Here is a 144,179-nt window from a genome sequence, read left to right as displayed (position 1 = left end):
CTTAACCACCTGGCCATACTAGGCCTTTTTCTGTACTTAGGAGATACTAATGCCTCATAAAAATATAGTTGCACCTTATTCTACCACAGACAATCTGAAACGATGATATGTGAGAAATAAAGTTAAGGTACACATTTTAAAAAATCGTGTTCAAAAATGATATATTTGATTACGATGCCAAATTAATCACATGAATGATATAAATTGCCATGCTCTCTTGAAAGCTATTATTTAAGCTACCTTTTGATACCACTGTTGAAATATCTGTTGGGTTATTTGTGCTGTTCACACAAGGGACATCAAAACTTGGTTTATAGCCACTAGATGGCCAAAAGAAAAAAGGTTTTAACATAGAGAATCATTACGTAATCTGAGGATAAATATTCAACTTAAACATTAATCTTCCTTTAATGTTTTATTTCACACTAAAGCGATACGATTTGCTTAAAATCTGCAAGTCTAGAATCAGAGCTAAGGAAATTAATATTTAACTCTTTCCTTATCGTTATATTTAATAATTGTTTGACATTTAAGAAATAAAATACTCCACATATCCAATTTATGAAACCAAGATATCTTTTTTTCAGAAACAAATTTATAAAAATGACAGCACTTTTTAAGACATTAAGAGAAATCATTGAAAGAAGAGAAAATCCTCAATAATCGCAGCGTTTGAAATTATTTTACAAAATTAGAGTAAATTAATCTCTATTAATTGTTAATTGTATTGTTCGGTATTGTTCTTCTTTTCATAAGTTTAATTTTTGTGCGCCAATTCGATTTCATTACTCATCAGAATCTCTACCAGCCTATCCTCAAATTAAAATTATCTAAGATATGATTAGAGTAAATTAATCTATGATACCTCGATTAAATACGTCAATCTCATGATTCCGAAACTGTAATTAGATCACAAACTGATCAGGAATGAGATAAAAGTTTGTACTCGAAAAAAACAAACGAATTCGTTGCCATTCCATGTAATCCAAGAAAATCACAACAGAAACACATATATATTTAGTATCTATGATAGTTCTTATATCATAACTTAAATGTTTAGTCGTAATACTACTTAAAACAGCATATATATTTTAAAAAAGACAGGAGATTTCGTGAAAACATGATTATAGTTATAATTAAATTATGTTCCTTTTTTTCACATCCAGAATTTATAAATTGGGTCTACAATGACTGCTAACTAATGATGTCGTGGGGGCGTTATAATTTGACGGTGAATCTTAGTATTCGTTGGTAAAAGAGTAGCCCAAGAGTTGGCGGTGGGTAGTAATGACTAGCTTCCTTCCCTCTAGTCTTACACTGCTAAATTAGGGACGGCTAGCGCAAATAGCCCTCGAGTAGCTTTGCGCGAAATTCAAAAACAAACTAATGATGTATTTAAAAAAAGCACATAGTATTGTTGAAGTTATGGTGATAAAATATCTTCAGTATTATTCAAACAAACTATTATTTATTGTTAAAAATGCATGGTACCATCACACATAACTTGTGTTTTCAAAGTCATGTATTGTCAGTTAATAACTGATTTAAAATGCGTTTTTTGTTTCATTACTTTAATTATTTATGGAATTTAAATAAAATGTAACTTTTTCCCAGTTACTATTGTGATTTCTTTTCCTGTGACCTTATTTTCTCTCACTATTCTACAAGCCGTTATGTAGCAGCTAAAATACGGAACATTTTTACAGAAATTGTTTTAAACGGTGGACAGTTGTGTAGGAGCCCTCTGCTTTGATTTAAGCTAAGAAATCCTTTAAAGCGACTATAAAAAACTATAAATTATGTAAAAAAGAAAGATTAACAATTGCATCTCTGTACGGAATTTTATTTAGACTTTCAGAACCCCCTGTGAGTAAAAAAAACAACACATTTTGAAGATTTACGATTTTATTTGCATGGTCTTTTGTTTATTTAGTTAGTTAGTTTTTAAATTTCGAGAGTGTTTTTACCCTTTATAAGAGAAATATTTTAATTGGATACTTTTTGGATGTTGTGACATCGTTTATTTAAGTAGTTTTGGTTACTGGTAATATATGGTTAACACTTGCTGTCTTCCTATCACTTCCAAATTATTTTTAATAGAATTCGAGATACGCCACGAAACAAAATTGTCAGTATGTAAAATAATTTATTAAAGTTGGTTCATTGAAACTTTGACCACTAATTTTTCTCCTACTTGCCATTTTATTTTATTTTTCAAGTTTCTACAGCGCGAAACTTGGTGAATTTTGTAGAAACAGCATCTGTCTAGAAAAGTATAGATTTTTTCAAAGTAAAGCACAGTTGCAAAGTGTAACAACAAAAGCGTTATTACTTCATCATTTGATACGTATAGACCAATCAAATCATTTATATAGTTTAAGTAAAACTTGAGCTTGATAAACGTCGACCAATCATATCCTTTATGTAATTTCAATGAAATTTGAACTTCATATATATTGGCCACTCAAAACCTTCATATATAGTTTGGTTGAATAAACTGGAAATATAATCTCGTTATTTGACAGAGTGTTCGCGGTTTTCTTCGATAGAGCGATGCTGTGTTTGTCCTGAGAAACTATAGTGTTTAGCATGATATATCTTAGCGGAAAGAGTTCATAGACTTTGCGAGAATCGCTTTAGAGTAATTGTAAATGAGGCGAACCCTAATATTACGTCCAGTGCTGCAGGTAAAATATGGCTTTCTTATTAGAGAACCTAATAATCATGTTGTAACGTACAAGCTGTTGTTTCGCTGTACAATTTCTAATGAAGGTGTAATTATCAGGCCCCTAAGAACGCAGAAAAGTCCTTAACACTATCACAGCTGTGCAGTTTCGAAGTCCTTAATAATCCTGCCAAGTTATGTATAAAACTGATCCTGCAAAATGTATCCGATTAATCATAACTCTTTGTTTATCACGATTTTCTCATTAAAGATTTAACTCCCGTTAGCACTCTGTTAATGAGAAAATGTCAAGCATACTGACTATCAAGGACAGAGGTGATAGACTGGAGAGTTGCATCAAAGCCCCATCTAGTGTCAAATCTCGCGTTATTCGTATATATCAAGTATAAAAAGAATCACTGAAGGAGCAATTTTTAAACCGACTTCACAATAGGAAAACAATACAGTCATTTCTTTTGTTTTTATCCTGCCACAGCTCTTAGGTTTCGCACACACACGATTATCCAGCACACTTGTTTTATGTCAGTTCACTGTGTAATGCCTCCCCAGTGGTTCAGCGGTATGTCTGCGGACTTACAACGCTAAAATCCGGGTTTCGATACCCGTGATGGGCAGAGCACAGATCGCCCATTGTGTAGCTTTGTGCTTAATTCAAAACAACAAACAACATCACTGTGTAACATTTTCATTGTTCTTCCACAAGCGAAAAATTAGATTTGTGGTGAACGACAGCCCACTCTGATCAGGAAGAGAGAGACCGTGTTCTTGTTTTTCTATCGAGAATGAATTGATGTGTTTACTATAGGACTCAAACAATCAGTGTGATCATATTGCCTTGCAGTGGAGATACCAGAATAAAAACAACAACAGAAGTAACAGAGTGGTGGTTGGTGGAATTTACAACACAGAAGATATTTTAAAGATTAATTAAGTCTGCAGAGGAGTTTTTTTATGCTATAAATACATAACTCTACTTTTATCTGATAAAAATAGTTTTATTCATTTAACTTTCATGTTTAAATTTACAAAGAAATAGAAAGTAAATCGCCATCTTTAATTCCGTAAACCAAGATGGTGTTTCAGATATCGACGATTTCAAGTGTTTATACAGTTTTCAATTTACAAATATTTAGTAGAAATCAATAGAAATATCGATAGTCGAAAAAACACGCCACCTATGTAATGTTTTCAGTGCAAAATGTAATCCATATTCTGTCACTAACCCTAATTTGTCTGGCGAATAGTGCTAAACTAAATAGAAGATGGACAGACACTGGTTTTTAATATTACGAAGCAAGAGACTAAATTCGACATGTTTTCAGGCTGACTCTGGTTCGCATAATTGTTTATGCCACTTTATACAAGTGCGCTGTCAATAACTTATAGATTAACTACTACTATTAAAGATCGAATAAATGTCTCATACGTTGAAAGTTTCGTAAGCTTAAATCGATACAGTTTCTTTCAGAGTAGATAATAATTAATCTAATTAAGATACGTTAATTTAACGTACAACAGACTTAGTAAACCATAAATAATTAATATAATGGGATGAATTTATATAGGACTTGACGAGAGAAATTGGCGATACGATTTCATAATGTTTGAAGATTCAGCCACGACTACATTTCTTCCTTGACAGTAAAGTGTTTTTGTTCCTGCGGTAGACATAGCGGATAGCTCAATGTGAGGTCCGGCATGGCCAGGTGGTTAAGGCACTCGACTCGTAATCTGAGGGTCGCAGGTTCGAATTCCCGTTACTCCAAACATGCTCACCCTTTCAGCCGTGGGGGAGTTATAATGTGACGGTCAATCCCACTATTCGTTGGTAAAAGAGTAGCCCAAGAGTTGGCGGTGGGTGGTGATAACTAGCTGCCTTCCCTCTAGTCTTACACTGCTAAATTAGGGACGGCTAGCTCAGATAGCTCTCGAGTAGCTTTGGGTGAAATTCAACAAAACAAAAACAAACTATTATGACGTTTCACATTCTTCGGCGATTCTTTCAATGTCATTCAATTTTCATCTCTGTTTATCTCGATCTTTTCCTAATGTTCAGCTTAGTTTACCTGTAACAGGATAAAATGAGAAGTATTTTATATGGTTTAATACTCTTTATATTTTAAAGTGTACAAATTGCTTAAATTTGTAAACGTATATAAGTGCATTGCATTGAAAAAATTATTACAAAATATTTCATAAGGAACAAGTAAAGGAAACTAAAACCTAATCCATTTAGTTATTCGTTCATCAGTTTTTTACTGACAACATTTGAGGACATAAGCTGTTGATTTTTAAATTTTCGTTTAGAGTTTGGAAATTTGAAACATCTGACGAAATGTACTGTAATAGCAGAATAACTGCTTCTTTGGAATAAAGTTGTCTTCGGATTGAATATATAGTACTGTGTAAAAACGTTAGTACAAAGTCAAAAGTTAAAATTTCAGGCTACTTTCAAAGAACAATGGAAGGTAAATCCCAGATGAAATATCAGAATTCTATCAATCTTCATTTTTAGTACATTAAAAACTTGGACGTGCTTGAGTTAAGCGAACAATTAATATTTTGTATGTGTTTCTTTTGTTTTAATAACTACAAACATTTATTTAAATATAAAGCGTTTTTTAGAACTTTAATCCAAATGTTTCTAATAAAATCTCATAAAGATTCTTTGGAAATAACTTTTTATATGTCGAGTTTTATGATTTTATAAATTTTAGATCTGCTCCATTCGGGACTCTGTGGAGGCCATTGAATGATACCAGCAGCTTCTTGTTTAGCTAAGTGATCTCTGAAGGGTGTTTGGGGTCATTGTCTTCTTGGTAGTAGAATCTTTTACCAACAATACGCAAAACACTGGTTATACAATCACGGATCAATATCTGATGATACTTGTGCTGGTCCATTATTCTGTCTTACTTGCAAATACATCCTATTGTCCCAGCAGAACACACCCAAAACCATTATAGTAACTGTATTTCAGAACAACTGGTGTGGGTAGTAACACTTTTATTGATAAGGAGAGAACAACGTTTTGACCTTTCTATGTCATCTTCAGGTTAAACACTGTTGTTATCAGGGATTACGTGTGGCTTTCTATTAACTTGATTTTTTTAGTATATACCACTAATATATGTCAGCTCCTTGCTGACTTCTTTCTCTAAAACATAGACTCTGCATGAGGTATCATGACAACAATTTTACATACTAAATTTAATCAGTATGTTCATTCAAGGAGAACCCTTATGACGTAACCTTGGTACAAGTATACGAGAATTCTAAATCCGTGGAGGCGTTATTAAATAACAATCAGTCCCACTATTCGTTGGTAAAAAAATAGCTTAATAGTTGGCGGTGAGTGGTGATGACTTGCTGCCTTTCCTCTAGTATTACACTGCTAAATTAGGAACAGCTAGTGCAGATAGCCTTCGTGTAGCTTTGCGCTATATTCAAAAACAAACAAACAAAACACTCGTACTGCAATAACTGTCCGAACCATAGTCACAGACACATTATCAATGCTTCGATACTACTTAGGAATTGTTTTATTTTAAAATGCTTTATATTTTTGTTACCATTAATGACTTCACTTGCTAATATCACACTTTGCTATAACCCTGACCTATGGTTAACAATCAGTAGGGTTTATTGAAGTCATTTAGAATATTTAACTTTAGAATGTATATTTTATATTGCACCAAACAAAACTTAAATCTTTTATTTTCTAGAGCTTACTATGCTGAATGCCTGGCATGGCCATGTGGTTAAGATACTCGACTAGTAATCTGAGGGTCGCGGGTTCGAATCCCCATCACACTAAACATGGTCGCCGTGGGGGCGTTATAATGTGACGGTCAATTCCACTATTCGTTGGTAAAAGAGTAGCTCAACAGTTGGTGGTGAGTGTTGATGACTAACTGCCTTCCCTCTAGTCTTACACTGCTAAATTACGGACGGCTAGCGCAGATAGTTCTCGAGTAGCTTTGTGCAAAATTCAAAAACAAATAAAATCTGTACTTTTACATTATTCACATTAACTCTTTCATTTATTTAGCAGTAGCAAGGCTTACTACCTACTGTCCTCACGATTATGTATGTTTACAAGCAGCAACAAGGCTTACTATCCGCTGTCCTCACAATGATGTTATTGTTTTCAAACAACAACAAGACTTACTATCCGCTTTCCTCACAATGATGTTATTGTTTTCAAACAACAACAAGACTTACTATCCGCTGTCTCACAATGATGTTATTGTTTTCAAACAACAACAAGACTTACTATCCGCTTTCCTCACAATGATGTTATTGTTTTCAAACAACAACAAGACTTACTATCCGCTGTCCTCACAATGATGTTATTGTTTTCAAACAACAACAAGACTTACTATCCGCTTTCCTCACAATGATGTTATTGTTTTCAAGCAACAACAAGACTTATTATCCGCTGTCCTCACAATGATGTTATTGTTTTCAAACAACAACAAGACTTACTATCCGCTTTCCTCACAATGATGTTATTGTTTTCAAACAACAACAAGACTTACTATCCGCTTTCCTCACAATGATGTTATTGTTTTCAAACAACAACAAGACTTACTATCCGCTTTCCTCACAATGATGTTATTGTTTTCAAACAACAACAAGACTTACTATCCGCTTTCCTCACAATGATGTTATTGTTTTCAAACAACAACAAGACTTACTATCCGCTGTCCTCACAATGATGTTATTGTTTTCAAACAACAACAAGACTTACTATCCGCTTTCCTCACAATGATGTTATTGTTTTCAAACAACAACAAGACTTACTACCTACTGTCCTCACAATGATGTTATTGTTTTCAAACAACAACAAGACTTACTATCCGCTTTCCTCACAATGATGTTATTGTTTTCAAGCAACAACAAGACTTACTATCCGCTGTCCTCACAATGATGTTATTGTTTTCAATCAACAACAAGACTTACTATCCGCTGTCCTCACAATGATGTTATTGTTTTCAATCAACAACAAGACTTACTATCCGCTGTCCTCACAATGATGTTATTGTTTTCAAACAACAACAAGACTTACTATCCGCTTTCCTCACAATGATGTTATTGTTTTCAAGCAACAACAAGACTTACTATCCGCTTTCCTCACAATGATGTTATTGTTTTCAAACAACAACAAGACTTACTATCCGCTTTCCTCACAATGATGTTATTGTTTTCAAACAACAACAAGACTTACTATCCGCTGTCCTCACAATGATGTTATTGTTTTCAAGCAACAACAAGACTTACTCTTTACTGTCCTCACAATAATGTTGTTGTTTTCTAGCAACAACAATCTTTGTCTATAATCTCCTCATACTGTTCTTCATTGTGATATTATTAACGATGATTTTCAATACTATTATCTTACCTTATGATTTTATCTCAATTTCTCATGTTGTTTTCGTCTGTCATATGGAAATTTGTATCCACTTCAAACAAAACCAAACAGTCACACCGATTTAATTAGTTCCTGCTTGAATAATTGTCTCACTCTATGGGGATGTCAGAATTTGCCTGTAAATAGCAATCATGTTTTTCTGATAATTATATTGCATGGTCAATACCAATAAGTTAAACAAAAGATGTTCAAGTAGTCCAGTGAGAGAACATTAACTTGTTGTCCTTGATATGTCTGTATTTTTTTTCTTTCAGCTATTTCCAAAACACGTGGGTCCGATGCTCATTAACTATCTCACGGACAAGAAAGAAAAACAATTTGATGTTTTATTAGATACCTAGTGGCAAGAAAAGGAATGAAAATACAGTTGTAGACGTATTTCAAAAGAAAAGAGACGACCTGATATGATTTATTTCATCTTTAAAATCAGTTTACTTTAAACATTATAAGTCACGAGAAACATTTTTAATCTAAAGAGAGTTTAATAATTAGATGCCTATCTGCCATTAGTGAGCCGAAATATACCTGAACATTATCAAAGGAAAAATAAAATAAAACTAGTAGTACAAGATAAACAAAACTCCGAAGTGGACAAATAAAAAAAACTTTATTAGTCAAAATTTCACCTAATTTGAATCAATAATATATTTATTTGCTTAAGGTCCTCGTTATTTTTTTTTTTCTATAGCAATTAAAGATGTAATTTGCGAACAAAATTCAAAGTACCACCTGGTTTCTTTGCATTTCACATCAGGTTACCTAACTGTTTAACATATCTAAAGTGTGAATCCACGTCTTGTTGCCACAAGACGAGCTTCGGAATCATGGGTGAGCTATAGGTGAGAACCAAATCATAGTATTAGATTAGAGAAGAGTACATGAGAGCTATGATTGGTGCTTTTGACTGTCTGCTTGTTCTTTTAGAATTTGTTTGTTTGTTTGTTTTTAAATTTCGCACAAAGCTACTCGAGGGCTACCTGTGCTAGCCGTCCCTAATTTAGCAGTGTAAGACTAGAGGAAAGGCAGCTAGTCATCACCACCCACCGCCAACTCTTGGGCTACTCTTTTACCAACGAATAGTGGGATTGACTGTCACATTATAACGCCCCCACGGCTGAAAGGGCGAGCATTTCTGGTGTGACGGGAATTCGAACCCATGTCTCTCGGATTACGAGTCGAGTGCATTAACACGCTTGGCCATGCCGGGCCTGTTCTTTTAGAGAAGATAGTCTTTTGACTAGCTTAGATGTATAAAAAAAGATTAAATACCTGTGTTTTTGATTTTACAAAACAAAAAAGAGATTTTTCGAGTAATTTTATTTTTCTACGTCATTCAAGAATTTTATAATAACAAAATCCTTTCTATCACTTTCAAACCGTTCATGTGCTTGTCATGGATTGATGAGATTCTTGCGTGAGCACGACACAACATGAAATCTGCTGGAAGATTTGCACTCAAGTGTCTCAGTCTTGCCTGTTGGTGATTATCAATATTTTTTCGCGAATGTCTCCTGAAGTTTCTTTATCAGATATTTGAATTTCCAGAACTACCAGGTATTCTGTCATTGACATTTCTGTATCCATATTCCTTGCAAATATCTCCTGTAAAGTTGATTTCCAATATTCCCTGTTGTCTATATCCACTAAGTATTCCATCAATACCATTGTTATATTCACATTATTTGCGAACATTTCCTGCGTCTCCTGTCTCAAATTTATCAAGCATTCCATAAATGGCCTTATTTTTTTCTGTTTCAACAAATATACCCAGTCGTCCCTAATTTTAAACAGCACTTACCACCAACTCTTGAGCTACAACTGTCTGAATAAATATTACCATTTGACCTCACGTTTTCAATCCACCCTCCACCCATGGCTGCAAAACGCACAATAGATTTACGGACCATTTATCTCCAGATTCATGATTTGGGCATGCGAAAAACTAATCCACGCCTGACTACGATTCGGAGGAAAGTAATGCAAGCTCACTAAAATTCTGTTATAAATAGAATTATGGGCGGAAATAAATCGATGCCACTGTATAAGAACTAGGAAGTACTTTCAATTAATAGTAATCTTACATTTAAAACGTTTAAAATGTATCATACTTGACCAGAAACTTGATAGGGACACCACACACACACTAATGGTCGTATCGTGTATGCCAGGAATTATGTATGTAATTACTCAATGGCACCACAAATGAAATTTCATAAAATAATTCACATTTTGGTATTCAAGATTCTGACAATTAATAAAATAACTGTGCTATGTACAACAACCATTTCTTTATAAAAGAACACAGCTTGCAAAGAAAATACTCTTCTCACAACAAGACCACAACTTTCATTGGAACTGATGTTATTTGTAAATGCATTAATGAAAAACTGGAGTTCTTAAATTTTTTTTAAAATAAACGGTACCACTTTTAATATAATAAAACATTACAGTTTATATCAGAAGAAGTTATGAAAAAGTTGACTTCTGTATATTGAACTATTCAGATGCAATAAATCGCTTATGATTAAATAACACAATCCGAACACTTTTAACGTGCATTACTTCCCACAAAAATTGATTTTTTCAAAAACAGAATATTTACTTTTTAATTTTTTTCAAAATGAGATGTGGATACTACGATTAGTAATACTAGCACAAACGGCCGCCCATAGTACAACGTTTCCACTAGTCCTGGATAATTTTGTCTTTCATAAATGTATTTCAGTGGTAACTCTCTCCAATAATGAAACTTTCTTGTTGGTGTTTTTTCAAAACTGAATCAAATGTTTTTATCTCTTCGACTCTTTATATTTCTGTATGTGGTAAATATAAAAGACGGAGTTTCTTGTTTATCGATAAACAATCATCGCGTCTGTTCTTATGAAAAAAAAAACATGTATAAGAAAATATACCACCTAAAATGTCGATTAACTAGTTTTTATTCTTTAGATAGACAGCTGACGACCACGTTGTCTTGGAAACGTTGCCTCAAGTCTAAAATCAATTTCATTGTCTTTAACAGTGACGCCTTTAAGCGATATAAGGCCTGGCATGGCCAAGCGCGTAAGGCGTGCGACTCATAATCCGAGGGTCGCGGATTCGCGCCCGCGTCGCGCTAAACATGCTCGCCCTCCCAGCCGTGGAGGCGTATAATGTGACGGTCAATCCCCCTATTCGTTGGTAAAAGAGTAGCCCAAGAGTTGGCGGTGAGTGGTGATGACTAGCTGCCTTGCCTCTAGTCTTACACTGCTAAATTAGGGACGGCTAGCACAGATAGCCCTCGAGTAGCTTTGTGCGAAATTCCAAAACAAACAAACAAATTTAAGCGATATAACTTTTTAAAGTGAAATAAACGAACGTGAAGATGTAATTTTGCGACCCTTTTCCCATATATATATATAACACTTATATCAAATATAAGTCTTTATATTTGAAAAAAAAATCTTTTTTTTCACGTTTATGTGTGTTTGTCTTATGGTAAAACCATATGAAGCTATCTGCTATACCTTTTGAGAGGAATCGAACCACTGATTTTAACACTGTAAATTCGAAAAGCTACCGCTGTCCCAAAGGGACACTTCAGGTTCATGATTCCTAAGAGTCGTCTATTCCCCAACTCTTCAAAAAAAGAAAAGAGAAAAAGATTGAAACTCATAGTTTAATATCATTCTGTAAACCAAGGATGAGAAACTTAGGATAAAGATCAGTAATAGAAGGAAATGAAGCGTTTGGTGGACGTTCAGATAGATTCGTTATGTCTAAATGTGTTCAGATAGATTTGTTTTGTCTAAATGTGTTCAGATAAATTCGTTATGTCTAAATGTGTTCAGATAGATTTGTTTTGTCTAAATGTGTTCAGATAAATTCGTTATGTCTAAATGTGTTCAGATAGATTCGTTTTGTCTAAATGTGTTCAGATAGATTCGTTATGTCTAAATGTGTTCAGATAGATTCGTTTTGTCTAAATGTGTTCAGATAGATTCTTTATGTCTAAATGTGGTCAGATAAATTCGTTATGTCTAAATGTGGTCAGATAAATTCGTTATGTCTAAATGTGTTCAGATAGATTCGTTATGTCTAAATGTATTCAGATAGATTTGTTATGTCTAAATATGTTCAGATAGATTCGTTATGTCTAAATGTATTCAGATAGATTCGTTATGTCTAAATGTATTCAGATAGATTCGTTATGTCTAAATGTGTTCAGATAGATTCTTTATGTCTAAATGTGTTCAGATAGATTCTTTATGTCTAAATGTGGTCAGATAAATTCGTTATGTCTAAATGCGGTCAGATAAATTCGTTATGTCTAAATGTATTCAGATAGATTCGTTATGTTTAAATGTGTTCAGATAGATTCGTTATGTCTAAATGTGTTCTGATAGATTCGTTATGTCTAAATGTGTTCAGATAGATTCTTTATGTCTAAATGTGGTCAGATAAATTCGTTATGTCTAAATGTGGTCAGATAAATTCGTTATGTCTAAATGTATTCAGATAGATTCGTTATGTCTAAATATGTTCAGGTAGATTCGTTATGTCTAAATGTATTCAGATAGATTCGTTATGTCTAAATGTATTCAGATAGATTCGTTATGTCTAAATGTGTTAAAATATTTCTTTCCAAGCTAAACGGTGGCATTTTACTGTCGATTTTAGTGAATATTCGTTTTGAGTATGAAGTCATGATTACTTCAGTAATCATGATGGAGTTTCACAGTTAGATTTCGCGACAACTGTATTGTTTTATTTTAAAGGATATTAATTTACAGCTGGTGCGTCATAAGAATGAATGAAGATTATCTGAATAACCAGAAACCAGAAACTAATTTTAATTTCGTCGCTGTTGAAAGAAGCGAGGTATAAGGAAACAAACTGATCAGCACAAACAGTACTAATAACATCTTTTATGGAGTGGGGTTTACGAAAATTTCTAGATAAAATTATGTTAAGGTAAATATATTTAATACAGTACGATGATTGTTGTTGAATTAAACGCAAAGCTACACAATTGACTGTCTGTGCTCTGCCCACCACGGGTATCGAAACCCACTTTTTAGCGTTGTAAGTTCCCAGACATACCGCTGAGCCACTGGGGAGGAGCAGTAACATAATGTTTGTTTATAATTTAATCCGAGTACAAATATTTTTGAAACTGTAATCCAATCAAATAACAAATGTTGGTCGTTGTTCATTCTATTTTCCCATATAAGACGATTAACTAAACCAACCCAATTCCAAATGAACTACGTATAATTTCTATAGACAGGACCCGGCATGGCCAGGTGGTTAAGGCACGCGATTCGTAGTCCGATGGTCGAGGGTTCGAATCCCCATCACATCAAACATGCTCGCCCTTTCAGCCGTGGGGCCGTTATTACATTACAATCTATCCCAGTATTCGTTGGTAAAAGAGTAGGTCAAGTAGGTCAGTGTAAACATAGGAAATTCCTGACCACAAAAACTCAAATCATTGCATGTATGTATGTAGTATTTGTACCTCTGACTTTCTCTTTCAATGTGTTTTCTATTTTACGTGTCGACAATTTGGAAAAATTGAAATATTCTTATGTATATTTTTATTTTAATCGTTTCGTAAAGGCCCTTCGTAGCCAATTCGTTAGGACAGTCGACTCCTAGTTTAAAGATCACGGGGTCAAATCGCCATCTTTACCAACATGATCACCCTTTTAGCCGTCAGAACGTTATAAAGTGACTTTCAAATCATTATTTGTTGACAAAAGAGTAACCCAAGAGTGGGTAGTGATGACTACGTGTCTTCCCTCTGTTTCTTTACTAGAAATTCAAAACAAATCAACATGGCTCGCCTCTCGTCCTCAGTATGACAACACTTAGTTCCCCAATTGCAGACTTCCTGCTATCGATACATTTTTTCAAAATTACATCATGTTGCTCTTATTTCTTAACATTGTACGCTGATGCCTTGTTTCAGTCCTCTCACTCATCCATGCAGCTTGGCACAAAACTCTCTTTCAAGTTTATTTAAGTGTTTTTAATTGTTACTCCAACGATCAGAGCCGGCACGACCAGGTGGGTTAAGACGCGCAACTCGTAATCTAAGGGTTGCGGATTCGAATCCCCGTCGCACCAAACATGCTCACCCTTGCAGCCGTGGGAGCGTGATAATGTGACGATCAATCCCACTATTCGTTGGTAAAAGAATAGCCCAAGAGTTGGCGTGGGTGGTAATGACTAGCTGCCTTCTTTCTAGTTTTACATTACTAAATTAGGGACGGCTAGTGCAGATAGCCCTCGAGTAGCTTTGCGCGAAATTAAAAAAACAAAACAAATTCCAACAATCAAAATGCGCGTTTCTTAACCTCATACGTCCTTTCTGTTACTCATCATGAAGTAAAAAAGTAAAAATGTTTATTCATGTAACGCATCTTTAATGTTTAAACGAAAAAAATCAAATTTTTTCCAATTTTGCACGAATCTTTTGCTATATAAACAAGCAACACTAGATCGATCATTTCTAGATCAAAAACAAACTTTAGTTTAATTATAGATATTTATCTAGAACTATATATGTGTGTGTATGTGAGTTCATCTAATATGCGTAACATATTAGATAAACTCACCCCCATCTTTTCGTTGAATGACTCATGAAGAGAAATAAAAAGTCAAATAACAATTATATTGAGGCCAGACACAAAATGGCGTTTCAAAAGAAGATCAATACGAACATTGTCCTCAAGTGTTAACCATTCGTTTTCTTTCTAAAACAAATGGTCTCAGCATGGTCGAGGGACAGGGGGCTCGAATCACTATCAGGGGATTCGAATTCCCATCCCACAAAACATGTTCGTCCTTTCAGTCATGGGAGCGTTATTATGTGACGGTCAATCCTACCATTCCTTGGGAAAATAGTATTCCTAAGATTGGCAGTAAGTAGTGATGACTAGATGCCTTTCTCCTATTCTTACACTGTTAAATTTGGGGCGTCTAGCGCAGATAGCCCTCGAGTAGCTTTGCACAAAATTTAAACAAACTTAAACAATCTGCTGATGTCTGTTAATGTTATGGTTCTTGAAACGATAACAGAATATATTTCATGATTTAAAAAAAAAGGTGAATAATTTAATTATTGTAATGTCCCTGTATGTCCGAATGTGGAGAAATAAACTGTCATGACTGTTGAACTCTATGGTAGTTTGAATTTTGTGTACCTATGTTGTTAGCGTTCTTGTACAAGATAAATATGGGAAAAGAAATCGTCGTCAGTGGTGAACCCCACAGCGATTTGAATTTTGTGTGTCTGTGTTTCTACACAAGATAAATATGGGAGAATGAGCTGTCATTACTGGTGAACCCTACAGCGATTTGAATTTTGTGTCTGTGTCATTGGTGTTCTTATACAAGATAAATATGTAGAGAGAAACTTCCATCAATGATTAACTCTCGAGTGGAGAAATATGATCTCATGTGTTTATACTGTCAGTGTCCATATGCAATATGGATATGCAGAGAGAGATAATCATTACTGATAAACTTCAAAGTTTTGCTACAATAATCTTAGAATTTAAACCGTATAACTCACGAATGTCATGAATAATCGATATAGCTGCCATATAGGATTTCATGATATTCCTACTGAAATATTTATCTCCTCTGTCGTCATCATAATATCTATATATATATATTTCTCATCTATTCGTAAATTATTAACTCAGAATATTCTATTAATATTGAAGTTCTAACATGTAGAGAATGGTCATTTGGTTCTAAAATACTTATAACAGATAGGTTTTCTGGAAATAATAAACACAAACTAGAAACTTCCTATCAAGTTGGTTCCATTTCCACATCATCACATTCTGCTTTTATAGCCTGCTTTCTCGAAATGGTAAATTTTATGCACGTGATACCTACAGTGGCGCCAGTCCGTGGTGTCCTGCAGCAGTCAAGTTATTCTCAAGGGTGAACAGTGGGGAAAAGTACGCGGAAGAGAGGATTTTCTCTGAATTCTGAACGTTGGAGATGTAATCGTAAGGTTCCTGTTACATTCTGATTTTATGATATTTTTTACTGTTTTGTGTATAACTTTCCTAACTATTTTCTTATTTATTTGTAGGAAACTTCGACTTGATCAAACGCAGTAAAACTTGACAACCAGCTTTCCACAGTATGGAGTAGGCATGCTAACAATCCATAGAACCCAATCTAACTTACAAAGTAAATTATTCAGTTATGTATCTTCATATCTATAAAAATTATGTCTGTGGTTATCGTTATTCTAAATATTTAAATATTATTAAAATATTTCGATTCGCTACAAGCTCTTCGAATCTGTTCAAGTCAATTAACAGTATTCCAAAAAACAAAACAAAATATAACTTGTCACCATCAAGTTATGATAGCCCCTTCCCCACGGAGCTATGTCTGCGGACTTACAACGCTAGAAACTGGGTTTCGATACCTGTAGTGGGCAGAGCACAGATAGCCCATTGTTTAGTTTTGTGCTGATCTTCAAACAAACATTTTGATTACCCACATAATCTCATGTCCAATTTCAAAAAAAAAAAAAAACTTTTAAAATCCCTGTATGTGTTCCTAGGGACACTTGTGTATCATTTCACGTTTTGTTATTAAACTCCTATCGGTTTAATGTCACATCTCTCCTGGCTTTATTTATTCTCTAACTTAGTAATATTTGACGTGTGACTGCTTTCAAAACAGCAAAATAACAAAATCAGTTCTGAACGTGTAATACAACGTACGTTAACAACATTTCTTACCTTGTGATTGGTTAAAATCGTCTTCACTGTGGTTGGCAAAATGATTTTTTGTTGGTAATGTATTCCACGCTCGGTGTTTATGTGATTTATGCTGATAAATACAGTTCCACTCAAACACAGAAAAATTATTTGAATTCTCAGCTACATGTAGTGGTTCGTAATCCAAAATACACATTTTGGGGTTGTTTTACCTTTTTATCCCATAAAAGGCCCGAATCAAATGTACTGACGTATTGAACCAAGGTATTACTGTACTAAGTTTCAAGACAATCCATTTAGAAATGAAGGAATGACAGTCGATTGAAAAATGTTTGTGAGACTAATCGAGCCGTTACCGAGGAGTTCATGTAAGTAGCATTTCTGTTCTATCAGTGGCTTCCTTTTCTATAAAACTAAGTAAATTGTGTCAATCTATACGCTAGTATGTTCTATCACAAATGCCTTTCTTTCTAATAAAACGGACTCGGTAAGCATTCCTTCTTATGCTTATTTTATTCTGTTTATGTACCAAAATTCAAAGAAATAGAAACGATAGGTTTGTTTTGAATTTTGCGCAAAACTACACGAGGACTATCTGCGCTAGCCGTCCCTAATTTAGCAGTGTAAGACTAGAGGAAATGCAGCTAGTCATCACCACCCACCCTCAACCCTTGGGCTGCTATTTTACCAACAAATAGTGGGATTGACCGTCATATTAAAACGCCCCCACGGCTGAAAGGGCGAGTATTATGGTGCGATAGGGATTCGAACCTGCGACCCTCAGATTACGAGTCTGTTACGGCTTAACAAGCACAAATATCCCTTCTTCTATAAGTATTTTGAAAATGCACCAGAAGAAACATATAAATACTCATCCGAAATTGAGGTATCACCTGATGTACGAGACATCACGCGTTTTCTGAGATGAAATCACTTACACGTGGTGTATCAAATATTGTGGGATGTATATATACATAATGTATCTAGTGATTCACCTAACAAAATTATATCTAATCTTCTAGATAATGAACTATAACAAAATAGTTTGTACATGCTGTGTTGTAGAATTAATTGAATCTTGTTTATGTCACAGAGTGACAGCAATCCTAAAACTAATATTTTATGTAATAATACTATCGATAATAGTAAAAAAACATTTTGATCATAAAAGGAAATTACTTTAACAGTTGTCAAATGATTTAGAAGATTAAAATACAATTCTTTTTCTGCACGGAGTTATTAAAAAATATGACATGCAATTAGCATCTTAGATCGAATTTTTAACTGGTTCATAGCGCAAAACAATAAAAAATATAACTTTTAAGTTTTCATATCCTAAAAACTCTAATATTATTTTCCAGTTTTGACTGATTAAGCCCAGATAGGTTGGTGATAATTCTCGAATTAATATTCATGTTTTGACAGCCTTCCCACATTATATTTAGCTGTCAAAATCATCGAATCGAATGAAGCAATCACGAAAAGATTTTCCCAAGTATTGTTACGGCGATACATATTAAGAGATATACAATAAAACAAAAAGTTTAAGGTAAAATTTCCTAAGAGTTTTAATATTCTACTTATTGCAGTATTTAAAGTAGAACTGTTAAAACTGGGATGAATCGATCCTAAAAAGCGTGAAATGAACGATATATATATATATATATATTTCTTAAATCGAATCGGATTCTAAGTAGATGTCAGTAAACGTGAACTGCCGTTTTCAGTTTCATGTAGATGTAAATTACTTCTTTGTTTTTCTCGATTATTCTGTTACAACAGTTTTTCTCTATTTGCAGGTACCAGCATGGTTTCAGTTTTTTTTTCTACTTCTTTATATACTATTCCAGGCTTTTCTGACCATCTGATCAATAATGTAGATCATTTTAAACTTCTGAGGCAGAAGTTCAGAGCCGTGTTGTAATCTGAAGAAGATGATTTCTGTGATTTATTATGACACCAAGCCTCGTTCTATGACTTACAAAAGGTCATATGATCGAGGGATGGTTCAAACCATCAGGAGTGAAGTGATATTAAGTTGGATACTGCTTTAATAATCCAGCAACTACTTGAACTCTGGGAAAAGCACAGATGCCAGTAAATACATGCTGAATAATAACAAGCTAGGCTTCAAACTAAAAAGTGGCCTTATAAAACAAATAATTTGTTATCTCAGAACTCCTGGAAAATCGTAACATTGATTCGACTTTTTAAAATCGATATTTAATCAAAACCGTATTTTCATTTTGAGTATTCGTTTCACAGCTGTGCAGATATGTATACATTTAATATGGCATCCGTACATGGCGTTTTACAGTCTGTGTAAATTAGATAACATGAAATGCACTAGTTTAGTATTCAAGATTTTAAATTTTTGGAATAACGTCATGCGCTCTGTGAATCCTTGTAGGCATTAGACACGGTGAGACATCTTATAAATGTTATGTAGGTATAAACAAACATTAACACACGAGCGCAGTAATTAAGCTTTCTGTTCACGTTACAATGAATTAAGGATAGTTGATCGTATACCAGTTTATAACTTATTTTTTTCTAATAAAAGCTTTAACCCTAATCTTTCTTATTACTCAATTGCAAACTCTCTTTTTGTTAACCTGAAGATGCCCTTAAAAGGTCGAAACATTGTTCTTTACTTTATTGTAATAAAAGTTGTAATACCCATACCAGCCATCTTGAGATACATTTGTTATTACTGCTATAACATTTACGCTTCCTACAATTGTTTGAGATGTGTGTACTAAACACCATCGTTAAACTATGATGTTCGTCACTCAGTTCAAATACTGATTTCAGGTAATTGACTAAATAATGTTCTATAATGTGAAATCTAACTCGTTTGTCTCATAAAACCTAATCTCTGATGAAGTTAGGCTGAGGGGCTCAGGTACTAAATTAAAATTATCATTAAAAACATTTTTACAGCTTTAGTGTGACACACGTCATCCTACTCACGTGTTTGTTCTGTTAGAGAAAGGAATCCTTACTAAAATAGTTACAAGTAATGAGCCATCTTTCTCTCCGACCCGACATAGCCAGGTGGTTAAGGCACTCGATTTTAGTCCGAGGATCGTGGGTTCGAATCCACGTCACACCAAACATGCTCGCTCTTTCAGCCGTGGGGGCATTATAATGTAATGGTTAATCCCACTATTCGTTGGCAAAAAGAGTAGCCCAAGAGTTGGCGGTGGATGGTGATGTCTGGATGCTTTCCCTCTAGTCTTACACTGCTAAATTAGGGACGATTATCGCTGATAGCTCTTGAGTAGCTTTGCGCGAAATTAAACAAAACAAAATATCTCTCTTCCCCCGCACTATCAGTAACTTGAGTGCTGAACGTAAAAGAGAACATGTTTTATTTGTTTGTTTGTAGTTAGGCATAAAGCTACGCAATGAGATATCTGTGCTGTGCCCACCATGGATAACGAAATATGATTTTTAGCTTTATAAGGCTTTAGATTTACCGCTGGGGGAAGAGGGAGCAATATATTGTACACTTCTTCAGCTAAGACAACAATAATTATTATCAACTTCATCCAGAAAATATATATTAATTGTGTATAACGACTTACCAGAATTTTACTGTAAATACATGAATAATGAAAGGTTATGTTAGGACATGAAAAGTTGCTTTCCTTATAGGTAATTGTGAAAAAGGTTCATAAAAACTGCAAATTTTCGGTTTCCCTTTTTGTGTTTAGTAGATTTTATGGGTTTTTTGACAATTATCTATAAGGGAAGCAACTTTTCATGCTTCAACATAACCTTTCATTATTCATGTATTTACAGAAGTAAAGAGCTGGGAAAGTTGTTATACACAATTAACATCTATTTGGCACGAACGTTTGTTGGGTCCATTAAGAAGAGTAAGTAGTGGTTAAAACGCCCATAAAAATCACAAAACGCCAAAATTTGTATGTACCCCCCGCATAGACCTAATAAACCTCCATACCAGTTTTGGCGAAGACCCGTCTATAAACTACGACTAAGCAGGACCCGTCTATACCCTACGACGAAGTAGGACCCGTCTATACCCTTCGACGAAGTAGGACCCGTCTATACCCTATGACGAAGTAGGTAGACGGACATGATGCTCTTCAGTGGCACAGCTGTGTGTCTGCGGACTCACACCGCTAAAATTAGGGTTTCGATACACGTGGATGGCAGAGCACAGATTGCCCCACGTGTATCTTTGTGCTTCGTTCCAAAACAAACAAACAATGCATGGGCATTCAACAAACAGTACTGTTATATTTATAAAGATACACTGCTGGCCAAAATCTTAAGGCCAATGAACATAAAGAAAAAATATGCATTTTGTGTTGTTAGACTCAACCACTTATTTGAGTAGAGTTTCGATAGATGTAAATAAGAAAAGGGAAAATAAAAATAAAAACCTTTTTTAGCATTTAATAGGGAATATGTGAACAATATGAAATTAGCCTAATACTAGCTGGTCAAAAGTTTAAGACCATACCAAAAACAAAGTTCTAAACAGGGTAGAAAATGCCCAACAAGAGGTCTCGGTAGTTCTATCGAAATGTTTAGGTTGCTTACAAAGGTCTCGTACTTACACAATAGTTATACACGAATTTCAAAATTGTGAAGCATTGATGTTACTAGTTATTGTTTTTAAATTATTCAGCCAAACAAGCTTTTTCAATTACTAAAAATAAATAAATGTGAAACCCAATCTATCGTTCGATCTATCAGATGTTGCAGAGTGATGCTGGTTTCGGGGAATTCCACTCCTCGTAAGAAGCTCTGATGAGGGGTTAAATTCTCCGATACCGGTGTAATCTAGTGAAAAGTGGTAGAACGAACGATATACTGGGTTTCACATTTATTTTACCGAGATATGTTGAAATATATGTATTTCTACTGCAGTAGAAACATATAAAGTAATAATACAACACAGTTCAGAAACTACAATGAAAACTGTGACAATATTATGTCATCAAATCACGCTTATTCCAATGAATGATTTTGATAAGAAAGACTTTGAATTTTTTTCAAACTTTACGATAATACTTATAAAGTGCTTGTGGGTATGTTGAGTAAACAGTAATACTTATAAAGTGCTTATGTGTGTACAAAGCGAACAGTAATACTTGTAAAGGGTTAGTGTGTGTACTAAGGAAATAGCAATACTTAAAAGTACTTGTGTGTCTACAAAGCAAACAGTAATACTTAAAAGTACTTGTGTGTGTGGATAAAGCGAACACTAATACTTATAAAGTGTTTGTATGTATACAAAGCAAACAGTAATACTTATAAAGTGTTTGTGTGTTAGTATGTTGAATAAACAGTAATACTTATAAAGTGTTTGTGTATGTGTATGTTGAGAAACAGTAAAAGTTACAAAGTGCTTGTGTGTATGTTGAGCAAACAGTAATACTTATAAAGTGCTTGTGTGTACGTTGTGTAAACAGTAATACTTATAAAGTGTTTGTGTGTATATTGAGTAAACAGTAATACTTATAAAGTGTTTGTGTGTACGTTGTGTAAACAGTAATACTTATAAAGTGTTTGTGTGTATATTGAGTAAACAGTAATACTTATAAAGTGCTTGTGTGTATGTTGAGCAAACAGTAATACTTATAAAGTGTTTGTGTGTATATTGAGTAAACAGTAATACTTATAAAGTGCTTGTGTGTACGTTGAGTAAACAGTAATACTTATAAAGTGTTTGTGTGCATGTTGAGTAAACAGTAATACTTATAAAGTGCTTGTGTGTATGTTGAGTAAACAGTAACACTTATAAAGTGTTTGTGTATGTTGAGTAAACAGTAATATTTATAAAGTGCTTGTGTGTATATTGAGTAAACAGTAATACTTATAAAGTGCTTGTGTGTATGTTGAGTAAACAGTAGTACTTATAAAGTGCTTGTGTGTACGTTGAGTAAACAGTAGTACTTATAAAGTGCTTGTGTGTATGTTGAGTAAACAGTAACACTTATAAAGTGTTTGTGTGTGCGTTGAGTAAACAGTAATATTTATAAAGTGCTTGTGTGTATATTGAGTAAACAGTAATACTTATAAAGTGCTTGTGTGTATATTGAGTAAACAGTAATACTTATAAAGTGCTTGTGTGTATATTGAGTAAACAGTAATACTTATAAAGTGATTGTGTGTATATTGAGTAAACAGTAATACTTATAAACTGCTTGTGTGTATGTTGAGTAAACAGTAATACTTATAAAGTGCTTGTGTATATATTGAGTAAACAGTAATACTTATAACGTGCTTGTGTGAATGTTGAGTAAACAGTAAGAAATAGAATATTTCAATTAAAACACGACAGTTTCAGAATTTCGAAAAATCAGTCGCTGTAAATACTATTAACCCACACACAAACATAAGGACACGTCAGTGATGCAGCGAGAGTTATTTGAAACTGTACTGATAGCTTAATCAAGAGTCTTACATTTGTTTCTTCGTCAAATAAAAAACACTTTTTGTGGCGTTATGACCACATATGAAGACTTCGCGATGAGACTGTTGCTCACGTGATATGATATGAAATTAAAGACGTGTCATGAAAACGTGACGAGACACAAGAAAAAGTAATCTAATAACAGAAAAAGACGATATAATAAATAATGTTAAGAAACACAAGAACATTTTTACAACTTCATCAAATAAAGATAATATAATTGTGCTAGTAAGTAAAAATAATATTAAATGTTAATATTAAAATAATAACGGATTAAACTCATTCTAACTGATTTTCATATATTACAATAATTCCTAACAACCTAAAACCGGTGTTACTAAAGAAAAAATGAAATATTTCAAAGAAATGACAAGAGATCATTAAATATCCCTTACTCAAAATTTTGACCAATTTCTTGTTTTTTTACAATCAAGCATTGTTAAATTTCATATAATAGCTTTTTCTGAAACTTGGTTTGTTGAGGATGGATTTGTTTCCTTTTCGATTCCAGGTTACTCCTTTTATTCTTCATCTTCTGGTCTAAATAAGGCTAGTGGAGTGGCAGTTTTTGTTAAATTTGAGATACTGACTGTGATAAAAGAAGTGCAGTACATTAAGTCTGATGCTTTAATTTTATTTTGTATGATTCAAAATAAGAAATTTAATCTCTTTGTTGTTTATCGATCTCCTAGATTGCCTGTATTGAAATTTATTGATGAGCTTTCATTAGAATTGAATTTATACAAATATGATATTAATATACTTGTTGGTGATTTTAATATAGATGTTTTGGCATTTGATGATGTTTGTTATAAAATGCATATTTTAAGTTTTGTCTGAGAACAATCTTCGTATTATTATTTCTTCTCCTACACGGATAACCAATGTTACTAATTCTTGTATTGATCATTTTTTAATTAGTGGAAATACTATTAAAATTGTTATTCTTATATTGTTGAGAGTTTTTGACCGATCATTTTCCAATTGTTTTATGTATAGACATTTTATCGGATCTAGAACATGTCTCAAATGTTCAAAAGATTAAGTTTAATGAATTGAGTTCTTGTTTGAATTTTTCAGATTGGTCCTGTGTTATGAATTGTTCTGATGTTAATGTTGCTTATGATAATTTTGCTGAAGTGTTAACTGATTGTATTCAAAGTTGTACTACTACTGTTTCTGTGTCACGAAAGTTTAGAAAAATTAAGCCATGGATTACCAGTGAATTGGTTTTGTTAATGATTAAAGAGATAAGTTAAAAAAGAAAGTACATCAATTTCCTGATGATATTTATCTAAAGATTAGATTTAAGTGTTTAAGGAATTATGTTGTTAGCTTGACCCGTAAGACTAAATGGACTTATTATCATAACCTGTTTAAGAATGCTAAAACTATTAAACAGAATTGGAATATTGTTAACTCTATTATTGATGTTAAAAAAAAAAAAAAGAAATTTTGTAATTTTGGTACTACTGATTTATCTGATTTGAATTATTTTTTTGTTAATGTTGCTAAATCTACTTGCTCCAATCCTAAATTTTGTTCTCAGGGCATGCCTCCTGCTCCTTCTTCTTCTTGTTATCTATATCCTGTTACTGTATCTGAAACTATGAATAATATTTTCTCCTTATCAAATTCAGCTTCTAATGGTGTAGATGGTGTTTCGGTTAAGATTTTGAAAGCTAATGCTAATCTTTTGCACCAATTTTGACTTTTTAATTAATTTATCTTTTACTCAAGGGAAGTTTCCTGATGCTTTAAAGTTATCATTGGTCATTCCTATTTATAAATCTGGTAATATTTCTGACTTTACGAATTATAGACCTATTTCCTTATTAATACATTTCTCTAAACTATTTGAAAAATCTATGAAGATTAGAATTTTATCATTTCTTGATAGACATTCAGTTTTGTCTCCTTCTCAATTTGGCTTTCGGCCTGGGCTTGGAACGGAGGTTGCTGTTGCTAAACTTGTGGGAAGTATTACAGAAGCTTTAGATTCTGATCTTCATCAATTGCTGTTTTTCTTGACTTAGCCAAAGCTTTTGATTCTGTTAATCATAAAATATTGTTAAATAAATTATCTTATTATGGTTTTAGAGGCATTGTTTTTGATTGGTTTTCTTACTTTCACAATAGAAAGCAATCAGTTTGTATCCATAATAATTATAGTGATTGGCTTACAATTAATGTTGGAGTACCACAAGGTTCTGTTCTGGGTCCTTTATTATTTCTCATTTATATAAATGATATTCTTTACCAACAGTTTTTTGGAGATATCCAAGCCTATGCCGATGATATTGCTGTTGTTTATAGTAAGCCAAATCTAATTAATGAAGCCATTATTTCTAGTGATCTTAATAAAATTAAAATTGGCTTTTCTGTAATGACTTATCCTTAAATATATCTAAATCTTTTCTTCTTCAGTTTAACCTTTATGGTGTCATTCCAGCATTTCCTTCTATTTTTATCATTCTAGTGATTGTTATACTTACCCTAATTGTAAGTGTCCCAAATTGACTCAAGTTTCCTCTGTTAAATATTTAGGAATTATTTTAGATCGAAAATTAAATTGGCAATTTCATATTAATTCTTTAGTTAATAAATTAAAATATAGTTCTATGCTAATTTTTGACCTTAGTCATTGTGCTCCTTATCATATTTTGTTAAGTGTATATTATGCTCTCTTTCAATCTTTCTTACAATATTGTATTTCAATTTGGGGTGGCACATATAAGACTTTTTTAATTCCTATTCACAAGTTGCAAAAAAGTGTTTTCTCTCTTATTTTTACTCATAGGCTTGATACTGATTTCAGTAAATTTAACTCCCTCTTTCATATGATAAACTTTATTTATATTTTTTAGCTTTATCTACATTGCATGTTTCTTTTAATAGGCCTTTTAAAGTCACTTCATATTTTACACGACTTCAATCTTTTTTTCCAATTAATGTACCCACACCACGTAAAACAGTTACACTTCATCAATATCTTTATTTGGCACCTCGTATTCATAATTTTATTCCTTATAGTATAAGATCTTCTATTAATCGTGTTAATCAAAAGAAATACTTAAAACAATGGATCTTAAATACTGATGATAATATTCTGGGAACTTTATATTGATTTTGTAAGTTTTGATTTTACATTATTATGTGTTTAACCATCACAGGACGAGTTAACTCTTTGTTGATGGTTTTATATTGATATTTGATTTTTTGTGTCTAATTTATTGCTTAATAAATTTATTATTATTATTATTTATTATTACATAATCAGAACTGTAGGTACTGTAAACACTATCCGTGTGGAATCTTTGTCGAATTATAGACAGAGTAAACAACGTATGTCTGGAATTTCTTATGGTCTGTTCCCCTTCGTAGCAAGTGAAGAGAAAAATTTTCCGATTCTATGCCCATACCTTGAGAACTGCCAAAACTATCTTTAATATATCCGACGATCACATGATCTGTTCTTAAAATGGAGAATCCTAATGATATTTCCTGTCTTCAATGTATCTGACGATCACACGATCTGTTCTTAGAATGTAACATTCTAATGAGATTTCCTCTCTTCAATGTATCTGACGATCACACGATCTGTTCTTAGAATGTAACATCCTAATGAGATTTCCTGTCTTCAATGTATCTGACGAATACACGATCTGTTCTTAGAATGTAACATCCTAATGAAATTTCCTTTTAATTGAATACACAGAGAAAAAAGCACAGTTGCTACATTTAGAAATCTCAATCAGAAATACATCACTGATGAAAGAACATGATACGTTTCATTCTTACATGAATAATCAGGACAGCGCTGTAGCATGATATGATACGTTTCAATCTTACACGAATGATCAGAACAGTGCTGAAGTAGAATATGATACATTTCATTTTTACATGAATAATCAGAACAGTGCTGTAGTAGAACAAATGTTTCATTCTTACATGAATGATCAGAATAGTGCTGTAGTATAACAAATGTTTCATTCTTACATGAATAATCAGAACAGTGCTGTAGTATAACAAATGTTTCATTCTTACATGAATGATCAGAACAGTGCTGTAGTATAACAAATGTTTCATTCTTACATGAATGATCAGAATAGTGCTGTAGTATAACAAATGTTTCATTCTTACATGAATGATCAGAATAGTGCTGTAGTATAACAAATGTTTCATTCTTACATGAATGATCAGAATAGTGCTGTAGTATAACAAATGTTTCATTCTTACATGAATGATCAGAATAGTGCTGTAGTATAACAAATGTTTCATTCTTACATGAATGATCAGAATAGTGCTGTAGTATAACAAATGTTTCATTCTTACATGAATGATCAGAATAGTGCTGTAGTATAACAAATGTTTCATTCTTACATGAATGATCAGAACAGTGCTGCAGTATAACAAATGTTTCATTCTTACATGAATGATCAGAATAGTGCTGTAGTATAACAAATGTTTCATTCTTACATGAATGATCAGAATAGTGCTGTAGTATAACAAATGTTTCATTCTTACATGAATGATCAGAATAGTGCTGTAGTATAACAAATGTTTCATTCTTACATGAATGATCAGAATAGTGCTGTAGTATAACAAATGTTTCATTCTTACATGAATGATCAGAATAGTGCTGTAGTATAACAAATGTTTCATTCTTACATGAATGATCAGAATAGTGCTGTAGTATAACAAATGTTTCATTCTTACATGAATGATCAGAACAGTGCTGCAGTATAACAAATGTTTCATTCTTACATGAATGATCAGAATAGTGCTGTAGTATAACAAATGTTTCATTCTTACATGATTGATCAGAATAGTGCTGTAGTATAACAAATGTTTCATTCTTACATGAATGATCAGAATAGTGCTGCAGTATAACAAATATTTCATTCTTACATGAATGATCACAATAGCGCTGTAATATAACAAATGTTTCATTCTTATATGAATGATCAGAATACTGCTGTAGTATAACAAATGTTTCATTCTTACATGATTGATCAGAATAGTGCTGTAGTATAACAAATGTTTCATTCTTACATGAATGATCAGAATAGTGCTGTAGTATAACAAATGTTTCATTCTTACATGAATGATCAGAATAGTGCTGTAGTATAACAAATGTTTCATTCTTACATGAATGATCAGAATAGTGCTGTAGTAGACCAAATGTTTCATTCTTACATGAATGATCAGAATAATGCTGTAGTATAACAAATGTTTCATTCTTATATGAATGATCAGAATAGTGCTGTAGTAGACCAAATGTTTCATTCTTACATGAATGATCAGAATAATGCTGTAGTATAACAAATGTTTCATTCTTATATGAATGATCAGAATAGTGCTGTAGTAGACCAAATGTTTCATTCTTACATGAATGATCAGAATAATGCTGTAGTAGACCAAATGTTTCATTCTTATATGAATGATCAGAAAAATGCTGTAGTATAACAAATGTTTCATTCTTACATGAATGATCAGAATAGTGCTGTAGTATAACAAATGTTTCATTCTTACATGAATGATCAGAACAGTGCTGTAGTATAACAAATGTTTCATTCTTACATGAATGATGAGAATAGTGCTGTAGTATAACAAATGTTTCATTCTTACATGAATGATCAGAATAATGCTGTAGTATAACAAATGTTTCATTCTTACATGAATGATCAGAACAGTGCTGTAGTATAACAAATGTTTCATTCTTACATGAATGATCAGAATAGTGCTGTAGTAGAACAAATGTTTCATTCTTACATGAATGATCAGAATAGTGCTGTAGTATAACAAATGTTTCATTCTTACATGAATGATCAGAATAGTGCTGTAGTATAACAAATGTTTCATTCTTACATGAATGATCAGAATAGTGCTGTAGTATAACAAATGTTTCATTCTTACATGAATGATCAGAATAGTGCTGTAGTATAACAAATGTTTCATTCTTACATGAATGATCAGAATAGTGCTGTAGTATAACAAATGTTTCATTCTTACATGAATGATCAGAATAGTGCTGTAGTATAACAAATGTTTCATTCTTACATGAATGATCAGAATAGTGCTGTAGTAATATTCTTACATGAATGATCAGAATGTGCTGTAGTATAACAAATGTTTCATTCTTACATGAATGATCAGAATAGTGCTGTAGTATAACAAATGTTTCATTCTTACATGAATGATCAGAATTCATTCTTACATGAATGATCAGTATATAACAAATGTTTCATTCTTACATGAATGATCAGAATAGTGCTGTAGTATAACAAATGAATGATCAGAATAGTGCTGTAGTATAACAAATGTTTCATTCTTACATGAATGATCAGAGTATGTTTCATTCTTACATGAATGATCAGAATAATGCTGTAGTATAACAAATGTTTCATTCTTACATGAATGATCAGAATAGTGCTGTAGTATAACAAATGTTTCATTCTTACATGAATGATCAGAATAGTGCTGTAGTATAACAAATTCTTACATGATTGATCAGAATAGTGCTGTAGTATAACAAATGTTTAATTCTTACATGAATGATCAGAATAGTGCTGTAGTATAACAAATGTTTCATTCTTACATGAATGATCAGAATAGTGCTGTAGTATAACAAATGTTTCATTCTTACATGAATGATCAGAATGATCAGAATGCTGTAGTATAACAAATGTTTCATTCTTACATGAATGATCAGAATAGTGCTGTAGTATAACAAATGTTTCATTCTTACATGAATGATCAGAATAGTGCTGTAGTATAACAAATGTTTCATTCTTACATGAATGATCAGAATAGTGCTGTAGTATAACAAATGTTTCATTCTTACATGAATGATCAGAATAGTGCTGTAGTATAACAAATGTTTCATTCTTACATGAATGATCAGAATAGTGCTGTAGTATAACAAATGTTTCATTCTTACATGAATGATCAGAATAGTGCTGTAGTATAACAAATGTTTCATTCTTACATGAATGATCAGAATAGTGCTGTAGTATAACAAATGTTTCATTCTTACATGAATGATCAGAATAGTGCTGTAGTATAACAAATGTTTCATTCTTACATGAATGATCAGAATAGTGCTGTAGTATAACAAATGTTTCATTCTTACATGAATGATCAGAATAGTGCTGTAGTATAACAAATGTTTCATTCTTACATGAATGATCAGAATAGTGCTGTAGTATAACAAATGTTTCATTCTTACATGAATGATCAGAATAGTGCTGTAGTATAACAAATGTTTCATTCTTACATGAATGATCAGAATAGTGCTGTAGTATGTTTCATTCTTACATGAATGATCAGAATAGTGCTGTAGTATAACAAATGTTTCATTCTTACATGAATGATCAGAATAGTGCTGTAGTATAACAAATGTTTCATTCTTACATGAATGATCAGAATAGTGCTGTAGTATAACAAATGTTTCATTCTTACATGATTGATCAGAATAGTGCTGTAGTATAACAAATGTTTCATTCTTACATGAATGATCAGAATAGTGCTGTAGTATAACAAATGTTTCATTCTTACATGAATGATCAGAATAGTGATCTGTAGTATAACAAATGTTTCATTCTTACATGAATGATCAGAATAGTGCTGTAGTATAACAAATGTTTCATTCTTACATGAATGATCAGAATAGTGCTGTAGTAGACCAAATGTTTCATTCTTACATGAATGATCAGAATAATGCTGTAGTATAACAAATGTTTCATTCTTATATGAATGATCAGAATAGTGCTGTAGTAGACCAAATGTTTCATTCTTACATGAATGATCAGAATAATGCTGTAGTATAACAAATGTTTCATTCTTATATGAATGATCAGAATAGTGCTGTAGTAGACCAAATGTTTCATTCTTATATGAATGATCAGAATAATGCTGTAGTAGACCAAATGTTTCATTCTTACATGAATGATCAGAATAATGCTGTAGTATAACAAATGTTTCATTCTTACATGAATGATCAGAATAGTGCTGTAGTATAACAAATGTTTCATTCTTACATGAATGATCAGAATAGTGCTGTAGTATAACAAATGTTTCATTCTTACATGAATGATCAGAATAGTGCTGTAGTAGAACAAATGTTTCATTCTTATATGAATGATCAGAATAATGCTGTAGTAGACCAAATGTTTCATTCTTACATGAATGATCAGAATAATGCTGTAGTATAACAAATGTTTCATTCTTACATGAATGATCAGAATAGTGCTGTAGTATAACAAATGTTTCATTCTTACATGAATGATCAGAATAGTGCTGTAGTATAACAAATGTTTCATTCTTACATGAATGATCAGAATAGTGCTGTAGTATAACAAATGTTTCATTCTTACATGAATGATCAGAATAGTGCTGTAGTAGACCAAATGTTTCATTCTTACATGAATGATCAGAATAATGCTGTAGTATAACAAATGTTTCATTCTTACATGAATGATCAGAATAGTGCTGTAGTATAACAAATGTTTCATTCTTACATGAATGATCAGAATAGTGCTGTAGTATAACAAATGTTTCATTCTTACATGAATGATCAGAATAGTGCTGTAGTATAACAAATGTTTCATTCTTACATGAATGATCAGAATAGTGCTGTAGTATAACAAATGTTTCATTCTTACATGAATGATCAGAATAGTGCTGTAGTATAACAAATGTTTCATTCTTACATGAATGATCAGAATAGTGCTGTAGTATAACAAATGTTTCATTCTTACATGAATGATCAGAACTGCTGTAGTATAACAAATGTTTCATTCTTACATGAATGATCAGAATAGTGCTGTAGTATAACAAATGTTTCATTCTTACATGAATGATCAGAATAGTGCTGTAGTATAACAAATGTTTCATTCTTACATGATTGATCAGAATAGTGCTGTAGTATAACAAATGTTTCATTCTTACATGAATGATCAGAATAGTGCTGTAGTATAACAAATGTTTCATTCTTACATGAATGATCAGAATAGTGCTGTAGTAGACCAAATGTTTCATTCTTACATGAATGATCAGAATAATGCTGTAGTATAACAAATGTTTCATTCTTACATGAATGATCAGAATAGTGCTGTAGTATAACAAATGTTTCATTCTTACATGAATGATCAGAATAGTGCTGTAGTATAACAACTGTTTCATTCTTACATGATTGATCAGAATAGTGCTGTAGTATAACAAATGTTTAATTCTTACATGAATGATCAGAATAGTGCTGTAGTATAACAAATGTTTCATTCTTACATGAATGATCAGAATAGTGCTGTAGCATAACAAATGTTTCATTCTTACATGAATGATCAGAATAATGCTGTAGTATAACAAATGTTTCATTCTTATATGAATGATCAAAATAGTGCTGTAGTATAACAAATGTTTCATTCTTACATGAATGATCAGAATAGTGCTGTAGTATAACAAATGTTTCATTCTTACATGAATGATCAGAATAGTGCTGTAGTAGACCAAATGTTTCATTCTTACATGAATGATCAGAATAATGCTGTAGTATAACAAATGTTTCATTCTTATATGAATGATCAGAATAGTGCTGTAGTAGACCAAATGTTTCATTCTTATATGAATGATCAGAATAATGCTGTAGTATAACAAATGTTTCATTCTTACATGAATGATCAGAATAGTGCTGTAGTATAACAAATGTTTCATTCTTACATGAATGATCAGAACAGTGCTGTAGTATAACAAATGTTTCATTCTTACATGAATGATCAGAATAGTGCTGTAGTATAACAAATGTTTCATTCTTACATGAATGATCAGAATAGTGCTGTAGTATAACAAATGTTTCATTCTTACATGAATGATCAGAATAGTGCTGTAGTAGACCAAATGTTTCATTCTTACATGAATGATCAGAATAATGCTGTAGTATAACAAATGTCTCATTCTTACATGAATAATCAGAATAGTGCTGTAGTATAACAAATGTTTCATTCTTACATGAATGATCAGAATAGTGCTGTAGTATAACAAATGTTTCATTCTTACATGATTGATCAGAATAGTGCTGTAGTATAACAAATGTTTCATTCTTACATGAATGATCAGAATAGTGCTGTAGTATAACGAATGTTTCATTCTTACATGAATGATCAGAATAGTGCTGTAGTATAACAAATGTTTCATTCTTACATGAATGATCAGAATAGTGCTGTAGTAGACCAAATGTTTCATTCTTACATGAATGATCAGAATAATGCTGTAGTATAACAAATGTTTCATTCTTATATGAATGATCAGAATAGTGCTGTAGTATAACAAATGTTTCATTCTTACATGAATGATCAGAATAGTGCTGTAGTAGACCAAATGTTTCATTCTTATATGAATGATCAGAATAGTGCTGTAGTAGACCAAATGTTTCATTCTTATATGAATGATCAGAATAATGCTGTAGTATAACAAATGTTTCATTCTTATATGAATGATCAGAATAGTGCTGTAGTAGACCAAATGTTTCATTGTTATATGAATGATCAGAATAGTGCTGTAGTATAACAAATGTTTCATTCTTACATGAATGATCAGAATAGTGCTGTAGTAGACCAAATGTTTCATTCTTACATGAAGGATCAGAATAATGCTGTAGTATAACAAATGTTTCATTCTTACATGAATGATCAGAATAGTGCTGTAGTATAACAAATGTTTCATTCTTACATGAATGATCAGAATAGTGCTGTAGTAGACCAACTGTTTCATTCTTACATGAAGGATCAGAATAATGCTGTAGTATAACAAATGTTTCATTCTTACATGAATGATCAGAATAGTGCTGTAGTAGACCAAATGTTTCATTCTTACATGAAGGATCAGAATAATGCTGTAGTATAACAAATGTTTCATTCTTACATGAATGATCAGAATAGTGCTGTAGTATAACAAATGTTTCATTCTTACATGAATGATCAGAATAGTGCTGTAGTAGACCAAATGTTTCATTCTTACATGAAGGATCAGAATAATGCTGTAGTATAACAAATGTTTCATTCTTACATGAATGATCAGAATAGTGCTGTAGTATAACAAATGTTTCATTCTTACATGAATGATCAGAATAGTGCTGTAGTAGACCAAATGTTTCATTCTTACATGAAGGATCAGAATAATGCTGTAGTATAACAAATGTTTCATTCTTACATGAATGATCAGAATTGTGCTGTAGTATAACAAATGTTTCATTCTTACATGAATGATCAGAATAGTGCTGTAGTATAACGTTATATATTTCGTGTTTAAAAGAACAATTAGAACAGTGCTGCCCAACTTTCACTTGTGTAAGAAAAAACCTTGCTGTATTTTTTCTGATTAACAGTTAATTTCAGCTTCGATTTTGTACGTTACGTAATATTTTACCCTTGCCAGAGATTTTACCTCACAAGGACCAAGTTACACAAGAAAACAAAGTTTATGTTGAAGAGATATCATTATGAAAATATATATATACATACTTCATGTTTATATATACATTATGATATATATATATATTGAAGTTTATACATACATTATATATTTATACATTATGAACATTATATATATACTTTTTATACATACATTATATATATATTTATATACATTATGAACATATATATATATACTTGAAGTTTAACACTGTTCAGAATGTATTAAAAGAAAAATTATTCAGAGTTGAGGAAACTTTTATATCGAAAAACAGGACGTATTTGAAGCTCAGAATAAACTCGGAAGAATTATCTGATAAAAAGAATACATTCACAAAACGATATTCGTAAAGTGAAAGCTGTAAGTGGTGAGGAAAAAGATGAATGAGCACTTTTACTGTAAGCTGGAAAAAAATCATAGCTAACAGAGAATTTGAAAGTCCAGTAATTTTATAAAAGGATAGAATTCACTCCACATCTTAATCAGAATTAAAAACGTATGGTACACTAAAAAAATGTTAAAGATTAGTTAGTGAAGGAGGCAAACAATATGTCTAAAATGAAAATCACGAAGAAACACAGACAGAAAAATAATCACAAAAGAACACAAACGGAATAGGAAGTATTGCTAAATAGGCAGCCTAGTCGTCACGCGCTTTAATAGTATAAAATAATATACAAATAAATTCAGGTCTTGTATATAACAGATAGCTTCAAGAAAAAAGTAAAGAAATTTCAAAAAATGTGGTATTTTGTTATGCACTAACCAATCAGCTCTTAGTGAGTTTTCCTGAAGGATTTGTTTGTTTTGGATTTCCCGCAAAGTTACACGATGGCTATCAAGTCATCATCGCCCACCGCTAACTCTTGAGCTGCTCTTTTACTAAGGAACAATAGGATTGACTGTCACATTATAACGCCACCACGGTTGAAAAGACGAGCATGTTTTGTGCGACCCTCGGATTACGAGTCGAGAGCCCTATTCACCTAGCCATGCCGGGCCTTGCTAAAGGTAAACAAAAACATTTCGTAGAGTGATACCTTTAATGTAAAATAAAATACGTTAAGATTCATAATCAAATTTTGGGGCAGTCGAGGGTTTGGAAAAGAAAAATTACAACGTAGTGTTTGACGGACTTGTTTTTGTTGTTTATTGTACGACTCTGAGGGTCTGGCCTGTATGATACTGTACTTAAGGATAAAGTGATGGTGCATGCAGTATAGTACAAAATAAATAATTCCCAAGTGGGATTATTGAAGCATGTCACGTAGCAAGTGTCAAAATGACGTCTAACTGAATCAGAAAAACAGACAATGCAGTACAGAAACCAGAACTCCCTAAAACCTATGTTCATTAGCTTACAAGCTATATGGTTAATTGTTTTAGTTTAAGTTGGATGGAACTTCCGATATATTTTGCGCATTTGATTTTAATAAAAGACAATGGAAAACTAACTTTGTTGTGGAAACCTATTACTGTGCAACGTAGGTTTCTGACTGCTCTTACTCTTTACAAATAAATTTTACTTTATTTTAAAAAAATAAGTTACATATATTTAGACAGATGATTTATAATGTCAATGTTTTATTACATTTGTATGGCTGGAGCTGACTAATTCGATTGCTTACTGCTTGCGTCGTTGCTGGGTGGTAGTTACAAATAACTCTCAATTAGGTTAGACGTCTTCTGTCAATGAGTCTATAAAGATAACAAAGAAATACTTTGCTTAAGACGTGAGGTTAATACTGAACCTCCCCGTGTTTCGCTATTAGATAAAACCTCCGCATCCCCGTCACACCAAACATGTTCGCTCTTTCAGCCGTAGGGAAGTTATAGTGTGACGATCAGTCCCACTATTCGTTGGTAAAAGAGTTGCCCAAGAGTTGACGGTGGGTGATGACGACTAATTACCTTTCATCTAGTCTTACAGTGCTAAATTAGGGACGGCTAGTGCAGATAGCCCTTATGTAGCTTTGCGCGAAATTCAAACCAAACCAAACCTACCTCCGCTATTACAAAAAAAAAATGTGGAAAGTAAACTAAAGCTCTAAAATCTACGTGTATGCAGTTTCAAAATATTTTAGCCATGATATAATTAAAAGTAACATGAATAATTTTGGAGGTCTAACTCTTGCACCTAGAGGGAGAAATGTCGCAGAAAGAAAGATGTCAAACCACCCTGATAAAAGTATGAAATAAATTCTGAGCACGAATAAAAATAGCAGATATTTACTTTAAGAAAGTAAAATAAGAAATTACAAATAAAAAGAAATTATCGCTAATAATCAAACAAGTTTTTTTGTGAAAATATAACCCTTCAATAATAATAAAAATACTTCGCGTTTACTGACAGTCTCAATTTCCAAAGTCTATATTCTTTTATTAAATATAGCTTTGAAGAGCTTAGTCCGAAACCACAAGAGTATATCAACAAATCTAGTTGAAAAAAATCGACTCAGGAAAAACAACATTCATTCATACATAATTATCAAAGTTTATTCATTATCAGTAAAATTGTGTGTTACTGTAGTTTATTTTTAGGTTATTTCTGAAACTACATGAGAACAACTACAGTAACTGTTTTCTAATCACAATTAAACTACAGTTTATCATTCAAGCAAGATAGAAAAAATGTAAAATATAGCATCATCGGATGGTGGAATGGAAAGCATAAGTTCGTAAGTAACATTGTTAATAAAATATGGTAAAGAACTCTTGCACCATCTAGTGTCTAATATTACTACTACAAATCATTACCGACATTTGAAAAAATAAAGTAGTCTTATTATAAATTGATTATATACAGTAAAGAAGAGCTGATAAGTGATTGAAAAAAGAGACTAAATGCACTTAGAAGTTGAAACAGATATAAGTGTACATAAAACATAGAATTCCTGTTAAAATGTAATGATGTGGCTTCAAGAGGTCTTGAAGACACACAAAGAAATGGAAGTTATTAGTCTTTTTTAGATAAAGAGAAAAGTATGCAAGTTTATTGAAGTTAGTGTACTGAAGTGGCTTCAAGTGGTTTTGAAGAGATGAACCCAAAAATATGTAAGTTTATTAAAGTTAGTGTCATGATGTGACTTTACACCAGGAGATTAATACAGCATGAACACAACAGAGAATATGTTGTTTTAACATGAATTTACTAGAAATCTGACAAAAGATTAAATAAATATTGAAAATGGCCGGCATGGCTAGGGTGCTAGACTGGATTCAATCCTATCAAATTTCGTGCAAATATATGCGAGGACTATCTGCGCTGGCCGTCCCTGATTTAGCAGTGTAAGACTAGAGGGAACGCAACTAGTCATCACCGCCCACCACCAACTCTTGGGCTACTCTTTTACCAACGAATAGTGGGATTGACCGTTACATTATAACATCCCCACGGCACTCTACTCGTCATGGCTATGCCGGGCCAAAATAATGTAACATTTAGCTACAGTTCCTTAATCCCCCGACCGAAAGAAGTTCAAAATTTCCTATCAATGTTAAATACAAAGCTACATGGTGGGTTATCTGTGTTCTGCAACCAAGGATATTGAAACTCGGTGTCCGGCGTTGAAAGTCCGCAGACATACCGCTGTGCTACAGGAGAACATTCTATCACTTCAGTTGAATATCTCTTGGATAGCTGCAATTTACTTTCAGGGTCCGCCATGGCCAGGTGGGTTAAGGCAGCTAGTCATCACCACCCACCGCCAACTCTTGGGCTACTCTTTTACCAACAAATAGTGGAATTGACCTCACATTATAACGCCCTCACGGCTGAAAGGGCGAGCATAATTTGGTGTAACGGGATTCGAACGTGCGACCCTCGGAATACTAGTCGGACGCCTTAACCCACTTGGCCATGCCGGGCCCAATATACGTCAACCTTCTTTTTTTGTTAGTATTTGGGAGGGTCGGGTTTTATTACCTCTTCATTTCTCCTTTGCTTTGATAAGCACTTCAGATAAATGTATCTATAAATACATACTACATGAGGACTAGAATAAACCACACTTACCCTGGCCCCTTTCCATGTATTACCTACACACACACATTTACGTGAAGGTACTACTTTCCTTAAGAGTTCCATAATGCTTCAAACTTTTATTAATAATAAACTTAAATTAAGAACATTAACACTTAAGTTGTTCTGGGGACTTTATATGTTGCTGTGAGTAATGTGTTTTGTTTGTGATTTGGTTTGTACTAGTTTATTTTGTTACGTTTATACACCTTCTGATGGGTTTTGCTATATTCATTCAATCATGGGTCAGATGTATGGATTTTATCATGTTTTCGACTGTTGCTTCATTGTTTTTTACCTATTAAACCTAGCTTTACTGCAATATAGTTTGATCTTCGCCATATTTTGGTTCTAATATTATTTAAGTGGTGAATCTATGTTAATTTTAAATCGCATGTTAATCCTAGAAATTTGGCAGATGTAACAGTCTGCAGAAGTGTTCCGTTTATATATATCTCAGGTTGTTGCATTTTGTGTTTGTATAGTTTGGTGAAAACCAATAGTTGGATTTTTGTAGTTTTGGGGTTTTTATCCCTCCCTGAGGGATACCTAATTCTGGAGTAAATAACTCGGAGAAAGATTTATTTTACATATTCTGCATCCCAGAAAGTATGAGAGCCAGCGAATAATTCCTCGCGGTAGTCCCATTTTGAACCGGAGACCGTTATACCATACAGTGTCGGAAGTCTTCTCAATGTGAAAAAAGCATGCGATAGTGCATTATAGCTTTATTAAAGCTATCTACTATTGTTTCTGTTAGTCTCACTAGGTAATCGGTGGATCGTCTAGATTTTATGAATCCATTTTGTAATCCTGGTAATTTTGATGTTATCTTCAGAAATATAAAGAGTCAGTTGCTGATTATTCGTTCTAGAATTTTCCCTAAGCCGCTGGTCAGGCTAATCGGACGGTAGATACTTGGTTTATTGGCTGGATTTCCTTCTTTCTGGAACATTAAACTGCGATATATCCAGATATTAATGATAGGTTGAAGATTGCTGTTATGTGTACACATAATTTCGGAATGGCTTTTTGAGCAGGATGGCTCGTATGCCATCTTCTCCCGGATCTTCATTTTTATCTATTTTACTGTTTCTCTCAGTTCTTATTCGGTTATTTGTTAACATCGCAGTTGTGGAATCGTTTACTGTGTTGATGTTGATTGTAACATCTGTTCCAATTTTATTTATTACAGTGTTTATTTGTGTTATAATTTTATTTATTGTTGTGCTCATTTGTGTTATAATTTTATTTATTACAGTGTTTCTTTGTGTTATAATTTTATTTATTACAGTGTTTATTTGTGTTATAATTTTATTTATTACAGTGTTTATTTGTGTTATAATTTTATTTATTATAGTCTTTATTTGTGTTATAATTTTATTTATTATAGTGTTTATTTGTGTTATAATTTTATTTATTATAGTGTTTATTTGTGTTATAATTTTATTTATTATAGTCTTTATTTGTGTTATAATTTTATTTATTACAGTCTTTATTTGTGTTATAATTTTATTTATTACAGTGTTTATTTGTGTTATAATTTTATTTATTACAGTGTTTATTTGTGTTATAATTTTATTTATTATAGTCTTTATTTGTGTTATAATTTTATTTATTACAGTGTTTATTTGTGTTATAATTTTATTTATTACAGTCTTTATTTGTGTTATAATTTTATTTATTACAGTGTTTATTTGTGTTATAATTTTATTTATTACAGTGTTTATTTGTGTTATAATTTTATTTATTATAGTCTTTATTTGTGTTATAATTTTATTTATTACAGTGTTTATTTGTGTTATAATTTTATTTATTACAGTGTTTATTTGTGTTATAATTTTATTTATTACAGTGTTTATTTGTGTTTTATTTTATTTATTTATAATTTTTCTGTCTCTAGTTTCCATAGGTTTCCTTCTTAGCTGTGTTCTTTGTTATTCAATGTTATAAGTTGGTGTGTGGTTTCCATGTTTTGTTTATAATTTTGTATTCCTGTGGTGGTATCGCTTGTTTAGCCGCTTTTTGAAGGATTTCCCTGATTATTTGACAGTATTTATCTATTTCTGATTGGTTTTTACTCGTTTCAATAATTTTATTGGGCAGTAGATGGTTTAGTACTTTATAATATTCTTGCCAGTTTGCTTTTTAGTAATCAAAATTTTATCTTCTATGGGTTATATTTTTATGAGATCGAAGACGCATCAGATTGGTAGGTTATCACTGTCAACATCTTTTCACACATTAAATTTTACTAATTTTTAGCTCACGTTGTATAAGCTTAGACAGATGTTGATTCATGAATGATAGGGTTTAGGTTAACCAATGTGGTGAGTGCAGGGTCGTTACAAATGGATTAGTGTTAACGCCTTGACTGATAGATATTATGGGTTTTATATTCTTTCTTATTTATATTAGAAGGCCTATATAAAATAATTTATATTATTTCTTTATATATAGATCATAATAAAAATGATTTATTCCTGTTAACACAATGAACTTTACTAAATGTCGTAAACAACAGAATTATAACAAGAATTATACACTAATTTGTATGAAAGTTAATTTAATGTGGTAATTCAGGTACATTATATATTTGTAAATATTAAATATTATCATACCGTCAGAGGACTCTGGCCCTCAAATAAAGTTGTATGATGGACGATACTGACATTTCTATACCTATCTAAGTTATTACACTATCTATACAACTTTGTGTGTTTTATTTAAACAACAAATATGTGAGTTCTAGATAATAAAAACCAGTAGAAAGTAGTAACCTAGAAGTGTAATTTCCTCTTGAACCAACAATTACTGTGAATATATATTTAGCTTTCTATAATGATACATAAAGTGTAAGAACATATAAATTTATTTTGATACAAAACCATTGTTACAGTTGATGTATAGTGGGCACACAGTTTGTTTTAATAACAAATTTGTTCTGTTATGACAGTGAACCTGTGTATGTATGATATTTTGCTTGCATCTGTTTCAAGCTGTAAGGTAGTGGTAAGTGTAGGTCAGCACGACAGGGAACAGTTAGTTTACAAATCTTTTGTACAGTTTATAAAATAAAGAACCTTGCCTCCTATGTTTGATTTATAGTAATACACTTGAACAAATATATATGGCAGGTATTATTACATTGAAATGTAGTAAGTGTTTTATAAACTGACGAGTTTTCTTAAATAACATATCAGTATATCATGAACTTTTGTTCACAAATGTTTCAGTAAATATGTGGTTTTACATAAATATGTTAATACTTTTACATCGGGTTATCATGAAACGTGAGTTTTCTATATCAAATGGACGTTTGTTAGAAACTAATATTTATGGTACGTAATCTAACCATAATAACTAAATTTAGCATTTATCTATAAACCAAGACATTTTCATAAATAGTATCATAATATATTTTGATGCTTTGTTAATAAATGTATCAATATGTGTGTACAAATTTGTTCTTACACATACTAAAGACAGAATATTAGTCTCTGATGAGAAGTGAGTTTCGTATAAGAAAATCACAGAACTCTGATGATCTTTACATATTTGTAATTCAAAGATAATTCATATCAATATGGTTGAGTTATCCATTTCGGATGTGTATTACAAAATAAACTTCGTCCACTTAGAAGAAACACGTTCTAGATTTCGTTAAGCGTACATTCAGTGTTTCTAAAACATTGTATTTGTCATTACGATCACCTGCAGTGTCGAAGTTTGACTGAAATATTACTTAACTCAAACAAAACTTTAAATCTTATGTTTTGTTTAGTGATTTTCAATGACACAGTATTATAGCTGTAAAATGTTATGTGTTTTAATTGTATAATATGATTTAAAGTGAATAATCAATATAAAATGGTAAGTTTTACAATGTTAATATCAGTAAACTAATTCTTCAAATAATAGTAGGTGATGGTCCACTAAAATAGTGACAGTTTCTTCTTTCTAAGCATTTGTGATTATGAAAATGATTTTATCATTGTTTGCTTACAGCATAAGTGACCACGAGATCACCACTGACAAATTTTCAAGTTCGTATGGTTTTACAAGTTAGTTTCAATGTTTCATAAACATTTTTTTAATTTCGCGCAAAATTACTCGAGGACTATCTGCGCTAGCCGTCCCTAATTTAGCCATGTAAAACTAGAGGGAAGGCACCTAGTCATCACCACCCACCGCCAACAAGTAGGCTACTCTTTCACCAACGAATAGTGGAATTGACCGTTACATTATAACGCCCCACGGCTGAAAGGGCAAGCATATCTGGTGCGAGGGGTATTCAAACCCGCGACCCTCAGATTACGAGTCGAAGGCCTTAACCCACCTGGCCATGAAGAAACATCGCTATCTATGTAGACTCACTACATAGTCCTACAAAACGCTAACTGTATATTCTCAATATCTGACATATTATATCATACTTTACCCAACATACTGTCGACTTAGAACAAAATAAAATCTCGATTCCACTTAAGTATCTGTTATTTTGTTATCAGTTTAATTGTGCCATGTTCTTAAACATTGTTACCTTATGTTAGATGAAGGTGTCAAATCGTTGCCAGTTTTAATGTAACAGTAGTAATAAGTTTATTTTATGATACTTTTAAATCAAAGACAAGACAGATTTTTATTTGCGTGAACACTTCCTTCATAACGGATGACCAGGTCATGGTTTTAAATGTTGTTACTAGCGATCCAGTCCTCACACGTCACCATACAATACTTATCACAGCATGTGATCAAATGTAAAGAGATCTCCTTGGAGATACTGACGTCACCAACACACACACACAGATGATCAAGTCTTATTTTAAGCACCAGTAGTTTCGTCATGTGTTATATAAAAACTTATTATTTGTGCTTTTACAAATGTATAGAAATCACCAGAGCTCCATACTGAGTAATAAATTATTTAAACATTATGTAAATAACTTTTAAATTTTAGTAATTAGAGTATAATGGACACATGTAGAGTTCATTATTAAATATCTTATATAATATAATTATAGTTTAATTGAATTCATATAGCGATCTGTAAAAGTACTGATATTATTGTATCGTATAGTATTGTATTAACTGATGTTAATTATGTATATAACAAAAGTAAGCTGTTATCAAAACTTTGATCACTTGATTCTTGTACTAACAAAATAGACTGGTCATTCTAATCCTACAGTTTTTTTAATATTTTGTTAACCAAGACGGTCAATGGCTTTAAGTATCAATGACAGTTTTTCGGGCACTATTACAAACATAAGTTTTAGATATGATTAATTAGTACTGTTTTGTAATCTAAAGTCAAATTACCAAAGGATACCATTCATGTTCTTCTGTATATTTAAAAAACAACAAAGTTTAAATGTAACCAAAGTTTTGGAAGATGTAGAAAGGAATACATAATATTCTTTTTAATGTGACCAATGAACAGAGAGCTTCGAATGAAATATCTCACAGCCTTTCACTGTCTGTGTAACCACGTGACGTCATCCAATTAATCTTGTCTTGACGTAAGTGTTCACACTGTTTATGTCTGACTTTTGTAATTCTTAAGTTTCTGTTTCCAGGTTGTATGCGTTTAATTTGCTGTTAATGTCTTACCTTCAGACAGTCTGGAAGTTCTGATGTCTTAACTAATAACCTTGATAATCTGTGTGTGTGTTAGTGACGTCATGTCTCCAAGGAGAACGCTTTACATTTAATCAGCGCTATCAAAAATAACTATCTATTATCTTAGACTCGATACAGGTTTCTTGATTACATGAATTAACGATACGTAAAAATTTGTTTGTATATATGAAAGTTGTGTTACCTTAAATATTAGCAGTTAGTAACTCGTTCGTTAAGCTATCTTACAAAACATTATGTGAAACAAAACCATAAATAGACACATTATACATGCATATATATTTCACTTCATTAAATAAAACAATCTAGGACAAATATCTGAATATTCTATTAAAAAAACACCAATGAGATTATCTTCATCTTGAGCTGTATGACGGAGTTGGAAAAAAATAGGTACCTATATACAATAATAAAGAAAACTATTATCTAAACATATAAAGAGAAAGCACAACTTATTTAATAGAACAAAATCTTTTGATACCGGGTGTCAAGTCATGAAAATATATTGAAACAAAACATATTGTAAAGATTTTTTTTATTTTATATACTTGATTATTCTTTAAGGTATGAACACAAATTAAATGAATACCATATAAACATACAATAGTTTTTGGAAGTTTACAAAATAGAAAATACAGAAATGACGTTTATGTTGAGTCTACTACAAGGGATGTTTGAGTTACAACCATTCATGTTAGAACTGATAGACTAAAGGGAAGGAATCTAGTCAACATCACCTACAGCCAACTTTTGAGCTAATTTGTCACCAATGAAGTGAAATAATATTCAGTGAAGGGATTTAGAAATATTGTGACTCTAGTGACCTAAATGTAAACTTATGCCAACCTCGTAGAAAAGTAATTCAAGTTATATTTTGAATTTTTTTAATTTTAATATACCAAGGTAAATAGCTTTAATATGATTATTAATGTTATTCTACATTGTAGCATTTACAGTAACTGTTCTGACAGCTTCATTAGTTTCTTCTCCCTTCTTATGATGTGAAACCAGTGACTATACTTATGAGTCTGATGTGATGAACAAGGTGGTAAGATATGATAACGTATTTCACACTAAGAAGTTCATTGTTCATACTATTTGAAGACTTATGATTCTAAGACTGTCTCTTACACTTGTGTTGGTGTGTACCCCATTTCTACATGTTAGACGTTGAATAATATGAACAGTGTCTTAAGTCGTGAGTGTTATTAGTTTAGTAGTTTTGTTTTGTTTTTGTTTTCTTTATCACAGAACGTTTTTTATAAACGACATAAACATGTACGATTAACACTTTAGCAATTTCAAGGATAACTTTCACCTAGTGGTGATTAAAGTTAAATTTAGAACAAACTAACGAAGCTTCTAATTTTTAATAAATAAGTGATTCCTTAATTCCAGAGCTAATGGGTATAGTAAGATATCTATAGGACGTAGGTTGAGAGTTTCAGGTGATTCAGGTATGTAATGATTGAACTTTAAAAAGCAACCTCTGTACATATGACCTGTGTTACTTCCACATGGAGATCCTTTTTGATTAATGTTTATTCTGATGGTTGGGACAGTGGATGACTTTCACTACTGACATTTGCTTGCATGGGTTATCAGGTATTACAAAATGTGGTACTTTACTTCCCATGGCTGGAATGGAGTTTGTTTTTCTGAAGAGTTCTAATGCTCCTAATTAATGTATGTTCCTCTACGTCTCAATTCAACTAAGTTTAAGGACTATCCTCCATCTTGAAAAGTCCTTAATCTGAACTCATCTTCAGAATCCACGTGCATGCTTTTTTTTTCATGGTTATTACATGTTTTCCCAAATGTATTTGTGGCATCAAACTACATATGAAATACCAAATAATGATGGTTGATCCAATTCCCTTCTAAAACCAGTTGCTACCGAACCATTAAAACCTTAAATTAGCTGTGATTGTCATTCAAGATATTAATTGACTTATTAAAAATTATTTAATACAACATACTGAACACTTTGTATGCCACAAAAAAAATATAAAAATATAAATCATCACACATGGACATTTTCAACATTTAAGTAAAAGTAGAAATCTTTTATTATTCAGTTTCTGTGAAAGCATAGATTTGATGAATCAGATAGGATCGCACATATTACGAAGATTTCAAAACTTGTTTGTTAGAATCTCTTAAACAAGCCTAGCTAATAAAAACACAACTGTACAAAGAGACGATCAAATGTAATTTATTTTATTTTTTATAATTTTAGTACATAGATACGTTTTAAGTGACAAATGTAAATGTATTCCTCATTTTGGTTTCAGATGGTCAGTAATCATTGTAATGAAAATAGTTCAGATAAAATATCTGCTAACTCTACAAAGAATGCAACCTTTAATTGTTATTTTTTACAATTTTCTTCGTACAGCATACTTACGATTTGGATAAATTGTTGTGAAAAATAATATATGCATGATTCCAGTTAAGCATGTTTATAAATAACCTGAACACATGAATAAAACCCCTTTGAATTTCTTGTCAATAAAAGGTTGCGGCAAAATCCTTAGTATATTTTCTGTTTTGAAGGAGTTGGAATTTATGACGTCATTTAAGTGTGCTATTATATCTGTGATCTATCATTACAGATAAAACATACGGAAAATTAGTATGGTAAATGTTTTTTTTTCATAAAGAAAGCCAAATACTTCTACTTTGTAACTCACAGACAAAAGAATCAATATATATGTTTACATTAGATTACATAAATAAAGTTTAAAAACAATTTTGGTAATATCAGTTTTCCTTTTTGAGTGTCTATGTTTTTCAAACTGAGTGTCCAAAAAGCTGTTGTGGGTGGATTGTAAATCTATAAAAACTTAACATTTTATATGCACCGTAAATACATTTCCGGTAGACACTTCGTCTTATATGATAGATTTATGGTTCATTGCTGTTCTCTATGTGCAAAAATGATTTTACTCGCCGCTAGTCTTGAAACACCCACCTACTCCATGTTTCAATGTGGTTCAGCTCAGTTGTAGCATTCGACAACACTCCATTAACAGGAGACGACATTCTCGCATCTGATTCCAAGAAAAATACCAGAAATTTCGAAGAAAGGTTGGAAGTGTGAGTCGAGATAATAGTGTAAGAAAATATTACGATATCTTACCTAAACTCACAGAAAAGCTGAAATCTCAGAATGAGTTGGTGGAGGGATCAGTGTGCAACCTACTTAGACAAGTACTCCACGATAAAAGTGTCCAAAGAGCGCCTATGGAGTGTAACGTCTCCAGTTAGAGGAACACAGTCGTGGAAGAACTCAATATACATGAATCAGGTACAGTTTTTGCCCATCTCGAAAGTATGTGCCACTAAATTGGGTGTTAAAAAGAGGATGGCATTCTTAATTGTAGATACGCTGGCTGGTCCACCTTCTTTTCCATGATAGAATAGGGTATTCTAGCCAACACAATATATCTAGACTAGCCTATCTCACTTCCTTTCCAGACCTCCCAGAGATCAATCTCCTGGAGATGGTGTGACGAGTGTTCCTCAGCCAACATTTACAGCTAAAGAAGATTGAAGGGATTCTAAGGAAGATGAAACTGAACATGTTAAGAATTGATAGAAAGGGATACTAGAACTGAAGTGATAGCCCATCCTTCAGTTGTCATCTGGGACCAGAAGTGTGAGAACCAACTAATACAGCTAAAGAAGATTGAAGGGATTCTAAGGAAGATGAAACTGAACATGTTGAGAACTGATAGAAAGGGATACTAGAACTGAAGTGACAGCCCATCCTTCAGTTGTCATCTGGGACCAGAAGTGTGAGAACCAACTAATACAGCTAAAGAAGATTGAAGGGATTCTAAGGAAGATGAAACTGAACATGTTGAGAACTGATAGAAAGGGATACTAGAACTGAAGTGATAGTCCATCCTTCAGTTGTCATCTGGGATCAGAAGTGTGAGAACTATGACAGACACATATTCACAGGATGTGATTCTTGTCAAAAATGAGACTATCAGCTTCTCAAATCCGCCACAGAAATTGTCTCTGTTTCCCCTTTCACTTCCTAATTACAAACCATCTTCCATTCTACTTTTTGTCTGATGTCTTTTTTGTTAGGTTCTTTTTTCACAAGGAATCACACTCTTTGTCTCTTTCTTGAGATCGTTTACCTCTTCCAATTTTTGTGCATTGACGTTTGGGGGTGTTCTAGATGCTGTTGAATCTATGAAAGAAACAAATCAGCCAAGTGAGTAGACAGAGTAGAAAATGTACAGAACAAACCACGCTAGAAAACACGGAGGAACAAGAATGATTCCAGAAAGACTCAGCATTTCTATTAGATACTTCTGACATGATGCAAAAATCAAACGTAAGGAAGTTTAGATAAGAAGGATCAGGGAAAGATAGGATGATGTGTGTTTGATAGTTGAACTGAACTCAATGGATCAACTTTCCAAACATGCAAAATATATTCCAAAGTTTGCGAATCCAGATAATGCAAGTCAAAATAATTATGACTTGTAATAAAAGAATCTGTAAGGCTACGAGGATCAGGCACGTGGTTTTGGGAATGTAGTTCGTCAAAAATAAATTAGTAGCTATACAAATATAAGGGAAAAACAAGAAATACATCAGGATTAGAATTAGGCAAAAAAAATTGAGAAGTGTCGTTAGAAAGAGGAGAAAATGAACCAGAATGCAACATACCCGTGACATTATGTCCTCATAATGAGAGGATGGTTGAATACTGTCCTCATAATGAGAGGATGGTTGAATACTGTCCTCATAATGAGAGGATGGTTGAATACTGTCCTCATAATGAGAGGATTGTTGAATACTGTCCTCATAATGAGAGGATGGTTGAATACTGTCCTCATAATGAGAGGATGGTTGAATACTGTCCTCATAATGAGAGGATGGTTGAATACTGTCCTCATAATGAGACGATGGTTGAATACTGTCCTCATAATGAGAGGATGGTTGAATACTGTCCTCAATAAGAAGGACATTTCACAAAGTCTAAGTAGTAGACGGAAATAAACAAACACGCTGATCTCCTCCTACATATCCCGTTGAAAAAAGGGAATGAAAGAAATTAACATCGATAAGAGTGAAGTTACAGTCTGTATAATGGAGCTCATTATTATATGACAAAATACAGTCTATATAATGGAGTTCATTATTATATGACAAGCTACAGTCCGTATAATGGAGTTCATTATTATATGACAAGTTACAGTCTGTATAATGGAGCTCATTATTATATGACAAGTTACAGTCTGTATAATGGAGCTCAATATTATATGAAAAGTTACAGTCTATATAATGGAGTTCATTATTATATGACAAGCTACAGTCCGTATAATGGAGTTCATTATTATATGAAAAGTTACAGTCTATATAATGGAGTTCATTATTATATGACAAGCTACAGTCCGTATAATCGAGTTCATTATTATATGACAAGTTACAGTCTATATAATGGAGTTCATTATTATATGACAAGTTACAGTCTGTGTAATGGAGTTCATTATTATATGAAAAGTTACAGTCTGTGTAATGGAGTTCATTATTACGTGTCGAGTTACAGTCTGTGTAATGGAGTTCATTATTATATGACAAGTTACAGTCTGTATAATGGAGTTCATTATTATATGAAAAGTTACAGTCTGTGTAATGGAGTTCATTATTATATGAAAAGTTACAGTCTGTGTAATGGAGTTCATTATTATATGACAAGCTACAGTCCGTATAATGGAGTTCATTATTATATGACAAGTTACAGTCTATATAATGGAGTTCATTATTATATGACAAGTTATAGTCTGTATAATGGAGTTCATTATTATATGACAAGTTACAGTCTGTGTAATGGAGTTCATTATTACGTGTCGAGTTACAGTTTGTGTAATGGAGTTCATTATTATATGACAAGTTACAGTCTGTATAATGGAGTTCATTATTATATGAAAAGTTACAGTCTGTGTAATGGAGTTCATTATTATATGACAAGTTACAGTCTGTGTAATGGAGTTCATTATTACGTGTCGAGTTACAGTCTGTGTAATGGAGTTCATTATTATATGACAAGTTACAGTCTGTATAATGGAGTTCATTATTATATGAAAAGTTACAGTCTGTGTAATGGAGTTCATTATTACGTGTCGAGATACAGTCTGTGTAATGGAGTTCATTATTATATGACAAGTTACAGTCTGTATAATGGAGTTCATTATTATATGAAAAGTTACAGTCTGTGTAATGGAGTTCATTATTATATGAAAAGTTACAGTCTGTAAATGGAGTTCATTATTATATGACAAGTTACAGTCTGTATAATGGAGTTCATTATTATATGAAAAGTTACAGTCTGTGTAATGGAGTTCATTATTATATGAAAAGTTACAGTCTGTGTAATGGAGTTCATTATTATATGAAAAGTTACAGTCTGTGTAATGGAGTTCATTATTATATGAAAAGTTACAGTTTGTGTAATGGAGTTCATTATTATATGACAAGTTACAGTCTGTGTAATGGAGTTCATTATTACGTGTCGAGTTACAGTCTGTGTAATGGAGTTCATTATTATATGACAAGTTACAGTCTGTATAATGGAGTTCATTATTATATGAAAAGTTACAGTCTGTGTAATGGAGTTCATTATTACGTGTCGAGTTACAGTCTGTGTAATGGAGTTCATTATTATATGAAAAGTTACAGTCTGTGTAATGGAGTTCATTATTATATGAAAAGTTACAGTCTGTGTAATGGAGTTCGTTATTATATGACAAGTTACAGTCTGAATAATGGAGTTCATTATTATATGAAAAGTTACACTCTGTGTAATGGAGTTCATTATTATATGAAAAGTTACAGTCTGTGTAATGGAGTTCATTATTATATGACAAGTTACAGTCTGTATAATGGAGTTCATTATTATATGAAAAGTTACAGTCTGTGTAATGGAGTTCATTATTATATGAAAAGTTACAGTCTGTGTAATGGAGTTCATTATTATATGAAAAGTTACAGTCTGTGTAATGGAGTTCATTATTACGTGTCGAGTTACAGTCTGTGTAATGGAGTTCATTATTATATGAAAAGTTATAGTCTGTATAATGGAGTTCATTGTTACGTGACAAGTTACAGTCTGTATAATGGAGCTCATTATTATATGACAAGTTACAGTCTGTGTAATGGAGTTAATTATTATATGACAAGTTACAGTCTGTGTAATGGAGTTCATTATTATATGAAAAGTTATAGTCTGTGTAATGGAGTTCATTATTATATGACAAGTTACAGTCTGTGTAATGGAGTTCATTATTATATGACAAGCTACAGTCCGTATAATGGAGTTCATTATTATATGAAAAGTTACAGTCTATATAATGGAGTTCATTATTATATGACAAGCTACAGTCCGTATAATGGAGTTCATTATTATATGACAAGTTACAGTCTATATAATGGAGTTCATTATTATATGACAAGTTATAGTCTGTATAATGGAGTTCATTATTATATGACAAGTTACAGTCTGTGTAATGGAGTTCATTATTATATGAAAAGTTACAGTCTGTGTAATGGAGTTCATTATTACGTGTCGAGTTACAGTCTGTGTAATGGAGTTCATTATTATATGACAAGTTACAGTCTGTATAATGGAGTTCATTATTATATGAAAAGTTACAGTCTGTGTAATGGAGTTCATTATTATATGAAAAGTTACAGTCTGTGTAATGGAGTTCATTATTATATGACAAGCTACAGTCCGTATAATGGAGTTCATTATTATATGACAAGTTACAGTCTATATAATGGAGTTCATTATTATATGACAAGTTATAGTCTGTATAATGGAGTTCATTATTATATGACAAGTTACAGTCTGTGTAATGGAGTTCATTATTATATGACAAGTTACAGTCTGTATAATGGAGTTCATTATTATATGAAAAGTTACAGTCTGTGTAATGGAGTTCATTATTATATGACAAGTTACAGTCTGTGTAATGGAGTTCATTATTACGTGTCGAGTTACAGTCTGTGTAATGGAGTTCATTATTATATGACAAGTTACAGTCTGTATAATGGAGTTCATTATTATATGAAAAGTTACAGTCTGTGTAATGGAGTTCATTATTACGTGTCGAGTTACAGTCTGTGTAATGGAGTTCATTATTATATGACAAGTTACAGTCTGTATAATGGAGTTCATTATTATATGAAAAGTTACAGTCTGTGTAATGGAGTTCATTATTATATGAAAAGTTACAGTCTGTGTAATGGAGTTCATTATTATATGACAAGTTACAGTCTGTATAATGGAGTTCATTATTATATGAAAAGTTACAGTCTGTGTAATGGAGTTCATTATTATATGAAAAGTTACAGTCTGTGTAATGGAGTTCATTATTATATGAAAAGTTACAGTCTGTGTAATGGAGTTCATTATTATATGAAAAGTTACAGTCTGTGTAATGGAGTTCATTATTATATGACAAGTTACAGTCTGTGTAATGGAGTTCATTATTACGTGTCGAGTTACAGTCTGTGTAATGGAGTTCATTATTATATGACAAGTTACAGTCTGTATAATGGAGTTCATTATTATATGAAAAGTTACAGTCTGTGTAATGGAGTTCATTATTACGTGTCGAGTTACAGTCTGTGTAATGGAGTTCATTATTATATGAAAAGTTACAGTCTGTGTAATGGAGTTCATTATTATATGAAAAGTTACAGTCTGTGTAATGGAGTTCGTTATTATATGACAAGTTACAGTCTGAATAATGGAGTTCATTATTATATGAAAAGTTACACTCTGTGTAATGGAGTTCATTATTATATGAAAAGTTACAGTCTGTGTAATGGAGTTCATTATTATATGACAAGTTACAGTCTGTATAATGGAGTTCATTATTATATGAAAAGTTACAGTCTGTGTAATGGAGTTCATTATTATATGAAAAGTTACAGTCTGTGTAATGGAGTTCATTATTATATGAAAAGTTATAGTCTGTATAATGGAGTTCATTGTTACGTGACAAGTTACAGTCTGTATAATGGAGCTCATTATTATATGACAAGTTACAGTCTGTGTAATGGAGTTAATTATTATATGACAAGTTACAGTCTGTGTAATGGAGTTCATTATTATATGAAAAGTTACAGTCTGTGTAATGGAGTTCATTATTACGTGTCGAGTTACAGTCTGTGTAATGGAGTTCATTATTATATGAAAAGTTACAGTCTGTGTAATGGAGTTCATTATTATATGAAAAGTTACAGTCTGTGTAATGGAGTTCGTTATTATATGACAAGTTACAGTCTGAATAATGGAGTTCATTATTATATGAAAAGTTACACTCTGTGTAATGGAGTTCATTATTATATGAAAAGTTACAGTCTGTGTAATGGAGTTCATTATTATATGACAAGTTACAGTCTGTATAATGGAGTTCATTATTATATGAAAAGTTACAGTCTGTGTAATGGAGTTCATTATTATATGAAAAGTTACAGTCTGTGTAATGGAGTTCATTATTATATGAAAAGTTATAGTCTGTATAATGGAGTTCATTGTTACGTGACAAGTTACAGTCTGTATAATGGAGCTCATTATTATATGACAAGTTACAGTCTGTGTAATGGAGTTAATTATTATATGACAAGTTACAGTCTGTGTAATGGAGTTCATTATTATATGAAAAGTTATAGTCTGTGTAATGGAGTTCATTATTATATGACAAGTTACAGTCTGTGTAATGGAGTTCATTATTACGTGTCGAGTTACAGTCTGTATAATGGAGCTCATTATTATATGACAAGTTACAGTCTGTATAATGGAGTTCACTATTACGTGACAAGTTACAGTCTGTATAATAAAGTTAATTATTATATGACAAGTTACAGTCTGTGTAATGGAGTTCATTATTATATGAAAAGTTATAGTCTGTATAATGGAGTTCATTGTTACGTGACAAGTTACAGTCTGTGTAATTGAGTTCATTATTATATGACAAGTTACAGTCTGTGTAATGGAGTTCATTATTATATGACAAGTTACAGTCTGTGTAATGGAGTTCATTATTACGTGTCGAGTTACAGTCTGTGTAATGGAGTTCATTATTATATGACAAGTTACAGTCTGTATAATGGAGTTCATTATTATATGAAAAGTTACAGTCTGTGTAATGGAGTTCATTATTATATGAAATGTTACAGTCTGTGTAATAGAGTTCATTATTATATGACAAGTTACAGTCTGTATAATGGAGTTCATTATTATATGAAAAGTTACAGTCTGTGTAATGGAGTTCATTATTATATGAAAAGTTACAGTCTGTGTAATGGAGTTCATTATTATATGAAAAGTTACAGTCTGTGTAATGGAGTTCATTATTACGTGTCGAGTTACAGTCTGTGTAATGGAGTTCATTATTATATGACAAGTTACAGTCTGTATAATGGAGTTCACTATTACGTGACAAGTTACAGTCTGTATAATAAAGTTAATTATTATATGACAAGTTACAGTCTGTGTAATGGAGTTCATTATTATATGAAAAGTTATAGTCTGTATAATGGAGTTCATTGTTACGTGACAAGTTACAGTCTGTGTAATGGAGTTCATTATTATATGAAAAGTTACAGTCTGTATAATGGAGCTCATTATTATATGACAAGTTACAGTCTGTATAATGGAGTTCACTATTACGTGACAAGTTACAGTCTGTATAATAAAGTTAATTATTATATGACAAGTTACAGTCTGTGTAATGGAGTTCATTATTATATGAAAAGTTATAGTCTGTATAATGGAGTTCATTGTTACGTGACAAGTTACAGTCTGTGTAATGGAGTTCATTATTATATGACAAGTTACAGTCTGTGTAATGGAGTTCATTATTACGTGTCGAGTTACAGTCTGTGTAATGGAGTTCATTATTATATGACAAGTTACAGTCTGTATAATGGAGTTCATTATTATATGAAAAGTTACAGTCTGTGTAATGAAGTTCATTATTATATGAAATGTTACAGTCTGTGTAATAGAGTTCATTATTATATGACAAGTTACAGTCTGTATAATGGAGTTCATTATTATATGAAAAGTTACAGTCTGTGTAATGGAGTTCATTATTATATGAAAAGTTACAGTCTGTGTAATGGAGTTCATTATTATATGAAAAGTTACAGTCTGTGTAATGGAGTTCATTATTACGTGTCGAGTTACAGTCTGTGTAATGGAGTTCATTATTATATGAAAAGTTATAGTCTGTATAATGGAGTTCATTGTTACGTGACAAGTTACAGTCTGTATAATGGAGCTCATTATTATATGAAAAGTTATAGTCTGTATAATGGAGTTCATTATTATATGACAAGTTACAGTCTGTGTAATGGAGTTCATTATTATATGACAAGTTACAGTCTGTATAATGGAGTTCATTATTATATGAAAAGTTACAGTCTGTGTAATGGAGTTCATTATTACGTGTCGAGTTACAGTCTGTGTAATGGAGTTCATTATTATATGACAAGTTACAGTCTGTATAATGGAGTTCATTATTATATGAAAAGTTACAGTCTGTGTAATGGAGTTCATTATTATATGAAAAGTTACAGTCTGTGTAATGGAGTTCATTATTATATGAAAAGTTACAGTCTGTGTAATGGAGTTCATTATTATATGAAAAGTTACAGTCTGTATAATGGAGTTCATTATTATATGAAAAGTTACAGTCTGTGTAATGGAGTTCATTATTATATGAAAAGTTACAGTCTGTGTAATGGAGTTCATTATTATATGAAAAGTTATAGGCTGTGTAATGGAGTTCATTATTATATGAAAAGTTACAGTCTGTGTAATGGAGTTCATTATTATATGACAAGTTACAGTCTGTATAATGGAGCTCACTATTACGTGACAAGTTACAGTCTGTATAATGGAGTTCATTATTATATGACAAGCTACAGTCTGTGTAATGGAGTTCATTATTATATGACAAGTTACAGTCTGTGTAATGGAGTTCATTATTATATGGCAAGTTACAGTCTGTGTAATGGAGTTCATTATTATATGACAAGTTACAGTCTGTGTAATGGAGTTCATTATTATATGGCAAGTTACAGTCTGTATAATGGAGTTCATTATTATATGACAAGCTACAGTCTGTGTAATGGAGTTCATTATTATATGAAAAGTTATAGTCTGTATAACGGAGTTCATTATCACGTGACAAGTTACAGTCTGTATAATGGAGTTCATTATTATATGACAAGTTACAGTCTGTGTAATGGAGTTCATTATTTCGTGTCGAGTTACAGTCTGTATAATGGAGTTCATTATTATATGACAAGTTACAGTCTGTGTAATGGAGTTCATTATTATATGACAAGTTACAGTCTGTGTAATGGAGTTCATTATTATATGACAAGTTACAGTCTGTATAATGGAGCTCATTATTATATGACAAGTTACAGTCTGTATAATGGAGTTCATTATTATATGACAAGTTACAGTCTGTATAATGGAGTTCATTATTATATGACAAGTTACAGTCTGTATAATGGAGTTCATTATTATATGACAAGTTACAGTCTGTATAATGGAGCTCATTATTATATGACAAGTTACAGTCTGTATAATGGAGTTCATTATTATATGACAAGTTACAGTCTGTATAATGGAGTTCATTATTATATGACAAGTTACAGTCTGTATAATGGAGCTCATTATTATATGACAAGTTACAGTCTGTATAATGGAGTTCATTATTATATGACAAGTTACAGTCTGTATAATGGAGCTCATTATTATATGACAAGTTACAGTCTGTATAATGGAGTTCATTATTATATGACAAGTTACAGTCTGTGTATTGGAGTTCATTATTACGTGTCGAGTTACAGTCTGTATAATGGAGTTCATTATTATATGACAAGTTACAGTCTGTATAATGGAGTTCATTATTATATGTCAAGTTATAGTCTGTATAATGGAGTTCATTATTACGTGTCGAGTTACAGTCTGTATAATGGAGTTCATTATTATATGACAAGTTACAGTCTGTGTAATGGAGTTCATTATTACGTGTCGAGTTACAGTCTGTATAATGGAGTTCATTATTATATGGCAAGTTACAGTCTGTATAATGGAGTTCATTATTATATGACAAGTTACAGTCTGTATAATGGAGTTCATTATTATATGGCAAGTTATAGTCTGTATAATGGAGTTCATTATTATATGTCAAGTTATAGTCTGTATAATGGAGTTCATTATTATATGGCAAGTTACAGTCTGTATAATGGAGTTCATTATTATATGACAAGTTACAGTCTGTATAATGGAGTTCATTATTATATGTCAAGTTATAGTCTGTATAATGGAGTTCATTATTATATGACAAGTGGCTATCATGTAATGAATATGTAACGTTCTTTCTCTAGTCATGGTTGAAATTTGATTTAGGTGAGGAATTTCTTCTCCCACAACGGATAGAGAAATATCAGTATGAATTTGTGAGTTCATAACTGAAAAATATATAAGTCGAAAAAGGAATCAAATCTTTATCATTTAAAGATTCGTAAATTTCCAAAAACACATATTTGAGATGCAATGATCAAAAAAGGGATTAAGTTTCACGTGTGCAAACTACAGAGGGAGCTAGCAAATAGTAAGGTGGTGTCTTCTCCAATTGTTGGAAGGTTGTTGCTGCATTATAAAGTTATTATACAGAAGCACAAATCACAGTAAATCTCGCGAGATAACGTGACAGTTACCTAAAAGAAAAATCTCTAAGGTGAACAAACAGAGCAGATAGCTTATTTGTGTGTGAAAACATTTGTATTATTTCAGAAGGAGCTGTACCAGTCACAGAATACAATGGTAGGGTGAAAAACTCCTGTCATATAATCTCTTGTAGGTTGGTTCCTTAGAGTTCTGGTATGGAAAGGATATAGACCAGTCTAGATGTGTTGTGTTGACCAGTAATACCTCCACCCTATCATTGTAAAGGAGGTGAACCAGCCAACATGCCCACAATTGAGGTTGCCATCCTCATTTTTACACCCAGTTTAATGACCCACAGATGGGAGAAGACTATACCTGGTTTTTGCGCTTTCTCACTAATGCGTTCCTGTAACAAGAGAAGTCACACTTCAGTGACATTCTGTGAACACTTTTTGAAGGAGTTCTTGTCCATGTAGATTATACACTGGTCCCTACGCCAAGTCAATGTGAGATTCTGCGTATTGGCTGAATTTAGTCAATATATCCAATCAGAAGTTAATATTTTCTTACACTGTACATATATTTTCGACAGGTACTTTACTTTCATAACACTTCCTACGTCCATTGCTTCTTTTTTGTCCAACATCAAATTAAAGAGTGTGTTCTACACTAAAGAGGAAACCAGTTGTGACAGTAGGGTGTGTTTTAGTGGAAGGTTATGCAATTTGATTTCCATGTTACAGCTCAGCTGAATCACGTTGAAACGTGGGATAGACGGAAGTTTCAAGGCCAGTGGTAAGCAAAATCATTTTCTCATATTGAGAGCTGTAAACGTAAGAACAGAAAGATTTTCTATCGGAAATTATATGAAAACATACATAGAGTATGTGCACTAATCTGATATCACTTTCTATGTGTGTATAGACTTAAATACTTGGAAACTGGCGCCTAACAGAATAATTCAGGAAACCTTATTACATTGTGTTTCCAAAATAAAATGTGGCTCAGCCAGTAAAACTCCAAACACATTCATCCAAAAACATTTCAATATTCTTAGTTCATCGAGTTAAAGTAGCAGACGAACAGAAATCTATTTTCTTCTAAGCCTTTTTGTATAAAGTTTCCATTAACACTTCCACCAATAAATTTCAAGTTATCCCAGCTAATTATTCTGTTGCATATTTAGTGTGTGTGTGTGTATTTTTCTTATAGCAAAGTCACTTCAGGCTATTTTCTGTGTCCGCCAAGCGGAATCGAACCCCTGATTTTAAAGTTGTAAATCCATGCTTAAACTTGCTACTGTCCCAGCGAGGGACGCGTACTCAGTAAAATGTTGAAAATCAGCATAAACAATTAGCTATAAATATAACTGTGCAAATAAAACTGGCCGTAAAACATGGCAAATAATAATGTACATAATATTTAAAATTAATTTATAAATAAAATCAGGAATAACAGTTTTATATCAAATGCAAAATATCCAGATCAGAAATGTCAGTGAATAATTTACTGAAAAAAAAATATAGAGAAATAAACAATTTTGTAAACATAAAATTAAATGATATTGTATGTGTGTTATTTTTATAGTAAAACAATTTCGGGTCATGTTCACAATGAAGAACAGAAACCCTGGTTCTAACGTTGTAACTGTAGAACAAGTGTTGTGCCATATGGGGGCTAAATAATACTGGAAGGAAGAAAGCATGGTAGGCAGGGGCGTAGATCCTGGGGGGATGGGTGGGATACATCCTCTCCTTCATTTTAGATGGGGGGTATGAAGCATACAATCATCCCCCTACAGTTTGGTCTGTTGAATTGTTTTATTGCATCACAGGCCTACAAATTGTGTGTTTGTTCTTGTGATTCTCGTGTTTTTACCAATCGAATTACATAATTAGGACTAGATGTAGGCTTTTTCAGTAGCCGAAATGTACATCTTTAATATAGGCGTGCTTCCTTTTTGATCTAAGCGATAGTTCGTATCAGTCAGTAGACCTAAGTATACATGCAAGTATCGTGGCAACAAGAATACTCTGTGACTGCATGTTTACAGCTTTCAGGTTCACGTAATCAGAGATTACCAATTTGTAAATTGAACAGTCCACATAAGTGGTTGCAAAAATCATCCTCCCCATCGGGTGCAAAAAATCTACGCTTCTGAAGGTAGGTGTTATACGATGGTAACCAAAATGTTAAAATACAATATGTTGAAATTATTTGTATGCAAGTGGAACCTAAAGTTGGTAAACATCTCAGCCAGAATTCCAAAGAGAATTTTTCAAACATTCCGTTTTGAAAGTTCTCTTTATGTGTAGTGTTTTAACAAGTAATTTTAATGTCCTGAAACATAACAGTTAATTGTTCATTAGACACTTGATAAATACCCTCTAAATCCAGCAGGACATTTCACTTAAGTTCGTAACGATCGTGAGGTATGTTATTAGTTCCATGGAATGAAGACACATAACTTACTGACAGTTTGAACAATAAGTTAACTGTTTATATAAGAGAAATATTAGCTTTAATGGATTATGTATCATCCTATACTGAACTAAATAATTACTTTTAGATATAAAATAAATTTCAAACAGACAATCACCATGGCAACTAAATACCTATCCTTACTGAGATACTCTCATGCTATCAACAAACATACAGCTGTAGTTCTGAATGTCTAGAACACAATACAGAGCAACAGTTAACTTACACACGTGTCCACTATCCTACTTGATAAAGACACTTTTCCTGAGAATATTCTTGGTCGAGAACAAGTTATTTGTGACAAATATAGTTTTATTATAATAAACTTAACAAAATTCAATGAATATTAATTTGAATAAATACTATATTATGCTGTTGTTTACCAAACATTCTAAACCTATATTATTTTCTTAACTGTTACCCTAGAAGGAACTTTCATACCTTATAATTTGAAACGTTTACGTTAATCTCTCAATATAAATTAATTGTGTTTCATTCAAAGACAAAGCTACTTATACCGACAACTACAAGAAAGTATTGTTTGAATACTTCAGTAATAATACACCACACTTTGAAATGTGAATGACAGTGTAATTAGTTCCTTACAAGTTACCACTATATTTGTGAAATACAGTTTGTTGTCAACATTATCCATAGCTGTTCTCCTGTTATTTAAAAATCGAGCTTTGTCTTCGTTCGCAGCTTTTCAAACACAGTGTGAGAAATGGCCGTCATACACAGAAGAGAGATGAACGCACGGACAGACACCACCGTTCACAACACATAAAAGACAAGTAGTACACTCTGTCTAGTCACATTCAGATGTGAATTTAGAATTACTTTTTACTTAAAGTTTAAAATCTGAGTTGCTATGTTTAACTATCAGTTTAGTTTAAACCCCACATTTTACACACAGGATTGTTTTCTGACAAAAGACATCCGAATTTATTTTTGTTCGTGGTTTGAATATATATATATATTTACACGTGTGAGGACTGTATGACTTGTTATATTAACAAAACCAAACGTGAATACTTTTATTTAGTGACAATGTTTTTAAAAGATTTTTTCAGGACTTGGAGGGTTAGGTGAATCTTAAATTTATAAAAAAGTAGAAAAACAGAATTTTTAAAATGGAAGAACATGGGTTACTCAACTTTTTGTGTGTTTTCATGGAAAATCCCATATGTTAATTGACTCTAACTAGTAGATGTTACATTGTCCGACAATGCTATAGTTATTCTTAACTAAAATGACTACTTTATCAAAATGTTGGTTATTCTTGACAATTCTGTCACATTTAAAATCCTTATTAATGTTCTTTAATTGTTTACCATCCAACGTGAGAAAACATTCTCAAGAGAACTTAGAAACAAAGTTGTGTAAATATTTCACTGATGACACCAGGTAAACCATCACAGTATATTAAGTTACTACTGTAGATTATATATATATATAGATAATTTTCAAAAATTCACTAAAATCACGAACTAAAAACAAAGTTAATTAATAATAATACAACATAATGTATGCTACGTATTAATAATTAATAATAATACAACATAATGCATGCTACGTATTAATAATTAATAATAATACAACATAATGTATGCTACGTATTAATAACAATAATACAACATAATGTATGGTACGTATTAATAATAATAATACAACATAATGTATGCTACGTATTAATAATTAATAATAATACAACATAATGTATGCTACGTATTAATAACAATAATACAACATAATGTATGGTACGTATTAATAATAATAATACAACATAATGTATGCTACGTATTAATAATTAATAATAATACAACATAATGTATGGTACGTATTGGTAATGTATGGGTGGTGATGACTAGCTGCTTTCCCTCTGATCTTACACTGATAAATTAGAGACGGCTTTCGCACATAGCCCATGTGTGGTTTTGCGCAAAATTCAAAAACAAACAAAATGTTGTGTATTTATTAAACCATGTCACATGTTAGTATACTTAGTGTACATAATGTTTGTCTTAGAGTTTCCTTAAATTTTACACAACGTTTCAGACGTAAATCCTTCTTCAGGTGATGTCTGTTAATGTAAATGAATTACATTATTTATTATGTTATATTATTATATTATATTACACTATGCAACACAAAGTTTTTTTCCTGAATAGCATGCATTATTCCTTAATTGCTTATGTTGTAAAAGTACAGAAAATGGCCATTATTTCCTTCAAACTTTGTTTTTGTGACCTGGATAATGAAATTTAGAAATTAATCTATTTTCTACATAAAAACGGGCAAATTTGCTCATTTTCATTTACATGAATAAAATAACATATGAATCAAGATTTACATGTATTTATACTAAAGTTATACAAAAATGTTTAGAAGTGAGTAGTTTTTCGAGATCTGCGACTGCAATGTAAATCACTTTCACGTATCAGCCCCCAAATATAGTCTCCAATCATGTTTTTGTTATACGCTTCCAGGTCACAAAAGCAAAGTTTGAAGAGAAAAATAGGTCTTTTCCATTTACTTTAGGCACAAGCAATTGGGAAATAACACTTTCTGCCCAGGAACAAGAAAAAGGAAAATATTTGGTACATAGTGTTATTTATTATATTATATTATATTATATTATATTATATTATATTATATTATATTATATTATATTATATTATATTATATTATATTATATTATATTATATTATATTATATTTTCAGTTATCACGAATTTCTTCAGAATCTCCTCAATGTACAAACTTGGAAACTACAGGTGAGAAATGCATGTAAAAATGTTGTTGAAATAAGGACCTCATATGACGGCCCGGCATGGCCAAGCGTGTTAAGGTGTTCGACTCGTAATCCGAGGGTCGCAGGTTCTAATCCCGATCGCACCAAACATTCTCGCCCTTTCATCCGTGGGGGCGTTATATGTGACGGTCAATCACTCTATTCGTTGGTAAAAAAGTATCCCAAGAGTTGGTGGTGAGTGGTGATGACTAGCTGCCTTCCCTCTAGTCTTACACTGCTAAATTAAGGACGGCTAGCGAAGATAGCCATCGAGTAGGTTTACGTGAAATTAAAAACAAACAAACAAACCTCATATGACAGTTCATTATTTCGCGATTACGAAGTCATACAGAGTAGTAATATTAGAATATACTTACTTAACTTATCATGGTATTATATCAAGGGTAACTCAATGGCAGATTTATGAAAATAATCACCAGTATATGACATTTAAGAAATACTACAAACAATACTACAGACGTACAATATTTATTCTAATGTTAGTCTTAGCCGTTAGTAACTTGTAAATACTACCTATGATAAAGGATGTTATCTCAAATCACATGTATAGCTATTCTTGTTCAGTGTTACCCTTTGTAAATAAAAATGTTTTCTCATGCCACAAACATTGTATTTCTACATGGTGGCCCGTATGTCCCTATCCATCCACATTGTGTCTAAACAACATTATAATACTAAGGATGAGTTGAAGGTAGCTGTTACCGCGGCATTTGGAACAATGACCCGTGCCATGTTGAGAAAAATGTCTCACAGAACATGGCGTCGCATAATATTATGCAGCGAGAATGAGGGACAGCACACAGATACACACCCGACACCTGTACATACCCGACCATCAACGTGGTTCACTGCCTTTTTGCATGTAACTCATCATGTGACAACATTCCACCAATAAGAGTGCCATACACTCTCCCGACATATGTGACTTCCTTTATGAGATCCTAACGAATTTATTGTTAGGCAATGATCTGGTATAGATGTGTTTTAATTGTGCTTTTTCCACGTGTTGATATGCTTTTTTTTTCTGTGAAGTAGTGATCTATTTTAAATATTCTTTTACCACAAGTTTTTTCATGTGTCTTTGTCACGATAACTTACCTTTGTTCATCTTTTCTTTAGCTTTGAAATTCTTCACAAATTCTGTAATTTGTGTTACATTCGTTTGTATTTCCACGAACTTCTGGTTCTTTTACCAGTGCTTGAAGTTGGGAATCTCGACAGAGAAATTTTCGCCTGTTATTCATCGACAGATTGATCATCATATGAATTGATTTTATCTTAATAGTGTTTGACTTCCTCTTAAATCTTCTAAAACTATTCACGAGGAGATTTATGACAGCCTTTTCCTCCACTTAACCATATCTTGCCCACGCAGACCTCTCCTGTAGAATTTTCTAGGCTTAACTTAGCCAATTCAGATTTGATTACCTTGCTTTCCCTCCATTTCCTGAGATCAAGGTTCATGTTAAGCATTTTATTTTTCAGTTGAGAGAAAATGCCAGCAAGCTTCACTCTCCACGAGCTTCTGATCATTATGATGATCAACCCTTTCTCAACTCCTAGCAGTTGGAGCAGCATTTGCCTGTGTGGGGTAAGATTCCAAATATCCTATCCATTTACTCCATTCACAGTTTCCTGCTTTTGTCTGATCCATATTGCTCTCCTTCGGAAATGGTCCATGATAAAAAACCCACTTCCGCTGATCCCTTGAAGGATTTTAGGAGGATACCTCTTCCCTCACTACTTTCATGTTGGCACGTTTCTCTTCTTCAGTGCTATCCCTTCACACACAGTTTCTTTGCTGTTTTGTTCCTATTGGGAAGGGTGATTTCTCTTTACAAGTTGTCTACTTTTCACTTATATTCCTGAATTTTTGTAACCAATTGTAAAATCTATGAAACAGTATTCGACCCTTTTACCTTTTGTTGCACATTTGTCTGATTTTAATGCCATACTCTCTCCTGATGCTTTTTGCTGTCCTACACCCTCCCATCCTTTACCAGTTCCTACCATTAGGGGTTCAACAATTCGTCATGTTTTTCGATGCCAGATTGATTACCATCAATAGTTCTGGTGATTGTCAAGTAGTTTCTGGTCCAGTGTAGACGCATTTCGTTAATTTCGTTTCCCTATATTGAGAATTCACTACAAATCCTTGGGTAATTTAAGTTTCATCACAAGGATTTTTCATTTGTTTCATTCTTTCAATTGTCTGTTTTATCGATATCTTTCCCATTACCTCAAGATTCTACTACCAACAAATGTCCATCCAAGAAAGTTTTGACTGTTCTTTCACAAAGAGCTATTGACCTTGTTTGCTAGCCTTTCCATTGTTTTCACTCCACGCTTTTTGTAGTACCTAAAAAAACCAGGGACTGGTATCTTCTGATCGATCTTCCCTGCCTCAAACACTTTTTGGATCATTCCCACTTTACCACGGAGTCCTTTCTCGCACTGCAATAGTCTTTTCCTTTATGACCGTGGATGAACAAGGTAGCTATCTTAAATATTTATCTCTATATTCCAGTTTATCATCAGTTCAGATGCTATCTTTGATTTGTCTACCATAAAGTTGCGTGTCAGTTTCATGCCTTTACTTTTGGGTTTGCTCCAGCACTGTATGTCTTTTATCAGGTGGTCAAAGCTTTCACTGACTTCTACATTCTAGTGGGTCACGTCTACACCACTATTTGGACGACTAGTTTCTGTTAGCTCATTTCATACTGGAGTTTTCCCCCACCCTACCCTACCATTTCATACCTAAGGTTCTGGAAAGAATATTTGGGTAGACTAGACATATCACTTCCTTTTTAGTATGTCCCATTTTCCCTTCCTTTCTTGAGGTTTATAAGTGTAAATGTATTACCTCCCTCTGTTGATCTTCTAGTCAGGGTTTTTCCCCTTCTTGACCTACTCTTCCTCTTCATACAAATTTACTCAGCTGGCTTTTCAGATCATGAAGCTTTTGTTTCTTTGTTAGCTGGTTTGTTATTGAGCAGAGTTAGCCAACACCTATTGTAGTTTCGTGTTCTCCTTTCCTACTATATCCATTTTATTACATACCTTTCGGATCTGTAGAACTCTTCATTGGGTAGCTATTCCAGATTGCAATGTTAGTATTGTTCTTCACTGCCTTACACTCCTTATGTTTCAACCTTTATTTTCATGTTCCATTTTTATTCTATCCATTATGACTTATTTCGCACTTCTTTTAGCCTGCGGTATGACATCTTTGCCATCAATCTCTTATGTACCATTCTACATAGATCTATGTTCTACTCTATCCAGATCAACTTTCCTCTCCAAAATGTCGACAGCTCATAAGGGTCCTTCTCGCCAATTTCACTTCCATTTACAGATCTGTTCAAATATGATCTCAAACCATAGTTTTAACATGATTTTTTTGTAAATACCTGTGTTTGTTATGATTTTTGTAAATTTTCTCATAAAAAGAGTAGTGCACCTTCTGCAGTTTCTTCGGTATTTATATTCTAATTAACCTAGAAAAAGGTTCATCTTTTACTACTGCACCTTAGAGTTTTTCATACCCGAGGTTGCTGTTGTGCTGCTCAGCTCCAGTCAGATTGGGTGTAGTTTGATGTATGGCTGTGATTGTCTATTTTCACACATATGATCTGTTTTGTAGTTTGATTTGAAGACTACAGGCTTCTGTTTTCCTCAACTAAAGGTGAAGTTGGTATGGACCCACCTCTTACCATGGGTCGATCATGTTATTTTCGATACTACTTGGTTGTGTACTGGAGTTTACTAGCTGCATATGATCTGATGCACCCTAGCCACTCTACATCTTGAGACATATCCATTTTAGTTTCTCACATTCTTGTTTGTGGATGGTTGTTCTACAGAAATTCTTCACCGAGACTGAGATTTAAGTGTATTGTTCTTCAAATTCTCAACCATCTAATATTTCTCTTCCTTTTGGTTATGTTTTTCCACTTTTTTCCTGTATATGCTATACCTATTTGTACACATGGTGCTGAGTATACTCGTATACAGAAGTGATGCAGTCTCCCATGTTGTCCTTTTACACTTTCGAATGGTACTTCTTTATATTCCTCACATCAGTCTCTCAACTTTTTCGATACTGGACTCCAGCTATACGTGTGAACGGAGGTTAAATACTGAATTGGAAATTATTTTCAAAATTCACATTTTATACTCACATTTCCTACCTTTCTTGCTCGCTTTCTTCGTTCCTAATATCCAAGAGATTGTTCGGTAGAATCGAATAGAAAGATTCACACATGTCGGGAGGGGATGTCACGTGACTATTGGTGAATGATGGGATAGATGCAGAGAATCATGTTCATCTTGGCATACGTTTTGGACATATGAGGCAGCATTGAACGAGAATAGCTATACATTTAAGAGGAGATAAGTACCTATTGGAAATATATTTTCAGCATATTAAATAACTGTTCAATGAAACTCTGATTTCTTTCTATCGGCTTTTCGTATTGCTACCTGATATTCTTCAAAACTTGGATATGATAAAAAAATGTAAATTGGAGAATTGTATCGAATTGTATTAAGTTACCACAAGTGTAACTTATGGAAAGATTTAAGAAATTTCACAAGAAAGATCCAACACTATTTTATCTTTGACCTCTTTATGGTCAGAGCATCAAACTTTACGAATAATATAAAACTCTCTAATTATAGATTATATGTTTTTTTTTTTGTTTGAAGCCAAGCATAAAGATACACAATGGACTATCTGTGCCTTATCCACCACGGTTATCCAAAGCCGGTACTTTGCAACTGTGAAGGAAGATTATACAGGGTGTTCGGAAAGTCACTGTGCAGTTTTGTAATCATATTTTATTCAGTCTATTTCAAGCCAGCACCTGATAGCGGTGTTTAGAAACAAAATAAGAAGGATCCAGGCCTGTATTGATGCCAATTGGAGCCACTTTTAACATTGTTTACAATTGTCATTCATATTTACCTCCTGTATTCTATATTAAAACATGTCTGTTAATAAATATATAAGTGCACGGTGACTTTTCGAACACCCTGTATAAGCGAAGGAATGTTGCTTTTTCAAACAAAAATGACAGTAGCAGTGACCACACCAATATCCTTCAGACACATCGTTTAAGTTGAAATAGAAACGTTATTTACGCATAAAAGAAACATAATTCTATTGGTTTTAATACGAACAAACTTTCACAGAATATATTAATTGTTTGCTTCTATCACTTTAAATTATAAAAGATAAATTTTGTTCCTTTGTGATTTTGTTAACCACTTTCATCACATGAGACTCAAAAAATGTTGCTTTAAGATTTCATTATCATCATTTTATTTTGTCTGGATCACTCATTAGCTGTTTGCTCCTTGACAAAATACACTATAATTGATATTCTGTCATGGGTAACTTCAAGTATCTTTGTATTTTATCTAAATGTAATCATTTTAAGTATTGTCTTTATTGTCATTATTTGTTAAGTTTCGTTTTGAATTTCCCCCAAAGATGCTCGAGGACTATCTGCGCTAGCCGTCCCTAATTTAGCAATGTAAGGCTAAAGGGAAGGCAACTAGTCATTACCGCCCTCCGCCAACTCTTTGGTTACTCTTTTACGAATAGTGGAATTGACCGTCACAGTCATAACGCCCTCAAGCCTGAAAGGGCGAACATGTTTGGTGTGACGGGAATTCGAACCCACGACCCTCGGATTACGAGTCGAGTGCCTTAACCACCTGGCCATGCCGGGCCTGTTTGTTAAGTAACAATCATGCATGCTCACCTGTTTACAATATGAAACTGCATAAAAAAATTATATGAGTGTAGAATATTTCTTCAATCAGACCTTTGTTCGATATACTAAGACTTATTAATATTAGTCATGTTGCTGTTAAAAGAAAACAACTTCCAAAATTGGTCAAATAAGGTTTTCCTCAAGTTCATACAGAGCCCGACATGGCCAGGTAGGTAAAGGCGTTCGACTCGTAATATGAGGGTCGTGGATTCGAATCCCGTCACACCAAACATGCTCGCCCTTTCAGGCTTGAGAGCGTTACGAATGTGACGGGCAATCCTACAATTTTTGGTAAAAGAGTAGCTCAAGAGTTGGCGGTGGGTGGTGATGACTAGTTGCCTTCCCTCTAGTCTTACACTGCTAAATTAGGGACAGATAGCGAAGATAGCCCTCGTATCGCTTTGCGCGAAATTGAAAAACAAACAAACAAAGCTCATACCATTTCCTTTTGTAAGGTAATATGAAAAGATATTTTTCGCAAATTTTCGATTAAGAAGTCATTACAATCAACATGGATGACAAAATCACTATCAAAACTTACTCTGGGAAAAGTTTTCAAAATCATAAATTTTCCCTTGCCGAGCTGAAAATGCTCCCACAGTTTCAATTCCATGGGTGAACCTCAGTCTTTGTCGCCCTGTTTTATCAATCAATACACCCTTGGAAGCTATCGCTATATATGCTTCCTTTGATTGTATCATCACTATTTGTTCTCTATACCTGTCTGCTGTAGAGACCTATGATCAATCAGCGTTTGATGCTCTCATTGAATAGTTTTCATCTCCCTTTTTAATCCTGAAGGATTTTGAAAAACAGAATCCTCATCATCTGGAGATTCGACACTGCAATGGGGCTTTCAACACTTCAACAGTCCAGTGTTTGTATTGAGTCTCATGAACCTCCTGTTCACCTCCACCAGTTACGGTTTTCTTTACTGAATGCTTAAAAACTCCAGTCCTTGCCACATACATACTATTATATGTAAGATATGTAAGATTATTAAAATTAGTGTAATGATGTGCCTTCAAGTAGTCTTGAAGAGATAAACACAAAGATGTATAGGTTTATTAAAGTTTGTGTAATGATGTGCCTTCAAGTAACTTTTCAAAATAAAATAAAAAATAATAGATATAGCCCTTACCCTGGAAACGCAGTGGTAATTTTATGAGCTTCGAAGAGTAAAACTCCGATTTCGATACTCTCGTGTGGAGAGCCCAAATAGCCCATTATGTAACTTTGTATTTTATAACAAACAAACAGGGTGGAATAAAGCGTCTTCAGTGATGCGAGATTCTTTGTTAGGACTTAAAAATAACCAGTATACCTAAAAGATAATGTATGATCTGTTGTTTGTTTCCTCATTACCCTAATTCCGTTCACATTAAAATGTGTAATTCAAATCCTACATGTGTTTATGTTTTAATTACATTTATCATTTCACATTCTGTTAGAAGGTATACTTTCTTTTACTTTTTAAATACAACGAAGGCAGTTTTATCTTCTACTAACAGAACAACCGTCTGTTGACTGTCAAACATAATCTTACAAACTGGATATTTCAGTAGCTATACGACAGTAGTATATCCTGTTTTGTGCCAAAGTTGATGAACTCTCTTTTCCTCATGGGTTAGCCAGCTTGAACCAAACTTAACTCGAACACAGTGTCTTCATCTTATAGGTGAACAAATTATCACCAAACGTAGCTAGAACACATTACCTTTGTCTCACATATTAGCCAACCAGTACCAAATTTAACTGGAATTCAATAGTGGAACATCATAGTACCAATAGTAACTACAACACGTTGTCTTTATCTCAGATGTGAACATCTTAGTACCAAAAATAAATAGAACATAGTGTCTTCACCTCACATGTGAACACCTTAGTACCAAAAATAATTAGATAGTGTCTTTACCTCATAGCTGTATAGCATAGTACCAAAAATAATTAGAATAGTGTCTTTACCTCATAGCTGTACACCTTAGTACCAAAAGTAACTAGAACATAGTATATTTCTCTCATAAGTGAATAAGCCTCCTGTTTCTCTATGACTCTACAACCCTTGTTAAAAATTCAAAAATAAAACTTATTTGTTTGTTCTTAATTTCGCGCAAAGCTACTGAAGAGCTATTTGCGTTAGCTGTCCCCAATTTAACAGTGTAAGACTAGAGGGAAGACAGCTAGTCATCACTACCCACCGCCAACTCTTGGGTTATTCTTTTACCAACAATTAATGGGATTGATCGTAACATTATAACGCCCCCACGGCTGAAAGGGCGAGATGTTTGATGCGAAGGGGATTCGAACCTGCGACCCTCAGATTACGAGTCGAACGCCTTAACCTATCTGGCCATGCTGGTTCAAAATAAAACTATCCTGCGTCAGGTTTTGCTAAAATAATAAAAATACAAAAGTATCCAATGACAAAACGTATTAGCAGTTCAAGAAACAATGTTGCTAGACAACATACTTTATCTATGTTTATGACTACCCAAATCCATTAGAATAAACAATATTTTCTAAGTAATTAAGACCTTTTTTTCTCATCGAGATAATCAAGCCCGGAGGAGATTTCCTGTAAATATTCAGCCCATATATAATATTTGACTTCTGCTCTAATTTTTAATTCATTATTTATTAATTATTCATTCCAATTTAAATTAAAACCTGTGATAAAAGTCGTTTTAGCATCTGTATAAGTTAGAGAATACTACTGTAGAAGGCGTAGCTTGGAGTAAAATCAACCTAATGAAGTAATAAACACATAACACGTTAATTTAATGGTGTGGCTTCATAAGATAAATACAAAGAAGTGCCAATGGTGTGGTTTGAACTGTAATCCTTCAAAGGGAAACAGAAATATGTGTATGTTTTATTAAAGGCAGTGTAATGATGTGGCTTAAACTGTAATCCTTCAAAGGGAAACAGAAATATGTGTATTTTTTATTAAAGGCAGTATAATGATGTGGCTTAAACTGTAATCCTTCAAAGGGAAACAGAAATATGTGTATGTTTTATTAAAGGCAGTGTAATGATGTGGCTTAAACTGTAATCCTTCAAAGGGAAACAGAAATATGTGTATGTTTTATTAAAGGCAGTATAATGATGTGGCTTAAACTGTAATCCTTCAAAGGGAAACAGAAATATGTGTATGTTTTATGAAAGGCAGTGTAATGATGTGGCTCAAACTATACTGTTTTAAGGGAAAGCACAAATATGTGCAGATTTTATTAAAGATAGTGTAATGATGTGCTTTCAACATTTTCCAGTAGACAGAAAAAAATAAAAAATAGTCTGTTTATGAACATTTAAAAGGTCACAATAGCCATTAACATCACTTCCAAAAAAATCCTTTTTAGCCAAAACCTAAGCAGAAACATTTCGTCTCGCTGTGCCCAGCACAATACAGTCTGTTCTTTGACAAACATTGACCCTTATGAATAAGAGAAACTTATATTCGCTATCAACTTAGTATAAAAATTAATTATCATTTAAAGCTGTTTCGCTCACGAAGACCTTTTTTATCTGATAGTTTCGTATTTGCTAGCAGCATGTTATTGGCTATCCCTTTCAAAAACGATATAGAAAATATGTTTACTTCAAAATAAAGAGTGACCGTTGTACATTTTATGGCTTCTTTTTTACGTTTTACATGAAATGTTTCAGATTGTTATTAATTAACATGATTAATAAATTGGACTAGGTTGACAAAAGTGACATCTTTATTAACTTTATCCGTATCACGGAATTTGGACATCAGAGCCTAAGACATACATCCAGGCTTAGCTATCAATAAGTGATTAAAATTAGCATAAATAAATCTGAAAATATGTGATATAGACGAATAATTCTTCCATTTTTAAAGAACCAAATCCTTCATGAGTCTTGAACGCACAAGTTATGCTGGTGCTTTTCAGAAGATTACGTACTTGAGTTTTCTGCTACCTTGGTAACTTATGAAAATCATTTTTTGTAAAATAATCATACTAAATTATGTGTAATGGAAATTGTATCTCTACAGCGTAAACAGAGCTCAATAATGCAATTTTATTTTCACGATAAATCCTGTGTTTTTGTTGTTTGTTTTTTCCAACTCAATAAACAGCTTATATTGTTCTCAAAACTCAAACAAGAGAGGATTATATTAACTTATACTTAAATTATAAGCTCACTTCTTGAGGTGAAGAAAGTAAGTCGAATTTTTACAGGATAATGGCTCAGGTTGGTCACCATGAGTCTTTTGTTTTTTAATCTTTAACTGCACTTTATCAACATCTCTACTCTGGTACGATTATCAACCTTATCTGAAACACTACTTTCAGTGAGTTTTCCACTATTACTTACCAAGCCTCCAGCAAATGTAATAGTGAGGAGAGTTATTTCCTTCATGCGTAGCCACCACATTCTAGGTTTTCGAAACTGCTTTACTGTTTGTTATAGGGCGTAACTGAAAACAGTTTGTTGCCATATTCAACAACCATTTCTCAACCGAAAGATTCCATTGTGATTGTTTATTTGTTTTGAATTTCGCGCAAAGCTACTCGAGGGCTATCTACGCTAGCCGTCCCTAATTTAGCAGTGTAAGACTAGAGGGAAGTTAGCTAGTCATCACCACCCTCCACCAACTCTTGGGCTACTCTTTTACCAACGAATAGTAAGATTGACCTAACTTTATAACGGCCCCACGGCTGAAAGGGCAAGTATGTTTGGTGCGACGGGGTTTCGAACCCACGACTCTCAGATTACAAGTCGAACGCCTTAACCCACCTGGCCCTGCCGGGTCCCTTGTGATTGAGATTCATATAATTCGTGGGAAGATGTATGTGCCGCAGTGTATAATTCATTACCAGGAGATACGCAATGATTGGAAATGATAGTGGACCTATTGAACAGTTATGTCCTCAGTGCAATTTCCAGAAACAATTGTAATGCAACGTTCGTAACCCCACAGGCAATTATCCAATATATATTATCCCATATGTTACACGGTTCTTCCTCTAGACGGTTCTAAATGGCCATACTGTCTTTATACCATTTTCTGGTTATTTAAAGTCGTTTTATTCTGTATAACATGGCACGTTAATATATATCACATCAAACGAACATTGTTGCAGTTGACTTAGAAAATTTATCTACGGCTGTAAGCGCATATTACGTGCTGTGTCGAACAAAAATCAAAACAGCCTGTTTAATCTCTCTCCACACACACATTTATACAGATATTTGTCTTAATGGCGATCGTTTCTGTTGTTAGCCTGAAGGATTTATCTATCGATTCTGTTTCAGTTTATACAACGTCAAAGATCTCGAATTGTTGTTTTCACGCTTTTCAAACTCTATTTGTTCAACAAAATTTTACGAGGTACTTGTGGTATTTCCTGAAACCATTTCCTTTGAAACATGCTGTACTGATTTTAAAATAGTTCTATTGTAAAGCTTTATCAACGTAGAAGGGTATAAAGCATTAGTTTATCGCTTCTAAGATGCACAACTACAGGTGATCGTACATAAAAGACTGGAAAGGTTGTTTTTTTCAGTTAGATTTCGATTAATGTGCAAAACGTACATTGTGATATCTGTTCGATATATACTTTAACGCAGATAAGTTGTTGAGATAATGAAAATGCAAGCAATAGTAGTTTACTAACTGGCCAATAGATGACACTAAAATCCAGTTATCTATCACGCATGGAGTTTCCCTGATTATTAGCAGTGCGACTTCTGAGATAAGTTTTAACTAAACTGATTTGGTTTGTTTTGAATTTCGCATAGAACTACACGCGGACTATCTGCGCTAATTTAGCAGTGGAAGGTTAGAGGGAAAACAACTCTAGTCATTACCGCCCTCCGCCGACTCTTGGGCTACTCTTTTACGAATAGTGGGATTGATTAAAACCTAATAACGCCACCACAACTGAAAGGGCGAGCATGTTTAGTGTAACAGGGATTTGAACGCGCGACCCTCGGATTAGGAGTTCAGTGCCTTATCCACCTGGCCATGCCGGTCTAACTGAATTTCCTGTGTCTCAGCTTTTAGCATGGTTGGTTGTAGGTCTGCGGGTCCATTATTCACGTCCCGCTACTTCAATAAAATGAAAATGCGATCGTTAAGTGAGAATAACATAACTCTTTTCTGATCCAATTGCTTTATAAAATTATATTGCTTGCTGTAAAACTATAGTCCTACTTTAAAGGAAAAATACGGTATTAATATGACAATGTACAATCGTCTCTACAGGAAATGTTGCTATAACATTAATGTACTATGGTTAAAAGAAACGTTAATATGTGCTTTAAAAATATTCTGCCCAACTTAGAGGAATTTGTTGTACGCTAGAATCATATAAAAACAACGTGAGGGCCGCTAATAAAAACTATAATTAACTACGAAAAGCACTAATCTTTCCAATAGCAGCATAGACCATTATTATTTACGTGAGTTTTTATAGTTTAACATTATAGTATCATAACTTGTGAAACTTTGGTCTTAGATCTAAAGACTGATTTCTCCCTTAGTCAGAACGTTAAGTGGCATCAAAATATAGTTAATTACGAGAAATGTTGATGCTTTGTTCTATGACAGCATTTTAAATAATGTTTTTAACTACAAGACATATTGATGCTTTGTTCTGTGTCAGCAAACTTTCAGTAATATTGTTAACTACAAGACATATTGATGCTTTGTTCTGTGTCAGCAAACTTTCAGTAATATCGTTAACTACAAGACATATTGATGCTTTGTTCTGTGTCAGCAAACTTTCAGTAATATTGTTAACTACGAGACATTTTGATGCTTTGTTCTGTGTCAGCAAACTTTCAGTAATATCGTTAACTACAAGACATATTGATGCTTTGTTCTGTGTCAGCAAACTTTCAGTAATATTGTTAACTACGAGACATTTTGATGCTTTGTTCTGTGTCAGCAAACTTTCAGTAATATTGTTAACTACGAGACATTTTGATGCTTTGTTCTGTGTCAGCAAACTTTCAGTAATATTGTTAACTACAAGACATATTGATGCTTTGTTCTGTGTCAACAAACTTTCAGTAATATTGTTAACTACGAGACATATTGATGCTTTGTTGAAGCATAGAAGGGCGATGTTGAGGTAACCGTGGCTATTATAGTTGCTAGCCTTTCCATAACTTTATTTCTATAGTGTTAAAAATTTATGTAATACTTCTAGACTTTTATTGACTGTAAAAGCTCAGTTTTAAATACTGTAAATTGTGTATTGCGATTGCATCACTTCTCCATTGGGTACCGGCCTTGTATTGTCTTTGTTCTTATGATACATTGTTGGATCGGAAATTTATGGAAGGTGACCTTAAGATGTTGTTATCCCAATTTTTCTCTGAGAGTATTGTGATTATTTTGCAAATCTGTGTTTGGTTGGCCAATATTAGAGAAGTGGCGTTTTTCTTTGTTCCATGACTGGGCATAGGTGTATTTGAATATCTGAAGAGGGAGCACTCTAGTTCTAATTGTCAGACTGTTCTGAAATAATCTATTCCTAGTTAAAAGACCATTCTGGAACAATCTAGTCGTAATTTTCAGACTGTTCGTCTTCGTACGGTAAAGCCAAAATTCATCTACTGATACTAAATAGTCAGTTATATAAGCATCACTGTTTCAAGGTTAAACATCACTGTTTCAAGGTCAGTCTACAAAGTTTCCGTTTTGGTTTTTCACTAATTATTGTGTTTTTCTCTCCTTTTATCTTAATAGTAATCCCAAATGTTTATAAGTTCCGACACAGATAAAATTATGTCTTCAATCTTCATACACTACTAAATCACTGCCAGGTAGATCTCAGCTCTCTCCTAGCCAATGGGGTGGTGACTTATCTGTATGTAAGTCTTTACTTAAGAATACCACAATGTCAAGGTGCTAAACAAAGAAACAACAAAAGCTCACAATAAGGAATGTTTGTTGGATGAATCGTTAGTTGAATAATTTAATTCCACCCACTCGTATCCAAATCATTAACCATCACTAGGTGCTAAGGTAGAATAGCCCAGCTACGCCCAGTGCAAAATTTAGAGCATGTTGTGAAAAAACTGTACACATTTGAAACCATATTTATAACTAAGGGCTCTAATAAAAAGCTTGGGTTTCATATCAGTGCATTCAGTATCTTCAGAAATCTCTGTGCTGCTATGTTTCACAAACAAGCTTACAACCAATAAGTTGTTCATCGCATGGTGCTAATACAAGCCATCAGTATACCTAATGTAAGTCACCAGTAACAAGGTATGTAAGACAAGCCATCAGTATGCAATGTATACCAATATAGGTACAAATACAAGACAGTATACGTGGTGCTAATACAAGTCATCAGTGTACAGGGTACTTAATACACGTCACTAGGATACAAGGTACTTAATGTAAGTCACCAGTATACAAGGTACATAATACAAGACACCAGAGTGCAAGGAACTTAATACACGCCATCAGTATACAAAGGACTTAATACAAGTCATCAGTGTGCAAAGTACTTAGTATACGTTATCAGTGTGCAAGGTACTTATTACAAGCCATTAGTGCGCAAAGGTACTTAATATAAGTCATATATACAAGGTACTTAATACACGTCATAAGTATACAGGGTACTTAATCATCACACATGTATTAAAGAACAATGATTAATTGACGTTAATTTCACATGTATTGCAAACGATATTGTATGAGATTTGAATTTCTCCAACGAATCACAGTCCACCAGCAAGTTGAAATATTATATTAAAAAAATCGAAAATTTGCCTTGACCAGTTTAGTCCCATAATTTCACAGGGCGTTAAGTATTTCCTCTTAACGAAATGAAAACAAATAACTTCCAAAATATTCTTACATCTGGAAGTTACTTTTCAGACGAAGTGGCGCTATGCTCTACTAACTTTATTTCAAAGATTGTTGACAAGTGTCAGTAACAGTGACCAAACACTTTATTAAAATTGAACTTTAAAGCTAAAAAACAACAAACATCTTTAACCGATGATCTGCCCATGTACGGTGTAACATATTGTATACTTTAAACACAGCTCCCCCTACAACTGACACAGCGGTATTTCTGCGGAGTTACAACGCTACAGACCAGTGCTCTATTGCCACTTGGTTAGACCACACATGCTTGCCCTTTCAGCCGTGGGGGCGTTATAATGTTATTGTCAATCCCGCTAGTGCTCAACTTCAAACAAACAAAACGCGGTATCTTTTTTTGCGATAGTATTTTGTTATAGTAACACTTTCTATTACTTAATCTTTATATCAGTATAGTGCAGGAGATACATAGAAATTTTAAATTTTGTGATTTTCATTGGTGCTTTTTTACGTTTTTTTTACCGCTACTTCGTCTCCTGTGGATGAATCTTCACCAATGTTTGCATGGGTCTATGAGGAGATACGTGGAACTTTGCAATTCTTGATGACGAGAAACCCACTTGAAATAAAATATATTTCACAACTGCTGCTTATCAATAAAAGTGTTAATACCCATACCAGTCTTTCGAAGATACATAAAAATCTGCAAATTCACCTTTTGTGTTTTGCAGTTTTTATTGGCGTTTTTGCTTTTTTCACAATTACGTATAAGGAAAGCAACTTTTCGTAACTTAAGATAACTTTCATTAACCATGAATTTACATAACTTCCGTCCAAAGGACAGGCACTCCAGCTGATATCTAATATCTCACTAATACGTTCATGAAACACCCATTTTGATAAGTTTTCTCTTTATTTAACACTCCTACGAAAAGACGTGTCTAGTCCTGATTTCTCCAAGCCCGTTCCCCTGGCTGTGGTTTCGCTAGATAGTAGATAGGGACAGTGGGAATCTCGTTAATCCATTCATTAATGGATTTAAATGGCAATTTCATATAAATACAAAATTATTAGCCTAATATTAATAACCTTTCAAGTTGCTCTGGGGCCTATTAGGCCCCACTTTTCGTAAAAGTGTTAAAACACTCTTCAGTTTTCAACACTCCTGGTTTTAATAATACATATCGTTCTTGCCATATTATTTTACGTAATTATTTCTATTATTGTTACTCAAATCAAGTGTTGCTTCCGTGATATTAATATTAAGTGTTTTCTTCTTCTATCGGCACTCAGGGTTCTATTGTCACTGGGTTAGGCCACACATGCTCGCCCTTTCAGCCGTGGGGGCGTTATAATGTAATGATTAATCCAACTATTCGTTGGTACAATAGTAGCCCAAGAGTTGGCGGTGAGTGGTGATAACTAACTGCCTTATCTCTAGTCTTACACTGCTAAATTAGGGACGACTAGCGCAGATAGCTCTGGTGTAGCTTTGCACGAAATTCAAAACAAACAAATAGACCAGTTATTGGAATTTCTTCTTCACCATCACAAAGGACAAAAGCAAATCCAGGTTACTTGAAAGAACGATTGGTAATTCACGTATACGGTGGTTAGAATGTCTTGCGCTACAATAACAATAAATACGAACTGACACCATGAACGTAAGTTACTTGTGGCAGGTAAATGCAACATACACATAAGCGTCTTTTGTTCCGAATAGTTTCGTCCGTTTTATCTCTGGGTGCTGGTTTTCGTTAAGTCTTATGCTCTCATTTCAATTATCTCCGAAGTTCCCATTGTCGGTTTATTATAACGTTTACACTCAGATACAATTTTTCTCTTTGTTAAACTTTTTTCCTTTTTAAATCTTTTCTCCAAGAATCACATGTTACGTGAAGCAATTAAAATAAGAGAAAGCGCGTGATGTGTTTACAGAATTGCAACTTTTTCAACATCAGCTGTCTCATTGCACAAGAACTGAAAGTTTTTTTATTGACTTAAGTAATAGGTAAGTAATAGGTAAACCAAGAAGAAGGAAACTAACGCTCATACTAAATATTACGTTTTATTTTACAAATTATGCAGTCGGCAATATTTTCAAAAGGAAATAGAGAACGTCTGTCTGGGCACCTGTTTCAGGATAAATTTATCTTCCCATCTTTTTTCGCAGTTCTGGCATACGTCCAATGCCTATTATCTGATCCAATCCCTTCTGATAGCAGACTAAAAATAATATGCTTATATCCTCTGTGTCACTTGGTCTTTCTACTTTCCTTACAGGGTCCATCATTTGGAACCAGTAGCACTTTAAGTTACTCACTGCGCACTGATGTAAAAATATGTGCACAAGACTCGGACTTTGGTCAGCTGTCCGCTTATGAATAGTTTGCCTTGGACAAAAGTATCGGAAGAAGCAGTGTATCTATTAATATATCATAATGATTCCTCGAATGGTAGGCAAATGTTTCTTGAGCTTCACTCTTAAATCTTTATTTAGCGTCAGCTGTTATTCTGGAAGCTTAATTAACTCTAAACGATCAAGGTCTGGTTTTTCGTGATAAAAACTTGAATAATAACAGCGCATATACTCTAAAAACTAACTACATCTATCCAGGCCTCTTTCTCTAACGTTCGTATTAATAGATTTAGCAGCTCACATTTATAATCAAATTATTTTGTTTCTTTTAAGCACAAATATACACAATAGGCTATCTGTACTCTACCAACTGCAGTTATCGAAACCTGATATTTACCATTACAAGCCTTCAGACTTCCCGTTGACCCACAAAGGGCTAATAAAATTATATAGAGTGTATTTATCAGTAATTATAAACATAATCCAAATTCATCTTTTGTTGTTTTTAATTAATGCGAACGTGACCTAATATAGTTTCATCATTCACTTCACTGAATGAGTGTCATATATTGCGTTTGAACACTAATGGTTTTGGGCATATATGCTTGAAGTTTGAAATACAACAACATTGTGAATATCGAAAGAACGTGTACAACAAAACTCAGTTGGTTTGTATTATTTATATTGGTTTATTAACGTGTGTTTAATGCGATGTTACTTGTAGTTATAGTTTTGTAATATGAGAGGTATTCTCCATTATTTGCTTTGGTAAAAAAGAGCGTGTTATGACTGACTATTGGGATGTTGTTGTATCACTAAACAATTACAAGTTGTTTTTTACATATATTGTGTTTATTAATGTACGTAAAACTTTCGAACAGGCCTGGTATGGCCAAGCGCGTAAGGCGTGCGACTCGTAATCCGAGGGTCGCGGGTTCGCGCCCGCGTCGCGCTAAACATGCTCGACCTCCCAGCCGTGGGGGCGTATAATGTGACGGTCAATCCCACTTTTCGTTGGTAAAAGAGTAGCCCAAGAGTTGGCGGTGGGTGGTGATGACTAGCTGCCTTCCCTCTAGTCTTACACCGCTAAATTAGGGACGGCTAGCACAGATAGCCCTCGAGTAGCTTTGTGCGAAATTCCAAAACAAACACACAAAACTTTCGAACATTGTTGTGTGTAAAACATTCATACAGCAGCACATTTTTGAACTTTTTTATAAATATATATTTTTGTAACAAAAACACTTATTATTAACAATATATTTCGTTTTTGCTACTTTACTAACTGCATAATTCTGTGAATAATATAAACTACCATTACGCTGCGAAATATTTGAGTGACGACATAAAACAACTCTTTTTATATCACTTTTCAGTGGTTATTTATTAGTGTAATTATTTATGTGTTAAAGGAACAGCGTGACAAATTTGTGGCTTATTGAGTATTATTTTGATTTGTGAGGATATTGAAATGAGATTTAGTTATATATTTTTACAACAGTTGTCTTTACTAGAGTGCCAAATAAGAAAGTTATCTAGCATTTACTTTTATCTTAAATCACTAGACGGTTTTAGCGGAGAGCATTGTATAATTTCAGAAAATAAATAAAGCTAATTCATGTATCATTGCAACAGGCACAATATTCAAAAAATAGCACTGTCATGTACTAATGAGTAAACATACGTGACTCAAACTCGTGACTAAATAAATTTCTTCTCAAAACATAACTATATAACATTTTGCCTAGGTCTATGATAATTTTACTAGAAGAAGACGTACAACGTTTTGATAAATAATTAAATATTTGATGTTTTTAAATCAGTAAAAATTCTAGTTTTTACACCAGTTTGTTTGTTTGTTTTTCAATTTCGCGCAAGGCTACTCGAGGGCTATCTGTGCTAGCCGTCCCTAATTTAGCTGTGGAAGATTAGAGGGAAGGCAACTAGTCATCACCACCCACCGCCAACTCTTGGGCTACTCTTTTACCAACGATTGCCCGTCACATTACATCGCCCCCACGGCTGAAAGGGCGAGCATGTTTGTGGCGTTAGGGATACGAACCCGCGACCCTCAGATTACGAGTCGCACGCCTTAACACACTTGGCCATGCCGGGCCTACATCAATTGGAGTCACAAATAAACTCATGATTCTATGAAGTTTTTGTAGTTTACGTGAAGCGGCCATGAATAAAAAACGGACAAGAGACGACGCCCTGCTGTATCAAACAGCAAGCAACACGATTTCTGTTTTAGGAAGCATGGATTAGAATTCACGTTTTTCTATAGAAAAAGTATTTTACTTACGTGAATGAATAACTGACAATGTAAGTAGTACAGTTGTGTATAACGGTAAAATCAGCCCACGGGTAAGTCACTTAACTAAATCTTCTCACACAAAGAAAATGAGAAACCCTACAGAGTTTTAAATAGCTTCTTCAACGTGCTATTAACTGTGTGAACGAGCTGTTACAAACTCAAAGATAAGATAGCTGTAAGTGGCTAGACCTGGAAAGTGGAGCCTGTTTGAAATGGTTATTTTTATACCTTGGGCTATTCAACACATTTTAAACACGCATTTTAGGTTGTTTCAAATAAATATACATCAGCATGTTTAAGAAAGCTTATGTTATAAATTTTATACAGTGTCTTTTATTTAGAAAATCAGAATTTTTTAAGCTATACGGTAATCAGTGTAGGGGCACATGAGCTGAGCCTCCAGAGCAGAGTCTCATAAGAACTTTGTCCATCTCTTTGTCAATCGAAAAGTGAGACTGGCTGTCACTTTTGAAATTGCAGAGTTTCGGGTCATATCACAAACTAGAATCTTAGACCTTTCGATATACTGCCCAACATACCCATGAACCACTATGTCATACCTGGCTTCCAAGATACTTAGGATTTGTTGCATAATTAACAATGAAAGGGAAAGCCGCACTATCTATAAAATAAATAAATAAACATGCAGTTATGCAGTATACTTTATTACGAACACGGCTATTCTTCAGTGAGACAGACGTAAATCTTCGGATTTACACTGCTAAAGTCTGGGGTTCGATTCCTCTTGGTGAACCCGGCAGCTAACCCGATATCACTTTGCTATAAGAAAACACACACACACACACATGAACATAGCTTGTCAAAATAAAGTATTTTCATGGAATGGCAAAAGATTATTATAGAAAGCCTACTAGACAATCATATTGTATATACATTCTTATTGATTTTATATGTTTTTCTGCCTTAACAAGAGTCAAATAAGTTTAATGTGGTACAGTATACATGATTTGAGATAAGTTATTTAATACATAAAACAGACAAACAAAGTTCAAGTTCACTTAATGTATTTGTGTTAAACACGTGGATTTCTTATAGTGAAACGATAGGAAAGAAACGTCATTAAACATTTGTGATTATTGGTTCACCATATAACAGCGTAAGAGCTTTTATGTGGTTTTTTTATTCGATAGTTTTCTTCAGCTTCATAGGTGAAAAAATGATAAAAAAAATTTGTTATTTATGTTTGTTTAATTTTAATGTTGCCATTGGCGTAATGAAGTAAGAGATATATTGGTAAAATATTCCTCAACTTAGTTTAACTTTAGTGCACAAAAAATAAACAGTTGTTAAATTTAATTCATCTGTAGTGATTAAAAGTTACATTTTAGTTCTTATATATCTTTAACGGTTACAGGACAGGCTTCAGTTTTTATTTATATTTATTTATTAGAAGACACGTTTCAATTTTTACTTTTCTTTATTGATTAGAAGACACGTTTCACTTTTTTTCCATTTTTTCTATATCTTTAATGGTTACAGGACAGGTTTCAGTTTTTATTTATGTTTATTTCTTAGAGGACATATTTCAATTTTTACTTTTCTTTATTGGTTAAAAGACACGTTTCAGTTTTTATATATCTTTAATGGTTACAGGACAGGTTTCAGTTTTTATTTATATTTATTTATTAAAGGACAGATTTCAATTTTTACTTTTCTTTATTGGTTAGAAGGCACGTTTCAGTTGTTATTTATCTTTATTGGTTAGAAGACATATTTTAATTTTTACTTAGTTCTAGTGTATAGAATGCAGCTATTGGTTTTGATTCATCTGTAGTGTCTAGAAAACGGTTATAAAGTTAGTTTATTTGTATTGCCTAAAGTTAGGCTTATCAGTTTTTATTTATTAGCACTGCCTACAATAGAGTTATTAATTTGGTTTATCTCTAAATCTTAATAGACATTTGTAAATTTTATTTATTTGTAATGCCTGGAATACAGCTGTCAGTTTGATTCATCTGTAGTCCAGAAAAACAGTTGTTAGTCTCATTTATCTTAATACCCAAAAAAATGTTTGTCAGTTTTGACTTATATATAGTACCCAAAATACACGTGCTCATTTTAATTTATTTCTATAGTGTAAATAAGGTAATTTTCAGGTTTGATTTATGTATAATTGCTAAGAGACAGTTGTTTATTACGGTCTTTTTATTTGTAGTAAATATACCATAATTTTCAGTTTTGACATATCTATAATATCTAAGATACAATATTGGTTGGATATGTATACATGATGTGTTAGAAACAATATTCAATTACAATTTTTCTGCAGGATTGCTTTTTATCTGCAATTCCTGAGATACAATTATCAGTTTCTTTTCATGTTTGTAGTGGTTAAACACAATTTCCAGTTTATCTGCAGTGCCAAGGATACAGAAATGTTTTGATTTATCTATAAATGTTAATAACCAATTATTGTTTGTCTGTAGTGCCTATAAGATAATCTTCAATCTTAATTTAACTGTTGTACCAGGAAGACATTTTTCGGTTTTTATTTACCAGAAGTACCTGCAATGCTGTTGTCAATTTGATGTATCTGTGGCACTTAGACGACGTTGGGCAATTAAAACAATTAAATGGAAGCTTTCGAAAAACATTGATGAATAAATGTAAAATATGTATTCAAGCAAATCACTTAGATTAATAAGAGTGTATATACAATATGATTGTCTAGTACGCTTTTTATAACAGCCTTTTGTCATTCCATGCAATATTTTAATAAAAAAAAGTTCTTAAGCAAACAAAAGTAATAGCAATGTATTATCAGCAAAAATGATTGAGTTTCGATGCAATGAGTGCTACATTACAGTAACGGTTTCAATTTCGCTAGGTAATCGAGATAATTTTTTTTCCGCTGTGTGACACCGTTTCTTGTCATTTTACTGGGTGCAAGAAAGAGACCGCTACGCAAGTGAGCGTTTTTTAACAGCTATCACTTCTACATGAAATGTCAACGGAGAGATATTCAGTTCAATTTGTTTGACATGGTACAGAAGAATCATGCATGCATATAACCCCGAGATGAAAAATATATATAAACTAAACAGCAAAAATGCATATATTCAAACGTGTTCTTCTCTTTGTACGTTTTTTCTCAGTTCATGATATATCTTCGAAATATTTCGTAAAATTCCTCAACAAAAAGAAATATTGTTGCTTTTAATAAGTTTTTCTCAGACTGATCGTCCAGTAGTTACGAAGACTGACGGGTCAATCTTGATATTGTTATGAAATTTTATAAATAGTAGAAAGTGAATAATGTTTCTGTGACGTAGTCTTGAAATTAGGCATTTGAATATATAAGTTTCTTCTACGATTAACCATTCAGTGATACAGATCTTGACAGGCGAACAGGCATGCATTTGTTTTATATATACACACAAAGTTTTAAAAGACAGTTGTATGCATGGTTTCCTTTTCCGGCATGTGTGGAAGATAATTTTCTATTTTAATTCATCTGTGGTGCCCAAAAGACATTTGCCAGGTTTTAATTATCTGCAGGGCCTAAAAGAAAGTTTCTTGTTTTAATTTATCTGTAAAGCAAAGAATACAGATGTGAATTTGATTTGTCTGGACTACCAGTAATAAAACTATCACTTTTGATTTATCTGTGGTTTCTGGCATACGCTGACTACTTTTGATTCGTCTTCATTGTTCAGAGAAACAGTTTTTAATTTGGCTTTTGTATAAAAACTAAAACACATTTGCCAATTTTGATTTATTTGTAGTATCAACACTATTGTTGCTAATTAGTCAGGTTTGATTCATCTGTAGTACCCAAGACACAATTTTTATTTGTGTACCTGTAATGAGTAATAGAGAATTTTTGGTTTCGATTTATATGTAGTGTATTTTTGGTTTCGATTTATATGTAGTGTCTTGAATACAGTTGTTATTATTCGTATGTCTGTTGTACCTATAATACAACTACCTGTTTTGATTTATTTGTAGAGGGCCCGACATGGCCAGGCGGTTAATGTACTCGACTCGTAATCCGAAGGTTACGGGCTTGAATTCCCGTCACTCCAAACATGCTTGCTCTTTCAGTCTTGGGGACGTTATAATGTGACGGTCAATCCCACCACTATTCGTTGGTAAAAGAGTAGACCAAGAGTTGGCGGTGAATGGTGATGGCTAGCTGCCTCTCCTCTAGTCTTACACTACTCTTACAGATAGCTCTCGTGTAGCTTTGTGCGAAATTCAAAACAAACAAACAGTTATATGTAGGACCTAGAAAACAGCGTTCTGCTCTAATTTATCCAAATTACATAAGAGATAACAATCTATTTCAGCATGTATATGTAACTCGTAAATACAGTTTTAAGTGCTAATTTATCTGTGGTGCTTCTAAGATAATTTTCAGTTTTTATTCGCTTATAATGCTTACAAGAGTCGTCATATTTATCTGTAATGTTTTAATACAGGTATTAATTTGGATTATCTGTTGTGTTTAGTAGATATTTCTCAGTTTTCGTTTGACTGTAAGCCAAAAAATACAGCTGCCAGTTAGATTTATCTGTCGTACCTTCAATATAACTGTCAGTTTTGGTTTTCCTGTAGTGTCTATCTGACAATTTTCAGTTATGATTTTGATGCAGTGCCTAGAATATAGTTAGCATACACACGATTATTTGAAATTGACGAAGATTTGTAAGCCGTAATTTCACAAGCGTTCAGTCGTATCTCGAAATCAATGGAAAATGAAATTGAAATAGAAAACTGTAGAGTTTTTGTCACCTGATGATATTAAAAAATACTGGCACTCGAAAGTTATTCACACTCGAAAGTAACTTGGAGTAACATTCCTCAGAAATATCAACGAAAGTAACTTGGAGTAAAATTCCTCAGAAATATCAACGAAAGTAACTTGGAGTAAAATTCCTCAGAAATATCAACGAAAGTAACTTGGAGTAACATTCCTCAGAAATATCAACGAAAGTAACTTGGAGTAACATTCCTCAGAAATATCAACGAAAGTAACTTGGAGTAACATTCCTCAGAAATATCAACGAAAGTAACTTGGAGTAAAATTCCTCAGAAATATCAACGAAAGTAACTTGGAGTAACATTCCTCATAAATATCAACGAAAGTAACTTGAAGTAACATTCCTTAGAAATATCAACGAAAGTAACTTGTAGTAACATTCCTCAGAAATATCAACGAAAGGAACTTGGAGTAACATTCCTCAGAAATATCAACGAAAGGAACTTGGAGAAACATTCCTCAGAAATGTCAACGAAAGGAACTTGGAGTAACGTTCCTCAGAAATATCAACGAAAGGAACTTGGAGTAACGTTCCTCAGAAATATCAACGAAAGGAACGTGGAGTAACATTCCTCAGAAATATTAACGAAAGGAACTTTTAGTAACATTCCTCAGCAATATTAACGAAAGAAATTTGGAGTAACGTTCCTCAGAAATATCAACGAAAGGAACTTGGAGTAACGTTCCTCAAAAATATCAACGAAAGGAACGTGGAGTAACATTCCTCAGAAATATTAACGAAAGGAACTTTTAGTAAGATTCCTCAGCAATATTAACGAAAGTAATTTGGAGTAACATTCCTTAGAAATGTCAACGAAAGGAACTTGGAGTAACATTCCTCAGAAATATCAACGAAAGGAACTTGGAGTAACATTCCTCAGAAATATCAACGAAAGGAACTTGGAGTAACATTCCTCAGAAATATCAACGAAAGGAACGTGGAGTAACATTCCTCAGAAATATCAACGAAAAGAACTTGGAGTAACATTCCTCAGAAATATCAACGAAAGGAACTTGGAGTAACATTTCTCAGAAATATCAACGAAAGGAACGTGGAGTAACATTCCTCAGAAATATCAACGAAAGTAACTTGGAGTAACATTCCTCAGAAATATCAACGAAAGTAACATGGAGTAACATTCCTTAGCAATATCAACGAAAGTAACTTGGAGTAACATTCCTCAGAAATATCAACGAAAGGAACTTGGAGTAACATTCCTCAGAAATATCAACGAAGTGGAAAGTTAATTTCATAAAAACTGGACATACAGAAGAGAATATAAGTGTTATGACACTTAGAGGACAAATGTTGGATAGAAGCCAACACAAGATACAGAAAGAAAGAAATGATTCAGACTTGAGCCATAAAGTATTCATCGACTCGATATTTCAGAGCTACGCTTACCTTTAATAATAATATTATTATTGTTTATAATAATACCTGAAGCTTAAACTTGCATTTTATAAGTTTCTAATGCTTAATAGATTATCTTTGTTTTAAAAATAAAGCTATACAAACAGAACTAAAGATATGTTTGTATGCGTGTGTGGCCCCCTAGTGGCTCAGCTGTATGTCTGCGGACTTACAACGCTAAAAACCGGCTTTCGATACCCGTGGTAGGCAGAGCACAGATAGTTCATTTTGCGCTTAATTTCAAAACACCAACAACAACTATATGTGTGTGTTTGAACACTTCCCATGTTTTCAAAACTAAACGATCAAGAAGCATTCTATTATAATTTACATTTTATTTCTCCTTTAATATAAGATAAAAAACAAAAACGTGTTATTTTTTTGTTTCGTAAATCTATGTTAACTAAATGCTATTAATGTTACTTCACAAAACTCATGCCCGGCATGGCTAGGCGATTAGGGTGCTATTCGCTGGTGAACGAGTAGCCCAAGAGTTGGCGGTAGATGGTGATGAATAGTTTCCTTCCCTCTAGTCTTACACTGCTAAATTAGGGACGGATAACGCAGATAGCCTTCGAGTAGCTTCGCGCAAAATTCAAAGCAAACCAAACCGAACATGCTCGTTCATTCAGCCATGGGGCATTATTATGTACGGCCAATCTCAGTATTCGTTGGTGAAAGAGTAGCCCAAAAGTTAGTGATGGATGGTAAAGGCTAGCTGCCGTCCCTCTAGTCTTACACTCCTGAATTAAGGATGTCTAGTGCAGATAGTCCTCGTTTAACTTTGCGCAAAATTAAAAGAAAAACAAATCACAAAACTTGTAAGTTTGTGATTTCTATTATAACATGAGCATAAGATTACTATAATTTATCGCCCCTCAGTGGCTCAGCGGTATATCTGCGGACTCACAACGCTAAAAATCGGGTTTCGATACCCGTGATGGGTAGAGCACATATAGCCCATTGTGTAGCTTTGTGTTTAATTCAAAACAGCAACAAATATTATAACATTAATATTTTACCAAACACAAGACTTACGCACTACTGAATGTGTTTTGAAAAAATAAAAGTCAGTGAATATTTCTTTCTGCTCAGAATTACGTATAATCTGATCTCATATGAGGCTCGGCATGGCTAGGTGGTTAAGGCACTAGACTTGTAATGTGATGGTCGAGGGATCATATCCCCCTCGCACCAAACATGATCGCTCGCCCATTTGAGCCGTGGAGGCGTTATAATGTGACGGTCATTCCCACTATTCGTTGGTAAAAGAGTAGCCCCAGAGTTTGTGGTGGGTGGTGATGACAAGTTGTTTTCTCTCTAGTCTTACACTGCTAAATTAGGGATGGCTAACGCAGATAGCCTTCGAGTAGCTTCGCGCGAAGTTCAAAAGAAACCTCACCGAACATGCTCGTCCATTCAACCATGGGGCTTTATTCTGTGCGGCTACTCTCAGTATTCGTTGGTGAAAGAGTAGCCCAAGAGTTGGCGGTGGGTGGTGATGACTAATAGCCTTCCCTCTAGTTTTACACTCTAAGGGATAGCCTTTGAGTAGCTTTGCGTGAAATTCCAAACAACGTATTATGATTATTCAGAATGAGTGTCGTTCGCTAATTTAGGTTTTTGGATTTCAGAATTTTAAACTTCCATTCGATTGTAAGTTAATGGTTACTTGTTTTAACACAACAACTCATTACTGCTATGACAGACACTTTCAGAAATAACAAAACTTCGTGTCTAGTCGCGTTGTAAACAAATTACAATGAAATACTTCCGGTTTAGTTAGTAAAATCTCCCGCTGATACAAAGGTAAGTCTACGGATTTAAAAAGCTAAAATCAGGGGTTCAATTTCCCTCGGTGAACTCAGCAGATAACCCGATGTGGCATTGCATTGCTATATGAAATGACACTGCACAAATCTATATTTTACATAGTTACTAAATTTTGATTTGAAAGGTGCAAACACTGCCATCTAGCGACGCTTGTTGGTTGCTGTCAAGTCCTCTGATGAAACTCCAGTAACGTATTTTTGTGTTTTCGGTCAGCTCTAATCGCTGCATTACAAGCCAGTATTGACCAAAATATGTGATCGATGAATAATCTCGCCATTCCTCTCAAAAACTTATTACAATGGAATTTGAATTACGGTGTCGGACACAAATTAGTAATCGTGACTGTCGAAGACCGCACGAGCACACAATGGAAGGTAGAAGTTCCAGGAACCCTAAGAGACTTGGAACATTGTTTTAGTAATGCGCGATTAAATCAGTGGACCGTGTATCATCAAACGTTTTGATATTTAACCAAACTGAGGGAAATGACTTTTCGGGCATTAGGGTTAACTGCTATTGATCTTATAGTTTATTCTTCATGATTAAGAAAATTGATAACAATAGAAAGACAATATTAACCAATTAAAAAAAAAGATATTTACAATATCTTATGACGTGTTTTCAATTAGACAGATTTTAAAGTTTTGTTTGGTATCAAAGCTTATCACACTATGTAGGCTTAGCAGCGCATAAATTAAGATTAATAATAATAAATGATAGTATTTATCTACCTTTGTTTCTGTTATTTGTCGTTGCCCACAAATACTTAAACGTGGCTGATATAAATTATCTCTCGTTTTGCTATAACTCGATATCACGCAACTTAATATCTTTATCTTTTAGCAAATATGCCACATTGAATATATCCTTCACCAAACATACACGTATAGACTTTTCGTTCCTATATGTTATCAGAACTATGGTCATTTAGAGAAGTAACACATACAAAAACGTTACGTACAATTTTCCAAAGTGGACTGTGGCCAGTCTTCGAAGTTAACTGGAGCTCATTATGGGAATGCTAACATCGTGTGAGATGAACAACACTGCTAATGCACAGTCATCAGATACCTCGTGATAGGTGTAAAACATCATTTAAGGTAGTAGTAAAGATTTATAATTTAAATTGAAATAAAAAAATATATAGTTATCATGACCGTGTGTATAATATTACACATCCTTTCAGCAGAAATTTTAGTCTAAAGTAGATGAAAATGCGGCAGGAAAATAAACAAGTTTTATTTTACTAAAGTATTTTATAGTGAAAGAAGTTACTTAAAATTAAAATGGCAGCTATCAAAATTAGGCTTAAGAATAATTACAGCTAAATAGGTATATGTAAAAGAAACCGACAGAATCGAATCTTGTTTTGAAGTAGAAACGAGGTTTCCCAGAGAAGTACAATCAATAGATTCTCTTTCAAAATGAACAATTTGTGTTCTTTTTGAACATACGACAACATTTTGGAAATTCAGAAGACTGTGCGTCACTACTGTATATCTTTATAGTTTCTGGTCCTCATTCTTTTTACGTATACGGTTTTCTCATCAGCTTCTGTTCTTGGTCAGAAACTCTGAACATTATGAATCCAAGAATGACGTCGTTAAGTTGAATGGTTAAAAAATTCTAAATTTTTTTCCACTGGAATTTAAATATATATTAATATATATGTAATTTCAAATTGTTTGACATAAAAATCATCTTTACTTTTACAAATTATTAAGCCTAATTTTTCGTATATGGATCAGAATGGTGAATATGACTATCGTTTTCCACTCTTATAAATTAAACATTATGTGCACTGTGTCACTTTCATCAAGTTTAACAACTCTGCAGACGACTCTCGTTTATTTCACGATAATCTGTTTGTTTGTTTGTTTCTTTGCTCTTGGATTGTTTGTGTTTTATTTATAGCAAAGCCACATTGGACTATTTGCTGAGTCCACCGAGGGGAATCGATCCTTTGATGTTAGCGTTGTAAGTCTTACCGCTTTATAAGCGGGGGACTTTATAGTTGAAACTTCGCGAAAAGCTAATCGAGGACAATCTGCGCTAACCGTCAATAATTTAGAAGTTATGGATTAAAGGGAAAGCAGCTAGTCAATGCTAATTACCTCCAACTCTTGTGTTGCTCTTTTACCAACAAAAGTGGAATTGACCGTAACATTATAACATTCCCACGGCTTGAAGGCGAGAATGGTTATTGACAGCATTAACAATCATGTAACTAAATATTTCAAAATTATGTAGATCTTAGTATACAAAAAGCTTTTGGTTGTCATGACATTTTTATAAATTCGTACTAACAGTTTAATAGCTCTAAATAAGTTTTAGAACATTTTCTACAATGTTTCTTTGACTTGGTTAGAAAAGCAATTAAGTCACATGTTACTGAGTTACTTTGATGGAAAACGTTTGTGCTCAGTACGCTTTCCGTTTCATACTTTGTGACACATTTTCGTGTTTATGATAGAATTTTCATTGTGTTCTCGCCCAACCCAACTGAATAGTAATTTGTGCAAGTTGACAAAATTCAGATGTTTTGAAGTATCGCCACGCCAGTCGCGACCAAGTAGTTTTTTTTTTTTTTAAATTGTGAACTCAAGAATTCGTATCCATACGAGTAACGGTCAAATACCATTATTCGGCCTGAGAAAAGCTGTCTAAACAATAACCTGAAACCAGCATGCAACGACATCCAACTTTTTGACATGTTCGTCTACCTGGGCCACCAGTTACATTGTAAAGGTAGTGGCTATAAGTTGAAGATGAAACGTAGAATTGGTATGTCAACAGCATCACTGGACAATTGATATTTGAAAGTTAAACATTTCTCTGAATAGCAAATTCCTGCTGTACTGAACCTATATTTCGTTAATCCTAATATATACACTTGAAACCTGGAAAGCCGTGGTCTGCATGTAAAAGAATACTAACATTTCTGATCAATGGTGTCTACTCAGAACCTTACACATCACCTACCGTCACCATCTATATTACGAGTGATGAAGTCTACCAAAAACAAATGTGGTTCCAGTTTCTGAAACAATAAAAACATTTGGGCACATTGCCCAGTTTTCTCAAAGGAAGAGACAGATAAACATGGATGTGAACCATTAGCCAAGTTTTGCGCCATCTTAATCTTGGATTTTTATCTGAGTGGAGTGACGCCCAAGATGGCAGCATCTTATTCATACAGCTACGCGAAAATCAGTAAATAATGTTTAAGAAAAGAAGAGGATAAACTTGATTAATGATTTTTTTTTTGAATTACGCACAAAGCTACACGAGGGCTATCTGCACTAGCCGTCTCTAATATAGCATTTTAAGACTAGAGGGAAGGCAGCTAGTCATCACCACCCAGCGCCAACTCTTCGGTTACTCTTTTACTAGCTAATAGTGGGATTGATCGTCACATTATAACGCCTCAACGTCTGAAAGGGCAAGCATGTTTGGTGCGACAGGGATTCGAACTCGCGACCCTCAGATTATGATTAATGATATATATATATGTAGACGATATTTTGAAACATCGTAGTAATAATATTGATACAATACGCATATATTAAAACTTTTCATTCTCAACATTAAAAACGGCTGCCCCTCGTAAAGGTAGAAAAGTTATATTGTGATGTGATTCATATTATTATCGGAATTATCGTTCTGAAATATCCAGTACATAGCTGGTTACTGCTAAGTGTCTCATGCCATCAGAGCTAAGGTTTTCTACAACCTAAGGCTCCTTATCTACCACAAGTATAAATAATGTTTTGACTGTGACTTTGTGTGTATGTTGTAATCCAGCTGAACTGAGAAACTCTGGTATTAAGTAGAAGTCCTCGACTCCAATCAAATACAACAAAATAGGAACAATTGAAATGCTAATGAGACCACATACAAGAGTAATAGAAAATAGTGTGATTTTAATTATTGTTATTAACATGTTTACTTTGAGGTTAAACTGACTGGTTATTAATTGTCTTCATGGTTAGTAGCCTCCGTCATCGCACAAGTCAACTATTAATTACTGATCTATTGTCGAATTCAAGGATGTCCTGAGAAGGACTATTTCTATGTTAGTAGTGGTCAGGATTTGATTCTGAGCCCTCTTGAAAGAAAGTCTGCTGCGTTTTCCTCTCGACTCCACCATTATAACTCGAATCAATGAACTATATAAAATACACAAAAGGGTTAGGCTCACTGAGTGATGATTTTGTCAATTCAACAGATGTATAAATCTTGTCTTGTTTCTTTCTTGTTTTTATTTCGTGTCGTTTCAATTTAATATTATTCAATATTATCCTGTATTCTAACTTCTGTTGGTCATTAGATTTGGCGTGTATTAACTGTGATTATATTGTGTTGTGGTTTCTCACATAGAGGAATATGGTGGCAGTAGACGGATTTCTTGAAGAAAAGCCTTACTACATCGAGATGCTTTCCCATTTGATGCTCTTGAAAGAAGAGTCACATTCCGCCAAATAGCTTTACATGCTAAAGAAGCTTTGAAAAAAAATTTTCTTCAAAATTTTTCGAAAATTGATTGTTTTTATATTATTATCCTGGCTTCAGCTCTAATTTATGTTCAAAGCTCATTCGAAAGAGTAGGCTTGATATCCACTCTTTCAGATTAATTCACTGATTATTAGACGCCTGAGTTGCGCAAAATTAGGGTAGATGTTAGTGATATTATTTTATAACAGTGGTTTTCCAACGTTAATATTTTACAAGCTACTTGCAAAAATAAAGGCTTATGACTTGTTATTATACTCTTGTAAGAACTGTTAGCTAAAACACATTATTTGTCTTTGAATAAGGTGTTTTAAAAATAATGTATTAGTTTTATGTTATTTTACTACTCACACGACCTTACCCATAATGTTACACTATCTAACTGCTTTTCACTAGTCTGATATTCTATTTTGTTCGCTCTAGGTAAGAGCCCGACATGGCCAAGTGGGTTAAGACGTTTTACTCGTAATCTGAGGGTTGCGAGTTCGAATCCCGGTAGCACCAAACTTACACTTTCAGCCGTGGGGGGCGTTATAATGTGAAGGTCAATCGTTGGTGAAAGAATAAATAGACCAAAAGTTGGCGTTGGGTGGTGATGACTAGTTGCCTTCCCTCTAGTCTTACACTGCTAAATTAGGGACGGCTAGCGTAGATGGAGCTCGAGTAGCTTCGCGCGAAATTAAAACAAACAAACAAACAAACTGTAGGCAAGACGCATATACAGATACAGAACCCAAAAATGAGCAATAATGACTGGTCAGTGAATTTGTTAATGACAGTAAGTGTTTGAAAGAAATTCAATAACATTTAGCGTGTGAGCCATTTGCACTTCACACAGTATTACACCCTGTTTCTATGCTGCATTATGTTTTACGTGAAGCATTACACCCTGTTTCTATGCTGCCTTATGTTTATGCTGTGTGTTACATCCTGTTTCCTTGCTGCCTTACGATTTACAGACGTATAATGTGGACCGTTGTTCTAAATGTTGTCAAATATCACCATAATTCATCCAAGACCGCATTTTGACCCACTCAATTTAACGTAACTCATGGAGTCTGTAACATGTTCATATCGGGATGTCATGGAAGCCAACCTACAGCTCCGAATGCTCCATCTGCCTCTATTCCATTACAACATATTTCTGTTAGCTTCAGATCCTTTTCTTGCTAAAAGATGTCTTCCAGCCCATTCACATGTGTCCTCCTCCTCGCCATCATAGAAACATTTGTTGATTGTAGCTCTAACAACTGAAACTTGGATTCATGTGTAAAGACCTCCAGCTTTGGTCATTGCATGGTTTGTAGCCATTGTTAATTCCAGTCTTTACGTTTGGTTGCCTCTTCTCTGCAGCAGTTTATGTCAATTGAGTCCACTTTTGCTAATACATATCTTACTGTTCTCGAGGAAACATTTATACATGTATTTACAACAAGGTCTTTGGTAAGGTCCGTACTGTATGAGGGAGTTATTTCGGTACTTAATATTACTTTGAAGAGTTTCACTTTTTACCATATTATTAATCACTTTCACGTACCCTCTTCAGAGTCTTACAAGTTGCTTCTACTGAAACATGGAGTCTTGTTGCATTTTTTCGCATGGACTATCTTTCACCAGCCACAGCTGTAACCCCTACATGCTTGTAATACGGTATTTCAATCCTGGGGGACCATGAGTAGATCCACTCTGCTATTGGTATTGGACCATAGTGAAACTGTATTTTTGTAGTCTATGTAGTAATTAGTATTTTTTATTAGTATGATAACAACCAATTAGAGTGTAAAGAATCATCACGTGATTTTACCTTGGAAGAGCTTTCCAGAGATATTTGCTTTTTATACCATTCGTCGTAATATTTTCCATAGTTATTTTTAATATTTTGTCTCTAAATATCAAATTCATTAGCAGTTTTATTTTGATTACGCTAAGTTATAAAAACAATAATATGTTCGAGAGTGTACCAATCTGCTGATTTCGCACGTTACCCATTGTTTAATTTCGTTTGTCTAATTTAAACTGTCTTTATAACAGGAATTAGTTATTTATATTTTTTTTATAAGCCTTGTTAATTATTTTAAAACCAGGATTCCATTTTAAGACTTAAACTGAAATAAAATCAGAATTCTTTTTTTCTTCTTGGTTTAGGTTTTTACAAATTAATTTATCCAACTCATTTTCTTAACTTTAGTATATTTTTGGTGTTGGTGAAATAGTGTTGGCTATAATTATGCCATAATTTTGTGTTTGGTTGTTTTTTCTGCTCGTTTTGTTTGAGTTTGTTTGTTTGGGAATTTCGCACAAAGCTACTCGAGGGCTATCTGTGCTAGCCGTCCCTAATTTAGCAGTGTTAGACTAGAGGGAAGGCAGTTAGTCATCACCCTCCACCGCCAACTCTTGGGCTACTCTTTTACCAACGAATAGTGGGATTGACCGTCACATTATATACCCCCACGGCTGGGAGGGTGAGCATGTTTAGCGCGACGCGGGCGCGAACCCGCGACCCTCGGATTACGAGTAGCAGTTTTGTTTGAGACGGCTTTATGTAATCTTACATTGTCGGTTTAAGATGATTTTATGCAATCTTGAACTGTTGGTTTCTATGGCTTTATGTAATCTTACACTGTTGGTTTGATGTTTTGACCAGTATTGTTAGCCTCTCCACTGGAAAATTAATAAAATGTTTTTCACTTTAATATGTCATCTGTTTATTTTGAAATACGTGTTTCTAATTTAAACAAAAAGGTAAGCATGTATAATGTTATCGATAGAAGTAATTTTTAGAGTACAATTGTTAAGCACAAATCTACAAAATGGATTATTGGTGATCTGCACACTACGGGTATTGAAACCCGAATTTTAGCATCGTAAGCCGAGTGACTTACCGTTAAGTAAGTGGGGGGAAGGGAGATTATTCAGGTAAAACGTTTATCCCTCGTTGATTTGATCTTACCACGTGTTAATTAGTAATGGTTCGCACGTCTCTCACATTATTAGGATAGAATATTCGAATATCTCGCTACACGCTATATAAGGTTTGACTTATTTGTACAAAACGAGATCCTTTGTTTAATACGTCTGCAAAAGCGATTAACTTAGAAAACATGATATACCTTGGTAATTTAACTGGGTCTGCCAATTTTCGCAACAGTCGCATGTTCTATTTTTCTTTCACTCCTGGCTCGAAGCACAGTTTTCATTTTGTCCTTATGAAGGTGATCGTTCAACATAGAATTCTCTCAGCTTCGTCAGACTCTTGGTGGTAGCTAATGGAATGTCAATTAACCTAAAAATAGAACGTCATCTTTCAAAGAGTAAATGCCGAAGAGTCATTAGTTTTCAACAAAGAAAATATAATTAGCCTATAAACAGTTTTTAACTATATTAAATCAAAAATAGAACTCAACAGAACTAAGACTATAATTTTTAAGAAGAAATTTCGAGGTTGTTTTGACAAACGTGCAATTTTTTCGGGTAATTTCAGTGCTATTGTGCTTGGCTATGCGTCAGGGTTAATACAGTTATTCTAATGATATTTTCCCCAATATAATACATTCAGAAAGGAGATGATAAAAAAGATATTTACAAAGTCTAAACTTTGAATAAACATGTGCTCAAAAACACATGTACTAACGTATTGAACGACTGACAGGAGAGCAGGTTTAGTAAAAAGCAGGTTGGCTGGCACTAATCCTAATATTTAAATGAGTCATAGGTGAACAAGAGTAGACATGGAACAACTGTAAAGCTAAAATCGAACAATTTATTTCTCTCGGAATTAGTGAAGTAACTTTATCCTACGTTTTTTTCTTTTTCTCTCTTTCTCATACTGAGGGCTCGGCATGGCCAGGTGGGTTAAGGCGTTCGATTCGTAATATGATGGTAGCGGGTTCGAATTCCGCTCGCACCAAACATGCTTGCCCATTCAGCTGTGGGGGCGTTATAATTTTACGGTTCAATCCCACTATTCGTTGGTAAAAGAGTAGCCGAAGAGTTGGCGGTGGGTGGTGATGACTAGCTGCCTTCCATCTTACTGACTATGGAAGATGTTATTTTAAAAACAGGGGGGAAAGAAAAACGTTTCCTGCTAAGGCCCTACTAGAATTAATTGAGTAATCTATTTCTTATTCATTTTCACCAGCCACATGGTCGTGTGAGCTGGAAAGAAGAAACTAGATGTATGGACTTTGTTGTCGTTTATATATTTATTGCTCAGACATCCGGATTAAAGTCAAGAGGTACCTTTCAAGGTACATCAAAAATAGATTTAAATTAATAACTGATGTTTTGGAAATAATAATAAGTATTTAAGATATCAGACGGGAAAACCTGTTAAGCAACTTGGGAAGTGATTAAAACCTGTACTAACTACTAGGCTTAAGAATTGCAATGAAGTGGATACAAGTTCAGTATCAGACAAATCACTGAGCGTTAGTATAGTGTTGCCCTAAATACAAGTCAGCATATTAATGGATTGTCGCTTTAAATGCACATCTCATTTAGATTCACTTCAACTGAGTATAACTCAGTAATCAGTATACCTCTGATCTTTGTATTAGTGCAATATTGTTTTAACCCTATCTTATCTCTTTGTCCATTTTCTATGTTGTATGCTCTTACTAATTTATTAGTTCTGATTTATTATAATTCATCGCAAATCAGCAAGTATTGACTTGTTCTTGGTTAGTTTATATTCAGACTTTTAACTCATCCTTTGTTTTTAAATACAATTTGTTCGGTTTTTAGGTAAGGAAGTTTGATCAATAGGAGTCAAAATATTTATCAGAATGTTATATTTAACTCTCCTACTATGGATTTTCAACCAAAAAATAAGGATATTAACACATTTTAAACTACAGTGTAGATGCTAATACCACTGCTAATATGAGAACTTAGCAGTCTGTATTTTATATCTTCCCCTACCCAACCCCGAACAGTAAATTTCTCCTTTTCTACTTTTGTTATTTTCACTGCTATATGATAATTCAGAATTCGTTTTCAATTTGTTGCCCATCTGATATGATGTTTGGGCCCCAACACTAAAATTTTAACTTAAACTAAACACAAAAAAAAGCACAACGCAATCGCAAAGACTTTAACTGTAGAACTGTACTACCAATCTGGCCAATAATAATGTACAATGTGCAACAAATTTATATTATAAATGCTTAATTTTTAAACTTATTTTAAGTAACGAAAAAAAAATATTTGTGCTCTAATAATCCTTATTGATTCGAAACAGTTCATACTACTTAAAGTTTGCAAGTATTTGTAGTAAAGAAAATGTATATCTTAGCACAATTGCACCATCTTTTTTCATTTATAAGAGAGTTTAAATTAAACAGTGCAATTCTTGGTTTTTCACAACACCCTGTTTGAAAAGTCCAGGATGTATGAAATATATCTCGCACATAATTTCATTTGCGAAAAAGAAACAGAAAGAATGATATTTAAGAAGATGGGGTTTATTCGATTTTTATAAAACTTATAAAAAATGTAATATACGATGAGAATTGACGATTGAAATTTACCGAATCGGAAAAACACTGACTGAGTTGTGACTGTCCTCTTTGTCAGCAGAAACCCACAGTTAGTGATAGAATTTCTTCTGGGATGACCGAGGGGTCCTCTTCTTCGTCTTCTGTCGTTGCATCTGTTTTTCGGACCAAACCCCGGATGATCTTCAACAGATATCTCCAAGCCTCGCTAGATGTGGCTAGAATTTTGGTACTCTTCGGTACGTCATTGTAAAACACAATTATTACATGGATATTTTCAGTACGTCATTGTAATACACAATTATTACATGGATAACCTGTATGGTTAAGATTCCAAGAACTTCGACTTGCAACCACCGCAACCGCTATGGATACGATAGACTTCTTTTGACAGCCCGTGTTGAGGATAATACATGTATCAAACCCGGAATACGTTTGATACTGGCTGAAAAGTTTAATAGTAGTAGTAGCCTCTCTCCAGATCTGGAGATTGAGAAGAAAGTTTCCAGTTCCAAAGAGACAAGACCCCCAGTGGCTCAGCGGTATGTCTGCGGACTTACAACGCTAAAACAGGGTTTCGATACCCGTGGTGGGCATAGCACAGATAGCCCATTATGTAGCTTTGTGCTTCATTCAAAAACAACAACAACCAAAGAGACAATGAAGGAAGATCCTATAATTAGACATAATAATCAATAAAACTTGTTTATTTTAAACCAAAGCCACACTGACCGCCTACTGTGCCAACTGCGTGGAATCAAACTTCTAATTTTGATGTTGTAAGCTCGTAAACTTACCTCTGTTCCACCGGGGAATAATCAAAAAGAGAGAGAGATAATTAACTAGTGTGTTCGACTGTTCTAAGTAAAGTTGGTGTGGCCACTCCAAAACCCTGTGTCTTTTTCACTACTCATAATTCCAGATTGGGATACATTAACATAGTATGAATTAGATATCTGGATACGGCAGAATCCTAAATGTTCAACGGTGTATTCAAAACCTCTGAGACATTACCGAATTTCTTTTTCCTTTCACTGTGTTAAAACATGTGATTTGTATTTCACTGTTGAAAACATTTTCCAATAAATAACACGAGATATTATTTTGTGTTTATTTACTCTTGTTTGGTGCGGATTCCGCGCAAAGCTACGCGAGTTATATGCGCTAACCGTCCCTAATTTAGAAAATAAAGAGTAAAGAGAAGGCAGATAGTCATTACCACCCACCGTCAGCTCTTGGACTACTCTTTTACTAGCAAATAGTGGAACTGACCGTCACATTATAACGTCACAACGGCTGTAAGGTTGGCCATTTTACCATCTAATTATTTAATTAAATTTTAATAATACAATTCAGATTATTAAATAGTTTCTGATGAAATTGTTATCAACTAATACTTTAGGGCTCGGCATGGCCAAACGTGTTAAGGCGTCCGACTCGTAATCCCAGGGTAGCGGGTTCGAATCCCGGTCGCACCGGTCGTTTTTACTTAAATATGCTTCACGCAAGTAACCTTTTTTTTTAATTATGAGAAACTCGATCGTAAACGTAATGTAATGATTGCATAACGGCCTGGCATGGCGAGGTGGTTAAGGCACTCGACTCGTAATCTGAGATCGCGGATTCGAATCCCTATCACACCAAACATTCTCGCCCTCCCAGCCGTAGGGGCGTTAAAATGTGACGGTCAATCCCACTATTCGTTGGTAAAAGAGTAGCCCAAGAGTTGGTGGTGGGTGGTGATGACTATCTGACTTCCCTCTGGTCTTACACTGCTGAATTAGGGACGGCTAGCACAGATAGCCCTCGAGTAGCTTTGCGCGAAATTCAAAAACAAACAAACAAAACAAACTAATATTTTATAAACTCGTTCCTTAATATATTTTCATAAGTACCGTATGTGTTTTTTTTCTTATAGCAAAGCCACTTCGAAATATCTGCTGTGTCCACCGAGAAGAAACAATCCCCTAATTTTAGCGTTGTAAATCCAAAGATCTACCTCTGTCCCACCAGGGGACTTCGCAAATATTGAGCTTATATATATAAATTCTAAACTACATAAATTCAGTTGAATCTGTTTCAAATCCATGAGTCATTCTTCATAAGTAATAACGTTGTTTCCGAATATGTGCAAAATCTGCTCCTAATATCGCTAACATACATATAGATGGATAGTTTCATAAACTTTCGGTTGTCGAAAAAATGAAGAAGTTTATATTTACTTTTACAATCGGCTACAACATCTGTTATTTAAACTTATTTCTTAGAGTAACATAAAATAGCAGCATTCTGAAGAATTAATAGCCCCCCTCATGTTTCAGAAAAGCCCCAATATACTTGTTTGTTTCTTTGAATTTTGCGAAAAGTTACACCAGAGCTATATGCGCTAGTCGTCCCTAATTTAGCAGTATAAGACTAGAGAGAAGGCAATTAGTCATCACCACCCACCGTCAACTCTTGGACTACCCTTTTACCAAACGAATAGTGGGATTGATCGTCACATTATAACGCCTCCACGGCTGGGAGGGCAAGCATGTTTATTGTAACGGGGATTCGAAGCCGCGACCCTCAGATTACGAGTCGAACACCTCAACCACCTAGCCATGTGAGGTTTTCTTCAGGTGAGATACTCACTTCAGCATGAAATAATGACGTATGTGTAAGAACACCTTCAGGGCATCCCGAGTTTGTCACTTAGATTTAGTGCTGTTAGCCTCAAAACTATTAAAAAATTAGTTGGACATACATGGGAAGATAAACAAGAAACATTTCTGCAGAATTGAAGAAACAGATATGGTTAAAAGAGAAAAACAATTAAAATTTATGGACTCCCTTCACATTCTAGTAATGTTTCTTTACTCTGCTTGAAAATGGTGTCATTCCTCAGTTCCTTTGGCATTGTAAAATGTGTACCATACTGAAGCACAGTCTAATATAACCCATTCAGCTGTAAGACTCAATATGACTGGTTAAACAGAATTAACTCCAAACAAGTTTGGGCCGAGTGTATACCAAATGGTTAATGTGCTGTAAATTCAGTTTAATTCAATGTTCACAGCCAGTTGTGCCCAAAATGCGCTCCACACTTTGAGGACGCAGGTGTGTTATAGGAGTGGCTGTCAAATCCTACTATTCGATACCAGTGGTGGGCAGAGCACAGATAGCCCATTGTGTAACTTTATGCTTAATTCCAAACACTCAATCAGTCACTGGTCTTGAGTAATTTATATTTCAAACTAGCATAAGACACTCTAACTCTACTGTGAAATTTTAAGGTCCTCTTATGAGTTACAGAAGCCTCAATATACCAATCAAGCGTTTCATTTATTTTATTCATTTTTACAGCTACTCCAATGAGCTTTTATTGATTTATCTATTGTTATATACTGAACTTAATTCAATCCAACTTTTTAGAAGTAAACAGTTTTAATATAGTTTTCCATATTCCTGTTTTTATTTCTTTTCATTCTCCGAATTTTCCACAGTTCTTTGATTCATGTTTTACTTCCCATTGTTTCTCAAACTTAGTCCAATTCAACTTCTTTTTAGTCTATTTTGCAGAATTGTATTTTTCTCAGTTTTGTGTTGGAAAAATAGTATTTAGTTGAACATCTGGTTCATTCAGGAAGTGTTTCTTTGTTTTGTTGTTTTATGAATTTTGCGCAAAGTTACACGAGGGCTATCCTTTCTTAACTTAGCAATGTAAGGCTATAGGGAATGCAGGTAGCCATCACCACCTATCGCCAACTTTTGAGCTACTCTTTTACCAAAGAATAATGGGATTGACCGTAACATTATAACGCCCTCACGACTGAAAGGGCGAGAATGTTTGGTATCACTGGGATTCAAACCCGCTAACCACCTGCCCATGCCGGGTCATTATTTAGTAAGTGAGAATTAGAAAAAAAAAAAATTATACTTTTCTATAGACTTTCGGAAAGCAGAATTACGGGTGTTTCGGGCAAAAGAAATTGTCCCATACTATTTGCTGTTCACACCCTCAGAATCATTTTAACATGCATAAGATATTTCAGTTCTCTAAGTTTTTTCCTCTTGGGCCAGGTGGGTTAAGGCGTTCGACTCCTAATCCGAGGGTCGCGGGTTTGAATCCTGGTCGCACCAAACATGCTCATCCTTTCAGCCGTGGGGGCATTATAATGTGACATTCAATCCTACTATTCGTTGGTAAAAGAGTAGCCCAAGAGTTCGCGATTGGTGGTGACGAGTAGCTGCCTTCCCTCTAGTCTTACACTGCTAAATTAGGGACGGCTAGCGCAGATAACTCTTGAATAGCTTGGCGCGAAATTCAAAAACAAACAAACAATCTTTCCTCTTGGAGCTGTAGCGATCACACAGACACAAACTCTTTTATTATTACAGATTATTTTTATCACAATAAGAGATTTTTATAACAACTTTATTTTATTTTTACTTTAGTATTTAATACCATATGTTCTTGTTGTTGTTGTTGTTTTGTTTGAAACAATTGTAACAAATTTACTGTTGCACATTTATTTTAGTGCCTAAGCTTATTTCAGTACAGTTTTCTTTTTTGCTTGTGACATACATTCTGTGTATTGTGCAAGTCTCGTCTGTTCTAGAAAATTGTAGGACGTTTTCGAGCATGGATCAACAATATACCATTTGTGAACACGTATATAATATTAGTGATTGACATTATTGCGAGATAATTTTGTTGAAGGTTCTAGAGATTCGCGTGATTTGTATAAAAGTAACGCGCAAAGAAGAGTAGTAATATTGTTGGACAGCTACAGTCAGTACACTATATATACATTAAGGAATCTGTAATTGTGATTGACGTCTATGAATCTGAAAACTACAGAACCAGACCAGAAACGTTTACAGATTTCAAACTTTACACACCGTTCAGTTTTAATGCATAACTTCGGACGTTATTATTTCTACGAGGACATTAATTATCTTTGCTGGAAGGAGTGAACTTCTAACTGGTGTGAGGCCAATTAAGCCTACCCAGCTGAAGCAACGAATAACAATATGAACTTAGAATTAATTTGCAGGACGTGGACTTGAGCTATTAATAAAATATTTACTTCTAAGCTAGATATAAGACTCAGTGTTGTCTGTAAGTTTGTAAAATTGTTTTATATAACCCTCGTTTATAATAACTGTTAGTAATAACAGCTATTTTAAATTGTATTGTGGTTTTTATGTTTGTATATTAGAATGTATTTGTGTTTAAAAAAAAGAAATTTTGTGTATCAATCTTGTTGGTATATAACATAAATTTATACATATAAGCAGCTAACTAACTACTAAATTTAAATTCAAATTTCCTATTACATGAAATAGTTGTACATTAACTTACGTAATATAACGAATCGGAGATCTGTTCAAAGTGATAATACGTAAATTATGGTACGTAACACAATACTTCACTCGACTCATAATATGATGGTAGCGGGTTCGAATCCCCCTCGCACCAAACATGCTTGCCCTTTCAGCCATGGAAGCGTTATAATGTGATGGTCAATTCCACTTCAGCCGTGGGGGCGTAATAATGTGACGGTCAATTCCACTATGTGATGGTAAAAGAGTAGCCCAAGAGTTGGCGGTGGATGGTGACGACCAGCTGCTTTTCTTCTAGTCTCACACATCTAAATTAAGGAAGGGCTAGCGCAAATACCCCTTGAATAGCTTTGCGCGAAATTCAAAACAAATAAATCCTAGATGAATTTCGCAATAATCCACAGGTTGAAATCCTTTATAGTGACAGAATACTGGAATTGAAAAGAATTATTAGGGTTAGTGTTGTGTAAGGTGAAGGGCGGTCTAACATGTTTTTAATTAGTTGCTTTTGATTACATCTCAAAGAAAGTTTGTTCTCGGACAGTATTTTTTCTTTCGATAAAGCTGTAAATTATTCAAATGTAACAATCAGCATTAGACAATTTGTGTGTGTTCTGAACTGGTAATTAATGATTTTGTTGTTTAGTTTTCCACCTGGTTCTTTTATTATACAAATGAACTACTTTGTTTACACTACTGAATGATATACAACTACAGTGTGTTACATGAAGTAAACTTTAAAAAATGGGGAGTCTGAAACAAAATAGTAAGTCATAAAAAATCACGGAAATTATTTGTCGTTCACGTTGTTTACGAATGAGGTACTAGAATACCTAACTTGGTACCAGAATGCCTAACTTGGTACCAGAATACCTAACTCTTTATTGCTGTACTTCGTATACAAATACTCCTGACAAGATTTAATCTAAAACGACTAATTGTTTTAATACTCGCTTCTTTGTTGTTAAACACAAAGCTGCATAATGGGCTATTTATGTTACGCCCACCACGCGTATCGAAACTCAATTTTTAGCATCATAAATCCAAAGACTCGGCACATAGCCACTGAGGGGCTAGGTTTAATGCCTATTACATAAATTTGATCATAACGTAAATCATTTGAAAATTTTTGTTTTAAAAATAGATGTTCTGTTAAATTCAATAAAACGGAAATATGTGTATATAAAAATAGAGGGCGTTGAAACTAAGTTTAAATCTGGTTTTTGTTTTAATAAAATAGAGACCCCGACAAAGCCAGGTAAGTTAAGGCGTTCGACTCGTAATCCGAGGGTCGCGGGTCCGAATCCCTGTCACACCAAATATGCTCGCCCTTTCAGCCGTAGGGATGTTATAATGTTTGATCAATCCCACTATGCGTTGGTGAAAGAGTAGCCCAAGAGTTTGCAGTGGGTGGTGATAACTAGCAGTCTTCCCTCTAGTCTTACACTGCTAAATTATGGACAGCTAGTGCAGTTAGCCCTCATCTAGCTTTGCGCGAAATTTAAAAAACAAACAAACAAACAAACAAGGAAAAAGAGTATTGCAGAAAACACAATTGTTGATATGTTGTCAAAGTAGTTGAATTTCATGAATCAATTAATTAAAATTATAAAAGCAATTAAACATTTTGTAATAAAATACTAAATAAAAATACTTCATAGTAATTTACTCGTTTTATTTAACATGGGTTACTAGTTGGAAGAGCGTCATCTCTCCAATTAACTCAGTGGTTAGTCTGAGAGCTTATAACACTAAAAATTGGATTTCTATATTCGTGGTGGGCAGATCAGAGATAGCCTATTATGTACATAACAAGAAATAAACATTAAAAGATACATTTTAATTTATAGATTAATATTTACGTTGAAAAGAGGGTGGAAGAATGAAGGAGGTGTATTTTTTATACAGTTGCAAAAGAAAGATGGATAATTTTAAGATGTTCCATGTTCTAAGATAGTATAAGAAAATACACGATCTAATTTGTAAAGTTAGTAAGAACAGTTAAAAGTATTTTTGTAATTTGATACACAATTGTTTAAATCGGATGTTTGGTACTCAATTTCAAATAACTTTAATTGTAATTATAATAACGTATAACATTTTCATGATGGACATGTCACATTGTAGAGCAAAACAGGTATTTCTGTGCGCAGCTACTTCCATACTAGCTGAATCAAATCCACAAACCACCGAGGATTGCACCAGCAGCCTCTTGTGGCCCACAATAGTAAACAACAGAGGTTAAGAGCCCTCATGTAATTTTGTTCCTGAGATTTCATGATGTCTAGTGGCAGCACTGCAAATACTTATTATATAAGTCTATTAGGTATTTAAATTTTTGATGAAGAAAAGCTTGCAGATAGCCAAAGGTAACAACTGCTAACCCTTTAACCAATAGTAAGATTTTTCCTCACTGTTATGGCACACCCTCGATTTTAAGTTGCCAATCGCATTTTAGCATTGACGTACCGCAAACCATGGATCTTCAAATTCATAATAGAGGCAAGCTAATAGCTCAACTAAGCCTAATCCCGTAAAAGAGTGAGCTGATGCATATCTGACGTTTTGTATCTATCCTCTGCTTGACTTGCATTAATTAATTTATATTTATTCAGTAACTATTAGTATTATTGAAAGGTATACAAATACTTGAAACGTACAGCTTAAGTGTTTGTTTTTAATCACATTTGAAATAAAATGGGAAATTATTTTTTTCCCACACGCTCTTTACTATTTCTACTCAGTGTAGCCTTATTCTGGTTGTAGCACTTAACATCTCTATATTATCATAAACTTTAACATTTGCCGACTACTACCACTACTACTACTACCATGTGTAAAAAACATTAAAATAGACTGGATTTTGGCAAAAAGCCACAGAGGTCGGTACGTATTTTAAATCAAAGTGTAATCTCGCGTTATCTAGAATTGTAAGAGTTCATCTGAAACCGGAAGTACACATCTTAAGTACCTCTCAAGAGAAATAATAAAATTATTATTTTTTCATTATAAAACATTAGGCTTAACAAAAATAAGAAACCCCTAGGAGGAGATGGTTATCACTACTTCAAGTTAATGCTTCGTTCCAAGTATTTGTTACAAAGTGACGCCTTCTCCAGCTGACAAATGATGGGTTTGCATGGGTCGTTGCTCTTTTCTCACTGTATAATTAATGCTCGTTTATGGAACATTTATTGAGAAAAGTTCACTACCCCAGATCCCATCTGTTTCCGGCAACCTGTAACTGTGTTAATAAGCATATTGTTAAATTTGACTTTTTCTACTGACACTGTTTACAAATATATATTATAATGCTACCAAAACCTATTTTTATTCTTAATGAATAGAAATTACACATTAGCCTTCAGAAAATCCTGGCAATGTATATTTATTTCAATATAAATAAGTGAGAATGAAACAAAGAATCATTAAAATAACGAAAAATTTTAGGGGAAATATAGAAATTGATTTTATAAAGGCGATCGATGCTTTTTGCAGAGCTGTTACCCACAACAAGAAGTATTTTTGTTTATCCTATAAAAACGATCGCTTACGATTATTCTTACTGCATGAATTTGACTATAAAATAGTGTTTAGTATCTAGCTTTTGTCGAACATCGTTTTGTTGTTATGATTGTAGGATCTGGTTGAGTCTTGCACATATTTAACAGATAAGTAATAAAGCGCTACAAAATACAGAATGAAAAATATTCGACATTCTTGGTGGAAGAGGTAGCTGAAAACTTAGGACCTACACCGTTGTGGAGAGACACAGTCTAATAGATTTGGCACTTTTTTATTTTTTTGCTAACTTCACGTTTAGAATAAAGTTTAAAAATTGATTTAAATTTAGGAGTAAATGTATCAAAAATTTAACATGTCTAATCTGAGTTATAAATGGAAGTATAGGTAAGTAAATAACACAGCTGAAGCATGATCATTCTAACCTTGTTTTTTCTAGGGTTAGAGTAGAATTTATATACACAGATAAAATACTGCTGTGATACAGCTGTTAAAGATAAATTCCGAAACCCCTGTACGTGTAATGTTTATATTTTAATACATACTTGCTTTAGTTGGTTAATCATGCTTTTTACTATTTTTTAGACAATCACCATGAATAAAAAGGAGGTCCTTGGCCTCTTGATTCTATTCATCATGTACGTGTTGATAGGGGGCGCTGTCTTTATGTCTCTTGAAGCCCCTTTGGAAGAGAAGATGAGAGTGCAGTTAAAAGAAACTCGGAAAAACTGGGAAGGTAGGAAAGGTTACATACTTTTTGGTTTTGTTACGTGTATAATATGATGAAAAATAATGATATACTGTCATAATTTGCTCACATTTTAAAATTATAAATCTCGTTTTTGTTTCGAAACATCTGGACGTGCTTCGCTTCATAGCTCAAGCCACAAGTTTTGTAAGTCTACACGTTTGCATAAATTATTTTTAATTCTTATCATTTAAGGAATTTCTGTTTTAGTTTTGATTCGTCTTTAGTATCATATTAAAATTAGCAATTGTCGTTTGGCAGAAGATGGAATGCTACATTAAAATCTGTTTAGAAGAGATTGTTTGTTGTTTTTGAATTTCGCACAAAGCTACTCGAGGGCTATCTGTGCTAGCCGTCCCTAATTTAGTAGTGTAAGACTAGAGGGAAGGCAGCTAGTCATCACCACCCACCGCCAACTCTTGGGCTACTCTTTTACCAACGAATAGTGGGATTGACCGTCACATTATAACGCCCCCACGGCTGAAAGGGCGAGCATGTTTGGCGAGACGGGGATGCGAACCCGCGACCCTCAGATTACGAGTCGCACGCCTTAACACGCTTGGCCATGCCGGGCCGTTTAGAAGAGAACAGAATGCATTTGGTAAAGTTTTAATATTGTTTCTGTTGTCTTAGCACTAGCTTGCTGGTTCGTCAGTTCTCGTGAATGATAGTGAAGTTAAATAAAATAAATACGTAAATAAACGGTCTTAAAGTGAAGAAAACTAAATGATGTTGTGGTTTAATTGTTACCTACAACTTTGATTTGCAAGTGACTTGAATTATTTCGATAATAATTACAGTTATCTCGTTTAATCTGATTCATACCATAAAAGTTATATATGAAAATTCTTATATAGCTCACAATCCCTAAATTGCTACTCTATCTATTATATTCCAGTTGGCCTGACAAATTCTGATATTGGACGAAATGCCTCGCCGACGGTGATTGTGACAGATGTAGTGATGTTGACATATGATAATATGCATCTACGTTGCTTTAACTACTGGGCCTTTATAATTAATAATGCATATTCTCCTGTTGATGGTGTGGTTCCTTAACCCACTCCGGGTTAAAGAAAACTTGCTTGCTAGTTCGCCAGTTCCTGTGAAAGATAGTAAAGTTGACTCAGAACAATAGGAACACAAAACGAATCAATAGTGTAAACAATGAAATAAGTTATTTATTATCTAAAAGTACTGTTTATAATTGTCTTACATAATATTGGGGGTCCAGCATGAGCAGGTGGTTAGGGCGCTCGGCTCTTAATCTGAGGGTCACGGGTTCGAATCCTCCTCACACGTAACATTGTCGTCTTTTCAACTGTGGAGGCATTACAATATGACGGTCAATCCTTCTATTCGTTGGTAAAAGAGTAGCCCAAGAGTTGGCGGTGAGTGGTGATGACTAGTTGCTTTCTCTCTAGTCTTACACTGCTAAATTTGGGATGACTAGAGCAGATAGCCTTAGTGTACTTTTGCACGAAATTGAAAAAACAAACAAACAAACATACTGTTGTGATAATTACAATTCACGTACTTAACCCGATTCACACACTAACAGAGAACATGGAAAACGCTTGAGACGCTCCTTTGTCTGTTGTATTCTCGCTGGTCTCAGGAGTTCTTGTATTTGGTGACAGGCTTAGTTGGCACTAGATATGGCAGATGTATTGTGGCAATGAATTGTGACACATCCTTTTTTGCTACTACTCATGGGGTCTTACAAAAACTTTAACTAATTTACCGTAAAGTTCATCGACAGCAAACATATTATCATGCTTTATGTATTTAAATAGAACTAGCTATGAATTTAATAAAGACTGTCGTATGTTTTGCCAGTTAGCCAGATCTAATCTCAATCCAGCAGTATTCTAAAAACAGAGCTTCGTTTTTATCTTCGTGCTTCCATTTCGTCTGTTGTTGCTTTTCGAGTACGTAGTAGTTACATGAACATGGTTTATAAAATCTGCTGGCTGATTCCCCAAGCCCTAAAATAGTTACTATACAATGTTGGAATACTTTAACCAAATGTTTACCAGCATATGACAAATAAATGTATCCGATTGTGCTACTCCTGCATTACTTAAAACTGGGTCAGCATATTTATTTAATAATTACAATAACTTTGCACTTTACACTACATTAAAATTGTTATATATGGGCGTGTTTTTGTTGTTGTTGTTATTTTGTTTGACTAGGATAATATTGCAAATACAAAAATGAAGCATACTTTATAGTTTAAATCTCATTATCATGGATTCGAACGACACTACTAAGCCTAACTGTATTCTATTTTATGTTAATTAGATCCATAGAAGTTTAACTAACCAACTGCCAAATAGTTTAGTTGTATACTATTAAAGCTGCCTTATTTTTTAAATCAGAATAATGCTGTAGAGTATTACATAATACTATTGGATTTTCACATTTTTGTTTTTGGTTTCCTCGAATTGCAAAGGATTTTTTTTAGCTGAGTTAGAGAAGGTATAACAGTATGACAATGTGTATATCTATATAGATGTATTGTTATACATGTGTGTAAGAGTGTGAATGAACGGTTTACTTTCTAACAATTGAAAAATCTAAACGTGACGTATTCTTGTGCAATATTTTCCCTCCTAAATTTAAATCATTTTAAACAAAATGAATCATTTTGTTTCTGATTTTTATCAATGTGTTATTCAACACTTCGCCTTAAAGACTTGATAACGAAGTAAAAACAGTATATTAGTTTACTAAGTACAAAGCGTTTCATACGTCTGGTTCACCGATCTATTTATTACCTTGTCAGTAACATTCATTATTTATAATAAATTGTTGGTTATTTGATTGAAATAAAGGGGCATTTACCTGTAGATGATTTAGATCTAAGTCTAAAAAAATGTGTTATTGCTTTTATTTCTTAAATAAAAGATAAGCTTCTTCGGATGAATCATCCAAATTTTACTAAAGGAGATATCCAGAGATTGGTGCACCACCTGGCGGAAGCAAGAAGTAAAAACCTAATGGACGATTATGGAAACAATACGAATCTCAACTGGAGTTTCTACAATTCTTTTTTCTTTGCGATTACCGTCGTTACAACAATTGGTAAGTTCAAAGCGCTTCCTATTATATATATTTTAAAACCATGTAATAAAAGCCTCTTAGCCGAATAAACATTCATTTATCATGAATTTATATAACTTCTGTCCAGGGTACGGGTAGCCCAGATAGCATATGCTAACAAACAAAGTAATGCTCAATTTTGCACGACAAAACTAAAATAAGAAAAAGGTAAACAAGGTAGATTTATTTAACAGTGGTAATCTCAGGTGTACCTCAGATGTTAAGTCCGCACCATAAATAAAAACCAAGATAAAACCTAGTAAACAAGGCAGGCTTAGTAACCAGCGGTAATCTTCAGATGTGTTCCGGATGTTGAATAATGTGCGTTAATTAAAAACTAAGGTAAAATATTGTAAATAGCTAGACTTGGTTAGCAAAGGCCGACAGAATTCAAAGGGATCGTTGATTCTACACTCTCTAGCAAAATCATTTATCGTGTGAATTTGAAAATAATAAGACGTATAAACAGTAAAACAAAACATTAATTGTAAATTTTTGTAAAATAGTAAATAAAGTTTTGTGCACTTTTAAACGCCTACGTAAAATGTACTTCATTTCAATCTGCACGTTTCCGGTATTCCTAGTTATATAGTGTAGAACACTATGATTGGTTGAGTGTGAAAAACTAGGCTACTCTACATACAGAGTATATGATTTATTGTGCACTTTGAAACGCCTACGTAAAATTTACGTCATTTCCACTTGCATGTTTCCGGTATTCCTATTTATACAGTGTAGAACGCTATGACTGGTTGAGCGTGAAAACTAGGCTACTCTACATATAGTGTACATGATTTTGTGTGTGTGATGATGTGGTGCTGATTGATAGAAGCTGATTGATTATAAATACCTAGTGAAGGAGGTGTATATGTATTGTGCGATTAAAGTTATTTTGGTAGTTTATAAATAATAAACATTTTTAGTACTAAGTTAATCAAAAACTAGTGCTCTTTATGTTTTGTGGGGATTCTAGATGTGTAAAATCCATTAATGACTGAGGAACTCTGTCCTGAACGAGAATAAGGGACCCACACCATTATGCGTTCGCGACGCTCAGCAATCTCAAATACATCAACCCTATCAAAATCTCCCACAGATAAAACATCGAACCAAACACCGGTTAGTGTCAGAATATATAAAAAAAAAAAAGTTACATGCAAAATAACAACAACAAACCATTTACTGCACTACAGGAACGAAAATCTATCTTACTTAGTAATGTTAAACAAAAACAAGACCTAAAATAGACACAAAAAAGTAGTGCTCTATAGGAAGTACTTTTTTATAGTAAGACATCAGAAACGTTTAAATTATTCAGTTTAACCTTAGTGAGACGTGAAATTTGGTTTAAAAATAACAATTAATTGCTTAAAAGAACTACTAACAATAAAGAAGAATAGTAACTAAATACAGTTTTATTTTATTTGATTCATAATCACGTTTGTATATTAATTTCATAATAGCTCAGTTTATTTGTTGTTGTTTTTTATTTTGCGCAAAGCTACACGAGATCTATCTGCGCTAGCCGTCCTTCATTTAGTAGTGTAGGACTAGAGGAAAACAGCTGGTCATCACCACCCACCGTCAACTCTTGGGCCATTTTTTTACCAACGAATAGTGGGATTGACCGTCACATTATAACGTACCCACGGCTGAAAGTGTGAGAATATTTGGTGTGACAGGGATTCAAACCTGCTACCCTCATATTACGAGTCTAGTGCCCAAATTACCTGATTTATATTCATTATCTCTTCTGTTATAACCATATTTGGTCTGTTTGGGTAATTGCTTCGATAAATAAGTTAGTATAATTTAGTAAATAAATCAGTATAAATTACTCGTAATACAGGGTTTTATATTCAGTATAATATTTAGTACAATTTTTATATAATTGTTAGTATAATTTTAGTATAATTTAGTAAAATATTCAGTATAATATAATAATATAATATAATAGTATAATAATATAAATATAACAGTATAATGTATTAATTACTCATAATACAAGTTTTCGTTTCTGGTTCTTTCTTTTGTTCCTGCATTTTCATTCACGTGACTGATTTTATTTTTATGAAGCCATCTCAGTTTACTATGGAACAAAATTCATTCTGAATCAAAAAAATAAATAAAAAACAACATAAACAAACAGTTATCTGAGGTGTGTCCTAAAAAACTATCTCTTAATCAGATTGTACATAAAAAATCTGAAAAACACACCAGTGGAAATGAGTACTCTTTCTAATGGTGGCCAAGTCTACTTTCTTTACGTTTCTTCAAAGCTTAGTTGGCAAACATTCAACTATGACAGACTTTGTCGGGCTGCTTAAAGTTCTGATTAGTGTTACGAAAGATTTCTCAGAAGGCAATAGGAAAGATCTATAAAGAGGAAAGTTAATCTCTTTAACTCATTATATTCCTAAGCATTATGGCACACGTGACCAGCGAATGAACTTGTTCGAATCATCTTTATCTTCGGTCTAACACATTTCAATATTATAGTGATGTCGTTTGTGTTGTCCCTCAAAATTTGTAGTGGATATCGAAAGGATTTACATATTTTGATAAAACGACCTTTTCACTCCATAGGAATATAAAATAATATTTATTTTATTTAAAACAACATTTCGCCTTTGCGGCTTCTTCAGGGTTAATATACATAATGAGTTATATTAACCTTGGAGAAGCCGCAAAGACAAAATGTCGGCTTAAATAAAAATATATTCTTTTATCTTTATGTGAAGTGAAAAACTCATGTTTCTTTTTTGTTAAGTTCTAGAATTATCGTGTTTTTCTTCACACCGTTGTTATCGAATAATTTTGAAATGTATTTGTCGTAACAATATCTGAGTTTCCCCTGAGATCGTCTCCAATGGAACAGTGGTATGTCTATAGAATTATAACGCTAGAAACTAAGTTTCGATACCTGTGATGGATAGAGCACAGATAGTCTTTGTGTAGCTTTGTGCTTAATACCAAACAATTAAAATCTATTGACTTTGTTTTTTGTTAAAACAAAAAAAACTTAATTGTTCGTTTGATTTCTTAGCACATTTTTATTATTATAATAAATTATTTGTTCCTTTCAATTCAATAATGTGGTCTTCTAGCTTTTCATCATTCGGATACAATCCCATGATTCTGAAGTTCAATAAACTATTGATAAATTTGATGACAGACTTGTACAATACTGTGAGTCTTTTTAATACAAGAAACAAATATTTTACATTCCAATAAGTCATTACAGTTTACTCTGGTCTTAAAAGTTTTTTAATATATTTTTTTCAGAGCATGTTATGATTGTGTTTGAATGATTAAAATGTCATTTCCAAACAAACCACAGTTCGTAATAATCTTTCAAATGATTTTATATTAATCGGCTGAAGAATAAATCAAATGCAGAAATTATTTTAATTAAACTCCAATAAGTGAATGACTTTAAACCACGTCTATCATTCATGTGGAGAAATTCCCCTATTGTAGGCTATGGTCACTTAGCGCCATCTACAGTCCCAGGAAGAATCTTTTGTGTTCTCTATGCTATGATAGGAATTCCTATGACGGGCATTCTACTCGCAGGAATTGGTGATCACTTCAGCAAGCAGTTGCTCAAGAGTTTAGAGAGAGCCAAGAAGCTTTACAGCTCCAAGGTGGCGCTGATACTCAATGGAATGACTTTCCTCCTGCCTTGGTTTGTTGTATTTATTATACTTCCGGCAGGTATCTTCGTAGTCATCGAACAGTGGACATTCTTAGAAGGACTTTATTACTGTTTCATCTCATTAGCAACCATAGGTTTTGGAGATTATGTAGCAGGTACGTTTACATAACAAAAAAGAAGTAGTTTCTAATATTCCATAGGTTTGGAGATTGTATAACATGAAAAGGTTTACGTAATAAGAAATAAATAACTGAGTAGTTTATAATCAAAATGTTGCATAAGTCTCGCAGATTGTGAAAGAATAAGGTTTACATAACAAAAAAATAAGTAGTTTGTGATTCATATATTCGTTTTAAATAAAATTAATTTTAATGCAAGGCACATTTAAAAAGCACAAAGAATAAGTAGAGATTTTTCTTTATTTTGATGTACGAAGCAAATGAATTGTTTAACAGAAAGTGTGTTTTGGAATTTTTTATTGTGTATTCCATTTTTCATTTTAAATTTAGGGACGGCTAGCACAGATATTCTTCGACTAGCTAACTATACTCGATATTCCACATAAGTAGTGGAGCGGTTTGTTTTGTTTTTGAATTTCGCGCAAAGCTACTCGAGGGCTATCTGCGCTAGCCGTCCCTAACTTAGCAATGTAAGACTAGAGAGAAGGCAGCTAGTCATCACCACCCACCGCTAACTCTTGAGTCACTCTTTTACCAACAGATAGTGGAATTGACCGTAACATTATAACGTCCCTACGGCTGAAAAAGCGAGCATGTTTGATGTGACAGGAATTCGAACCCGCGACCTTCGGATTACGATTCGAGTGCCTTAACCACCTGGCAATGTCAAGCCAGTAGTGGAGCGCTTAGTAAAACGCATGCCTCTGCTACGCAGCGTTTATCATATACAAAAATGTATTAGTTTGTCCGTCATTCTTAGTGAACACGGACTATTTTAGGCAGACAATGAGGAATAGTATTCTAAATAAGTCCTCCAAATTTCATCAAAATCTGTAAGCCACTGATAGACGACTGCGTGGCAACAATAATGGACTGTATTATCCACGCAGCTGCTCAATATATTCCTAAACCTTTGATACATTTTCCCCGGTATACTCATCCGTGGCGGAATCCTCCCTGCCACACAGCACGGAAGGCTTAATAAACGGGCCTGGGATACCTTTCATAGGTATCCCACATTTTCAAACCGGGCCCATGAACACGTTCTGCAGGAACGTCAAAGGCAGAAGGAGTCTTGGATTAAATTCACAACTAGCACCTTTTCCACCACCAGTTCCAAAGTCATATGGGACAAGATTCAGAAGTTCATTGGGCAGTATACATCTGCCCCCTATCGATCTTACCCTCTGATGGCCAAAAAATTGCTGATGCTCTTGGTGAAAACTTTCTCGTGCATCTAGCATTTCTGCTTCATCCCACACCTTTTAAGCCATCAAGACTTGGGCACATCAATCGCCTCTTTCCTTTCAGGCTGATCGTCTCTGTGATTACAATCACCCATTTACACTGGTGGAACGCAGACTTGCTCTTCATTGTTCACTTCGTGATGCTGTGCCATCTCTCTTCCTCTTACCTCTTTTGTTATTCTTCTAGTTGTTTTCACTGAATATAGCTGATTTTCTGATGCTTAGTTCCGTCTTAAAGATCCTTCTTCAAACTACCATCCAATTGCTTTGAGCTGGTTAAGACGAGGATGGTTATCTTGTATGATTCCTTGAATCAAACAACCTCCTCTTGTCCATCCAGTGTGGGATCCGACGACAGCACTCCATTGTGAACCAATTGATTCGACTTCAAACGTTAATCAGGGAAGTTTTTCTCAAGTGACAACATTTTGTTTCTATATGTTTTACCTTGAGAAGGATTATCATAGTACGTGGAGGTATGGCATTCTGAGATCTCCACTCATATGGGTTGCGTGCCCATTTGCCAATTTTTATTAAACACTTTTAATGGACCAATGATTTCATGTCTTGCGGGTTCGACACTGTCCTGTTTTTTTCCCACAGGAACTTATAGTTTCTCAGATCTCTGTCTTGAGTGTCACACTTTCATTATAAATATTAATGCTATCACTGGACAACTCACTTCTACAGTTGCAAATAGACTCTATCTCAACGAGTTACACAACTCGTGTCAGTCATCGAGCATGAGGTTTATTGAGGAGCAGCTACAGACTGCTCTCAGTCATGTACGGAAGTGAACCACAACAAACGATTTTATCTTCTTTCCTTCTAAAATCGTTTGCATGCACTTCTGCCACCAATGGGTATTCACCCCAATCCCAAGCTCTATCTTGGTTAAGTTGTACTTCCCGTGGTCTCTGAGCCAATGTTCTTAGAGCTTATGTTCGATCACAAGCTGACTTTCATTCAACTCATCAGGTAGCTATGCGTCAAGTACACAAGGGCATTGAACATTCTCTGTTTCTTTCTCTCTTCCATCTCTTGGGGAGCGAATCAATGTTCTATGTTAAAAATCTATCGTGCCCTCAATCGATCGAAACTAAAATATGGGTCTTTAGTCTATGGATCTGCTAGGACCTCCACTTTGAAAATGTTCACCCAGTTTAGACTCTTCATCTCTGCACAGGGACTTTTTGCACTTCTCCAGTTTAGAGTATGTGTGCTGAGCCTCATGAACCTTCACTACACCTCCAACATTTGCAACTGTCTTTACTGCATGCAGTAAAACTTCGATCCTTACCACAGCATCCCACCTGGGGTTATCTTTCCCTTCATCAGTAAGTTATACTTTTTCTGAATAGATGGTCTGCCATTGTTCCTTTTGCCTTCGTATCCAGGTGCATGTGGCTGAATTGGGTTTGACCTTATATGTCACTACTGTCTCCACAGGTCAGCCCATCCAACCATGGCTTATTACCATCTCCAGCTGTGACCTGATTCTTGAAAATAACATTGCAGCTTAATATTTGCTTCGAAAAAGTTCAGTCGAAAGGTTCTCATGTTCGAAGCTCACCACTCCTCCTTGTGGGCTTTCCATAATCTCCCTATTTGAACGAGAACACAGAAGTACATAGGCACTATTTTTGCTTATATAAGATCATTATTAAATACCCACTATAATCTCCAGTTGCTTGAGGTATGCGACAATTGAATGGGGATATGATTGAAAGCCTTATCTTGGTGACCTTATACCCTCCAACGTCATTTCAGTAAACATTTGCCATTCTTCTGTGGTCCAGAACATCGCTCTGATCTGACAGTGAAGAAGTTCACCTTGACCTTCATGTTCACTCTCTTGGTCCGTAACTTGACCACTAGCGCAGAACCCAGTGATGATTATGAATTCATTTAAAACCGTTTAGAGACATGCCACGTGTTACTTTTAGACATTTTTTTCATCCGCTGACTGGTAAAAATTGGCACAAGACTTGTAACCGTTATCAAGGTATGCATTGTATATAGCCCTCCGCTAGAACAGCGGTAAGTCTACGGATTTACAATGCTAAAAACAGGGGTTCGATTTCCCTCGGTGGGCTCAGCAAATAGCTTGATGTGGCTTTGCTATAAGAAAAATACACACGCATTGCATATATTTTGTTAATTTTCTCTATGTACTGCCATTTTTCCCCTGGGTAAGTAACCTTCGTGGAGTTTTTACAGATGGTTTTCATTTTCTAGGTAGGCTGTGAAAGTAGCTCTGTACGTATGAATTGTCTTCTTTTTAAAATTAAATTTTTGTTTATTATTTTGCATGCTATTGCCTGGGTCATGTGGACGACCTTTCGTCATTGACCTTTGTGTCACCTGTTACGAGACACCTAATCTCGAGTTGGGTACGACTTGTTGCTTGGATAGTCTTGGTGCCCCAGTTTTATTTATATTTTTTTGTTTTTCAACGCGCTGACTTTAAAGGTGCTATTAATTAAACAAATAGACTTTGAATATAGTGTGTTGAACATTATAAGTTTAATTTATTTTCGTATACATTAAAATTTGAAGGAAATCACTTCTTTTCTTTTATTTTTCGTTTGCTTTCAGGCGTTAGGGCGTTCAACTCGTAATCCGAGGGTCTAGGGTTCGAATCCCCGTCCCACCAAACATACTATTATAATGTGACGGTCAATCCCACTATTCGTTGGTAAAAGAGTAGCCCAAGAGTTGGCGGTAGGTGGTGATGACTAGCTGCCTTCCTTCTAGTCTTACACTGCTAAATTACGAACTGCCAGCGCAGATAGCGGTCGTGTAGCTTTGCGCGAAATTAAAAAACAAACAGACAATCGCTTGTTTTCCTAGTAAATCGCTGATTTTGAAATCACTAACTAACTAACTAATTGCTTGTGTGGTAACAAAACATTACTGTTGTGAATTTTCTTTAATATGGTAAATAAAATATATTGACAAAAACATTAGTATCTTCATCCTACAATAGCAAAGAGTTTGTTTGTTTTTGAATTTCGCACAAAGCTACTCGAGAGCTATCTGCGCTAGCCGTCCCTAATTTAGCAGTGTAAGACTAGAGGGAAGACAGCTAGTCATCACCACCCACGGCCAACTCTTGGGCTACTCTTTTACCAACGAATAGTGGGATTGATCGTAACATTATACGCCCCCACGGCTGGGAGGGCGAGCATGTTTAGCGCGACGCGGGCGCGAACCCACGACCCTCGAATTACGAAGCGCACGCCTTACGCGCTTGGCCATGCCAGGCCATAGTAAAGAGACCGTAAGCACATTTCTGTAAACTGCGTTTAATATAACAGAATACAGAATGAATAGTTGAACGAAAACATCAACTGTCGAAAGGTATATTTTGTTTCATATTTAAACATCATTTACGGTACAGTTGAAGAAAAAAAATCGGTAGAATTACCTTGTTGAATGTGATTACACAGTAGGTTAACCTAGAAATATAAAGAATAGGTTGTTTACATGGAAAATATACACCAACTCAGAGTACCATTTAATGAAGTGGCTCTGTTTTGTTTATTATTAGGTTCAACGGTACATTCTAACTGCAAATCGGTTTTAACGCATTCATATGACGTCAAATTTCAACACGGAACGTTTTTTTATGTGCCCACCCCCTTCAATGGCACAGTGGAATGCCCACAAACTTTGACCGCTATAAACCGGTCTTACACTGTTAAATTAGGGACGGTTAGGACAGATAGCCCTCGAGTAGCTTTGTGCGAAATTTAAAAACAAACAAATCTTTTTAGATAAACACGTATTTTAGCGACATCTAGTGGTATTTATTTAATTTTTTTCTACTGGGGCTTTATTCAGAGAGAATAAAGAGAACCAGAAGAACAATAAGGTTGTGTTTTTAAAGAAAGCTCTTTAAGTGTGCACTATCTAACAGGTTAACAAATCCAAGAGCTGTTTTACATTCAACGCCTATACATTTTCAATCATAGTCAATTCAGTTTTGTTTACTTCATCTGGTCATTAAGGGATTCATTCACACCCAGTAATATCAAGTGTAGTTTCATCTCGCTGTTCTTATCTTATCTACAGAGTTGAATATGTTATATTATAACTAGTTCGAAAACATGTCACGTGAAATTTACAGCCGATATGAAGTCAAGGTAGAATGGCATATACTAGAAATGCATTGACGTTTTGTGAGTTGTGTAATGCTACCGAAAATCAATCGCTTTTAGAAAGGATGTATATTAACCCTTTTAGACTCCAACTACTTGTACGTTTGGCTCATATAGATGTACTCAGGTAAGGGCTTTTAGAATTTCAAAATGGTATAACCTTTCGACTCAAAATTAGGGACGACTAGAGTAAATAGTGCGAGTGTAGATTTTTGCTATGCAACAAACAAACATATTATGTATAAGTGTCTATTTTCTAACTCTAGTTATCGATTCCACATATACTGAATGAGTTGGCTTCAAACAAATACGCGACCCAATATTTGTTTTCCAGCTTTTGTTCACTCCACATACATCGTAAGTGATCTGCTTCCAGACATAAAAAGTAAATCGTGACCCAAAGTCTCTTTTCTAGCTTTAAATATTGACTACACATCTACTGATTAGGCCCTCTCAGAGATTCAAAGAGAGGGTCGGGTATATAAAAACAAAGCAAGACAGTTATTAACCCAAAAGAAAAGTGAACGATGATTTGAATATTTTTTTAGTTAACGTATATTTATTAACCTTATTTAATATTCAATAAATGTTTTTTTCTAGCCATTTTTATGTACACAAAAAAGTCTCGAAACTTCACAAATACCAAAACAAAAATTTGAAGCTCTCTTTGAGCTTGAGGTCTCGGCTTATGGGCCCTCTTAACCCTTCCTTCTTTAAATGGTCCTCGCACTGAGTAACCTAGTTCCAACCTAAAAACGTTTTCGTTCACTGTACCATAATGTTAAATGCGGTAGTTTAGATGATGGCGAAATATTTTTGTAATTTTTAGCAACAAACGATTTAAATTAACTGAAATTATGTTCCTGAAAACTTTTGTATGGTTAACGTAGTAATTCCGCGTCTTACCAATTTCCTTCCTTCCTTTGCCTATTTCCAGTATCTGTGACTCACCCCAAAGACATGACTACTAAATACCTGTAGTTTACATCTCTCTTTGTCCACTGATAAGAAATTGGTAAGTTTACGCACTTATAACGCTAAAATCTGGGGTTTGATTTTCCACGGTGGACACATGGCTTTATTGTAACAGCAACGACTACATCTTGTGGCGGCCATACAAAGTTCACATACTTTATTTTAAATACTTATGAGTAAAAGGTCCACCAGTGGCACAAGGGCAGGCCTGCGAACTTATGACACTATAAATCTAGTTTCGATAGTCGTGGTTGGCATAGCACAGAGGCCCTTTATGGCCAGGTGGTTAAGGCACTCGAATGGTGATATGAGGGCCACGGGTTCGAATCCCCGTCGCACCAAACATGCTCGCCTTTTTAAGGGGTGAGGGCGTTATAAATGTTACGGTCAATATTACTATTCGCTGGTAAAAGAGTAGCCCAAAGGTTGGCGGTTGGTGGTGATGACTAGCTGCTTTACCTCTAGTCTTACACTACTAAATTATGGACAGCTAGCGCAGATAGCCCTCGTAAAACTTTGCGAGAAATTCAAAACAAATAATCAAATACAGCATAGATAGACCACTTTACTGCAAACAAACAAATACAAAAAAACACATAAAGTAAAGAAAAATACATAACGATATGTCAGTCACACTACATCTGCCACTTCCACAACGGACGAGGCCTTTCGCTCGATACCAGTGCTCATGAGGCCGACTGGAATACGACAAACAATATTGATCGTGTCACTCTTTATATCATCAAAATGCATGAAGTACAACTGTTATTGGGTTAAATACAATAAGTTGGAAAAGTTTAATTTTTATCATTTTTATGTGAATCATTGACAAATCAGAATTAGTACAATAATTAATAAAATAATGTTTTTTCTGTTATTTTTATTTTAGTTTCTATACCATCTAATGACAATTTGATATACGTGCAGTCAGAGTGTAGGTAGTTTTCACTATATGATATTTTTATCTATAATTAAAATACGATAGTTTGCAGAATAGCTTAACAAAGGGCAGTAATGATTTAAAAAGCCACATAAAATCCATACAGAATAAGTTTGAATCATATAAACTACATCTTAAAAATAGCGAATTGATAAGTTTGTTGTGAATTTCGCGCAAAGCTACACGAAAGCTATCTGCGCTAGCCGTCCCTCATTTAGCAGTGTAAGACTACAAGAAAGGCAGCTAGTCATCACCACCCACGGCCAACTCTTGGGCTACTCTTTTACCAACGAATAGTGGGATTGACCGTAACATTATAACGCCCCCACGACTGAAAGGGTGAGCATGTTTGGTGTGAGGGGTATTCGAACCCGCGACCGTCGGATTACGAGTCGAGTGCCTTAACCCACTTGACCATGCCGGGCCATATTGATAAGTAAATGTTTTAACTTATCCCAGAAAGCTAATTTGGTGGAAAGAAAAGAGAAAAAAACGGTGTTAGATCGTAGTCAAGGAAGAACACCAGTATTTTGTGTCCAAAGACGTAAACAGAAAAATAGAAAGAAATTTATTTAAATTGAACTCACCTGTAATGATTAACAATGAAATTATTGCATAATAAAAGTTCGATTTTTTTTATATTCGTTACAGCTTTAAATATTTCTATCCCTCAGGTAACTTTGATGGAGATTACATATGGATTTACAAAACCGGTGTCATATTTTGGATAATATTTGGCCTGGGTTACCTTGCAATGATTCTTAACTACATTTCCCGAGCCATGCGATGTAAGCAGATACGTCGAATGGAAACTGGCCTTTCGCTAAAAATCCATCACACTCAACAGAAGGTGGAGAAGAGGGTGGAAGATATACATCACCTGCTTCAAGAATTTGTCACTAAGGTGAGACAAAGGTGTGAAACGATAGAACGGTGCTCAGGGAAGTATTTTATAGAGCACAAAAAATAATTGTTTATTTTTTTTTATTGTCAGACTAAGACAGCGATAAACAAACAAAACTTTCATGGCGCTGTTATCGAGTTTGTCCTGAAAAACAACAGAGAAATAGGTCATTAGTGTAACACAACCAGTACGTCAATGACCAAATATTAATTTTCGTACTGTTATCATCAGAATAAGACGGTAATAACCCAACTAAACCGCATGACATTGATATCGAGTTAGTCCTGTAAAACACTAGAGAAACACTCATCAAAGACATTGTCGTTAATGTGACATACTTTAAAATACCGGGTCTCCAGTTCCAAAAGAAAATAAGCGTAGTAATTTTCATTCGCTTTTCTTTGCTTTAGTAGTAAAACTTCACTTAAAAGCAAAAACAAAAATCGTTCGTTTCGGTTTACATAAATGTTTTGCCGAAGTGGTAATCTCGATTTGGCATGTGTAAAAGAATATTTGAAAACCCAGTGTTAGATGTGGAAGGATGATACTTATTTACCCAACAAATGTAGATGGATGTCATAGTGTAATGGAACCCTAAATAAGTTAGTGTAACGTTAATAAGGTAAGACAACTGATAAGCGGTTCCCTCCTCTCAAGTTACATGAATAAAAGGGAGACTAAGAAAAACTAAAAGGAGGAACTAAATTGAGTCGCACGAGATAATTATAAGCAAAATTGGTCTTTACTGGGCTACACTGAAACTCTGTGGCTAACAGCACATAAATAGTTATATCTGAAAGAGGTTATAGAAACTGACTAAGATTACCTCTTCTCTAGCATACACTACATACTTAACGAAATGAAATACTGGATAGCTATTGTTGTAAGTATCCTAAGAGGAGTCACCTACTGAAGTAGACACCGCCTTACCCTAATTTCTGATTTCCATTTTAACCTCTGGCATTAATATAAGTAATATTGTTTGGAATAGAGAGTGCCAAAGAGTAAAACCAGTACCTGGAGCTGCACTAAATTTAGTAAATAAATGACATGTTTTTTTCATCTTTCTAAAGGTTTCATTTTATTCTCACAAATATGATGTTTTTATTTTGTTTTTCAATTTTGCGCAAAGCTACACGAGGGCTATTTGCGCTAGCCGTCCCTAATTTAGGAGTGTAAGACTAGAGGGAAGGCAGCTAGTCATCACCACCCACCGTCAACTCTTGGGCTACTCTTTTACCAACGAATAGTGAGATTCACCGTCATATTATAACGCTCCCATCACAAATATAATAAAGTACTGATTCATTTTGTCCCCCCTCACATGACTCAGCGACAAAGGCTGAAGACTTATAATGCTAAAATCTAGGTTTAGATACCCGGAGTGAGCAGAGCAAACATAGCTGATCGTGTAGCTTTGTAGTTAAGAATCAACAAACTTTTTTTTTTAGTTTGCCGTTTAGTCTTTATTTTGATTTCAAAATTAATTGTCAAAAATACAAACAAATTAAAATAAATATTTAGATTTTAATATGGTATTTATCATTATAATGTCTCGCCGTTTATCTGTCTTTTGGCCTTACAAGTCACATTCTTCATTCTAGCGTACAACACCCTAAGTATACTGTGAATACTGCCCAAACGTCAAGTTATGACGTCAAGCTTTTTGTAGTTTTTATTGAAATGTGCTTCACGCAAATAATCTCTTTTTTTTAACGGGCCCGGCATGGCCTGGTGGTTAAGGCACTCGACTTGTAATCTGAGGATGGCAGGTTCAAATCTCCATCACACCAAACATGCTCGCCCTTTCAGCCATGAAGACGTGACAATATGACGGTCAATCCTGCTATTCGTCGATAAAAGATTACTCCAAGAGTTGGCGATGGGTGGTGATGACTAACTGCCTTCCCTTTGGTTTTACACTGTTAAGTTAGGAACAGCTGGCGCAGATAGCCCTCGTGTAGCTTAAAACTAGACCCTCAGTGGCTATGTGCCGAGTCTTTGGATTGATGATGCTAAAAATTGAGTTTCGATACGCGTGGTGGGCGTAACATAAATAGCCCATTATGCAGCTTTGTGTTTAACAACAAAGAAGCGAGTATTAAAAAAAAGCTTCTTACCGCCGCCTCTTATATTTACCTACTGACCACAGATTAGTCGTTTTACATTAAATCTTGTCAGGAAATTCAAGGCTTTATTGACTACAGGGCCAACTCTCGCCCTAATAGAGAGAGGGCGTAATGTATAAACCTTTAGTATAAGTATACGAAGTACAGCAATAAAGAGTTAGGTATTCTGGTACCAAGTTAGGCATTCTGGTACCAAGTTAGGTATTCTGGTACCAAGTTAGGCATTCTGGTACCAAGTTAGGTATTCTGGTACCAAGTTAGGTATTCTGGTACCAAGTTAGGCATTCTGGTACCAAGTTAGGTATTCTAGTACCAAGTTAGGTATTCTGGTACCAAGTTAGACATTCTGGTACCAAGTTAGGTATTCTGGTACCAAGTTAGACATTCTGGTACCAAGTTAGGTATTCTGGTACCAAGTTAGACATTCTGGTACCAAGTTAGGTATTCTGGTACCAAGTTAGACATTCTGGTACCAAGTTAGGTATTCTAGTACCTCATTCGTAAACAACGTGAACGACAAATAATTTCCGTGATTTTTTATGACTTACTATTTTGTTTCAGACTCCCCATTTTTTAAAGTTTACTTCATGTAACACACTGTAGTTGTATATCATTCAGTAGTGTAAACAAAGTAGTTCATTTGTATAATAAAAGAACCAGGTGGAAAACTAAACAACAAAATCATTAATTACCAGTTCAGAACACACGCAAATTGTCTAATGCTGATTGTTACATTTGGATAATTTACAGCTTTATCGAAAGAAAAAATACTGTCCGAGAACAAACTTTCTTTGAGATGTAATCAAAAGCAACTAATTAAAAACATGTTACACCGCCCTTCACCTTACACAACACTAACCCTAATAATTCTTTTCAATTCCAGTATTCTGTCACTATAAAGGATTTCAACCCGTGGATTATTGCGAAATTCATATAGGATTTATTTGTTTTGAATTTCGCGCAAAGCTATTCAAGGGCTATTTGCGCTAGCCCTTCCTTAATTTAGATGTGTGAGACTAGAGGGAAAGCAGCTGGTCGTCACCATCCACCGCCAACTCTTGGGCTACTCTTACTCTTTTACCATCACATAGTGGAATTGACCGTCACATTATTACGCCCCCACGGCTGAAGTGGAATTGACCATCACATTATAACGCTTCCATGGCTGAAAGGGCAAGCATGTTTGGTGCGAGGGGGATTCGAACCCGCTACCATCATATTACGAGTCGAGTGAAGTATTGTGTTACGTACCATAATTTACGTATTATCACTTTGAACAGATCTCCGATTCGTTATATTACGTAAGTTAATGTACAACTATTTCATGTAATAGAAAATTTGAATTTAAATTTAGTAGTTAGTTAGCTGCTTATATGTATAAATTTATGTTATATACCAACAAGATTGATACACAAAATTTCTTTTTTTTAAACACAAATACATTCTAATATACGAACATAAAAACCACAATACAATTTAAAATAGCTGTTATTACTAACAATTATTATAAACGAGGGTTATATAAAACAATTTTACAAACTTACAGACAACACTGAGTCTTATATCTAGCTTAGAAGTAAATATTTTATTAATAGCTCAAGTCCACGTCCTGCAAAGTAATTCTAAGTTCATATTGTTATTCGTCACTTCAACTGGGTAGGCTTAATTGGCCTCACACCAGTTAGAAGTTCACTCCTTCCAGCAAAGATAATTAATGTCCTCGTAGAAATAATAACGTCCGAAGTTATGCATTAAAACTGAACGGTGTGTAAAGTTTGAAATCTGTAAACGTTTCTGGTCTGGTTCTGTAGTTTTCAGATTCATAGACGTTAATCACAATTACAGATTCCTTAATGTATATATAGTGTACTGACTGTAGCTGTCCAGCAATATTACTACTCTTCTTTGCGCGTTACTTTTATACAAATCACGCGAGTCTCTAGAACCTTCAACAAAATTATCTCGCAATAATGTCAATCACTAATATTATATAGGTGTTCACAAATGGTATATTGTTGATCCATGCTCGAAAACGTCCTACAATTTTCTAGAACAGACGAGACTTGCACAATACACAGTTCAGTTCAGAATGTATGTCACAAGCAAAAGAAAAAACTGTACTGAAATAAGCTTAGGCACTAAAATAAATGTGCAACAGTAAATTCGTTACAATTGTTTCAAACAAAACAACAACAACAAGAACATATGGTATTAAATACTAAAGTAAAAATAAAATAAAGTTGTTATAAAAATCTCTTATTGTGATAAAAATAATCTGTAATAATAAAAGAGTTTGTGTCTGTGTGATCGCTACAGCTCCAAGAAGAAAGATTGTTTGTTTGTTTTTGAATTTCGCGCCAAGCTATTCAAGAGTTATCTGCGCTAGCCGTCCCTAATTTACCAGTGTAAGACTAGAGGGAAGGCAGCTACTCGTCACCACCAACCGCCAACTCTTGGGCTACTCTTTTACCAACGAATAGTGGGATTGACAGAAACATTATAACGCCCTCACGGCTGAAATGGCGAGCATGTTTGGTACGACCGGGATTTGAACCCACAACCCTCGGATTACGAGTTGAACGCCTTAACACGCTTAGCCATGCCGGGCCCGAAGTACGAGAATTCGTTTTTTTATTATTAAGCACAACGCATCATTACGGGCTAATTACGCTGCACCTACCTTAGGGATGGAACCTCTATTTTTAGAGTTTTACACGTACAAGTTCACTGCTTAAAAACTAAAAGGCATGACAGGAGTTTGTTTTGTTTCAGTATTATATTGATAAATACATAATCTGACAGTTTAAAAGTAAGGTCATCAGTTACCGGATTTTCTCTTTTGCTTCCTTTATTTTTTTGTTGATACTTAAAAAATGTATCGTTTTATTTAAGACAACATTTTGATACAAGAGTTAGTTTCCGTTAATACAGTGCTTCAAGTATTTTACTCCCTTCATATTGAGGTTGATGGTTGTTAAAATGTGAGCTTAAACTCTGTAGGGAGGTGATATTATTAGTTGTATAATCCTGATTTGCGTTTTATTTTCTAAGTTCCTAATTTTCTAATACAGCAGAAATCCAGACGAAAAGTGCCATCGCGGACTGGCTCAATTTCATTTGGTAAATCAGATCATCTCGACAGTCCTTCAGAGAGTGATAGTACCGATAGTCCTCGAGACAAGAACCACAACACGGAACTTCATCTTCAGCGACTGATAAAACTTGTGGAGGCTCTAAGACTCGAGACTAATAGCCAGCATTTTCTCGACCATCATTCTAAGAGGGGATTGACGGAAGCCTTGGATCTCGCGTCAAGTACAGATCTCCTGTGTTCACGTAGACACAGTCTGCCAGTGACACTTACTTCAATCACTGCACATAATGAAATTCAAACTCCGGTCATTAGAAATAGAGGCCAACTTATTTTTCATTCTTCGACTCATGTAAATGGCCCTTTAGCCAAACACGGCAGATTTTCTGAATACCGCAATCCTTTTCTTGTAAAAGGCCTTCTGGGAGTTCCTAATGAAAACCTGAAAAGTTCTAAGTGTGGATATGTTCAAAGAAACCTGCCCAGTTTTGATATAGAAAGCATAAAAAGTACGAATTTGTGATTTTTAATGTATTTACCTCATTCGTGACAAATGAAGAGTGTTATGTGCCTTTACCTTCCAAACTTTGATGCCCTTTCGTCTCCGAATTATAAAGTTCATCAAATATATTTCTAAGTGTTATTGATAGTGTCAAGCAGTTCATTCATTTCAAAGTTGATGTTTTAAAATATGATTGACATATTGTTAGTACATTGAATCTCATCACACTGAATCATAAAACAGTACTGGGAAGGAAATATATTTTAATCAACCCCGCGTTCTGCCTTGTCAATCATTCTAAGATGCACACGCCCACATATTCAATGAAACCAACTCTTTCCCAGCTTTTTATGTGTGTGTGACTATTTATCTAAAGACAAATCTTAATTACACGAAAAATTAGTTTCAAAAGATTATCTTTATGTGAGGAAAATAAGTCCGTTTAAAATGTTATATTTATTTATCTATTACTTAGCTCTTTCATAAGGTAGGAAAAAATCAGTTGTTAATTTCTGTATCTCTTAACTATTTCACTTTTTTCTAACTGTTTTTCGTTGTAACATGGAGTAATAACTTTTAAGTTGGTCAAATCCGAAACTTGCAAGTGTGAATATTATGATTTATTTAGTATTGAGTATTGAACTTATGATTAACGTTAATTCCTTGACATGAACTCGTTAAAAATGCTACTATAAAACCGCTAGGCCACGGCCCGTCCATCACCAGAGACATTTAACCTATCGTTAGAGCAATTATTATTATATCTATATAATATAGTGGGTCATACGCACATGTTTTTGAACGTAACCCATCTATCTAGTCGTTTTCGAAGTTACAGATGTCGTAACACAGTTAGCGCTGCTCTGTGGACGGATGCTAAGACCACAAGCTGAGACATTATTCACAGATACCATGATGCATAACGTAGAAGACCTATTCAACAACCCTAGATTTACAAGTATTTTGAGCCAGGTACAGAAATCATGTTTTAGTTGTACACGCAAAAACGTACACGTGTTTTCAGACTTTAATATCCTGTAAGCCTTCAGTTTACTTAAGTTTGTATTCTGTATAAATGAACAAAAATTAATTTAAAAAAGAAAAATACTTAATTTCAACAACACACACATATACATATATATGTATATATAGATACAGATATGCTGGTAGTTACGATTCTGAGTCGACTTCTTAGTTATAATATCTGAGAATTAGTTTATTTTTAGTAAGTCCACAAAGTGGTTTTTGCCTTCATTATCATTCCGAAAGAAATATAGCACAGATTTCTTACGAAATCTGTGAGATGTTTTATATCCGAAAGTTCGAAACCTAACGGACGTGTTGTTACTAAGAAGTCAAAAATCAACAACAACCCGAGTGTTTCCTGAAGATAGATCTTCCTTCTTCGATGATGTAGGTTTAATTAATAATTTATGTCCTAGAATCTGCATTTGTTTTATTTTGTTTCTCAGAGTATTTTTAAATTTATTTTATCATAATGGTAATGTTTTGTTTTCTATAGATATAGCACAATTTTTGAATGCGTTTTTTTTCTTGAAAACACTTGGATTATTGTTTTTTTTAATTTATGAATAATCCTTTTTTTAATCCCACCTGATGTCTTAGGGTTGTAAAAAGTATATATTAATCCATTGGTAACCAGATATAAACAAACTGTATTAGTCACTCTGATTCGGTTTTGATATGATAAAAGTATTCGTAGTACAGCAAATTTTAAAAACAGTCTTATATGATAATGTTGAAAAATCTTTTGTCCTGTAATTCGAAAGTTTTTTTATTGCATGGTAGTTTTTAAAAGTTTTTTCTTGTGCTTTCCCAAAGGATACTCGCTGAACACTTACCTCAAATTAACTAATAAAATGATCTATTGTAAAAACAGTTCTGAAATTCCTTTAGCTTAAAAGTAATATTACTCAGGAAAATATTAACACGTGAGAGAGAATCTAAACTGTTTGTTTGTTCCTTTACCAATGAATAATGGGATTGAATGTTACGTTATAACGCCCCCACGGCCAAAATGGCTACCACGTTTGCAGCGACAGGGTTTCAAACCCCCAATCCTCAGATTACCACTCAAACGCTTTAACCCACCTGACCATGCCGCGCCTCCAATCTAACCTGACTCAGTACAAAACAAAAATGGAAACATAATGTTAAATGAGGAATTTTATTAGGGTCATCTTTATGTTTTACGTCAGAATGAAGGAAATGTTGAAAATGTTTGTATATTTTGGACAGCTACCTTTAAGAATGTACATATATATTTTCTTTGAAATAAAAATGTTTTCAGTTTCAAGTAAAACTCTTCAATCAATCTGATTTCCGTTATTGAAAATATAACCAAATACATTTTAAACTCCAAAGCTACGTAGTTTTTCTTATAATTTCTATAAATTTCATATTCAATCCGCTCATTAATACCGTGACAAATAGGTTCTATATAGACGTGCGAATAGTGCTTTTGTAGGTTTAATTATAGAAATGAACATTATTTGGTACTATATTTTATATTCTATTCAGTTTTAACCTAGTTATTACGAGACAACTATGACTTTAACAATGCTATTATAACTTATTGTTTCATTGTAATATATTTTTAAGTCCTGTAGCCTTTATCCAAAAAATTACAACTTGCTTCAATATTTTTATTTCTATTTGATTATTTGAATATAATATGTCTTTACAACCTAAAAAAAAATCCATTTAACTTATGCTTTTAAAAGATTTAAAATAGTATTAAACAAATTTAGCAAAATTACCCATAGGCGGGAAGATATTCGAAACCATAGAGTTCATTTAATATACATTAATGCGGGTTTTCTGAAATATTGGTCTAGAAAACGTAGGAATGCATGGATTATTGCTACTCTCATTAATATTGATTAAACAGACAATTTTTCTTGGTTTTATCCACATCGTAATGTATACTATTATTAAACTGCAATTGGAAATTTCCTCAGGCATGCCGACAGTTTCTTCTGATCGTGTAACTGTATTCGGCAGTTGATACCAAAATGAGATTCATATGTATATCAAAGCAACGTATCACTCAGAAATCACTAGTAAGTATGTTAAGTTTATATGATAAATGTTGTATGATTGATGGAATCCGTCGATACGTACAACATTCATTCAAATTTCGTCCAAATTAATAGAAACTAATTTGAAACACCTAGTATTCAAATGCTGATTTTCATATTAAAAATATGGTTTTTATATCGTATTATTATTGACATACTAAGCTAACCCTAAATATTTTCACAGCATGAAACAACATTTCAAGAGTATTTTATGATGTACGAACACGTATTAGAATGTGTTTGGAAGTGGCTTGTCTGAAGACCACTTTAATAAATAAAAAACAAACAAAACAGGGATGCGTGGATGTGTTACAACTCATCTAGTTTCCTATAAAAGAAACTTAAGCCAATCGGGTGTATTGGAATCAATCAAATTTAATTGTGAACGGGTTATTACCACTTGTTAAACAGAATCAGTTGTGATTGTGAATTATATATTTTCACATACACTATAGAAACGAATGAGACTGAGGTTTGAATATCGTGTAAAGCTACAACAGGTTTGGTTTGAATTTCGCCAAAGTTATACGAGGGATAGCTGCGGTAGCCGTCCATAATTTTGCAGTGTAAGACTGGAGGGAATGCAGCTAGTCATCATCACCCACCGCCAACTCTTGGGATACTCTTTTACCAGCGAATAGTAGGATTGACAGCCAATTTATAACGCCCCCACGGCTGAAAGGACGAGCATGTTTGGTGTGACGACGATTCAAACCCGCGACCCTCGGATTACGAGTCGAGTGAATTAACCACCTGGCCATGCCGGGCCGGCTACGAAAGGAGAAACAGCGCCCGCCTTCTCTAGTTTAGCGATGAAAGACAGCTAGTTTTTACCCCTAGCCTTTGGGTTACACTTTTACCACTGATAGTGGGATTGACCATCACATTATAAATGCCCACGGATCTTTGGTGGGTCAGGCATACGAACCTGTAGATTGCGAGTTGCGCGCCCTAATCACCTGACTGTGTCCACCTGATTATGAACGAGCAATCTTCACGTACGATACAGACTAATCGTAATTATTAACGATTTTCTTTACATGCACAACAGAACAAAATGTAATTGTGGAATATTTATTTATACATGCGCTACAGAACCATTGCGCTTCTCAAATGTACTAAAAAAGCGCAAACTGTTGTGAGAATATATTATAATCAGATTTAGACTGCACTGTGCAAAGTGAGTAGTTTGAAAACTCATCTAAGTCACTGTTTTACTTTTCGAGAATTAATTCATAATCTACATAAATCAGTTTCCCTTATACTTCTCTGCTTGTTACAAACTGATTTGTTGTTTTTGTGTGGTAGTAGGACAGGTTATTATTTTATAAATTCTCTCTCTTGTCGTATTGTAAATAATTGTTACTAATTATTTTATATAATATATCGATATTCAAAATATTAAACGACTGGAGATTAGCGTACTAACCTACAAAAGTAAAGTATCTTGTATTAACACGATTTTAAATGTGCAAGTATTCTAGTCCAGTAACAACCACAGTCAATATAAAGTTTTAGTGAAACTGTGTACATCAGAACTACATTTTGACACTATTTGACGTTTGTAGGCAATGTGAGGCCGCCGAAAATTGATGTCTTTTGAGAAGGTAAGGTAATTGCCCTTTCCGGCCTAAAATAGCCTTCCGTTCAGATTAAATATGTATTTAGATTGGAAATACAGAATTTTCAAGACGGGGATATTTTTATACATAATGGCGTTTGACAACAAAGTAATATCAATCAATTCAAGAAACCTGGGCCTTCCAGAAAGAGACCTCGACAAGTCATTCTTCGATGGTGGTAAGCAAAGTACCTCATCTTGTAACAGGTTAGAATTTACTAATACAAAGATCAGTGGTAAAAGCAGTCGTAAAATTGACTTAAGCAACAGTATGCAACATAATCAAGAAGGTTTTCCTTCTGAAAAAGCGACACAAGTTGCTTTTCCTATCTATACCACCCTCACTTACCTCAATCATCTGGAGTATGAAGCATGTATTTATGCTATTCCATACAATAAAGTACCAGTCAAGCCGCCAGATGCAGGACCTATGGATTTTAGTGTGTTTGGTTTGTTGGAAAGAGTGCTGCAAAACAGTTGCCATAGTACACTAGATAACTTATCGATAGTTAGCAAGAAGGATTGTATGTTTTGAACAGAAAAGTCTTGTGACGAAACATTTTGTAATGGAAGCTACGCTGCATGGTTACTGTGAAGATGCACAGTCGTCAGATGGCGCGTGACCGGATGTAGCAACATTATAACAATATGATGAAACTACAAAATTGTTGAAATGTAACGTACTCAACCTTCTGTATAAGGAAAGAGATTTTTCCGAAATTAAGACGACAGCATTTGTCTTTTTTTGTTACAAGATTCTTTTACCGTTATGAAATGTTTTCAATATTTTGCCGGGGATACAACTGAGATATTTCAATTTACTTATTTTTACTTCTTCATTAAATTATTTTCTTCTGGTATATTTGTGTTTTCTTATAGCAAAGCCACATCGGGCTATCTCCTGAGTCCACCGAGGGAAATCGAACATCTGATTTTAGCGTTGTAATTCCGTAGACTTGCCGCTATACTGGCGGTAGACCTTCTGGTAGGTCCGCGGGAAGTTTACGGACTTAGAATGCTAAAACTCTAAGTCAACTTTCCTAAGGTGGACAAAATGTAGATAGCCATACAACAGTAACCATTAGGCTCTCAAGTTTATTTTGTTATAACCCTAAAAACCAATTGTCAGTCAAAGAATAATTCACTGGAAATCCTACTACATAAAAGCTTGAGGTCAGAACTAGTTGTTGTTGTTTTAACAATGGTTTCTACATGTTTAGGAATATTCTTTAAAGTTGCGTTCATATAAGATAAAGCTTTGTAATAAAAGATAAAGCAACCTGGAAGACAAACGAATGAAAGTGGCTAAGTTTTATAAAGTAACTTAGTAAACATATGGGAAAATGCAATTAAATATCAAACAACAACGAAAGAGAGAGAGAGAAATATCATCCACGACAAAATGAAACTGAAGAAGAAAACAATGAGAAAGGACAAAAGTTTAGTTTTTACAGAAAAGAACGTGAAACAAATATAAAAATATGCTCAAAGCAAACAAATTGAAGAAAGTGACTAACTATTTATTTTATATAAGAACAGCCTGACCAGGTGCATACAAAAAGTGTAGCGTTCTGTAAAAAAATGATGTCAAAATTGCAGTGAGAGTCAAACTGTGAATCAGAGACAGAACAATTTGGTTATTTACATACTTCTGTCAGAGCCCCAGATAGTAGTTTCACTGCTGTTCAATAAATTACAGCTTCTAGGGTTGTATAAGTAAAAAAACAAAGACATTAGAATAAGCATTGAAATTATAGTTAACACCGAAGCTAAATTTGACTTTTGAAGGAGGAAACTTCCATTTTTCTTTCATTTTGCATATATATATATTTACACACATTGCAAATACTATTTTTGCATTAGATCTGCATTTCCTATTACTATATGAAGACAATCTCTAGCGCCAATGTATAACATTAAAATATTGTGGCTTTTATTCTAACGGCTCCTCTCTGATTTCTCTTGTTCGACAAGTAAGTTGAATAATCAAAATTATTTCAGTCACATGAACATAATAAACTTCAAGAAACAGCATCTATTTAGAATATTTCGATTGTAGCCATGTTTCCTGAAACACAATACATTATTTTGGTGTGGCTGGCAACACTATTTGTAACTGTAGCGTGTCTGAAATTTTAAAAATTTGGAAATTGTTTTAACTTTCTGCGTCAATAGTGGAAAACAACAAAGTGCAAAGGCAAAGTGATTGTGATGTGTTTATCTGAAGCTTAGTTTGTAAGTACTTGTGCAACAAATAGCGATGAAATTTGGAGATCTTACTGTAAATTTGAAAGACCCGAATTTAACAATTTTAAACGTCGTATCACATGATAAAAGTTTATTGTATTATAACATGTGTGAATGCTCATTAGAAAAGAGCAAGTATAGGCGGTATTTTCAAATGTTATCAAGTCGTTTATTAGGTAGAGTCGTGTGTCAGATAGTGTAATATTTATTACTAGTCGCGACTAGCTAAATATTTGCTGTAGTTTTTGTGCCATTTGCTTAAATTTTCTGTATTCCATCATTTTCACGCTCGCCATATAGGCTAAGTTTTCTTGTAGGCGTTATGTGTCAGATCCATAAAACGTAATGTAGTTGGGAAAACTTACGTCGTCAGACAAACTTGTCTGTTTGTTTGTTTTTTGGAATTTCGCACAAAGCTACTCGAGGTCTATCTGTGCTAGCCGTCCCTAATTTTGCAGTGTAAGACTAGAGGGAAGGCAGCTATTCATCACCACCCACAGCCAACTCTTAGGCTACTCTTTTACCAACGAATAGTGGGATTGACCGTAACATTATACACCCCCACGGCTGGAAGGGCGAGCATGTTTGGCGCGACGCGGGCGTGAACCCGCGACCCTCGGATTACGAGTCGCACGCCTTACGCGCTAGGCCATGCCAGGCCTCAGACAAACTTACATAGGCCTAACTTTATTGAATGGGTTGAGTAAAGTGTTTGTTTGTTTTGAAATTCGCACAAAGCTACTCGAGGGCTATCTGTGCTAGCCGTCCCTAATTTAGTAGTGTAAGACTAGAGGGAAGACAGCTAGTCATCACCACCCACCGCCAACTCTTGGGCTACTCTTTTACCAACGAAAAGTGGGATTGACCGTCACATTATAACGCCCCCACGGCTGGGAGGGCGAGCATGTTTAGCACGACTCGGATGCTAACTCGCGACCCTCAGATTACGAGCGCATGCCTTAACGCGCTCGGCCATGCCAGGCCCTTGAGTAAAGTGATAATTACAAAATTATATACGATTTTCGATTATAAGTTCGATACATGTTAACAAAGTTTTATAGATTAATTGAAATATAGCTCCAAACTGTTAATATGTAATAATAATAATAACGAAATATATTAAGTGTAACTGATATCAATTAAATATATATATGTATATGTGTGTATACATATTAATAATAAAAAAATAAACGACCTGTTACAATTCTTCAAAAATAATTTACAAGATAAATATTAAGAAGATACAAGTGCTTACGGAAAAACCTTGAATTAAATAATCTACGTTAACATCCTAAGAGCAGAGGTCATAATGTAATTGGATGCATTGCGGAATTTATTATGATTATTTTTATAAATATTATGCACCAAACAACTTGTTTCTGTGTCACTACTTTAGAAAAGTATCATACAGATTGCTATAAAATAGTTGTAATAACGCAAACAAAGTACTTGGGAGGCTCTTTTATTATCTGCTTTTCTTAAATTTTGTTGCTGGTACTTTGGCGTGTTCACCCATTCCCCCAATATAAGTATTGTGTCATTTTTCTGTGGATACCCTCGAAGTGTTTTAAGCGTTTTTGTACAACAAATGACATAATTATAATGTGACGAGCACCGAAATTAAGTATGTGTATAGAAATGTTTAAATATCTCTTCAACTTGTCAACAACAAACACACTTTGCAGGCTTAAGCTTAATGTCAGTCATTGTCATATAATTGATTGTTGAGCTATATGACATCAAAGTTTTAACTTGCATTCGATGCTAAGGCTTTAGTTTAACTTAGAGAAGGTAAGTAATTAACAGTTGTTAACGTATGCAATATACTGTCACTCAGTATGTGTGTATGTGATTTATGAATAATAGTCCTAGTGATAATGAATGATATGTATGGATAATTATTTTCCAACAAATGCCACCGCATAAAACATTAAGTATTGTTAAATAGCATTCTTGCAAGTGAAAATAATGAAGTAACAAAAAACAATGGCAATCTGAATATTTATACTAACCACCATGTGGCGCCACACTCCCTTGTAATATAGGTTTCGCATAAAAATGAAGCTGTATAATGTTAGTAAAATACTGATATACTGTTATTCAAAAACAGTTTAACACGAAAAAGAATACAAAGAAGTAATTTTTGCACCCAAAATATTCTAACCACAAGAAATATTGGCTGTTCATAAACAAAACTGTAAAATTAAAAGTGGATAATATTGATAAAAAAATATCTGTGGAAAATATCACTGGTCAGGCCTAACTTTCATAAAATAAGAATATGTATTGTATGTTTAGCAGTTAAAAAAACAACATAGTTGATTCTTGAAAACACTGGTACTTGATGAAACTCCATAATTACAAAATTGAAGAAAAAGCCCAGAGACAATGGCATGCTTCACAAAAACTTCATTTAATTTTATTTATGGTCATGGTTTGTTTTCAAATTCAATTCTTTGTTTGTTTTTGAATTTCGCACAAAGCTACTCGAGGGCTATCTGTGCTAGCCGTCCCTAATTTAGCAGTGTAAGACTAGAGGGAAGGCAGCTAGTCATCACCACCCACCGCCAACTCTTGGGCTACTCTTTTACCAACGAATAGTGGGATTGACCGTCACATTATAACGCCCCCACGGCTGGGATAACGAGCATGTTTAGCGCGAACCCGCGACCCTCAGATTACGAAGCACACACACCTTAACGCGCTAGGCCATGCCGGGCTGAAATTCAGTTCTGTAAAGTGATTACATGTAATTCACAACTTGTTTTCTAGTGGCCCGTTTACAATCGTATTTTGTCATACTACGTGTTATTTCAGTACGGTAAGCTGTATTTTGCTTGTTTTAAAAAAAAGGAGACTCATTGCAGTGCACTATTAGCAAAATAAAAACGTTTGTTTTAATATAATTGTCGCATTCAGCACAATTTAGCGCTTGGCTTCCATTAGTAGCCGTTAAAATTTGTTTCTGTTGTATGCTGCCGTTCCTTGTCGTTTTATTCAGAGCAAGAAAAACAGCTACCAAATTTAACACTTTTCAAGAGTTGGTATTTCAATAGGAGGTGTCAAATAGGAGATATTCAATTCAACTTATATCAATTTATTCGACATGATATAATAAAATAATACATCTATATAATAACTACATAAAAAGTAATTAAATATATATAAGCCAAACAACAACAAGTATATATTAAAACACTTTTCTCTTTTTAAGTACTTTTTCATTAATGCTCTTATCTTATAAATATTTCTTTTATTCAATTGACGAAGGAAACATAGTTTTCTCGTGAAATTTCCTCACAAAAATAAACAGGTTTTTGGTTATTAATAAGTTGTTTTTTTCGGCTTGACCGTTCATCACATGCGAAGACTAACTGAATCAATGTTGGTATCGATATGAAATTTTAGGAATTGTAAAAAAAAAAAAAAATGAATACATTTCCTGAAATATACTCTTGAGTAGAAAAGTTTTGATATGTCGTTGTTTCTACAATTAACTAATCATGAGATGCAGAGCGTGACAGTCAGTCGTTTGGTTAAAAACAAGTGCTGAAGTTATAGTGGCTGAGTTTAAACTAGAGAATAAAATGTGTAATATACAACGGAAAACAATCTTTATCGTAACTTAAAACAAAAACATAATATGAAGACTTGTTTATGAAGATTCTGGTAGAAGTCGCAGTGAATATTTGATCAAGACTAACTGAATAAAATGATTCTATAAAAAAATCAACACTGCACTAACTGTTACATGCCTGCATGAGAATTAGAAAATAATCATAATATTCTAAACTCAAAATCTCAAAAGGAGAAAATCTTCAAAAAAACGTTTCTGTTTTTCTTATTCGCGTGCATTTTCTTCCTTGTTAGAAATACAGTACAGTGAAAGAGTGTTAGGACAAGAGAATATTTTGTTGCTATTTCTGTTTAATGGGGCTAATTGTTTTATGCCACTACAGAATGTAAATTTTAACACTATGGCAATGATTCACTGATCCCCTTGACAAATGAATGAGCCAGGGTGAAAACACTTGTCATTCTCAAAAATTCCCATATACTTGTTCCAAAGACATACCATAAGAATTCTGCTTGAATGAGCATACTGATCAACTTTAGTGTCTCAAATAACTGTAATGGTACCTCATGCAGTGTGTCAACTATATAGATGGAGACAGAAGGAAGACTACCACTGATTTCAAGCATGTGATAAACAACTATTTATCAAAAAGATTCAATACGAATGGAATACATGGTTATGTGACAGTTAAAATACTTTTATTTCGTTCTTCAAATATTATCAAGAAATTGGATTTACTAAAACGTACAAAAATTGGATTGCTGATTATTAGAAAAGGGGTGTTATAAACGGATGAGTCCAAGTTTGAAATATTTGATTCAAAGCATAGGTTGTACGTCCGACAGAAGAAAGGTGAAAGATACTTATATTAGTGCATATCACCTTTGATGAAGTATGGGAGAGGAAGTGTGATGTTTTGGAGGTGTTTTACTTTTGACGAGGCGACAAGAGATATCTACAAAATAAATGGACGAATGGGCCATCGCAAATACCATCAGATATTGATCCGTTATTGTATATCCAGCGGTTTAGGTATCATTGGTAAAGGATTCTACTACCAAGAAAATAATGGTTTCAAACATTCTTCGAACGTATGCAAAAATTACTCAGCAAAAAAAGAAGCTGATGGAGTTATTTAAGCGACTTAATGATTCCCCATCTCATTCTAATTGATCATATTTGGGACTTCATAGAACAGAAACTTGACAAATCAAAAGTCACTCCCAAAGAAGTGTATATTGGAGACATTTGAAGTAAAATCCCACAGGACAGTTTGATTAAATATGATGCGAAAAATACCTAAAAGACTGTCTGCAGTTATTAAAGTAGTAGGGGGACACACAAAATATTAATTATTTACTGAACTCAACACATCCATTGGATTTCTGTTGTACTAAATATGAAGATTCATAAAAGTTTAATGTTTCACATGTGACTTATCTTCCGTTAATTTTTTAAAGTAGCCTGAAATATATTTTTGACTTTGCCCTGACACTTTTACACAACTACAAGTTAGGCTATGATCTCTAAATGTTACCTGCACAAACATTGCACTTCACAATTTTAAACAAGGACGTTGTAAACGATATTCTCCATAAGCAGTTTGTTTGTTTTCGAATTTCGCACAAAGCTACACGAGGGCTATCTGCGCTAGCCGTCCCTAATTTAGCAGTGTAAGACTAGAGGGAAGGTAGTCATCACCACCCACCGCCAAATTTTGGGCTACTCTTTTTACCAGCGAATAGTAGGCCAGATCAGAACATAATAACGCCTCCACGGCTGAAAGGGCGAGCATGTTTGATGTGACGCGGATTCGAACCCACGGCTCTCAGATTACGAGTCGAGCGCCGTAACCATCTGGTCATGCTGGGCCTCTGTAAATGGTAATAGATATTGCCAACTTCGAAGATGACAAAAAACAAAGGTAACATGATACAAAACCAATATAATTGGGTTTGGTTCTGGACTACTAAGTTCGTATGCCAAGTTTGGTCTCGATCGGACAACTCGTTCAGGAGCAGATATGTCCACAGACAGACAGAAAGTTTTCCCTGATAATGAATATTTACAGTACTGGCGTCGCTTAATATATATAGCATATATGTGAAGGACGCCTGAACCTCAAATTATATACTCAGCTCTGCCTAGAAAAGCGAGGCAGAAATGAATGAAATAAAATACTAAAAATCACCCTTTAACAATGAAAGCTTGTTTATTTGTTTCTAGTTAAACACAAAGCTATACAAAGGCTGATCTGTGCTCTGTAAATCTACAAAATCTACAGCCATACCGCTAAGCTACTGGGGTGAAACAATAAAATACATGAATACTCTTAAGCAATCAGTGTATACGTGAA

At 33.9% G+C, this 144,179-nt stretch overlaps 1 protein-coding gene and 1 long non-coding RNA gene across 7 annotated transcripts; one reads left to right on the top strand and one right to left on the bottom strand.

The window, feature by feature from the left end:
* The first annotated feature begins 58,736 nt into the window (after positions 1-58,736).
* On the top strand, positions 58,737-133,600 carry LOC143228955 (potassium channel, subfamily K, member 16-like). Of its 6 annotated transcripts, none has more exons than XR_013015584.1 (7): positions 80,315-80,526; positions 110,219-110,369; positions 113,295-113,471; positions 116,970-117,302; positions 125,326-125,555; positions 128,568-128,985; positions 130,759-130,892. XR_013015584.1 is itself a non-coding variant. In XM_076460493.1 (6 exons), exons 2-6 carry the CDS (start codon positions 110,228-110,230, stop codon positions 131,296-131,298), a joined length of 1,425 nt encoding a protein of 474 aa, XP_076316608.1. In that variant the 5' UTR covers positions 58,737-58,966; positions 110,219-110,227; the 3' UTR covers positions 131,299-133,600. The 6 variants fall into 6 exon arrangements, 4 of the variants coding, with proteins under 4 accessions (XP_076316608.1, XP_076316617.1, XP_076316598.1 ...); XR_013015583.1 differs by having other exon boundaries at positions 130,756-130,888; XM_076460493.1 differs by lacking the exons at positions 80,315-80,526; positions 128,568-128,985 and adding an exon at positions 58,737-58,966 and having other exon boundaries at positions 130,756-133,600.
* LOC143228974 (uncharacterized) lies at positions 105,327-112,337 on the bottom strand. The gene is made up of 2 exons (XR_013015586.1): positions 111,598-112,337; positions 105,327-111,484 (listed from the first exon to the last, which is right to left on the bottom strand). It is a non-coding gene; the product is annotated as an uncharacterized LOC143228974 (long non-coding RNA).
* Positions 133,601-144,179: the final 10,579 nt, after the last annotated feature.

Source organism: Tachypleus tridentatus, chromosome 1 (genome assembly GCF_004210375.1).
Source record: "Tachypleus tridentatus isolate NWPU-2018 chromosome 1, ASM421037v1, whole genome shotgun sequence".
Classification (NCBI taxonomy): domain Eukaryota; kingdom Metazoa; phylum Arthropoda; class Merostomata; order Xiphosura; family Limulidae; genus Tachypleus; species Tachypleus tridentatus.
The sequence above is the reverse complement of the archived record's forward strand: the minus strand, read 5'-3'. Positions and strand labels throughout refer to the sequence as shown.

Bases quoted from the DNA above. Each gene is read 5' to 3' on its own strand.
- LOC143228955 (XM_076460474.1), top strand. The intron at 110,370-113,294 runs GTAGGAAAGGTT...CTTAAATAAAAG, and splicing joins AACTCGGAAAAACTGGGAAG to ATAAGCTTCTTCGGATGAAT. The intron at 113,472-116,969 runs GTAAGTTCAAAG...CCCCTATTGTAG, and splicing joins TACCGTCGTTACAACAATTG to GCTATGGTCACTTAGCGCCA.